Source organism: Somniosus microcephalus, chromosome 7 (genome assembly GCF_052327205.1).
Source record: "Somniosus microcephalus isolate GS21.2 chromosome 7, FLI_Smic_1.0, whole genome shotgun sequence".
Taxonomy (NCBI): Eukaryota; Metazoa; Chordata; class Chondrichthyes; order Squaliformes; family Somniosidae; genus Somniosus; species Somniosus microcephalus.
In genome coordinates, this window is record NC_140993.1 from 139,781,543 (window position 1) to 139,925,721 (window position 144,179).

The 144,179-nt window shown below is 48.1% G+C and overlaps 1 pseudogene; it reads right to left on the minus strand.

Moving 5' to 3' along the window:
* Positions 1-4,511: 4,511 nt before the first annotated feature.
* Positions 4,512-99,237, minus strand: LOC147114913 (uncharacterized; annotated as a pseudogene).
* Positions 99,238-144,179: the final 44,942 nt, after the last annotated feature.

Below are 144,179 nucleotides of genomic sequence, written 5' to 3' on the forward strand. Positions count from 1 at the left end.
AAGCTTATGACACCTCTCCTCATAGATGGGGCCAGGCTTCCCTCAATTTTAATTTCCTTAAAAACTTCTAAGAGCAATGGACTTAAAATCTCGAAAAATTCTTTATAAAATTCTGCACTTAGTCCATCGGACCCTGGGCATTTCCTCCCCTTCATTCCACTTATTGCTACTTTTATTTCTGCTAATCCTACTTCTTTGTCACACATGCTTCTCTCATCCTCCTTTAAACCCTCTTCAATAAAAGCACTAACCTTCTCCATCGCCAAATTGGAAATGTCTTCTTTTGTATATAACTCTTGATAAAAGCTGCTAGCCGCCTCTAAAATCTCCCCACTTTCATGAATGATCTTTTCCTCAACCTTCAACTCTCCAATTAATGATAATCTCTGTCACAGCTTCTCTTGCTCTAGAAAATATCTAGTGCAACTTTCGCCCTCCAATGCATCTCTAGCCTTTACACGGAGAATGGCCCCCTTGCATTTTTCAGCTTGCAATAATTCCCAATCTTCCTTTAGCACCCGGAACTTAGTCTCAGCTCCCTTATCCCCTCCATCAACTGCTTTACAGACATCTGTAAACCTTTTGTTTATATTCTCTTCTCGACGCCAGTTACCTGCTGCTCTCTTTTTCCGAGTGGCAGGCAGTGACTAGTGGGGTACCGCAGGGATTGGTCCTTGGACCCCAGCTATTCACAATATATATTAATGATCTAGACAAGGGAACTAGATGTAATATCTCCAAATTTGCAGATGACACAAAGCTGGGTGGGCGTGTGTGCTGTGAGGAGGTTGCCGAGAAACTCCAGGATGATTTGGACAGGTTGGGTGATTGGGCAGAGGCATGGCAGATGCATTATAACGTGGATAAATGTGAGGTTATCCACTTTGGTGGCAAAAACAGGAAGGCAGATTATTATCTGAATGGCAATAGATTGGGAGAAGGGGAAGTGCAACGAGACCTGGGTGTCCTTGTGCACCAGTCGCTGAAGGTAAGCATGCAGGTGCAGCAGGCGGTTAAGAAGGCAAATGGTATGTTGGCCTTCGTAGTGAGAGGGTTTGAATACAGGAACAAGGATGTCTTGCTGCAGTTGTACAGGGCCTTGGTGAGACCACATCTTGAGTATTGTGTGCAGTTTTGGTCGCCTTATCTGAGGAAGGATGTTCTTGCCATGAAGGGAGTTCAGCGAAGATTCACCAGACTGATACCTGGGATGGCAGGAATGACGTATGAGGAGAGATTGGGCTTATACTCGCTGGAGTTTAGAAGAATGAGAGGGGATCTCATTGAAACTTATAAAATTCTGACAGGACTGGACAGACTAGATGCAGGAAGGATGTTCCCGATGGTCGGGGAGTCCAGAACCAGGGGTCACAGTCTAAGGATAAGGGGTAGGCCATTTAGGACAGAAATGAGGAGGAATTTCTTCACCCAGAGAGTGCTGAACCTGTGGAATTCTCTACCACAGAAGGCAGTAGAAGCCAATTCATTAATTATATTCAAGAAGGAGTTGGATATATTTCTTAAGGCTAAAGGGATCCAGGGGTATGGGGAGAAAGCAGGGACCAGGTACTGAAATTAGATGATCAGCCATGATCGCATTGAATGGCAGAGCAGGCTTGAGGGGCCGAATGGCCTACTCCTGTTCCTATCTTCTATGTTTCTATGTTGCCTTGCGCGCCGGCCGTTGAGCTGTGGGCCCCCGTGGAATTCCGATCCGGGGCCTGGTCCAGCTGCCGGCACACAGTGCTTGCATATCCCAGGGGCGCAGTTAGTTTGATGCGTTCCCCGGGATCACGTGGGCCATGGGGAGCCAATCGTAGCAGGGAATGCTCCATTCATAAGTTTGACAAGAAGACCTTTCAAAACTTATAAATACTACGGCCCCAAAACAGCACTAAATCTTCAAATAATTTTTTTTAAATCACATTTATTAAATAAACTATAAATTACATGAAATAACTATTTTAAACAATAATTTAAATTTTTGAAAAGAATAATTTTATTTTCTAACGGGGCTAAAAATAAACTTACCTTGCTTTAAAATTTTAAAAAATAAACCTGTGGAAAAAAGTTTTGATTTTAATTAATTCACCACTTACCTTGTTAAAAGCAGGCCTTACGCCTGCTTTTTAAATGTGTAACTTCTGCAGACTTACCCTCCCAGGAAAACCTGGAAAAAAAAACAAAGTTCGATGCGCACGCGCTGCCTCTCCTACGCATGCGTTTGAACTCTGAACCCCTTCTTTCAGGGGAATGGAAGTGCCAGTTTCCCGCGCATGCACAGTGCATGCAGGAAACCGGCACTTCCATTGGGCCTACGGGTGAGTACCCCGTGCGTACTCACCCGTGGAGATCTGAATTTCTGGGCCATTAAAATCCCCCACTATACAAGGATTTTCCACCTCTGCCACTTCAGTGAATAATCCCCAAAAAAACTCGCGACGCTTGCAATGGTCATTCGGTGCATTGATATTAAAGAGATTGCAATTAAATTCCTCCATTTTTACCCTTAGCCGTAAAAATCTCCCCTCAGTGTCCTTGTCCACCAAGGCAACGTTCTCTTTTATGGACGGACTCACCAAAACAGCCACCCATCTATGGTTATTGTTTGCACAACTTGCAAACACCTCTCCCTTCCAAACCTTCGGAACTCTTTCTAGGATATCCTCACCCCAAAAGGTTTCTTGCAGATACAACAAGTCCGTGCCTTTAAAACCCTGCAACAACTGCTGCAATTTCTTCTCACCCCTCAGTCCGTTCACATTAATCAAGACCAATGTAATCATGGCTCCGAAGAAGGGAAGTATGCCTGATAATCTCCCCATCATTTAACCTCTGGCCCTTCCCTCCTTTCATGCTCCTTCCCAACTTTTCGGCCAGCTGTTGCTTTTTCCTGCAGCCTCTGACTCTTTTTCACCTCCTGTTTGAACTTTCCTTGCTGTTTCAGCCTCTTCCTTGCATTAAGTTTGGGCCAAGGAGCTGCCCTTTCTCCCTCCTTCTGCCCCTCACTAACCTTTCCCTTTCCACATGATGCCACCCCATCCCCCACTTCCATGTCGCTGTCCCCCTCTAATTTCTCACTCTCAAGCTCTTCTTTAACTCTTTGTGCCTGCTCCCCGTCAGATACATAATCCTGCTCCCCGTCAGATACATCATCTCCCATAGAGAGTCTTCCTGCTATCGCGGTTTCTCCAACAGTGCCGCTCCCTTCGACCTCATCTCCACCTCTGACCCTTGCTCCCTGATCCTTCTCTCTCTGGGACAATGGCGCACCTATATTGCTCCCTTCTGGCGTCTTTGTCTCGCCGCTCCCGTCCTGCTGCCCCTTTAAGGCTCCTGCCTCTTGCACCCTCTCCTTGTCTTGCCCCCTCCTGCTCACCGAGATGTCCGACTTCCAGTCTTTCTTTGGAGTACTTACATTGACCACACACCCCGCTCCCGCCTCCTCTCCCCCCGCAGACACCAGATTCTTTAGGGAGAGCTGAACCGTATTAAGGCTTGAGTCTGCACTCAACCCTTGCTGCCCTCTGCTGTCTTTGTTCTTTTCCACTGTACTTGGTGTGTTTTCCACCATCTCCATCCTGTTCTCTGCTCCACAATTTTCTGCCTCTTCCTGTGCTCTTTTCTCCTTCAATTTACCAGCTGTGTCCTTCGACTGTTCCACTCCTCCAGCCATTCCACTCACACCTCCTGCTCCTTCTCCCATCTCCTCATCACTCCTCCTTCTGCCTCACACTTACAGCGGGTGGGGCCTTTGTGACACACCCCACAGCTCACCGCCTTGCAGCTCTGAGCGAAGTGCCCAGACTCGTCGCAATTATAACAGTACAAGTCTGGACAGTTTTTTACAAGATGGTCGTGTCCAAGACAATAATAACAAACCTTCACTTGGTTATCATGCAGTACTCAGAAGTACTGCACTCCTTCAATTGTCTCGAATTTGATGCTGTACGGTAATGACCTCACCTCCTCTGGGAACTGCACCTTTACGTAACGGGTTCCATCTGCTACCCGTGTTCCTGGATAGTACCTCCTCTTTATTGCTGAGCAAATTTTAATGTCCCACGACTCCAACTTTTTGATTAGCACTTCGTCCTCAATAAAAACCGGCAAGTTTAAGAATGAGACCATCACCTCTTCCGAATATAGCAGAAATACCTCCAAGAACTTATCGCCAACTTTCAAACTGAGTAAAAGTCTTTCCACCTCCTCTCAGCCACTGACCGTCACCTCGAACTCAACATTCGGCTTTGGTCGGCAGGCAAAGCAGCTTCCCTCGCCACAGTCCTCATGTACCGCTTAGATAATATCCCAAGCTCGTATCTCCTTATCCTCGCACTGAACCACCACCATGTTTTCTTTTCCAAACCTCCTGGGGTCCCGGCCCAAATCTTTGGGCCTTTTTCTTTCCCTTCCAACTACAGTTTCTCCCTTAATTAAATTCATCTTGGGAACACTGTCCTCTGAGGGGCCCGGCACTCCGGACCCCTCAGCAGCCATCTGGCTGTTGTTTATGGGCCAAAAAGGACCTAAAACCAGAGAAAAAACCCACCACCAACTTTTTACAAACTCACTCCAACTCCCTGCAGCAACCAGTAACACCTGCTCACTCCTAGCCCCTCCCACCTAGAGAGTGCTACCCACTGAGCCACAGCTGACAGTCTGTTGGAGGACAGATTGCTGGACTGCTGTGACATCCAGCATGTCCCTTTTGACACTCGTAAACCCAGTGATGATGGCAGCATTCTAAGCTTGTGTGGCAGCAAGCTGAGACTGTATGAGAGCAGTAGGAGTTTGCGTGGCAGCAAGCTGAGCCTGCAGGAGAGCAGTCTCTGCTTCCAATGCAGCTCTGAGAGATTGGGTCGCTTCTGCCTGTGCTGCAATGGAAGCCACGACATCGCCCACCACACACAGCATCATGGCTGGGTCGACAAGGTCTCTCCTGGAGTTGTTCATCATTTCCATCCTGGAAATCATGAGCTCCATGCTCTGTGCAAAGCCCCATCCAATGTTGGAGCCAGACTGCTCCATGCTCCTTGACAGTGACAGGAGGCTCTCTGGCAGGCTTGCCATTGCACCTAGCATTTCCGTGTGCATGCCCATCACCCTTCTGAAGGCTGCCCCATCAATGTCATCATCTGAGTCCTGTGGAGCAGAACTCATGCGCGAACTCGCCCTCCGGGGAGCTGGCCCCCGAGCTACCCTTTCCCCCTGGCCTGGCAGCAACCCATTCGTGCCCAGTGACTCACCACGTGCAGATCCTGCCTCTATACTCTGCTCTAAAGTTCGCGCAGTGTCATTTTCTGAGCTGGTGTCTGTGAGTGTCAAATGCAGTGCCAGTGTCTCTTCTTCTTCTTCTTCTTCATCTCCTCCATCAGTTTGCTGATGATGAGGGATAGGCTGGGCTGGTGGTATTTCTTGATTATCTGAAAGTAGAAAGGCACAAGGGTTGGGTTGTGGTGAGGGGAGGGGGAAATGCAGGATATCCATGCATACACAATCAGCAGCTTGTGAGTGAGAAGAGATTGTGGGATGAGTGTGAAGTGAGGTGTGAGAAGAGGGATTAGGTATGAACATACTGTCATCATCAGCAATGGTTTTAATTTCCCCGCTGGCCACGAACTCTGTCACAGCCCCACCAATGATTTCAAAGATGGATTCCTCGAGGTCCCTCAGGTTCTGAATGTGGCTTGGCCGCCTCCCGTCTGTTGCTGTTCTCTCCTGTTATGTGCCACCTTTGCCTGCAAGAGAAAAGGCAGAGTGTCAGTGATTTTGGTGCAATGTGTTTGGGTGATGTGCCTGACATGGTTGAATAGTGTGTTGTAGGGGGTGGCATGCGTGTAGTCAGCTTGCCTCTGACTGCTCTGAGCGGTTCGAATCGCTCCCACACCCCTGGGTTCTAGACACCGGACTTAGGTACAGGCAGCGATACAGAATTGGAGTAGACATCTGGTTTGGTGCAAGAAAACTGTATTTCATTAAAGGCACAATAAAATTACAACACTGAAAATTACTGGAATAGCTACAGGCATACAAGAGTACACTTAATTAGGAATGGGAAGCACACGGCACATCGAGGGAAAAATCACATAAATAATCCCCCTACCCTTGTCCCACCCCCAATATCTAACTAGATTGCGCTATAAGGGGCCAGGGATTTGTTAGATCCGTGTATTTTTGATGTTGTGTGTCCTTCAATAACTAGACACGAGACTGCAGGAACAATCAACAGGTATTTACTGGATGAGGGTTACTCTAAAACTAAACGTACAGATCCCTACTCAGGGTTTATATACAGGTGTGGTCACTGCCGGTACTACAGTATACAGGAGCTGTAAAAAGTAGTTCTCCCCTTAAAGGTACATACACTACAGGATTATGCTCACCAATAAGGGTTTCTGGACAGGTCGAATCCGGTCGACTAAGCCGGTTGCAGTTTTGGGGTTCACTCTTTGTGTCCTTTGGGGCCTGCCATCGTCACATGGTCCCAGGGCACGGTGGTGGAGTCGTCTGAGTAAAGTACCCTCTTTTCTCCGTTAGAGATAGGGAGTAAAGTCTATGTAGGGTACTTTACCTTGTAGAGTGGAAAACTTCGGGTTTTGTTCTTCTGGTGGTGGTCTGGTCATCGAAGTTTTGTTGCGGTTGGGGTTCGGTTGGCGGTCTTCGGTGTTAGCTCGGTCGTGGTGGCCTAGATCACTACCTGTGCAGTGGTAATGATCTGAAGGTATGGTTTACCCGGCCCTTTGTTACCACGGTGCTCGTGATCGTTCCTCGTGTGAGGCTGCGGTTGCGGCCTAGTCGTCTTCGGTTGAGCCTGCCCCACCATGCCGGTCTGCTTCTTTGAGTTTCGAGTACCACTGGACCTGAGCGTGTGCCTGCTCGTCCCCCAACGCTTCTCCACACTGCCCTTCTCTGCTTGCTCGTCACCTTGCCGTTCGTCTCGCCTCGCTTGCCTGTTTGCTGCACACTTTTGGTTACCAGTGGGCCTACAATTATACTATTTTGGAGGTTGTTATCTGCGCGCCAAATCAGGGTTAGTTCTTTGTCTAATTTTTGGTGGGCTCGTTAAAGTGATTATACTCATTCAGCTTAACTGCTTTTTGGATGGTTGCCCCATTGCTAAATGGTCTTTAATGTCTCGGTGTTTGTTATGCATAATGTGAATCGGTATCTTCCTGGCTCGGTAGCCAGTTTAAACTGTAAGCGATTATTTATGCAAAGGTTTGATGGGTTCAAGATTAAGTCTTTCCTGAGTTGATTTGTTTCAAAAATGAAGAATGTGTATTCTGCATCATCTAGTTGTCTGGCTTCAAAATAACAAGTCTCTCACAGGCCCAGGCATGTCAGGTTGTTCAAAGCCCTTTTGAATTTGGCCTGCCGTTTTTGCAGGGTCCTGCTTTCCAATCTTGCAGGCTTCTGTCACGAGGTCCAGAAGCCATTTTCTTTAGGGTACCCTTATTAATAACTTTGTCCTTCAGGGTCCCTTTATTACTAATTTTGGGGAATGTGGGAATTTTGAGAACCCTACAGTGTGCAAGGTGTGAGATGTGGGTGTGAGTGTTGCAGCAGTGGTAAATGTGCGAGGGTGAAGTGAAGCTATGATTGTGAGGTATGAGTGGTGATAACTAGAGATTGTTGGTAGGTGAGTGATGGGGTTATGGTGCATTGAGCAGTATGTGAGGCTTGTGGTGCAGTAGCATTCGTAACAAAATGAATGAGTTAACGGCACAAATAACATCATATGGGTATGATCTTGTGGCCATTACAGAAACATGGCTGCAGGGTGACCACGACTGGGAATTAAACATACCAGGTTATTTAACAATCAGGAAGGACAGGCAGGAAGGGAGAGGAGGTGGGGTGGCTATGTTAATAAAGGAAGGAATCACTATAATACAGAGAAATGATATTGGGTCAAAGGAGCAGGATAGTGAAAAAGTTTGGGTGGAGATAAGGAATAATAAGGGAAAAAAAACACTAGTGGGTGTAGTCTATAGGCCTCCGAACAGTTGCAACTCTGTTGGACGGAGTATTAATCAGGAAATAGTTGAGGCGTGTAATAAGGGAACAGCTATAATTATGGGGGATTTTAATTATCATATTAACTGGACAAATCAAATTGGGCAGGGCAGCCTTGAGGATGAGTTCATTGAGTGTATTAGGGATGGGTTTCTTGACCAGTATGTAACTGAACCGACCAGGGGGCAAGCAACCTTAGATTTGGTCCTGTGTAATGAGACAGGATTAATTAAAAATGTCCTAGTAAAGGATCCCCTTGGAATAAGTGACCATAACATGGTTGAATTCCATATTCAATTAGAGGGTGAGAAGGTTGGATCTCAAACAAGCGTGCTGAGCTTGAATAAAGGAGACTATGAAGGTATGAGAGCGGAATTGATTAGAGTGGACTGGGAAAATAGATTAAAGGGTAAGACGGTACATGATCAGTGGTGTACATTTAAGGAGTTATTTTACAACTTCCAAAAAATATATATTCCACTGAGGAAAAAAGGGTGTAAAAGAAAAGATAGCCATCCGTGGCTAAGTAAAGTAATTAAGGATAGTATCCGACTAAAAACAAGGGCATATAAGGTAGCCAAATCTAGTGGGAGGATGGAAGATTGGGAAGTCTTTAAAAGACAGCAAAAAATAACTAAAAGATTGATTAAGAAAGGGAAGATAGATTATGAAAGTAAATTAGCAAAAAATATAAAAACAGACAGCAAAAGTTTCTATAGTTATATAAAAAGAAAAAGGGTGGCTAAAGTAAATGTTGGTCCCTTAGAGGATGAGACCGGGAAATTAATGGTGGGAAACATGGAGATGGCAAAAACACTGAACAATTATTTTGTATCAGCCTTTACAGTAGAGGACACTAAGAATATCCCAACACTGGACAAACAGGGGGCTCTAGGGGGGGAGGAACTAAATATGATTAAAATCACGAAGGAAGTGGTACTTGGTAAAATAATGGGACTCAAGGCGGATAAGTCCCCTGGAACTGATGGCTTGCATCCTAGGGTCTTGAGGGAAGTGGCGGTAGGGATTGTGGATGCATTGGTAATAATTTTCCAAAACTCCCTGGACTCAGCAAAGGTCCCGGCAGATTGGAAAACTGCTAATGTAACACCCTTATTTAAAAAGGGCAGTAGGCAGAAGGCTGGAAACTATAGACCTGTTAGCCTAACATCTGTGGTTGGTAAAATGTTAGAGTCCATTATTAAGGAGACAGTAACGGGACATTTGGATAAACATAATTTAATAGGACAAACTCAGCATGGTTTCATGAAGGGGAAGTCATGTTTGACAAATTTGTTTGAGTTTTTTGAGGAAGTAACATACAGGGTGGATAAAGGGGAACCAGTGGACGTAGTGTATTTAGACTTCCAAAAGGCATTTGACAAGGTGCCACACAAAAGATTATTGCTTAAGATAAAAAATCACGGGATTGGGGGTAATATTCTGGCGTGGGTGGAGGATTGGCTCTCTAACAGAAAGCAGAGAGTTGGGACAAATGGTTCGTTCTCAGATTGGCAACCAGTAACTAGTGGTGTTCCGCAGGGGTCAGTGCTGGGTCCCCAACTCTTTACAATCTATATTAACGATTTGGAGGAGGGGACCGAGTGTAACATATCAAAGTTTGCAGATGATACAAAGATGGGACGGAAAGTAGTGAGTGAGGAGGACATAAAAAACCTGCAAAGGGACATAGACAGGCTAGGTAAGTGGGCAGAGATTTGGCAGATGGAATACAATACTGGAAAGTGTGAGGTTATGCACTTTGGCAGGAAAAATCATAGAGCAAGTTATTATCTTAATGGCAAGAAACTGGAAAGTACTGTAGTACAAAGGGATCTGGGGGTCCTGGTGCACGAAACTCAAAAAGTTAGTATGCAGGTGCAGCAAGTGATCAAGAAGGCCAATGGAATGTTGGCTTTTATTGCTAGGGGGTTGGAATATAAAAACAGGGAGGTATTGCTGCAGTTGTACAAGGTATTGGTGAGACCGCACCTGGAATACTGCATACAGTTTTGGTGTCCATACTTAAGAAAAGATATACTTGCTCTTGAGTCAGTACAAAGAAGGTTCACTCGGTTAATCCCAGGGATGAGGGGGTGGTCATATGAGGAGAGGTTGAGTAGATTGGGACTCTACTCATTGGAGTTCAGAAGAATGAGAGGCGATCTTATTGAAACATATAAGATTGTGAAGGGGCTTGATCGGGTGGATGCGGTGAGGATGTTCCCAATGAAGGGTGAAACTAGAACTAGGGGGCATAATCTTAAAATAAGGGGCTGCTCTTTCAAAACTGAGATGAGGAGAAACTTCTTCACTCAGAGGGTGGTAGGTTTGTGGAATTTGCTGCCCCAGAAAGCTGTGGAAGCTACATCATTAAATAAATTTAAAACAGAAATAGATAGTTTCCTAGAGGTAAAGGGAATTAAGGGTTACGGGGAGCGGGCAGGAAATTGGACATGAGTCTAGGTTCGGAATGGTCATGGCCCTGTGGGTAGTGGAGTGGGCCCAGGGGCCGTGTAGCCTGGTTCTGCTCCTACTGTGTTCTAATTCTGTGTTAGATTTCAGGAGATGGTTTTATTCCTGTTCCTGGCTGGGGTGGAGATTGCCTTTACAGAAGGTAAGTACTGTAGAAAATATAGGGACAGAGTGATCTCCTGGAAGAATTTTGATCGCCTAGATGGGTCGGAGAGGAATTTCCCAGATTTTTTTCTCCCAAATTGGCCATGGGGTCTTTTATCTGGTTTTTCGCCTCTCCTGGGAGATCACATGGGTTCGGGTGGATGCAGAGTGATAGAAGATTTGAGGTTAGGATCAGATCAGCCATGATCTTATTGAATGGTGGAGCAGGCTCGAGGGGCCGATTGGCCTACTCCTGCTCCTATTTCTTATGTTCTTATGTTCTTATAGTGGGATATGACATTTGCTGAAGCCTTCACTCACCTTGACCTGCCGTTTGAGGTCATTAAACTTTTTGCGGCACTGGATCCAGGTCCTTGTGACAACACTGTTTAATCTCTTCCCATAACTTTCTGCAAATGACCTTGGATGGCCTCTTGTTTCATATGATGGGAAAAGCTTATAATGGGCTGTCTAGTGTGGCTATCCATTCAAAAGCCTCCTGAGATGCTGAGTGGAGAAATGAGGTGCCTCCCGCAACAGATCTTAGTGGGCAGGTTGATGTGATGTGTTCCATGGTCAGGGACTCCTGGCCACAGTCATACTTTGGGTCGTCCCTCATCTTCCACTTGTGGAGCGAGTGGCCACATCCTTCATGCCCTGTGCGGATTCGGTTAAGCGCTGTCCTCTGTCTTCGAGGGAGGTCGAAGCCAGGGACCTCTGCTGTTGGGTCAGTGATGAGGTGTTGGTTCTTTGTATTGCATTGTCCCACAATTCTGTCCGTCTGGATAGTGGGTTGATACCACCTGCATAAATATTGGCTGCTATTTCCCAGAATGCCCGGTGCAATTTTAAGCACTTTTGTGGTGGGTTGTTCAAGCCTTCTTGACTGGGAAGGTCGATGTTGTTCACAATATTTTCCATCTCACGGAACATGGTGGTGTCGCGGCAAGGCAATGTTGGACAGCACCAGGAGCCACTCAGTTGGAGTGGACTTGAGGGTCACTGGCACCGTCCTCATGGCGGCGTTTAGCTGCATGTCCACGAACTTTGTGTGATGGCTGCAGGACCATGAGGCAGAGCAGTATTCTGCAGCAGAGTAGACTAGGGCCACTGTTATAAGTGTTCTGGCAGTGCTCCCCCATGACGTTCCAGCAAGATTCTGGACCCCAGGTTCATCTCCCTGCGGGTAAAGGACAGCCTGCCTTTGTTGGACCCCGAGGATGAAGGCCTCCAGTGCAGCAATTGAAAATCGTCTAGCTCGTTCTCCAGGTTAATGTGCAATTGTTTCTCCAGAGTGACAATGAAGTGCTTCTGCAACAAAGCACCTCCCTTTAAGTAGTGGAGAGAGCCGAGGCAAAATATTGTTGGCCATTGGACTGCATCCAATATTGGCGCCCCCGCTGAGCACTAAGCCAATCAGCAGCGTGTCTTGTGCCGAGGTCAGCGCTCCAATGATGTTAATGAGCAGGCAGAATGATTAGGCACTTCACAGCTTTCTGGACTCAACACTGAGTTCAACAATTTCAGATCATAACCTCTGCCCCCATTTTTTCGGATGGCATCTGATGATGATTATGCCATTCCCTTTTACACCTCCTCTAGACCCATCTTTTGTTTCTTTACTTCTCCCATTACCATCTCCTTTTGCCTTGCAGCATCATCCGTTTTGTCATTTAATCTCTGTTGCCTTTCACCCTATCACAGACTTCCCCTTTTGTTCATTCCTCCCCACCCCACTTTCCCTGCCTCTGCGCTTGCTTAAGACCTGTTATATCGCTAACCTATTCCAGTTCTGATGGAAGGTCTCCGATCTGAAATATTAACTCTGTTTCTCTCTCTACAGATGCTGCCTGATCAACTGAGTATTTTCAGCATTTTCTGTTTTTATTACAGAAGAAGGCTGATGGGTGTACACACTCAAATGCTTGGAAAGCCTGCCAGAAAGCCTATGCTCAATGTCAAGGAGCATGGAGGAGTCCAGCATCAACTTGGCACATGGCTTTGCGCAGAGCTTGGAGCACGTCGCCTCCATCAGCACACCTGTCGAACCCACCATGATATATAGAAACATAGAAGATAGAAGCAGGAGTAGGCCATTCGGCCCCTCAAGCCTGCTCCACCATTCAATGAGATCATGGCTGATCATTCAAATTCAGCACCCTCTCCCTGCCTTCGCCCCATATCCCTTGTTCCCTTTAGCCTTAAGAAACATATCTAACTCCTTCTTGAATATATTTAATGAATTGGCCTCCACTGCCTTCTGTGGTAGAGAATTCCACAGGCTCACCACTCTCTGGGTAAAGAAATTCCTCCTCATCTCTGTCCTAAATGGCTTACCCCTTATCCTTAGACTGTGACCCCTGGTTCTGGACTCCCCAGCCATTGGGAATATCCTTCCTGCATCTAGTCTGTCTAGTCCTGTTAGAATTTTATAAGTTTCAATGAGATCCCCTCTCATTCTTCTAAACTCCAGCGAGTATAAGCCCAATCAACCCAATCTCTCCTCATAAGTCATTCCTGCCATCCCAGGTATCAGTCTGGTGAATCTTCGCTGCACTCCCTCCATGGCAAGAACATCCTTCCTCAGATAAGGCGATCAAAACTGTACACAATACTCAAGGTGTGGTCTCACCAAGGCCCTGTACAACTGCAGCAAGACATCCTTGTTCCTGTACTCGAACCCTCTCGCTACGAAGGCCAACATACCATTTGCCTTCTTAACCGCCTGCTGCACCTGCATGCTTACCTTCAGCGACTGGTGCACAAGGACACCCAGATCTCATTGCACTTCCCCTTCTCCCAATCTATTGCTGTTCAGATCATAATCTGCCTTCCTGTTTTTGCCACCAAAGTGGATAACCTCGCATTTATCCACATTATACAGCATCTGCCATGCTTCTGCCCAAGCACCCAACCTGTCCATATCATACTGGAGTTTCTCAGAATCCTCCTCACAGCACACACGCCCACCCAGCTTTGTGTCGTCTGCAAACTTGGAGATATTACATCTAGTTCCCTCGTCTAGATCATTAATATATATTGTGAATAGCTGGGGTCCCAGGACTGATCCCTGCAGTACCCCACTAGTCACTGCCTGCCATTCGGAAAAAGAGCCATTTATTCCAACTCTTTGCTTCCTGTCTGCCAACCAATTCTTTATCCAAGTCAGTACCTTGCCCGCAATCCCATGTGCCTTAACTTTACATGCTAATCTCTTATGCGGGACCTTATCAAAAGCCTTCTGAAAGTCCAAATACACGACATCCACTGGTTCTCCCTTATCGATTCTACCAGTTACATCCTCAAAAAATTCCAGTAGATTAGTCAAGCACGATTTACCTTTTGTAAATCCATGTTGACTTTGTCCGATCCTGTCACTGTTTTCCAAGTGCTCTGCTATTACATCTTTTATAATGGACTCTAGCATATTCCCCACTACCGATGTCAGGTTTACCGGTCTATAATTCCCCGTTTTCTCTCTACCACCTTTTTTGAATAGTGAGGTAACATTAGCTACCCTCCAATCCATGGGAACTGTTCCAGAGTCTATCGAATTTTGGAAGATGACCAGCAATGTATCTACTATTTCTAGGGCCACTTCCTTGTACCCTAGGATGTAGATTATCAGGCCCTGGGGATTTATCGGCTGTCAATGCCATCAATTTCCCTAACACCATTTCCCTACAAATACTGATTTCTTTCAGTTCCTCCTTCTCATTAGACCCTATGTTCCCCGACATCTCTGGGAGGTTATTTGTGTCCTCCTTTGTGAAGACAGAACCAAAGTATGTATTTAATTGGTCTGCCATTTCTTTGTTCCCCATTATAAATTCCCCTGATTCTGACTGCAAGGGACCTATGCTTGACTTCACCAATCTTTTTCTCTTCACATATCTATAAAAGCTTTTACAGTCAGTTTTTATGTTCCCTGAAAGCTTACTCTCATACTCTATTTTCCCCCTCTTAATTAATCCCTTTGTCCTCCTTTGCCGAAACCTAAACTGTTCCCAATCCTCAGGTTTACTGCTTTTTCTGGCCAATTTTTATGTCCTCTCCTTGGATCTTATGCTATCCCTAATTTCCCTTGTTAGCCATGGTTGAGTCACCTTTTTTGTTTTATTTTTATGCCAAACAGGGATGAACAAATTCTGTAGTTCATCCATGCGATCTTTGAATGTTTGCCATTGCCTATCCACCGTCAACCCTTTGAGTAACATTCCCCAATCAATCCTACCCAACTCGTAACTCATACCATCATAGTTTCCTTTTTTTAAATTCAGGACCCTAGTCTCTGAGTCAACTACTTCACTCTCCATCTTAATGAAGAATTCTATCATATTATGATCACTCCAACCCAAGGGGCCTCGCACAACAAGATTGCTAATTAATCCTTTCTCATTACGTAATACCCAGTCTAAGATAGCCTGATCTCTAGTTGGTTCCTCGACATATTGGTCCAGGAAACCATCCCGTATATACTCCAGGAATTCCTCCTCCACAGTATTGTTACTAATTTGGTTAGCCCAATCTATATGTAGATTAAAGTCACCCATGATAACTGCTGTGCCCTTATTGCATGCGTCTCTAATTTCTATTTTAATGCCATCCCCAACCTTCGCATTACTGTTTGGTGGTCTGTATACCACTTCCACTAACGTTTTCTGCCCCTTGGTATTTCTCAGTTCTACCCGTACAGATTCCACATCATCAGAGCTAATATCCTTCCTTTCAATTGTGTTAATCCCCTCTTTAACCAGCAATGCTACCCCACCTCCTTTTCCTTTTTGCCTATCTTTCCTGAATATTGAATACCCCTGGATGTTGAGTTCCCAGCCTTGGTCACCCTGGAGCCATGTTTCCGTAATCCCAATCATATCATATCCGTTTACCTCTATTTGCGCAGCTAATTCATCCACCTTATTACGAATGCTCCTCGCATTAAGACACAAGACCTTCAGGCTTGTTTTTTTAACACTCTTAGACCTTTTAGAATTATTATTTACTGTGGCCATGTTTGATTTAAACCCTTGATTTCTCTGACTGCCACCTTTGTTTTTCTCCTTCCTGTCTTTTGCTTCTATTCTTGTTTCCCTTTCCTCTGTCTCCAGTGTCTGATGGTCAATGTCACAGCTGCCATTGCAGCACAAGCAGCTTCCATCAAAGGTCTGAGTGCTGCAATGGAAGCTCAGACTGCTGTATGGATACTACTGTTCAAAGGGGCTTCCAGGGCCTCACAGCTGTCCATCAATCTGTTTTCCAACAGATCAGTAGGATTGCTGAGACCCCGCCCCGGAGAGTGGCAGTGGCTCCATGGAGCACAAACCTGCTGTCCTTTCTCAGGATGATGGAATTCTCTGCCACAGAGGGCGGTGGAGGCCAGTTCATTAAATATATTCAAGAAAGAGTTGGATATGTTTCTTGAGGCTGAAGGGATCAAGGGATATGGGGAGAAGGCAGGGACAGGGTACTGAATTTGGATGATCAGCCATGATCTCATTGAATGGCGGAGCAGGGCCGAATGGCCTACTCCTGCTCCTATCTTCTATGTTTCTATGTTTCTATGTTTCTATGTGCTCCCATCCCTGCCACTCCGTCAGTGCTCTAGCTGTTGCCTGTCAGCCAGCCAGCCCAGACTACTGCGGCACAGGCAGAGGTGGTGCAGTCTGAAGCCGAGCCTTCTAGGTCCAGAGCTCCTCAAGGTCGCCCTGCAGGGATATCTGCAGTCTCTCCCCTTAAAGTCAGCAGCCTTCCAGCAGCCATGCTGCAGCCACTGGGGTAGCACTTCGTAGGAGCACTAGAATAGGCAAAGGTACACACAGGACAGTCACTAAGGGAATGCACAAGGATGGTTAGTTGATTTTTTGATGTAATATTGGATTTGAATGTTTGCTTTGTCCTAGCTTTTATTTCAGCATTGTGGCCAAGAGGACGCTGTGATGGTCAGCAACAGAGGAAAGGTAAGGTGTGGGGCGAATGTCGAATGGGAAATTAGGGTTATGTTCACTCGTACTGCTGGCAGATGATTTGAACCCAGGTCTTCCGGCCAGAAAGGAGCTGTCTGGGTTGCTGCCTTCCTTCTGCTTCCTCCTCCTTCACTTTCATTTGTCCTCTTCCTCAGCTGGTGGTCATATCCCTGGTGGCAAAGGCTGTGCCCTCATGATGGCCAGGCTGTAGACGATACAGCAGACCACCAGCACGAATTGGGACATACGCTACAGTGAGTACTGTGGGGCTCCTCCAGAGCAGGGGAACAGTTTCTTCAGCACCCCAATGGTCTGCTCTATGGTATTTCATGTGGCAGCATGGCTCTCGTTGTACACATGCTGCCTACGTGTGGTTAGTTTGCAGAGTGGAGCCATGAGCCAGGTGGTCAAGGGAAAACCCTTGTCACTCAGTAGCCACCCTCTGGTTTGTCTTGGTGGCTCAACAACTGAGGGAACAGTGGACTGGCACAAAATAAAAACATCTGGACTGCTGCCAGGATACTGGTCGTTCAACATCATGATGTGCTGAGCATGGTCGCACACCAACTGCACATTCAGCAAGTGGTAAACTATGCAGTTGCGGTACATCTCAGCATTTAGATCCTTCTTGTTCTTCTTCTTCTTAGGCAGTCCCTTGGAACCGAGGATGACTTGCTTCCACACTAAAAATTAGTTCTCAGGTGACTGATGAGTCCAATGCAGGACCTACAGTCTCTGTCACAGGTGGGGCAGATGATGGTTGAAGGGGCAGGTGGGTGGGGTGCTTGGGTTGACGTGCGCTCTTTCCACTGTTTGCGCTTGGCTTCTGCTTGCTCTCGGCGAAGAGACTCAAGGTGTTCGACGCCTTCCCAGATGCTTCTCCTCCACTTTGTGCGGTCTTGGGCCAGGGATTCCCAGGTGTCGGTTGGATGTTGCACTTTTTCAAGGAGGCTTTGAGGGTGTCCTTGAAGCATTTCCTCTGCCCACCTGGGGCTCTCTTGCCGTGTCGGAGCTCCGAGTAGAGTGCTTGTTTTGGGAGTCTCGTATCAGGCATGCGGACGATGTGGCCCGTCCATCGGAGCTGATCAAAGCTTTGATGCTGGGGATGTTGGCCTGAGCGAGAACACTGACGTTGATGCACCTATCCTGCCAATGGATTTGCAGGATCTTGCGGAGGCTTCATTGGTGGTACCTCTCCAGTGCTTTGAAGTGCCTGCTGTACATGGTCCATGTCTCTGGAGCATACAGGAGGGCGGGTATCACTACTGCTCTATAGACCATGAGCTTGGTGCTGGGTTTGAGGTCTTGGTCTTCAAACACTCTCTTCCTCAGGCGACCGAAGGCTGCACTGGCACAATGAAGGCGGTGTTGGACTTCATCATCGACGTCTGCCCTTGTTGACAGTAGGCTCCTGAGGTATGGAAAGTGGTCCACGTTGTCCAAGGCCTCATCATGGATTTTGATAATCGGGGGGCAGTACTGTGTGGCGGGGGCAGGTTGGTAGAGGACCTTTGTCTTACGGATGTTTAGTGTAAGGCCCATGCTCTCGTACGCTTTGGTGAAGGTGTTGATGATGGTTTGGGGTTCGACCTCAGAGCGTGCGCAGATGCAAGCATCGTCTGCATACTGTAATTTGATGACAGAGGATGGGATGGCCTTAGATCTGGACTGGAGATGACGGAGGTTGAACAGTTTTCCGTTTTTTCTGTAGATTAGCTCCACTCCAGTGGGGAACTTACTGAGGGTGACATGGAGCAGTGCAGCCAGGAAGATCGAGAAGAAGCTTTTAGATACAGTGCCCGCAAAGCCACGTGTGTGCAGTTGATGGCGCCCTGCAACTGGAGAAGTCCGCTATCCTGGCAAAGCCATGGGCATGCTCCGCCTGCTTCTCTCTGGTCAGCCTTCTTCTATAATGAATTCCCCTCTCCTGGCATTAAGAGCTTCTGTCACCTCTCTTATGCAGCAGTGGATGGCGAACCGTGAGATGTTATAGATGTCGTCTGATCCAGCTTGGAATGATCCCGACGCAAAGAAATTCACAGTCACCTTCACAACCTCTAGCAGCGCTGTCCTTGCCCTGGTGCGAGGCTGCAGGTCTGGTTGGAAGAGGTGGCAGAGTTCCGTGAGCACCTCCTTTGTAAAGCGCAGATGCCTCACACACTGCTCCTGGCTCAAGTTCAGGAAGACCATAGGTGGGTAAGGCCTCCTGCTGAGAGCTCTTCTGCCCCTCCCCCTCCTCCTCCCTCTGCAAGCAGCTTGTCTTCTTCTTTTCTGCCTCTGCTCCATTTCCCGGTCATGCTGCAGGCCAAAGGGGATGACAACTTGACTGCACATGACTTGGAGCAAGTTGTCTGACCAGAACCCTTGAAGTCAGAAGCAAGTTCTTCTCCACTTGCAGCACCACTTCCTGTCATATCACCAACTTTAAATAACTCTAGAAAGCTCCAAACACTTCCACAAAGTTACACAGAGCCAGTAGAAATCAAAAAGCAAATTACCTGAAAGTTGTTCATGATCCCTTTAACTAGCACTGGTGGGGGGTGTCCTTCCTGCTGCTGAACGCCTGTTCAGCTCTGCAAGGTCAACACAGTGAGTTCGTTCCACCGATGATGACAAAATGGCAGCGCTGGCGTCAAATCAGCGTTGCACACTGACTGACGTCACAATCTGCCTACTTACCATACTTCCAGCGCCTGCTCCTAATGGCAGCCCTACCGCCCTCAACAAGATAGCAACCAGCACGGCCCACACCAGGAGTATGCATACACTGCTCAGACACCATTTTGGACCCAATTCAGCACCCACAGCGCCCAAATAACCGGCGCTACGGAACCGAATTTCTGTCTTTTATAGTCAGTCAGTGGAAAATGATACTTAGAAATCTGCAAACAACCTAGAATTACATTAAAATATCTGACACAAATATATACAATATTCAAAAATAACAATAATATCCAATCAGGTCAAATATCTGTCGGTTTGATTTCCTCTGTGTGCTACTTTTAGCACACTGGTCAACACATTTAGATAAATTCCTGTCTGTGCTATTAAGCAGTCACTAACACATTCAATTTGAATGGGTTAACACCGGCATTAGCGCACAAAGGCAATTAAACAGACTGAACTTGAAGGGGAATTCTTTTAACCCTCAAAACTTTTTATCTCCATCTTTGTATTTTGAAAGTTATTTTGTTCCCCCTTGTAGGTTCGTTACGACCTGTGCTACAGTACATATCAGTCCTGATCTGACTGGTTGGGCAGTTGGTCTGCCTGAAGGGCTTTGGCAATTTTACTTTGCAATCAGACCTCATTGTTTCATATAGCATCCAGCTACCTCTGCCTGAACCAGATTTCTCTCTTACTCACTGTCTCCCACCACATAAAGCACAAGGATAGCCTAGATTGATATTGGAGGGTGCACCAAAATATTTCACCTAAAGTTACCTCAAGGCCATCACCAAAGCTAATTCATTGGTTGGCCTTAGGCAATAAAGAAGTACACTTGAATAAACATAATGAAGTGAAATAAATTTAAGTAGAATAGGTTCAATTCCCTCTACATAGTAATGTAAGCTTTGCTATGAAGCATATATCTAGTTTTATTAGTGACTAATTGGATTAATAGGGTATGAAGTCATTAGTGGTTCTCTTCTCCATTTTCAGTTTCATAAATGTAATATTGTCATTATATTTTATAATAACGACATTGAAACCAGATAGTTTCTACAAATTATCATTGATATAATTATATTTATTTATTTAATAAACTGGAGTAGCTGTAAATATAAATAACAAATATTATTCTGTAAATCAAGCAAGTTATGAATGTCTTTAGAATCCTGAGATTGAATTTGATCCTTGCATTCACTGTGAACTATTTGTTATTCCTTTATTGCAGCAAGAGTCTGTGGGCTGGATTTTCTCAATGAAGACGAGTTGGAGGCGGGACTGCTACTTGTCAGGTCAAGGTCCCACCTCCATCATCATCTGACCAACCAGAGGGATTTTCTTCTGATTGACCTTGTTAAGCCCGCCCTGCGGGATCAGCAGGCCAATTGGGGGGAGGTCACTGACAGAGCACTGTAGGTTACTTCAAGTGCACATCCAAGCACTTTTTAAATGTGGTGAGGGTTTCTGCCTCTACCACTCTTTCAGGCAGTGAGTTCCAGACCCCCACCACCCTCTGGGTGAAGAAATTTCCCCTCAAATCCCCTCTAAACCGCCTACCAATTACTTTAAATCTATGCCCCCTGGTTGATGGCCCCTCTGCTAAGGGAAATAGGTCCTTCCGATCCACTCTATCTAGGCCCCTCATAATTTTATACACCCCAATAAGGTCTCCCCTCAGCCTCATCCGTTCCAAAGAAAACAACCCCAGCCTATCCAATCTTTCCTCATAGCTAAAATTCTCCAGTCCTGGCAACATCCTCATAAATCTCCTCTGTACCCTCTCTAGTGCAATCACATCTTTCCTGTAATGTGGTGACCAGAACTGCACGCAGTACTCTAGCTGTGGCCTAACTAGTGTTTTATACAGTTCAAGCATAACCTCTCTGCTCTTGTATTCTAAGCCTCGGTTAATAAAAGCAATTATTCCATATGCCTTCTTAACCACCTTATATACTTGGCCTGCTACATTCAGGGATCTGTGGACCTGCACTCCAAGGTCCCTTTGCTCCTCCACACTTCTCTGTATCCTACCATTTAATGTGTATTCCCTTGCCTTGTTAGCCCTCCCCAAATGCATTATCTCTCACTTCTCCGGATTGAATTCCATTTGCCACTGTTCTGCCCACCTGACCAGCTCATTGATATCTTCCTGCAGTCTACAGCTTTCTTCTTCATTATCAACCACACAGCCGATTTTAGTATCATATGTAAACTTCTTAAACATACCCCCTACATTCAAGTCTAAATCATTGATATATGGAACAAAAAGCAAGGGATCTAGTACTGAGCCCTGTGGAACCCCACTGGAAACAGCTTTCCAGTCACAAAAACACCCATCACCATTACCCTCTGCTTCCTGCCTCTGAGCCAATTTTGGCTCCAACTTGCCACTTTGCCCTGGATCCCATGGGCTTTTACTTTTGTGACCAGTCTGCCATGTGGGACCTTATCAAAAGCCTTGCTAAAATCCATATACACTACATCAAACGCACTACCCTCATCGACCCTCCTTGTTACCTCCTCAAAAAATTCAATCAAGTTAGTCAGACATGACCTTCCCTTAACAAATCCAGGCTGACTGTCCCTGATTAATCCATGTCTTTCTAAATGAAGATTTATCCTGTCCCTCAGAACTTTTTCCCATGCTTAGTTAAGTAATAGGCTAATGAAGTTGACAATTGAACTGATAGGGAGCGATTTTCTCAGCCCCGAGGAGGCGGGTTTGGAGGCAGGAAAGGTGGGAAAATCGCAAAAAAATGAGAGCGGGTTCGGAACCCACCTCCAACTCGCCTCCGCGCGATTTTGCCGGTGCCGGTTTTCCAGGGTGGAAACGGTCCTGCCTCCAGCTGGCCAGAGAGCTTGTTAAGAGGTCATTAAGGGCCTCTCTAATCCTATTTATTTTTCGTTATTTTTCAAAATTTTCAGCGTGTTCCACGACCCTCCTAAACCACGCTAGCTAAACCTGGCGGGTTGACAAGTGGGTTGCCTCCTCACAGCTGCAGCTCCACCATTAAAACTGAGTTTTCATCAGGGATTAGTTGCAGGTGGCAGAACTTTGCTTTAAAAGGTCTTTCAGCACTTTTAGCAGGCCTTCCGAAGTCAGCGGCGCTGCAGCTTGTGTCTATCAACTGTGGGACCTCCTTGGAAGACCCGCTCCCCGCTCCCCGCTTGCAATGAGTGCTTCCCCAACCGAGGCATCTGCCAGCAGCATGGGAACCATTCATTTTCTTTCACCATGGACCTCAGATTCGGAGAGGAGCATCTACGGCAGCAGCAGAACCAGGCAGCTCAGTAGCAACAGCAGCAGGAGCCCCAACCTCCTGTTCACCAACCTGATGCTGCACAGGGCAGAAGGCGCCAGCGCATCAAGGCACCTCGCCACCGGAGATGCCCCCGACAGAGGGTTTACAGACAGAGGATGAGCTACCTGAACATGAGTGAGCAGCAGTGCTGAAGGAGGCTGAGACTTTCGCGAAAGGTTGTCCGAGAGATCTGCGGACTGCTGCAGCAAGACCTGGTGCCCAGAAGAGCACGTGGACACCCCTTACCAGTAGCTGTCAAATTCACCACCACACTCAACTTCTTTGCCTCAGGCTCCTTCCAGGAATCATCAGCAGACATCAGTGGCATCTCCCACTTGGCTGCCCACAGTTGCATCACGCAGGTTACCAATGCCCTTTTCACAAAGGCACACAATTACATCCAGTTCTCAAGGGATCAAGCAAGTATAACCGCGCGTTCAGTTGGCTTTGCAAATATGGCAAGCATGCCAATGGTGCAGGGCGTCATAGACTGCACACAGGTGGCCCTTAGGACACCCCATCACAATCCAGCTATCTTTGTCAACCGAAAGGGCTTCCACTCCCTCAACGTACAGCTGGTGTGTAACCACAAGAATGAGTTTTTGCATGTTTGCGCCAAGTTCTGTGGTAGTTGCCATGACTCTCTCATCCTGCGGCACTCTAGTGTTCCTCCGCTTTTCAAACCACCAAACCAACTTAACAGATGGCTCCTTGGTGACAAAGGCTACCCCCGGAAGAAATGGCTAATGATGCCAATCAGGAGGTCAGCTAACGAGGCTGAAGAGGGCCACACTTCAAACAGGTCCATCATCGAGCAAACCATTGGGTTGTTGAAGATGCGTTTCCGATGCCTTAACCGATCAGGTGGAGCCCTGCAGTATACACCATACAGGGTCACCAGAATGGTCATGGTCTGCTGTCCACTGCACATCGCACAGCGTCGTGGCTTGCAGCTTCCTGATGAGCAAGTAGCTCAGTTCCAGGCCTCCTCAGATGAGGATGAGGAGGAGGAGGAGGAAGAGCAGGAGGAGGAGCAGGAGGAGGAGGAGGAGCAGGAGGAGGACAGTGTGCCGGTCTATCGACCAGCAGCAGCGGCAGCACGCGAGCACATGGCTGCCCGTGATGCAAGGGATTACCTTTATCCTGGTCAGATTTGCATAGGTTGCCCATGTTGGCACATGTCCTTGGCTCCATCTTAAGACATCATAGACAATGGACATGACTCTCTGGCCTCCTTTCAGCCTGGCCACCAACCTGACAACGCATGTGTGGCGGAGCCCGCAATGTGGAGCTGACAGATGCCATAACGCCAACATTTTGGCATCAAATCATTTTAATGCTTTCCAACAGGGATGGCATTTCATCAATACACATAAACATTCACCTAATCTGCACACAGATCTGGAGGTTATATCTCTTACCAGCTGAACCCACACAGCCTTGGTTTCTTTGGGAGGCCTCTTCCTCCCAGATGAGTGGAAGAGCACCTCCCTGTTAGCTGTCACCCCCTCAACCAACATTTGCAGAGCTTCATCCGAGAACCTCGGGAAGGCCCTTGCCTTGGAATTGGACATAGTAGTTTCTCAAAATGTGTTGCAGCATTGGCAGAAATCCAGTGGAATGACCCAAGGCAGCAAGCAGCCCTTAAATGAGGTTGCATAAGTGATGTCAGCAGAGGCGAGTTTCAGTCCCAAAACACTAATTGACCAAGGGCAACCCACAGCTCTGAAATCAAGTGGCCAATCAGGGGAAAATCGCAATTTTTTCAAACCTATCAGTGGAGGCGGGTTTGGAACCCATCCAAACCGAAACCCTCCTCCAACCCGCCTCCAGTGGAAAAATCGCCCCCATAGGACCTGAAAGTATAATGACTCGTTCTAGTTTCTTGATTTGCTGGCAATGGATTAGCAGTAAATAAACTCGTCATCATACAATATATTGCCATTTCCTTCAGTGAAATCTTCACATAAAAACCTACCTGGAAGATTATAAGGACTTTTGTCTGGCTTATTCAATGCCAGAATACTTCTTGATGCATGGAAGCCTGTTGTATTACTGAGCAAAATTTCAACCTAGGGTGAATGAACTGGCCAAGTATGTGGTCCAATTTGGCCTGAATCAAGCATTGATTTTTGATCCCTAGAGCCAAAATCAAACTGAAGCTATGCTCTTGATTATCTTTAATGTATATTTCTGCTGAAAATCAGGTTTTGGAACATTGCCGATATAAGCTATATCATTTGTATGCATGGCAGCAGTATTAATAGTTGGAGTAAGGCATTTGATTGGCTATTGTAAAGCTAATTTGTAGATTCATTTTTACAATATATAAATATTTTGACCCTTTTTTCTTAACCTAATGTGATGACATGGTCTCCATCTCATGTTAGCTAACTACTGGGGAGTATAGTTAATGCTGAGGAAGACTGCAACAAAATACAAGAAGACGTTAACAAACTTGCAGAATAAATGTGAAAATAAGAAATGAAATTCAATATATATATAAGTGTGAGGTGGCGCATTTTGGTAGGAGGAATAAGGAGGCCACAAACTCCTATGAAAATAAGAGTCTAAATAGGGTATAGAGGAGCAAAGGGATCTAGGGGTACAGATTCACAAATTATTAAAAGTAGCAACACTGGTTAACAAGGCCATAAAAATGCAAACAAAGCACTGGGGTTAATTTCTAGAGGAATAGAATTGTAGAGCAGGGAAGTTATGTTAAACTTGTATAGAACCTTGGTTCGACCACATTTGGAGTATTGTGAACAGTTCTGGTCTCCATATTACAAAAATGATATAGAGGCACTGGAGAAGGTGCAAAAAAGATTTACAAAGATGATACCAAAACTGAGAGGTCATAGCTATCAGGAAAAACTGTACAAGAAAAGAGAAGGCTGAGTGGTGACCTAATAGAGGCCATTCAAATTATGAAAGGATTTGATAGGGTAGATGTAGAGAAGATGTTTGCCAATTTGGCTTCAGAACAAATTGCTGAACTTATGACAATTTCAATCTTATGATCTGGGTAAAGAAGTTTCTCCTGAATTCCTTTATCGGATTTATTAGTGACTATCTTATATTTATGACCCCTACTTTTGGACTACCCCCACAGAGTCCTTAGAGAATGAGACTGGGGAATTAATCATGGGGAACGGGGCTCGGAACAAATATTTTGTATCTGTCTTCACTGTAGAAGACACTAACAACATTCCAATAATGGATAATCAAGTGGCCACAGGGAGGGGGGAACTAAAGACAATCACTATCACTAAGGAAAAAGTACTTGGTAAAATAATGGTACTAAAAGACGACAAGTCCCCTGGACCAGATGGCCTGCATCCCAGGGTCTTAAAAGAAGTGGCAGCAGAGATAGTGGATGCATTGGTATGCCAAAATTCCCTGGATTCTGAAGAGGTCCCAGCGGATTAGAAAACTGCATATGTAACACCCCTATTTAAGAAAGGAGGGAGACAGAAAGCGGGAAACTATAGACTAGTTAGCCTAACATGTCATTGGGAAAATGCTGGAGTCCTTCATTAAGGAAGCAGTAGCAGGGCATTTGGAAAATCATAATGTAGTCAAGCAGAGTCAGCATGGTTTTATGAAAGGGAAATCATGTTTAACAAATTTGCTGGAGTTCTTTGAGGATATAACGAGTAGGGTGGACAAAGGTGAGCCAGTGGATGTGGTGTATTTGGATTTCCAGAAGGCATTCGATGAGGTGCCACATAAAAGGTTACTGCATAAGATAAGAGCTCACGGAGTTGGGGGTAATATATTAGCATGGATAGAGAATTGGCTAACTAACAGAAAGCAGAGAGTCGGGATAAATGGGTCATTTTCCGGTTGGCAAACGGTAACTAGTGGGGTGCCACAGGGATTGGTGCTGGGGCCTCAACTATTTACAATCTACATTAATGACTTGGATGAAGGGACTGAGTGTAATGTAACCAAGTTTGCGGATGATTCAAGGATGGATGGTAAAGCAAGTTGTGCAGAGGTCTCAAAGAATCTGCAAAGGGATAAAGACAGGCTAAGTGAGTGGGCAAACATTTGGCAGATGGAGTATAATGTGGGAAAGTGCGAGGTTAGCCACTTTGGCAGGAAAAATAAAAAAGCAAATTATTATTTAAATAGAGAGAGATTACAAAATGTTACAGTTCAGAGGGACCTGGGGGTCCTTGTGCATGAAACACAAAAAGTTAGCATGCAGGTACAGCAAGTAATCAAAAAGGCAAATGTAATGTTGGCCTTTATTGCAAGGGGGTTGGAGTATAAAAGCAGTGAAGTCCTGCTACAACTGTACAGGGTATTGGTGAGACCACACCTTGATTTGGTCTCCTTATTTAAGGAAGGATATACTTGCATTGGAGGCAGTTCAGAGACGATTCACTAGGTTAATTCCAGGGATGAGGGGGTTGACTTATGAAGAAAGGTTGAGCAGGTTGGGCCTATACTCATTGGAATTTAGAAGAATGAGAGGTGATCTTATTGAAACATATGATACTGAGGGGGCTCAACAAGGTAGATGCAGAGAGGATGTTGCCCCTCGTGGGGAAATCTAGAACTCGGGGGCATAGTTTCAGAATAAAGGGTCACCCTTTTAGAACTGAGATGAGGAGGAATTTCTTCTCTGAGAGTCGTAAATCTGTGGAATTCTCTGCCCCAGAGAGCCATAGAGGCTGGGTCATTAAATACATTTAAGGTGGAGATAGACAGATTTTTACAAGATAAGGGAGTGAAGGGTTATGGGGAGCAAGCAGGGAAGTGGCTTTGAGCCCAAGATCAGCCATGATCTTATTGAATGGCAGAGCAGGCTCGAGGGGCCAAGTGGCCTATTCCTGCTCCTATTTCTTATGTTCTTATGTTTCCATTTGTGGGGGGAGTCCAAAAGTAGGGGTCATAAATATAAGATAGTCACTAATAAATCCAATAAGGAATTCAGGAGAAACTTCTTTACCCAGATCATAAGATTGAAATTGTCGTAAGTTCAGCAATTTGTTCTGAAGCCAAATTGGCAAACATGTAGAAGATTGCTGTGACTGTGATGTAGGTTATTACTTGCTATAGATTTCACGAGTTGAAATTGTGCTGTGTAATATTAGTAACAAACATTAATATGTTCCCATGAAATTCCTTTGTCACTATTTAAATGAAGGCATAACTGGCTTATTTTAAATAAGTTAACACCTTTGTTAAAATAGCAGAAAAATTTCATGCAAACACGTCGACTCGTTGACTACTAATACTGCAGTTAAATTTCAATGATCATGAGTCTTGACACAATTGGGAGACAAATCTGTAGGTATTGTGGTCTGACTTTATTCCCTTCTTATGGATATGTGCATTTGCTGCTTTTTACTTTAAAGAGACAACAGCAATTGACAGGAATACTTGAAGCAGAGAAGCCAAGTGATCAAGATTAAACAGCATTTGACCAAGTGTGGCATCAAGGAGCCCGAGTAAAATTGAAGTCAATGAGAATCGGGGGGAAACGCTCTGTTGTGTCCGTGTATAATAAGACACAGACTGCAGGAGAACGGTACAACAGGTGTTTACTCAACGTGGCTCACACTGGAACTGATCTGTACAGATGACTACTCAGTGCTATATACAGATGTGGTCACTGCCGGTACTACAGTATACATGAGCTGTAAAAGATAGTTCCCCCCTTAAAGGTATATACATTACAATTCCTCCCCTTTTAGATTAACAGTATCATAACACTCATTTAACAATTAAATATCAAACTAATTACAATTAACACTTTTAACATGCAACATTAGCTGAAAATAGTCTATTTATATATTCAGTCTTTGGGGAGGCTTCCTGATCCTTTCTGGATAGCGCCTTTCCCGAGTGTCTTGCTCTTGGTGCGGAGGCGATTCTGGCCCCCTGTCGTCTGTTGGTTCATCAGCTTCCGATGCCACTGTTTCTGGGGTAGATGTGACTTGTACGTCGGGTTCATCACCAGGTACGTATGGGCGAGGCATGGGGTTGACTTGTTCCTGTGACTCTAGGATCTGGTCAGCATGGCGTCTCACGATGCTCTCCCCAACGTCCACTGTGTACATTAGGGGGCCCTGCCGTGTGCATATCGTTCCTGGCTGCCATTTTTCTGTTCGGTAGTCGCGGGCCAAGACTGGTTGCCCTACATTGAAGCTCCTTGTTGGCTTCTCATGGATGTGCTGGAATTGCTTACTCTCAACATCTCTTCGTACGTTTGGTCTGAGCAAATCCAGGCGAGATCTTAACCTTCGGTTAAAGCACATCATGGCTGGGGCCTGGTTGGTGACTGCATGTGTCGCATTCTGGTAGGCGAACAGGAAATTGTCCACCTTGTGCTGCAGCGAAATGTTGTCATTGTACATAGCCTTTATTGCCTTCTTAAAGGTTTGTACGAACCTCTCAGCCAATCCATTTGTGGCTGGATGATACGGGGCGGATGTGTAATGCCTTACCCCATTCTTTTTCAAGAACCTCCGGAACTCTTCGGACACAAACTGTGGTCCGTTGTTGGAGCAAATCTGTTCTGGCAAGCCATTCCTGGCAAAAATGGTCCGTAGGACTGCAATAGTTTTCTCCGTGGTGGTGGAGGACATTTTGATGACCTCAGGCCATTTCGAGTACGCATCCACGGCTATTAAAAACATTGAGTCCATGAATGGACCAGCACAATCAATATGCAGCCATTGCCATGGAGATGAGGGCCACTCCCATGGGTGTAGAGGGGCCTGTGTTGGTGCATTTTGGACTTTCTGGCATCCTGAGCAACTCTTGGTCAGGTCCTCGATTTGTTTAACGATTCCCGGCCACCACACATAAACCCTTTCATTTTTACCCCTCCCAGATGACCCTCATGAAGCTCATTGAGCACTCTATCCCTTAACTTGGGTGGAATTACCACTCGGGATCCACACATCAAAGTCCCCCGGCACACTGACAGCTGTTCTCTCCTTGTCGAGAATGCTGGCAGCAGTGAGTCGCCATGTGCTGGCCAGCCCTTCACCGTCAAATCATATACCCGAGACAGTGTCGGGTAATTTCGGGTTTCCTTTTCGATACAAGCGTTAGTTACCGGTAGGTATTCAACTATAGTCGAATGGAATATTTCGACAGGGTCCACTGCTGGTGCTTCCTCCGCAGTAGGCAATGGCAGGCGTGATAGCCCATCAGCATTTCCATGCTGTTTCGTGCCCTTATATTCAATCTCATAGTGGTGCGCCCCTAGAAAAAGTGAACATCTTTGTAGTCGTTGCGCAGTCATCACCGGAACGCCCTTCTTCGGATTAAAAATGGAGACAAGAGGCTGGTGATCAATCAGCAAGGTGAATTTCTGCCCGTGCAGATAGTGATTGAACTTTTTCACTCCCCACGCTAGGCTGAGGGCCTCCCTGTCAATTTGGGTGTAGTTATGCTCGGCTGAGGTTAGTGATCGTGACGCAAAGGCTATTGGCCTTTCTGAGCCGTCCGAGAATTTGTGTGACAGCACCGCTCCAATGCCGTAGGGTGACGCATCACATGCCAACCGAATTGGTAATGCTGGGTTGTAATGGGCCAATACCTCTTTCGATGTGATTAGTGTTTTGCTCTTCTGGAAAGCTCGTCTACATTCGTCACTCCACTTCCATGGCACTCCAGTTTGCAGTAGGGTGTTCAGTGGGTGTAGTATTGTAGACAAATTTGGCAAGAACTTATGGTAGTAGTTTACCAACCCGAGGAACGACCTCAGTTGTGACACATTTTCTGGTGCTGGAGCCTTGACTACTGCCTCAATCTTCTCTGGGGACTTATGTAACCCCTCTTTATCGATAACGTGGCCACAATACGAGATCTGTTTACTAAAAAACTCGCATTTGGGGCGGTTAGCTCGGAGCCCATATTCCTTCAATCTAGTGAGCACCTGCTCCAGGTTGGCAAGGTGATCACTGTCATTTTCACCCGTGACCAGGATGTCATCCAAATAACACTGGGTCCCTGGGATCCCTTGCAGGACTTGTTCCATTGCCCTCTGCCAAATAGCCGGAGCTGATGCTACCCCAAATACCAGCCGGTTGTATTGGTAGAGACCTTTATGGGGTATTGTGAGGTAAATTTTTTATGCTTCTTCTACCTCCATTTGCAGATACACCTGGGCCAGATCAATCTTAGTGAAGCATTTCCCTCCAGATAGCGAGGCAAAATTATCTTCAATCCGCAGAAGTGGATATTGTACGGTGTGAAGGACCGGGTTCACTGTTACCTTAAAGTCCCCACAGATGCAAACCTTCCTTGGTTCCCCAGGCGTGCTGCTCAACGACTTTTTCATCACAGGGACGATGGGTGTAGCCCACTCGCTCCAGTCTACCTTGGACAGTACACTTTAACATTCCAGGCTCTCCAGCTCTGCTTCGACGGCTGGGCTGATCGCTGGCCGTAAAAAATTTTGGGCTTTCGTTTTCTTCAATTTTAATCATCGCTGTCATGCCTTTTAATGTTCCGAGTCCTTGCTGGAACACTTCTTTCGCATCAGTTAGGATCTTTGACAGTCGCCCAGGTGTGACGTCGTCATCCTTTTTGTCAGCCACAGTCAGTGCCTGTATGGAATGCCAATCCAGTTGTATTTTCTGGATCCATTCACGTCCCAGTAATGGTGGTCCTCCATCTTGCAATACATAAGAACATAAGAACATAAGAAATTGGAGCAGGAGTAGGCCAATCGGCCCCTCGAGCCTGCTCCGCCATTCAATATGATCATGGCTGATCTGATCCTAACCGCCAATCTACTATCACAGAACCATCTCCTCAATCTAACAGAATTAGACACACGAACTAGGAGCAGGATCAGGCTACACGGCCCCTGGGCCCACTCCGCTACCCACAGGGCCATGACCGATCCGAACCTAGACTCATGTCCAAATTCCTGCCCGCTCCCCGTAACCCTTAATGTAGTGTCCGTGTGTAGATAAAGACACTGAAGACAGGAGTTGGTTCATAGGTATTTACTAAGCAAGGCTGGGGGGGGTTTCTAAAGGATATACACAATACACAGGCTTATATAGCCCAAGTGGCAATTACCGGCATTACGCACACCTGGGGCTCTTAAAGGCACATACACCATAATTGCTCTTAAAGGCACATACACCACAATTCCTCCCCTTCTAGCTAACTAGTACATCATATTTTAAGTAATTATTAATTACATGTTATATGCAAAATAATATACATTGCTGTATTAATTAATTATAAGTTAGTCTCTCAGGAGGCTTCCTGACTCGGTCCGGATAACGCCTCGGGGGTGTAGTAGTTTCTGGTGGTGTAGTAGATTCTTCTGGCAAGGCTGATTCGGCTTGAAGGCCAGTGTCGGGTTCATCGGGCTCCAGTATCACCGGATCGGAGGTAGATATGGGTATCTCTACTTCATCGTTAGATGTATAGAGTGGTGGTGTAGGTTGTCCCTTTTCGGATGACTTGATGATTTGGTCAGCATGGCGCCTTATTATGCTGTCTCCGATGTCCACGGTATACATCAGTGGTCCTAATCGTGTGCAGATAGTTCCAGGCTGCCATTTCTCGGTACGGTAGTCCTGGGCCAAAACCGGTTGGCCTATCTGGAAGGCCCTAGTTGGCCTTTCATTCATGCCCTGAAACTGCCGGTTCTCCACGTCCCTTCGGATGTTGGGCTTGACCAAATCCAGCCGGCATCTTAGGTTTCTATTGTAGAACATCATGGCGGGAGTTTGGTTAGTAACCATATGCGTTGCATTCCTATATGCAAATAAGAAGTTATCCACCTTGTGCTGAAGTTTTATGTCTTCATTACCCATGGCCTTGATGGCCTTCTTGAAGGTCTGGACAAACTTTTCAGCCAATCCATTGGTGGCGGGATGGTATGGGGCGGACGTGTAGTGCTTTACCCCATTGTTCTTTAAGAACTTTCTGAATTCTTCGGACACAAATTGCGGTCCATTATCAGAACATATCTGCTCCGGCAGCCCATTCCTGGCAAATATGGTCCTTAATACTGTGATGGTTTTTTCCGTGGTGGTGGAGGACATCTTTATTACCTCCGGCCACTTGGAGTGTGCATCAACTGCGATTAAGAACATTGAGTCCATAAATGGACCAGCAAAGTTGATGTGCACCCTTTGCCAGGGAGATGAGGGCCACTCCCATGGATGTAGAGGGGCCTGTGGCGGAGCATTTTGGACCTTCTGGCATCCTAGGCAGCTCTTGGTCATGTCTTCGATGTCTCCATCGATACCTGGCCACCATACAAACGCCCTAGCTAGGTTCTTCATTTTCACTCCACCCAGATGCCCCTCGTAAAGCTCCTTTAGCACTTTATCCTGGAGTTTGGGTGGAATCACCACTCTGGATCCACACATCAAGGTTCCTCGGCACACTGACAGCTGTTCTCTTCTTTGCGAGAATGCTGGCAACAGTCGTTCGCCATGTGCTGGCCATCCCTTCACTGTTAAATCGTAGACCCGTGAGAGAGTAGGGTCATCTCTTGTCTCCCTTTCAATGGCAGAATTTGTCACCGGTAGACATTCCACTATGGTAGAGTGGAATATCTCTACTGGGTCTACTGTAGGTGCCTCTTCTATCGTTGGCAACGGTAGGCATGATAAACCGTCAGCATTCCCATGCTGTTTTGACCCTTTGTATTCAATGTTGTATTGGTGTGCCCCTAGAAAAAGGGACCACCTCTGTAGTCTTTGTGCCGTCATAATGGGGACACCTTTTTTAGGGTTGAATATGGAGATGAGGGGTTGATGGTCAGTCAGCAAGGTAAATTTTTGTCCGTGTAGGTAATGGTTGAATTTCTTCACTCCCCATACCAGGCTGAGTGCTTCCCTGTCTATCTGGGCATAGTTACGCTCAGCTGAGTTCAATGAGCGTGACGCAAAAGCTATCGGCTGTTCCGAGCCATCAGGGAATCTATGGAACAATACCGCTCCTATGCCGTAAGGGGATGCATCGCACGCCAGTCTGATTGGTAGTGATGGGTTGTAATGAGCCAAAATTTTCTCGGATGTGATTAAGTCTTTACATTTATGGAAGGCACATTTACAGTCTTCGTTCCATTTCCAAATCACTCCTGTCTGTAGAAGATCATTAAGAGGGTGTAGAATAGTTGATAAGTTCGGTAAAAATTTATGATAGTAATTTATTAATCCCAGGAATGACCTTAATTGTGAAACATTTTCAGGTGCTGGGGCTTTTATAACTGCTTCAATTTTTTCAGGTGACTTATGCAACCCTTCCTTATTAATTATGTGACCACAATATGATATCTGATTTTGGAAAAATTCGCACTTGGGGCGATTTGCTCGTAGGCCCCGTTCTTTCAGCCTAGTGAGCACCTGCTCCAAATTGGCAAGGTGCTCGTTGTCGTTTTCTCCTGTTATAAGGATGTCGTCTAGGTAGCATTGAGTCCCCGGAATCCCTTGCAGGACTTGCTCCATAGCTCTTTGCCAGATAGCTGGAGCTGATGCTATTCCAAAAACCAGTCGATTGTACTGGTACAGGCCTTTGTGTGTGTTTATTGTGAGATACTTTTTAGAGGTCTCCTCAACCTCCATCTGTAGATATGCCTGTGCCAAGTCAATTTTTGTGAAACGTTTCCCTCCGGATAGTGAGGCGAAAATATCTTCTATCCTCGGAAGAGGATACTGTACCGTGTGAAGGACCGGGTTTACAGTCACCTTAAAGTCCACACAGATGCGAATTTTTTTCTGTTCCTCAGAGTTATTTTTCAATGTTTTTTTCATGACTGGAACGATGGGTGTTGCCCATTCGCTCCAATCTATTTTGGATAATACGCCTGCCTTTTCCAAATTCTTCAGCTCTGCCTCGACTGCCGGACGTATTGCGTATGGCACCGGTCTTGCCTTAAAATTTTTTGGAATTGCTGTATCTTCCACTTTTATTGAGGCGGTGATGCCTTTCAAGGTTCCTAGTTTCTCTTGAAACACTTCTTTGGCGTTGGCCAAGATGTCTTTTAATCGTTCAGGTATGATGTCATCATTGTTTTTTTCCTTACTGGTCACCGTCAGTGCCTGAATGGAGTGCCAGTCTAAACGTATCTTCCTTATCCATTCACGTCCCAACAACGGTGGACCACCATCTTGTAGAATGTATAAATACAACTTTTGTATTTCTTTGCCGTTGTATACCACAGGCACCCTTATTTTTCCTTTGGGGTGGACTTTCTGCCCCGTATATGTTTTTAAGATAATGGATGTGTCTTTTAGAGGTATATGCGAAAATAGCCTCTCGTAATCTCGTCGATTTATTACGGTTAGAGCTGATCCTGTATCTAGCTCCATTTTAACTGGGGACCCTGCTATTGTGAGGGTAACCCAAATGGTTTGGTAATCCTCTTTGGCAAGTACATTATGTAATTTGAGACAGCTTAGTCTCTTGTTTCCGGAGTCGCTATCGCTATTCTGGTCTTCGGAGCTATTGTCCGTCATCATTTGTACCTTCCTGTACTTTTCTTTATTGATTTTTTGTTTTCTGTCAGTGGATTTATTTTGTCCAGATTGGCATACCCGTGCAATGTGTCCAATCTTACCACATTGCCTGCATGCTTTGCCCTTGAACCAGCAGTCCCTCTGGTTATGGGTGGATCTGCCGCAGCGATAACATCTTCCGAACTCCTGTGTCATTTTATGGGTGCCGAAGTCCTGTGTCTCTTGTTGTATCTCTGCAGCTCCTTTTGCTGCTGCTTCGTATGATACAGCCATACTGAAAGCTTTGTCCAATGTTAAATCTTTTTCAGAAAGCAGTCTTTTTTGTGTTCCTTCACTTAAGAGACCGCAAACAAATTTGTCTCGAAGATAATCCGATAGTCCTGCTCCGAATTGGCAGTACTTTGATAGCTTTCTTAATTCGGTTAGGTAATCAACGTTACTTTCATTCTTGTGTTGATTTCTCTTGAAGAACTTGAATCGTTCCGCTATCAGCAGCGGTGTTGGGTTTAAATGCTCCTGCAGGGTATCAACAATTTCTTTAAAAGTCTTGTCCTTTGGTTTGGCTGGAGTGATTAAATTTCGTAACAGCCCGTATGTCTTCGCGCCCATTAAGTTCAGAAGTACTGAAGCTTTTTTTTCATCTGTTATTCCATTTGCAGTGCAATAAACCTCTACTCTTTCCACGTATGTGGTCCAATCTTCTATTTCGCCATCAAAAGCCTCAATATTACCAGATTTAGGCATTTCAGAAAAGATATGGCGCTTCCCGCGCTTTTTTTTTTCTGTAGCAACGATATGGCGCTTCCCGCGCTTTCCCGCCGCTGCTACCGATAACAACGCTGTTTTACTGTGGTTTCCGTTTATTCACTGTTGGAGACTCGTTCCCGACGGAGGTCTAAACGCTGACCTGCTTGCCGCGCCGGCCGTCTCTCGAGTGCACCCTCCCAGTCCGTTATTGCTTGCCTCCGATTTCGCCGCCTGTCTCAGCTGTAGAGCCCGCCGCTGGAGCTCCAGCCTGACGCCCAGGAAGGATTAGCGCAGTACCTGTCACCAGCTTGGCCAGCTGGTGAAACCACAGTTTCTCTTATTTCCTTGAGTCTTCTGGACGCTGGAGGAATCGATGTCCTTGAGGTGCTGCCGAATTGCAGGTAAGTCCGTTTCCACTTCGTCGCCACTGTAGTGTCCGTGTGTAGATAAAGACACTGAAGACAGGAGTTGGTTCATAGGTATTTACTAAGCAAGTCTGGGGGGGGTTTCTAAAGGATATACACAATACACAGGCTTATATAGCCCAAGTGGCAATTACCGGCATTACGCACACCTGGGGCTCTTAAAGGCACATACACCATAATTGCTCTTAAAGGCACATACAACACACTTAATTCCCTTTACTTCTAGGAAACTGTCTATTTCTGTTTTAAATTTATGTAATGATGTAGCTTCTACAGCTTTTTGGGGCAGCATATTCCATGGACCTACCACCCTCTGAGTGAAGTAGTTCCTCCTCATCTCAGTTTTGAAAGTGCAGCCCCTTATTCTAAGGCTATGCCCCCTAGTTCTAGTTTCACCCATCATCGGGAACATCCTCCCCGCATCCACCCGATCCAACCCCTTCACAATCTTATGGCCCAGTAATTCCTGTCACAACACGTGAGTAAAGACGGGGTACTCACGCGTGTGACAGGAGGAATTGTCGGTTTTCAGCATGCACAGCGCATGCGCTGAAAACCGGCATTTCCTGTCCTCTGACCCAAGGGGTTAAGAGGCTGAACGCATGCGCGGTATTGGGCAGCGCGTGCGACTTGGATTTCCTGTATTTTTACAGATTTGCGCATGTGTAAAGGCCTCCGGTTTTTACGCATTGAAAAACCACACGTAAGTACTTAGTTTTACAGGTAAGTGGTCTTTTAGTACAATTTAGAATTTTTTTTTCCACAGGTTTATTATTTTTAAAGAATCTACAGTAAGGTAAGTTTAGTTTTAGACCCTATTTTTAAAAAATTTATTTTTTTCAAAAATTTGATTACTTGTTTAAAATAGTTTTTTAAAGTTATTCATAGTTAATTTAATTATTGGGATGCTTTTTAAAATTTTATTTAAAGTTTAAGTAGTGTTTTGGGGTGCAGTACTTTTCGTGAGTTTGACAGTCTTTACTATCAAACTTATGAATGAAGTTTCCCCTCCCCTGATTGGCTGAACAGTGCTCACCTGATCCCAGCCGGCACATCGCACTAACTACGCCGCTGGGTCAGGTTAGCACAGCGCGCCGGGATCAGAACCTGGCCACTGACAGGAAAGCCACTGCGGGCCAGATTTCAGATGTCGGCGCGCAGGGTGAGCGCACATCGGGGGCTTGCACACGCGGCAAGCCCCCGACAGGAATTACAGGGCCTGTGTGTTTCAATAAGATCGCCTCTCATTCTTCTGAACTCCAATGAGTAGAGTCCCAATCTACTCAACCTCTCCTCATACGTCCATCCCCTCATCCCCGGGATTAACCGTGTGAACCTTCTTTGTACTGACTCGAGAGCAAGTATGTCTTTTCTTAAGTATGGACACCAAAACTGTATGCAGTATTCCAGGTGTGGTCTCACCAGTACCTTGTACATCTGAAGCAATACCTCCCTATTTTTATATTCTATCCCCCTAGCAATGAAAGCCAACATTCCATTGGCCTTCTTAATCACTTGCTGCACCTGCATACTAACCTTTTGAGTTTCGTGCACCAGGACCCCCAGATCCCTTTGTACTTCAGTACTTTCCAGTTTCTTGCCATTAAGATAATAACTTGCTCTACGCTTTTTCCTGCCAAAGTGCATAACCTCACACTTTCCAGTATTGTATTCCATCTGCCAAATCTCTGCCCACTTACTTAGCCTGTCTATGTCCCCTTGCAGGTTTTTTATGTCCTCCTCACTCACTACTTTCCCCCCCATCTTAGTATCATCTGCAAACTTTGATATGTTACACTCGGTCCCCTCCTCCAAATCGTTAATATAGATTGTAAAGAGTTGGGGACCCAGCACTGACCCCTGCGGAACACCACTAGTTACTGATTGCCAGTCTGAGAATGAACCATTTATCCCAACTCTCTGCCTTCTGTTAGATATCCATGCCATAATATTACCCCCAATCCCGTGATTTTTTATCTTAAGCAATAATCTTTTGTGTGGCACCTTGTCAAATGCCTTTTGGAAGTCTAAATACACTGGCCTAGAAATTCAGTATAGCCACTTTTGGGGCGGTAAAGTCGGGCGGCCGCTAAAGTTTGCGCCCGCCGGAAAGTGGAGGGCAGTTCGCCGAAATTCAGTAGCTTTGGCCAAGGAGTTTGCTCGAGCGCTAAAACTGGCGATGCACGGCTATCCTTAGGCGCTAAGCCGGCGGTGCAGACTGATACCGCCGAGGCTGGGCGCAGCGCAGGTGCGGTCATGTTTTGATTGACAGCAGACACCCTGGCGCCGGCCAGCTCTTAAAGGGGGAAGGGTCGACTTGGTCTGCTGCCACGCCCTGGATACTGCAGCCCTCCAGCTAGGCCTAAACACTGCTGCTGGAGAGAAATAGCGCCAGGAAGGATGCAGAGGGCCCGTGAGCGAGCGCAGCGCTTCTCTGGCCATGATTTAAAGGTGCTGGTTAGGGCTTTGGAGAAGAGAAGCCATATCTTGTTCCCGGACAGTGGCAAGAAGCCTCCCAACAGGGTGTACAGGAGAGCCTGGAGGGATATCGCCCAGAGGGTCACAGCCACCTGCGATGTCCCCTGGACTGTTGTCCAATGCCAGAAAAAGTTTAACGACCTCACTCGGATTGTCAGGGTGAGTACCCTTTCCAGTGTCCTCCTCATCCTTGCATGTGCACCTCACATTATGGGCAAAGGGACCTCAAAGGCCTAATGGCCAGCCCTCATCCAGCAGCTATGGCACTGGCATGAACATCAATTGCACTTTCTGCACTTTACACACTGGTCAAGCTATTCGACCATGGGAGGCAGTGCACACAACAACAGGGCACCACACTGGCCAAGCTATTCGACCATGGGAGGCAGTGCACACAACAACAGGGCACCACACTGTACTTAGAGGCCGTCCTTTCTCTTGCAGGCCAAGCTGGCCCAGAATCTGAAGAGCTGGACTGTCACCGGGGGAGGCCGTCCCCAGTTCCAGCAGCTCAGTGACCTGGAGGAGCATGTGGGTCGACTCATGCGTGCCCGGGTGATTGGCCCCGTTGCAATTGGAGATGCCGACCCTGTGCTGGGCCCCAATGGTAAGGACATGACCTTTTGGACCTCTCTCGTTCCCCTTGCGCTTCAGATCTACATCCTTTGCCACTGTCCGACCAATGCGCAGAATGCCACCACTCATGCCTCCCTCGCTGACGCCCTGTCCTCACTCTAAAGCTACTCTTGTGCCTTCCTGCTTTCAGCTGGTGAGGAGGAGGTCCCTGAAGCTGCGAGTGTCAGTCCCTCGGAAGAGGAGGACGAGGAGGAGCAAGAGGAAGGCGGCCCATCGGGGGAACCCTCATCCGCGCCAGGGGATGGCAATGGAGAGGACACGTCTTCCCTGGAGGAGAGCCAGGGGGAAGTGTTGCAGGGGGGTGTAGCTCCTGTGCCCAGTGGCGTCCAGCCACGCGGGAAGGGTCGGGCAGCACGGCTGCCTTCTCCCCAGAGGAGGGAAGTGTTGCAGGGGAGTGTAGCTCCTGTGCCCAGTGGCGTCCAGCCACGCGGGAAGGGTCGGGCAGCTCGGCTGCCTTCTCCCCAGAGGGGGGAAGTGTTGCAGGGGAGTGTAGTTGCTGGGCCCAGTGGCCTGCAGCCACGCGGGAAGGGTCGGGCAGCTCGGCTGCCTTCTCCCCAGAGGGAGAGTCCGGCCTCCAGTCCGGAGACGGTCCTCGCCCAGGAGGTGCGCCTCCTTGATCAAATGTCCGCGGACTCGGATCGTCGGCACACCGAGTTCATGGGGGTTGTGGCACGGTTGCCTGAGGCCATTGAGTCCCTGGCTCATAGTGTGTCCGATTTCGGGGCCTCACAGGCCAGGGGTTTCGAACAACTCGCGGCAGCACAGGCCAGGGGTCTCAAACAATTCGGGGCATCACAGGATGCGAGTCGGGCCGAATTCGGGGCATCACAGGACGCGAGTCGGGCCGAATTGAGGGCAGCACAGGACGCGAGTCGGGCCGAATTCAGGGCAGCACAGGCAGCGAGTGGACAGTTGATCAGTGGTGCCGTGCAGTCACTGGCTGGTCTGATGCGGGCACAGACCAGGGCAGTACGGGCACTCACTGCTGCCACACTCGCTGTGTCAGGCAGGCATCGCCAGGGCACCCGCCGCGCTGCAGCAGCACAGTGGTCTGGCCTTCAGCAGATTGCTGCGCTTGCTGCAGTGCCAGCCCGGCCGAGTGCCAGTGTCTCAGGCGAGCAGCGAGCGCCTGGCATCAGCCAGCTTGCCCCCATTGCTGCAGCCGCCACTGCCACTCCCCCAGCGAAGCTGCGACGAGCTGCTGGAGGGACTGATGCTGCCCAGCCACAGCTGCAGCAGTCAGCAGCCGGCCCCTCGAGGGCCAGAGCTCGTCTAGGCCGACCCCCAAGGGCATCTGCCGTCACGCAATGTGCCCCTCAGGAGCTTTCCCCCAGCCTTGCAGCGCCCACTGGGCCCAGGTTGAGGTGGAGCAGCAGGTCGTCCAGGGGCCGGAAAAGCCTGGACAAGGACTCGCCCTCTCGGCACACAAAGTAGAGGGTGTTGGCAAATGTTTTTTTATATGGGGGTGGTTGTGTTGTCTATGGGGGGGGTTCTTTTGGTAAGGCCGAGGATGAAGGCCATTTGGATGGACAAGTTTTGTTATTCCTCCCCAGGTTGTGGGAGTGAGATATGTTTTTGACTGTTTTTTGGGGGTGTTGTCTGTTTTTGGGTTTCATGTGGGAAGGGCCCTGAGTTTGTTCAATAAAGCTTTTTCTTTATTCAGCTTGTCCATGTGTGATGTTTCAAGTGGTTGTTGCGTTAACCGGCTGAGGGCTTGCGGAGCGGCTGCATTCATGTCCCTTCATTGCCACAAGCCATTCCTTGACAGGGGGCCTAGAAGTGTCGTTCAATAAGCCGCCGACGGACGGCCCTTGGACCTTGTGGCTCCCTCCTGGGCTGGTACTCCTCCTCCTCCTCATGGTCCTCCTGCTCGTCCTCCTGAGGTGGTGGTCCAACGTGAGGTGGCAGTGCCTGAGTGCTGCGGATAGCCAGGTTGTGCAGCATGCAGCAAACGACGACGAACTGGGAGACTCTATCCGGCGAATACTGCAGAGATCCGCCGGAGGGATCCAGGCAGCGGAACCGTTGCTTGAGGACGCCAATCGTTTGCTCTATGATGTTCCTTGTGGCTTGATGGCTTTCGTTGTATGCCTCCTCAGCAGGGGTCCTGGGCGCGCGGAGCGGGGTCATGAGCCATGTACACAAAGGATAGCCTTTGTCCCCGATAAGCCATCCTCTTGGGGGAGGCTGTGCCTGGAACATGTCAGCCACAGTAGTCTGGCGCAGGATAAATGCATCGTGGCTGCTGCCTGGAAAGCGGGCATTGACAGCTAGGGTGCGCTGCCTGTGGTCACACACCAGCTGTACATTGAGGGAATGGTAGCCCTTCCGGTTGCGGTAATCCTCGGCATTGTCGATAGGTGCCCGCAAAGCCACATGCGTGCAGTCAATGGCGCCCTGCACCATGGGGAAGTCGGCGATCCTCGCAAATCCGACTGCACGCTGCTCCTGCCTCTCTAGGGTCATGGGGAAGGAGATGAATTGGTGTCTCCTTGTGAAAAGGGCATCGGCGACCTGCCGGATGCAGCGATGCACGGCGAACTGGGAGATGTTAGCTATGTCCCCAGCAGCGGCTTGGAAGGAGCCGCTTGCATAGAAGTTCAGAGCCACCGTGACCTTCACTTCCACCGACAGAGACGTCCTGCACATCAGCTGTGGACGCAGATCTCTGTGAAGCAGCTGGCAGATCTCTGCAACCACCTCCCTTCTGAAGCGTAGCCTCTTAACACACTGCGCGGCAGTCATGGTGAGATAGGACACCTGCTGGCGGTATTCCCTGAGTGGGTAAGGCCTATGTTGCCGACGCCTGATGCCCCCTCTGCGCCTAGGCATGGCTGCCCCTCTCACACAGCGTCTGCGAGCCCTTCGCACATAATGCTGGAACTGAGGGTTGGAACCCCATGCAGCCCCCATAATATACTTGCAAACAATGAAATCACAATGAGGCAAATTTCCAAGCTCTGGCCAGAAGCCAAAAATACATCTCCTATGTTGGGCCAAATCAGTAAGGTCTCTTCCTTGGTCTCTGTCCAGAAATCCGTTGCAGAAAAGTCATTGCAGCAAAATGGCTGGCCTTTATAGTTCAGTGTAAGTGCCCTTTAATTAGCGCTCCCTGAGGCCCGCAGGGCCTCTGCTGCGTTCCACTTCACAGTTCTTAACACCGCCATGCCCACATTGGGCGGGCGCGACTGAAGTTCCGGTTTGGGGCGCACAAAGGGCGTTGCACGACGAAATGACGTCATAAGTTGCGCGCGCAGCTGAGCGCGCGCAAACACTTTGCGCCGGCGCTAAATGTCTACTGAAGTTGGGCGTAGGCGCAGATCGTCCTGCGCCCGGGCGCTAAGTGCCTAGCGCTCGAGATCTACCCCTCCTAAGGCGCTAATGGCTGGCGAACGCAACTGAATTTCTAGGCCACTACGTCCACTGTTTCCCCTTTATCCACCCTATATGTTACTTCCTCAAAGAACTCCAGCAAATTTGTCATACATGACTTCCCCTTCATAAAACCATGCTGACTTTGTCCTATTAAATTATGATTATCCAAATGTCCTGTTACTGTCTCCTTAATAATGGACTCCACAATTTTACCTACCACAAATGTTAGGCTAACCGGTCTATAGTTTCCAGCCTTCTGTCTACTGCCCTTTTTAAATAAGGGTGTTAAATTAGCAGTTTTCCAATCTGCCGGGACCTATGACGAGTCCAGGGAGTTTTGGAAAATTATTACCAATGCATCCACAATCCCTACCGCCACTTCCCTCAAGACCCTAGGATGTAAGCCAGGTGATTTATCCGCCTTGAGTCCCATTATTTTACCGAGTACCACTTCCTTAGTGATTTTGATCGTGTTTAGCTCCTCCTCCCCTATAGCCCCCTGTTTACATAAGAACATAAGAACATAAGAAATAGGAGCAGGAGTAGGCCAATCGGCCCCTCGAGCCTGCTCCACCATTCAATAAGATCATGGCTGATCTGATCCTAACCTCAAATCTTCTATCACTGTGCATCCACCCGAACCCATGTGATCTCCCGGGAGAGGCGAAAAACCAGATAAAGACCCAATGGCCAATTTGGGAGAAAAAAATCTGGGAAATTCCGCTCCGACCCATCTAGGCGATCGAAATTCTTCCAGGAGATCACGCTGTCCCTATATTTTCTACAGTACTTACCTTCTGTAAAGGTGATCTCCACCCCAGCCAGGAACAGGAATAAAACCATCTCCTGAAATCTAACACAGAATTAGAACACAGTAGGAGCAGAACCAGGCTACACGGCCCCTGGGCCCACTCCACTACCCACAGGGCCATGACCATTCCGAACCTAGACTCATGTCCAATTTCCTGCCCGCTCCCCATAACCCTTAATTCCCTTTACTTCTAGGAAACTATCTATTTCTGTTTTAAATTTATTTAATGATGTAGCTTCCAGAGCTTTCTGGGGCAGCAAATTCCACAAACCTACCACCCGCTGAGTGAAGAAGTTTCTCCTCATCCCAGTTTTGAAAGAGCAGCCCCTTATTTTAAGATTATGCCCCCTAGTTCTAGTTTCACCCATCATGGGGAACATCCTCACCGCATCCACCCGATCAAGCCCCTTCGCAATCTTATATGTTTCAATAAGATCGCCTCTCATTCTTCTGAACTCCAATGTCCAGTGTTGGGATATTCTTAGTGTCCTCTACTGTAAAGACTGATACAAAATATTCATTCAGTGTTTTTGCACCTTAAACATTCACTCCCTCCACCACCGGTGCACTGTGTCTGCAGTGTGTCTCCATATTTCCCACCATTAATTTCCCGGTCTCATCCTCTAAGGGACCAACATTTACTTTAGCCACCCTTTTTCTTTTTATACAACTATCAAAACTCTTACTATCTGTTTTTATATTTTTTGCTAATTTACTTTCATAATCTATCTTCCCTTTCTTAATCAATCTTTTTGTTATTTTTTGCTGTCTTTTAAAGTTTTCCCAATCCTCTATCCTCCCACTAGATTTGGCTACCTTATATGCCCTTGTTTTCAGTCGAATACTATCCTTAATTTCTTTACTTAGCCACGGATGGCTGTCTTTTCTTTTACACCCTTTTCTTCTCAGTGGAATATATATTTTTTGGAAGTTGTAAAATAACTCCTTAAATGTACACCACTGATCATGTATCGTCTTACACTTTAATCTATTTTCCCAATCCACTCTACTCAATTCCACTCTCATACCTTCATAGTCTCCTTTATTCAAGCTCAGCATGCTTGTTTGAGATCCAACCTTCTCACCCTCTAATTGAATATGGAATTCAACCATGTTATGGTCACTCATTCCAAGGGGATCCTTTACTAGGACATTTTTAATTAATCCTGTCTCATTACACAGGACCAGATCTAAGGTTGCTTGCCCCCTGGTCGGTTCAGTTACATACTGCTCAAGAAACCCATCCCTAATACACTCAATGAACTCATCCTCAAGGCAGCCCTGCCCAATTTGATTTGTCCAATTAATATGATAGTTAAAATCCCCCATAATTATAGATGTTCCCTTATTACAAGCCTCAACTATTTCCTGATTGACACTCCGTCCAACAGAGTTGCAACTGTTTGGAGGCCTATAGACTATGCCCACTAGTGTTTTTTTCCCCTTATTATTCCTTATCTCCACCCAAACTGTTTCATTATCCTGATCTTTTGACCCAATATCATTTCTCTGTATTACAGTGATTCCTTCCTTTATTAACATAGCCACCCCACCTCCCCTTCCTTCCTGCCTGTCCTTCCTGATCGTTAAATAACCTGGTATGTTTAATTCCCAGGCATTGTCACCCTGCAGCCATGTTTCTGTAATGGCCACAAGATCATACCCATAATGTAGTTATTTGTGCCATTAACTTGTCTATTTTGTTACGAATGCTACGTGCATTCAGATAGAGAACTTTCAAATATGTTTTGTGACACTTAGTTCCTGCTTTTGCCCTTTTTATTACTTTACCTTTTACTCCATACCTTCTGCCCCTTCCTGACACGCTCTGGTTTTTAATTTCCCCACTGCTACCTGAGTCTATGACCTTCTCTGTTTTTATTATTTGCTCTCTAGGAACATACAGGTCTAGTTTTGGTGTTTCCTTACCGTTATATATAACGGTCACCTTTATTTTTCCTTTGGGGTAGACTTTTTGCCCCGTGTACGTCTTCAAAATAATTTTTGTGTCTCTCAAGGGTATGTGTGAGACTAGCCGCCCATAGTCCCATTGGTTTATGACTGTTAGGGCTGATCCTGTGTCCAATTCCATCTTTACCTGGACTCCTGCTATCTTGAGAGTGACCCAAATGGTTCGGTGATCCTCCATTGTGATCACATTATGTAGTTTCAGACAACTCAGTTCCCTGTTTTCGGAGTCGTTATCACTCTTTTGTTCGTCTGAACTATTCTCCGTCATCTTATGTACCTTCTTGTACTTTTTTTTGGTAGGTTTCTTATTGCTGGTTTTCTTTCCCGACCTGCAGACTCGTGCTATGTGTCCTACTTTTCCACACTGTCTGCACACTTTGTCTTTGAACTAGCAATCATTCTGGTCGTGTGTTCTGCCGCAGCGATAGCACTTCTCTGTTCCATATGACATTTCGTTTGTGCCATATTCTTGCGGTCTCTGCTGTATCTCTGCAGCGCCCCGTGCTGCTGCTTCATATGATACCGCAATGCTGAAAGCCTTTTCCAGCGTAAGGTCCTTTTCAGATAAAAGCCGTTTCTGGGTTCCTTCACTTTGAAGCCCACACACAAACTTGTCCCTTAAGGTACCTGCCAGTCCCGCTCCAAACTGGCAGTGTTTCGATAGTTTGCACAGTTCTGTTAAATAATCAGCATTGCTTTCATCCTTATGCTGGTTCCGTTTGTGAGACTTGAATCTTTCTGCTATCAGCGGTGGTGTGGGGTTTAAATGTTCCTGTAGTATCGTTACTATGTCTTCAAAACTCTTTTCATTTGGCTTCATTGGGGTTACTAGATTTCGTAATAAACCATACATCTTTGCACCCATTAAATTTAACAATACAATTCAATTTCAATTCAATTTCAATTTTATTTGTCACGTAACCAAATACAACAAGTGAAATCCAGTCAGTGAAATGCTTTTTTCTTAACGAGCCAAGCGCACCAAGCAGCAAAGGACACTTAGCTGCCTGGTACGCACGGAGCCCGCAAGGATGGCAGCCATCTTCATCGGCGCTTCCTTGTCATCTGCCACCTCATTTGCCTTGCAGTATACCTCTATTCGTTCGACATATGTAGTCCAATCTTCGACTTCATTGTCAAATGCGGTGATACTGCCACTCTTCGGCATTTTGGGTGTGGTTTTAAATGGCGACTCCCAATGGCTTAAAATGGCGTCTCCCGCGCTTTTTTTCCTCCCCCGCTGCTGCCAACGCCGCTCCCGGCGGTTCTCGTGGCAATGGTGGCGCCCTGTAGGTTTTGCGCGCTTCTCCTGTGCTGCTGCCAACGCCGCTCTCGGCGGTCCTCGTGGCAATGGCGGCGCCTCGCGGGTTTCTGCGCGTCTCTCTCTCCCTCTCTTCGACGCTGCTCAGCCCCTGAACACCGGTTGTGCCCTGTGCGCTCTGCCCTCTCTCTCTCTCCCCCGTCGACGCTGCTCGGCCCTTTGCTGTGCCGCTCGGTCGGGCTCTAGCCCGCCGCTGTCCGGGAAGGTTCTGCGCACTACCTGTTGCCAGCCCGTTTCGCTGGACCACCTCGACTGGAAAGCCAAGCCTGGCTCTCGACAGCCTCCCCCGCAATTCTCAAGTCTCTGCTGGATGACTGGGCGGTTGCCCGTGGTCGACGCCCGAGTCTCTGGCCTTGACCCCCAATCCACTGATCTCCAGGAACGAATCCTCGGGAGGTGATGCAGAGTTGCAGGTAGGTTCGAACTTGCCTTGTCGCCAATGTTGTGTCCGTGTATAATAAGACACAGACTGCAGGAGAACGGTACAACAGGTGTTTACTCAACGTGGCTCACACTGGAACTGATCTGTACAGATTACTACTCAGTGTTATATACAGGTGTGGTCACTGCCGGTACTGCAGTATACATGAGCTGTAAAAGATAGTTCCCCCCCTTAAAGGTATATATATTCCATGCTCCACTGGCTGGAGTCATACCTAGCACAAAGGAAGATGGTTGTGCTTGTTGGAGGCCAATCATCTCAGCCCCAGGACATCGCTGCAGGAGTTCCTCAGGGTAGTGTCCTAGGCCCAACCATCTTCAGCTGTTTCATCAATTACCTTCACTGCATAATAAGGTCGGAAGTGGGGATATTCGTTGATGATTGCAGAATGTTCAGTTCCATTCGCAACTCCTCATATAATGAAGCAGTCCGTGCCCGCATGTAGCAAGACCTGGACGACATTCAGGCTTGGGCTGATAAGTGGCAAGTAACTTTCATGCCAGACAAGTGCCAGGCAATGACTATCTCCAAAAAGCAAAAGTTTAACCACCCCTCCTTGACATTCAACGGCATTACCATTGCCAAATCCCCCACCATCAACATCCTGGGGGTCACCATTGACCAGAAACTTAACTGGACCAGCCATATAGATACTGTGGCTTCAAGAGCAGGTCAGAGGCTGGGTATTCTGTGGTGAGTGTCTCACCTCCTGACTCCCAAAAGCCTTTCTACCATCTACAAGGCACAAGTCAGGAGTATGATGGAATACTCTCCACTTGCCTGGATGAGTGCAGCTCCAACAACTTTCAAGAAGTTCGGCATTATCCAGGACAAAGCAGCCCACTTGATTGGTACCTCATGCAGCACCTTAAACATTCACTCCCTCCACCACCGGTGCACTGTGTCTGCAGTATGTACTAAAAGATGCACTGCAGCAACTCGCCAAGGCTTCTTCGGCCTTTTCCACCTAGAAGGACAAGGGCAGCAGGTACATGGGAATACCATCACCTCCAAGTTCCCCTTCAAGTCACAGACCATCCTGACTTGGAAATATATCACTGTTCCTTCATCGTCGTTGGGTCAAAGTCCTGGAATTCCCTCCCTAACAGCACTGTGGGAGTACCTTCACCACACGGACTGCAGCGGTTCAAGAAGGTGGCTCACCACCACCTTCTCAAGGGCAATTAGGGATGGGCAATAAATGCTGCCCTTGCCAGCGACGCCCACATCCCAGGAACGAATAAAAAAAAAACAATGGCCCGGATATTGCTCACGGTTCGTTACCCTTACACTTGCCCACAGACTTTCTGTGGGCTTTAACACTGCAATTTGCGGTTATTCGATAGTTAAAATAGTGCGGAGCCCTCTACAGGAGATCGGGGACCTGTATGAACAGGAAAACAACTATGTGTCTCCTTAACCAATCAGATTGAAGAATCCTTACTGAGACACGCAGAGGGTAAATTTAACTCCCCAAAATGGATGGGTTTGGGTTGAGTGGTCTGTTAACATTTTTAAAATCTGAAACCTGAACCCAACCCACCTCAAACCTGCCCAGTCCGGTTTTAGGGAAACAGGGCAGGGGGTGGGGGATGCAGGTGACCAACACGCTCTCAGGAGCCGGGTCGCTCATTTAAAATATTGCTTCAGATTTTATCTCTGTACCAGTTTTAACACTAACTGGTCGGGTTTCCTGGGCCTCGGGAAACCCAACAGTTAAAGGGAGTCGAGGACAGCTGCGTGGAAGAGCCAAGTGCTTTTCCAGCACTGCTTGTGGGCTAGGAGGAGCAGAAGTGCTTCACCCCGGCCCCCCAAGCTAACCTGCTTCCGCCCATCACCCCCATTGTTGTGTCCATCAGTAGTAAGACACAGACTGCAGGAGAACGGTACAACATGATGTGCCTCAATAATTCTGAGACTCGATGTTAGCGAAACAAAACAAGGCTTTTATTAACTTAGAAGGTAACACGCAGTGGAGAGAGGTATCTTCCATCTGGAGGTCTGCAGTACTGGATATGAGGCCAGACTGAGCTTGCTTACATAGGGGCCAGGTATGGGCGGAGCCCTACACACAATACATTACAATATACAATACAATGGTGAGGAGACGGAACTGAGGTAAGGGAACTGAAACCTGAAACCAACCACAGTCACAGGCAGTGATGAATGGAATATTTCATCACATTCACCCCTTCTATAGATTTAGTCTGCGCGGGGGTTTGATAGTCCTCTGCGACCGACGTGGCTGTTGTGGTGTCGCGGGTGTCGGCTGGGTGTCCCCGGTGGCCTCCTGGGTCTCTGCCGGGGGTGCCGCCAGGGTTGTTGAAGGGGTAGCTGGTGGGGGTGCCGTTGGTCGATGTTCTTCCTGGGGTGATGAAAGAGTAGTGGGTGGGTAAGAGTTGCTGTGATCGTTGTTGCTATTGCCGTGGTTGTTGTCGTTACCGGCTGGGGCGACGTCTTTTATGGACACGGTGTCCTCCCTTCCGTCGGCGTGCCGGGCATATGCGTATTGGGGGTTGGCGTGGAGTAGGTGCACTGGCTCCACGAGAGGGTCCGTCTTGTGGCCCCTCACATGCCTTCGCACGAATACCGGACCTGGGGTGGAGAGCCAGGACGGCATGGATACGCCTGAGGTGGATTTCCGGGGAAAGACAAACATTCGTTCATGAGGCGTGGCATTAGTGGCAGTACACAATAGCGACCGTATCGAATGGAGCACATCTGAGAGGACTTCCTGCCAGCGGGAGATAGGGAGGCCCTTGGTCCTTAGAGCTAGAGTGACTGCTTTCCATACTGTCCCGTTCTCTCGCTCCACTTGACCGTTACCCCGGGGGTTGTAGCTGGTGGTACGGCTCGTGGCGATCCCCCTGGACAGCGTGTACTGGCGTAGCTCTTCACTCATGAAGGACGCCCCCCTATCCGTATGGATGTAGCTCGGCATACCGAACAGGCAGAACAGGCTGTTGAGGCATTTAATGACTGTGGCGCTGGTCATGTCTGGGCAGGGGAAGGCGAATGGGAAACGGGAGTATTCGTCCACAATGTTCAGGAAGTAAACATTGCGGTCGACTGACGGGAGGGGGCCCTTGAAATCTAAGCTGAGCCGCTCGAAGGGCCGTGTAGCTTTGATTAAGTGGGCTCTATCTGGGTGGTAGAACCGAGGCTTGCACTCAGCACAAGTGCGGCAGTTCCTGGTCAGAGACCGAACTTCCTCAATCGAGTAGGGTAAGTTACGGGACTTTATGAAGTGGAACAGCCGCGTGACCCCTGGGTGGCAGAGGTCGTTGTGGAGGGTCTGTAGCCGATCCCCGGTGGCGCTGGCACACATCCCTCGTGAGAGGGCGTCAGGGGATTCGTTAAGGGCCCCTGGCCGGTAAATGATGTCATACTCGAAGGTGGAGAGCTCGATCCGCCACCTAAGAATCTTATCATTTTTAATCTTCCCCCTCTGTTTATTATTGAACATAAACGCTACCGACCGCTGGTCGGTAAGTAGGGTGAAGTGTTTGCCGGCTTGGTAGTGGCGCCAGTGGCGCACTGCCTCCACGATGGCTTGGGCCTCCTTTTCTACGGAGGAGTGTCTGATCTCGGGCCCTTGGAGGGTCCTCGAGAAGAAAGCTACGGGCCGCCCCGCCTGGTTGAGGGTGGCCGCCAAGGCAAAGTCAGACGCATCACTTTCCACTTGAAAGGGAGTGTTCTCGTCCACTGCCTGTAGTGTGGCCCGCTCAATATCCTCCTTAATGCTTTTGAAGGCGGCGTGGGCCTCAGCAGAGAGCGGAAAAGAGGATGCTTTCAAGAGGGGGCGGGCTTTGTCGGAGTAGTTGGGGACCCATTGGGAATAATAAGAAAATAACCCCAGGCACCTTTTCAGGGCTTTGGGAGTGTTGGGCAGGGGCAGCTCCCGTAGGAGGCGCAATCGGTCGGGGTCTGGTCCGATTTCCCCATTCTCCACCACGCTGCCTAGTATGCAGAGACGCGTGGTGTTGAAAACGCACTTGTCCTCGTTGTAGGTGAGGTTGAGTTTTTGTGCGGTTTCCAGGAACCTCTCGAGGTTCGAGTCGTGATCCTGCTGGTTGTGACCGCAGATGGTGACGTTGTCGAGGTAGGGGAAGGTTGCCTGCAAGTGGTGGTCATCGACCATGCGGTCCATCTCCCTCTGGAAGACCGAGACCCCATTCGTCACCCCAAAGGGGACTCTGAGGAATTGGTAGAGGCGTCCGTTCGCCTCGAAGGCGGTGTACGGGCGGTCCTCTGGTCTGATAGGGAGCTGGTGGTATGCTGACTTGAGGTCGATGGTGGAGAACACCCGGTATTGGGCGATTTGGTTCACCATTTCTGATATGCGGGGTAGCGGGTAGGCGTCTAGTTGGGTGTACCTGTTGATCGTTTGGCTATAGTCGATCACCATCCGTTTCTTCTCGCTACCCCTTACCACTACCACTTGGGCGCGCCACGGGCTGTTGCTGCGTTCAATAATGCGCTCTTTCAGGAGCCTGTCTACCTCGGTCGCGATAAACCGCCTGTCCTCCCAGCTGTACCTCCTGCTTTTGGTCGCTATTGGCCGGCAGTTAGGGGTAAGGTTCGCGAATAGCGAAGGCGGCTTTACCTTCAGGGTAGCCAGACCGCACACTGTGAGGGGCGGCTGGGACCCACCGTACTTGAGCGTGATGCTTTGGTGGTTGCACTGGAAATCCAGGCCCAAGATCACGCTCGCACAAAGATTCTTCATGATTAATACTTTAAAATTATCGTATACAGTTCCGTTAACGGACAATTGTACCGTGCAGTAACCCAGAATGGTCGATGTCTGGGTTTTATCAGCCATAGAGATGGTACCCTGAGTAGGGACCACCTTTAGGGAGAGTTGTTGTGCCAGTTCAGGGTGGATAAAACTCTCCGTGCTTCCACTGTCAATTAAACATTTAACCCGGCACCCGTTTACCTCGATGTCCACCATTGATTTGGATAGCGGGTGCAGCCTGGTCTGGTCCACTGTGACCGATGCCACTGTAGGGCCCTGATCGAGACAAGATGGTGTCCACGCTGTCTGCTCATGAGATGGCGGACCCCACGAGGTCGGGCAAGATGGCGTCCAAGATGGCCGCTCCCACGGCGCACACGCGGCGGTGGCGGGTTTTCCGGCGGGGTTCCCTCTGCACACCTTCCCGAAGTGCCCCTTCTTACCGCACTTAAAGCAGGTGATGCCTTTCGCCGGGCACAGGTTTCTGGTGTGCTTTGGCTGCCCGCAGAAGTAGCAGTTGGGTCCCCGACGCGTCGCGGCTGTCGTAGGGCTTCTGGGGGGAGAGCGGGGCCCCGACGGTGTCGGGCTGCCGGGCGGGGAAGATGCCTTCCAAGATGGCGGCGCCCTTGGTGCACACGTGGCGGCGTGGACGGCGCAGGCTGAAGAGTAGGCGTCCGAGTTTCTCTGGGCCACATCCAGGGATCGCGCGGTGTCCGCAGCCTGTTTCAGGTCCAATCCCGTTTTTTCCAGCAGTCTCTGCCGGATGTAAGTGGAGCTGAGGCCTGTGATAAAGGCATCGCGAACAAGCTCGTCAGTGTACACTGCGGCTTTTACATCTTGGCACTTGCAGTCTTTGCCAAGCATTTTCAGGGTGCCTAGGAACTCCTCCACCGATTCCCCAGGTCGCTGTGCGCGAGTAGCGAGCAGATGCCTAGCATACACCTCATTCGTAGGCTGCTGGTAATGCACCTTTAAGATGTCGCAGGCGGCCAGGTACGTGTCGGCGTCTTGGATGAGGGGGTAAACCCGGTGGCTTACCCAATTCCGCAGAATTCCGAGTTTCATACTCACAGCGTCCGTAGCGTCTTTGACGGCTGCGGAATTGTCCAGGAAGAATTCCATACACATAAACCAGTGTCCAAAGCGTGCCGATGTGTCCGAAGCATGCTGGTCCAAATCCAAACGTTCGGGTTTTAGGAGTTGATCCATTGTGTTGAAAAATAAGTTAATAAAATTGATGTGCCTCAATAATTCCGAGACTCGATGTTAGCGAAACAAAACAAGGCTTTTATTAACTTAGAAGGTAACACGCAGTGGAGAGAGGTATCTTCCATCTGGAGGTCTGCAGTACTGGATATGAGGCCAGACTGAGCTTGCTTACATAGGGGCCAGGTATGGGCGGAGCCCTACACACAATACATTACAATATACAATACAATGGTGAGGAGACGGAACTGAGGTAAGGGAACTGAAACCTGAAACCAACCACAGTCACAGGCAGTGATGAATGGAATATTTCATCACACAACAGGTGTTTACTCAACGTGGCTCACTCTGGAACTGAACTGTACAGATTACTACTCAGTGCTATATCCAGTTGTGGTCACTGCCGGTACTACAGTATACATGAGCTGTAAAAGGTAGTTCCCCCCTTAAAGGTATATACATTACAATTCCTCCCCTTTTAGATTAACAGTACCATAACACTCATTTAACAATTAAATATCAAACTAATTACAATTAACACTTTTAACATACAACGTTAGCTGAAAATAGTCCATTTATATATTCAGTCTTTGGGGAGGCTTTCTGATCCTTTCTGGATAGCACCTTTCCTGAGTGTCTCGCTCTTGGAGTGGAGGCGATTCTGGCACCCTGTCGTCGGTTGGGTCATCAGCTTCCGATGCTACTGTTTCTGGGGTAGATGCGACCTGTACGTCGGGTTCCTCACCAGGTACGTATGGGCGAGGCATGGGGTTGACTTGTTCCTGTGACTCTAGGATCTGGTCAGCATGGCGTCTCACGATGTTCTCCCCAACGTCCACTGTGTACATTAGTGGGCCCTGCCGTGTGCATATCATTCCTGGCTGCCATTTTTCTGTTCGGTAGTCGCGGGCCAAGACTGGTTGCCCTACATTGAAGCTCCTTGTTGGCTTCTCATGGATGTGCTGGAATTGCTTACTCTCAACATCTCTTCGTACGTTTGGTCTGAGCAAATCCAGGCGAGATCTTAACATTCGGTTAAAGAACATCATGGCCGAGGCCTGGTTGGTGACTGCATGTGTCGCATTCCGGTAGGCGAACAGGAAATTGTCCACCTTATGCTGCAGCGGAATGTTGTCATTGTACATAGCCTTTATTGCCTTCTTAAAGGTTTGTACGAACCTCTCAGCCAATCCATTTGTGGCTGGATGATACGGGGCGGATGTGTAATGCCTTACCCCATTCTTCTTCATAAACCTCCAGAACTCTTCGGACACAAACTGTGGTCCGTTATCGGAGCAAATCTGTTCTGGCAAGCCGTTCCTGTTAAAAATGGTCCGTAGGACTGCAATAGTTTTCTCCGTGGTGGTGGAGGACATTTTGATGACCTCAGGCCATTTTGAGTGCGCATCCACGGCTATTAAAAACATTGGGCTAGATTTTCAGTATAGACAGTTTTGGGGCGCTAACCTTAGCGCCCGCCCGAAGTTAGCGCCCGCCCCAAAGTAGCGCCCCGTTGCCGGAAATTCAGTGGCTTCACCCTAAGAGATTGGTGGAGCGCTAAAAGAGGCGTTCCACTCCTATCTTTAGGCGCTAAGCCGGCGGTCCAGAGGGATAGCGCCCAGGCGGGGCGCAGCGCGGGTGCGGTCATTTTTGGATTGACAGCAGACCCCGTGGCGCCGACCAGCTCTTAAAGGGGGAAGGGACGAATTGGTCTGCTGCCACGCCCTGCACACTGCAGCCTTGCAAAGAGGCCTCAACACTGCTGCTCAGCCCCAGGGAGTCATGGCAACGCCAGAGAAGGCCCGTCAGCGTGCCCTGCGCTTCTCAGAGGGTGATCTGGACATAATGGTCACAGCTCTGGAGGTGAGGCGCAAGATCTTGTTCCCAGAGAGTGGGAGGAAGCCAAACCACCACGACTGCACCAAAGCCTGGAAGCAGATCGCCCAGAGGGTGACGTTCACCGGCGATGCCCCCAGGACCCACAAACAATGTCGTAAAAAATACAACGATCTGACCAGGATTGTGAAGGTGAGTAGCCTTTCCAGTCTCCTCCTCATTCTTGCAAGTACACCTGACATGATGGGCAAAGGGAGCTGAAAGTCCTATTGGCCAGCCCTCAGCCAGCAGCATTGGGACAGTCATGAGCATCACATGGCCATTCGGCACTCTACACTTTGTCCAAGCTATTCAACCATGGGAGGCAGTGCACACTACATCAGGGCTTCACTCTGACCACGCTATTCCACCATGGGAGGCAGTGCACACTACATCAGGGCTTCACTCTGACCACGCTATTCCACCATGGGAGGCAGTGCACACTACATCAGGGCTTCACTCTGTCCACGCTATTCCACCATGGGAGGCAGTGCACACTACATCAGGGCTTCACTCTGTCCACGCTATTCCACCATGGGAGGCAGTGCACACTACATCAGGGCTTCACTGCGCACTTACAGCCCGTCCTTTCTCTTGCAGGCTAAAGTAGCGTTTAATCGCCAGGCGCGTGCCAGGGGTGGCCCCGCCAAGCTGCAGAAGCTCACTCGGCTGGAGGAGCGCGTGTGTGTGCTCATGGGAGCCCGTGTGATTGTCCCCACAGCGTGCGGAGTATCCGACCCTCCACTGCCCGGCAATGGTAAGGACCTCGCCTTTTGGCCCTCTCGCGTCGCACTGGCCCATCCGAGCTACCTCCTTTGCCACTGTCCCACCAATGCGCTGAATGCCACCAGTCCTAACTCCCTCGCTGACGCCGCCTCCTCACTCTGAAGCTACTCTTGTGCATTCCTGCTTTCAGCTGGTGACGACCAGGACCCTGAAGCTGCCAGTGACAGCACCTCCGACGAGGAGGAGGAGGAGGAGCAAGCCGGAACTTCGGGGGAACAGTCACGTCCCGCAGGAGAGGAGGAAATGCTTGACACCTCCTCACTGGACGAGTGCCTGGAGGAACTGTCGCAGGGCAATGCAGCTTCTGGGACCAGTGGCGTCCAGCCACCCAGGAGCCGTGCGTGTGGCCCGCGGCCTTCCCCCCAAAGGGGGGAAGGATCAGAGGGGAGTGCTGCTGTTCGGCACACTCGCCGCCACCAACGCGGCAAGGGTCCCCTAGTTCGGCCCCCTCCTCCCCAGCGGGAGAGTCGCGACTCCAGTCCGGACACCTTCACCTCGGAGGAGGTGCGGAAGCTGGATAAGATGGCCGAGGATTCGGACCGGCGCCACACGGAGCTCATGAGCGTGGTGGGGCGCATGCCTGAGGCCATCGAGTCGCTGGCGACCAGTGTGCGCGAGTTCGGGGCAGCAACTGCCGCGAGTGGCCGCATGCTGACTGATGCCGTCAAGACCCTGGCGGCTGTGATGCGCGCGCACACCAGGACCACAGGGGCACTCACTGCTGCCACACGCGCTGTCTCAGGCAGGCATCACCAGGGCAGCCACCGCGCTGGACCATCCCAGCAAGCCGCCCCTCGGCTGATTGTTGCGGATCCTGCAGTGCGGGCCCGGCCGAGTGCCACCACGCCACAGCACCAGCCAGCGCATCCCAGACGCCAGCTGGCCCACATTGCGCCATCCGTCGCTGCCATTCCCCCACTGGGGTGTCAAGGGCAAGCGGCTGCAGCTGATGGTGGCCAGGCTCAGGTGCGCCACTCAGCAGACGGCCCCTCGAGGCCCAAACGCCGTGTAGGCCGCCCCCCAGCGGCATCTGGCGGAAGGGCATCTGAGCCTCAGGCACCTTCCCCCAGCCTCGCAGCAGCCACTGGGCAGAGCTTGCGAAGGAGCAGCAGGCCGGGCAGGGGAGGCAAAAGGCTGGGCAAGGTCTCGCCCTCGCGGGCCACTCAGTAGAGGGTGTGGGCAGCTTTCCTTTTATATGGCGGTGGCCATCTTTATTTTGCCCATGGTTGTGTTGTTGGAGGGCTTATTTTTTGCGTTAGGCCGACGTTGAGGCCCGGTTTGAAGAAAGGTGGAGTGACTCCTCCCCAGTTTGTGGGAGTGAGTCGTTTGTTGGGCTTTTTGTGGGGCCCGTTTATTGTTTTTGGGGATTCATGTGGGAAGGGCTTTTCATTTTTGTGTAATAAAAAATTATCTTTATTCATGCAGTCTCCATGGTTGTTCTTCTTAGTGTTTGTTGGCTTCGCCGGCTGAGGGCTTGCGGAGCGGCTGCATTCATCTTCCCTCATGGCCCCTGGCCATTCCCTGACAGGGGGCTTAGAAGTACCGTGTAATAAGGTGGCGTCGTGCGGCCCTTGGCCCTGGTCGCTCCCTCCTGGGAACGTACTCCTGCTCCTCCTCCTCCTCCTCCTCATGCTCCTCCTGCTCCTCCTCCTGAGGTGCTGGTCCAACGTCAGGTGGCAGTGCCTGAGTCCTGCGGATAGCCAGGTTGTGTAGCATGCAGCAAACCACCACAAATTGGGAGACCCGGTCCGGCGAATACTGGAGAGCTCCTCCGGAGCGATCAAGGCAGCGGAACCGCTGCTTGAGGACCCCAATAGTTAGCTCGATGATGTTGCGGGTGGTTTGATGGCTCTCGTTGTAGGCCTCTTCAGCAGTGGTCCTGGGCGCGCAGAGCGGGGTCATGAGCCAGGTGCACAAAGGATAGCCTTTGTCCCCGAGTAGCCATCCTCTTGGGGGAGGCTGTGCCTGGAACATGTCATGCACAGTACTCTGCCGCAGGATAAAGGCATCGTGGCTGCTGCCTGGGAAGCTGGCATTGACTGCTATGATGTGCTGCTTGTGGTCACAGACCAGCTGCACATTCAGAGAATGGTAGCCCTTCCTGTTGCGATACTGCTCGCCATGCTCCAGAGGGGCCCGCAAAGCCACATGCGTACAGTCAATGGCGCCCTGCACCAAGGGGAATTCCCCGAGTCTGGAAAATCCCAATGCGCGCTGATGCTGGCTCTCCAGGGCCATGGGGAAGGAGATGAATTGGCTTCTCCTTCTGAACAGTGCTTCGGTCACCTGGCGGATGCAGCGATGCGCGCCGTACTGGGAGATGTTTGCTATGTCCCCAGCAGCGTATTGGAAGGAGCCGGTGGCATAGAAGTTCAATGCCACCGTCACCTTCACTTCCACCGACAGAGACGTCCTGCACCTGAGCTTTGGCCGCAGATCTCGGCGAAGCAGGTGGCAGATCTCTGCAATCACCTCCTTTCGGAATCGGAGCCTTTTAACACATCGCGCAGCACTCATGTTTAGGTAGGAGCGCTGCTGGCGGTATAGCCTGACTGGGTAAGGCCTACGTGGCCGACGCCTGTAGCCCCCTCTGCCTCTAGCCAGGGCTGCCCCTCTCACAATGCGTCTGCGAGCCCTACGGACATGGAGCTGCAGCTCCGCGTTGGCACCCCATGCAACCCCCATCAAATCCTGGCAAACACTCTAATTTCCAAAAGGCCACTTGCAGCGCTCTGGCCTGAGTCCAAAAATACCTGGCTCTTGCTGCTTGAAACCAGTTAGCTATCCTCCTTGTGTCTCCAGAAATGCGTTGCACAAGAGTGTTTTCTGAAAAAAGGCTGGCCTTTATACTGGAGAGTACGTCCCCTTTAATTTGCGCCCCCCGGGGCCCGCGCTGGTTGTGTTGCGTTCCTTTTTCCAAACGCTCCGGCCGCCAGCCGCACAATGGGGTGGTCCGACTGAAGTTTGGAATCGGGGCGCACAAAGGGCGTTGCACGAGGATGTGACGTCATTTTCTGCGCGCGCATCCGGGCGGGCGCTAAACTTTGCGCCGGCGCTAACAGCCAACTTAATTTGGGGCGGGGCGCAAACTGCGCTGCGCCCGGGCGCTACACGCATAGCGCCCGAAAATCACTTCTCTTAAGGCGCTAACTGCTGGCACAAGCGACTGAAAATCTAGCCCATTGAGTCCATGAATGGACCAGCAAAATCAATATGCACCCATTGCCATGGAGATGAGGGCCACTCCCATGGGTGTGGAGGGGCATGTGGTGGTGCATTTTGGACTTTCTGGCATCCTGAGCAGCTCTTGGTCAGGTCCTCGATTTGTTTATCAATTCCCGGCCACCACACATAAGCCCTGGCAAGGCTTTTCATTTTTACCCCTCCCAGATGACCCTCATGAAGCTCATTGAGCACTCTATCCCTTAACTTGGGTGGAATTACCACTCGGGATCCACACATCAAGGTCCCCCAGCACACTGACAGCTGTTCTCTTCTTGTCGAGAATGCTGGCAACAGTGAGTCGCCATGTGCTGGCCATCCCTTCACCGTCAAATCCTATACCTGAGACAGTGTCGGGTCATTTCGGGTTCCTTTTCTATACGAGCTTTAGTTACCGGTAGGTATTCAACTATAGTCGAATGAAATATTTCGACAGGATCCACTGCTGGTGCTTTCTCCGCAGTAGGCAGTGGCAGGCGTGATAGCCCATCAGCATTTCCATGCTGTTTCGTGCCCTTATATTCAATCTCATAGTGGTGCGCCCCTAGAAAGAGTGACCATCTTTGTAGTCGTTGCGCAGTCATCACCGGAACGCCCTTCTTCAGATTAAAAATGGAGACAAGAGGCTGGTGGTCAGTCAGCAAGGTGAATTTCTGCCCGTGCAGATAGTGATTGAACTTTTTCACTCCCCACACTAGGCTGAGGGCCTCCCTGTCAATCTGGGCGTAGTTACGCTCGGCTGAGGTTAGTGATCGTGATGCAAAGACTATTGGCCTCTCTGAGCCGTCCGAGAATTTGTGCAACAGCACCGCTCCAATGCCGTAGGGTGACGCATCACACGCCAGCTGAATTGGTAGTGCTGGGTTGAAATGGGCCAATACCTCTTTCGATGTGATTAGTGTTTTGCTCTTCTGGAAAGCTCGTTTACACTCATCACTCCACTTCCATGGCACTCCAGTTTGCAGTAGGGTGTTCAGTGGGTGTAGTATTGTAGACAAATTTGGCAAGAACTTATGGTAGTAGTTTACCAACCCGAGGAACGACCTCAGTTGTGACACATTTTCTGGTGCTGGAGCCTTGACTACTGCCTCAATCTTTTCTGGGGACTTATGTAACCCCACAATACGAGATCTGTTTTTTTAAAAACTCGCATTTGGAGCGGTTAGCTCGGAGCCCATATTCCTTCCATCTAGTGAGCACCTGCTCCAGGTTGGCGAGGTGATCACTGTCATTTTCGCCCGTGACCAGGATGTCGTCCAAATAACACTGGGTCCCTGGGATCCCTTGCAGGACTTGTTCCATTGCCCTTTGCCAAATAGCCAGAGCTGATGCTACCCCGAATACCAGCCGGTTGTATTGGTAGAGACCTTTATGGGTGTTGATTGTGAGGTATTTTTTTAATGCTTCTTCTACCTCCATTTACAGATATGCCTGGGCCAGATCAATCTTAGTGATGCGTTTCCCTCCAGATAGCGAGGCGAAAATATCTTCAATCCGTGGAAGTGGATATTGCACGGTGTGAAGGACTGGGTTCACTGTTACCTTAAAGTCCCCACAGATGCGAACCTTCCTTGGTTCCCCAGGCGTGCTGCTCAATGACTTTTTATCACAGGGACGATGGGTGTAGCCCACTCGCTCCAGTCTACCTTGGACAGTACTCGTGAATGTTCCAAACTCTCCAGCTCTGCTTCGACAGCTGGGCGGATCGCATAAGGTACCGGTCTGGCCTTAAAAAATTTTGGGCTTGCGTTTTCTTCGATTTTAATTGTTGCTGTCATGCCTTTTAGTGTTCCGAGTCCTTGCTGGAACACTTCTTGTGCGTCGGTTAGGATCTTTGACAGTCACCCAGGTGTGACGTTGTCATCCTTTTTGGCAGCCACAGTCAGTGCTTGTATGGAATGCCAATCCAGCTGTATTTTCTGGATCCATTCACATCCCAGTAATGGTGGTCCTCCATCTTGCAATACATAGAGGTCTAGTTTTTGTGTTTCCTTACCGTTATATATAACGGTCACCCTTATTTTTCCTTTGGGGTAGACTTTTTGCCCCGTGTACATCTTCAAAATAATTTTTGTGTCTCTCAAGGGTATGTGTGAGAATAGCCGCTCATAGTCCCGTCGGTTTATGACTGTTAGGGCTGATCCTGTGTCCAATTCCATTTTTACCTGGACCCCTGCTATCTTGAGAGTGACCCAAATGGTTCGGTGATCCTCTGTTTTGATCACATTATGTAGTTTCAGACAACTCAGCTCCCTGCTTTCGGAGTCGGTATCACTCTTTTGTTCGTCTGAACTATTTTCCGTCACCTTATGTACCTTCTTGTACTTTTCTTTTGGAGATTTCTTATTGCTGGTTTTCTTTCCCGACCTGCAGAATCGTGCTATGTGTCCTACTTTTCCACACTGTCTGCACACTTTGTCTTTGAACCAGCAATCATTGTGGTCGTGTGTTGTTCTGCCGCAGCGATAGCACTTCTCTGTTCTGTATGACATTTCGTTTGTGCCATATTCTTGCGGTCTCTGTTGCATCTCTGCAGCGCCCCGTGCTGCTGCTTCGTATGATACCGCAATGCTGAAGCCTTGTCCAGCGTAAGGTCCTTTTCAGATAATAGCCATTTCTGGGTTCCTTCACTTTGAAGCCCACACACAAACTTGTCCCTTAAGGTATCTGCCAGTCCCGTTCCAAACTGGCAGTGTTTCGATAGCTTGTGCAGTTCTGTTAGATATTCAGCATTGCTTTCATCCTTATGCTGGTTCCGTTTGTGAAACTTGAATCTTTCTGCTATCAGCAGCGGTGTGGGGTTTAAATGTTCCTGTAGTATTTTTTTTTTTTAAACATAGAAGATAGGAGCAGGAGTAGGCCATTCGGCCCTTCGAGCCTGCTCCGCCATTCAATGAGATCATGGCTGATCATCCAAATTCAGTACCCTGTCCCTGCCTTCTCCCCATATCCCTTGATCCCTTTAGCCTCAAGAAATATATCCAACTCTTTCTTGAATATATTTAATGAACTGGCCTCCACCGCCCTCTGTGGCAGAGAATTCCACAGGTTCACCACTCTCTGGGTGAAGAGGTTCCTCCTCATTTCTGTCCTAAATGGCTTACCCCTTATCCTTAGACTATGACCCCTGGTTCTGGACTGCCTGGCCATCATAATCATCCTTCCTGCATCTAGTCTGTCCAGATCTGACAGAATTTTATAGGTTTCGATGAGATCCCTCTCAATCTTCTAAACTCCAGTAAGTATAAGCCCCATCGACACAATCTCTCCTCATATGTCATTCCTGCCATCCTAGGTATCAGCCTGGTGAATCTTCACTGCACTCCCTCCATGGCAAGAACGCCCTTCCTCAGGTAAGGTGACCAAAACTGCACACAATACTCAAGGTGCGGTCTCACCAAGGCCCTGTACAACTGTAGCATGACATCCTTGTTCCTGTACTCGAATCCTCTCGCTACGAAGGCCAACATACCATTTGCCTTTTTAACCGCCTGCTGCACCTGCATGCTTACCTTCAGCGACTGGTGCACAATAACACCCAGGTCTCTTTGCACTTCCCCTTCTCCCAATCTATTGCCATTCAAATAATAATCTGCCTTCCTGTTTTTGCCACCAAAGTGGATAACCTCACATTTATCCACATTATAGTGCATTTGCCATGTTTCTGCCCAATCACCCAACCTGTCCAAATCGTACTGGAGTTTCACGACATCCTCCTCACAGCTTACCCTACCACCCAGCTTTGTGTCGTCTGCAAATTTGGAGATATTACATCCAATTCCCTCGTCCAGATCATTAATATATATTGTGAACAGCGGGGGTCCTAGGACCGATCCTTGCGGTATCCCACTAGTCACTGCCTGCCACTCGGAAAACGACCCGTTTATTCCAACTCTTTGCCTTCTGTCCGCCAACCAGCTCTCTATCCAAGTCAATACCTTGCCCCCAATCCCATGTGCCTTAATTTTGCACGCTAATCTCTTGTGTGGGACCTTATCGAAAGCCTTCTGAAAGTCCAAATACACCACATCCACTGGTTCTCCCTTATCTATTTTACCAGTTACATCCTCAAAAAATTCCAGTAGATTAGTCAAGCATGATTTACCTTTTGTAAATCCATGTTGACTTTGTCCGATCCTGTCACTGCTTTCCAAGTGCTCTGCTATTACATCTTTTATAATAGACTCCAGCATTTTCCCCACTACCGATGTCAGGCTTACCGGTCTATAATTCCCCGCTTTTCCTCTACCACCTTTTTTGAATAGTGGGGTAACATTAGCTACCCTCCAATCCAGGGGTACCTTTCCAGAGTCTATCGAGTTCTGGAAGATGACCAGCAATGCATCTACTATCTCTAGGGCCATTTCCTTAAGTACCCTGGGATGTAGACCATCAGGCCCTGGGGATTTATCGGCCTTCAGTCCCATCAATTTTCCTAACACCATTTCCCTACAAATACTGATTTCTTTCAGTTCCTCCCTTTCATCAGACCCTATGTTCCCCGACATCTCTGGGAGGTTATTTGTGTCCTCCTTTGTGAAGACAGAACCAAAGTATGTATTTAGTTGGTCTGCCATTTCCTTGTTTCCCATTATAAATTCCCCTGATTCTGACTGTAAGGGACCTACGCTTGACTTCACCAATCTTTTTCTCTTCACATATCTATAAAAGCTTTTACAGTCAGTTTTTATGTTCCCTGCTAGCTTACTCTCATATTCTATTTTCCCTTTCTTAATTAATCCCTTTGTCCTCCTTTGTTGACTCCTAAGCTGCTCCCAATCCTCAGGATTATTGCTTTTTCTAGCCAATTTATATGTCCTCTCCTTGGATCTTATGTTATCCCTAATTTCCCTTGTTAGCCACAATTGAGTCACCTTTTTTGTTTTATTTTTATGCCAAACTGGGATGAACAAATTCTGTAGCTCATCCATTCGGTCTTTGAATGTTTGCCATTGCCTATCCACTGTCAACCCTTTGAGTGCCATTCCCCAATCAATCCTACCCAACTCGCTCCTCAGACCATCGTAATTTCCTTTATTTAAATTGAGGACCCTTGTCTCTGAGTCAACTACTTCATTCTCCATCTTAATGAAGAATTCGATCATATTATGATCGCTCCGACCCAAGGGGCCTTGTACAACAAGATTGCTAATTAATCCTTTCTCATTACATAATACCCAGTCTAAGATGGCCTGATCTCTGGTTGGTTCCTCGACATATTGGTCCAGGAAACCATCCCGTAAACACTCCAGGAATTCCTCCTCCACAGTATTGTTACTAATTTGGTTGGCCCAATCTATATGTAGATTAAAGTCACCCATGATGACTGCTGTGCCTTTATTGCACGCTACTTTAATTTCCCTTTTAATGCCATCCCCAACCTCCGCCTTACTATTTGGAGGTCTATATACCACTCCCACTAATGTTTTTTTCCCCTTAGTATTTCTCAATTCTACCCATACAGATTCCACATCATCAGAGCTAATACCCTTCATTACAATTGTATTAATCCCTTATTTAACCAGTAATGCTACCCCACCTCCCTTTCCTTTTTGCCTATCTTTCCTGAATATTGAATACCCCTGGATGTTGAGTTCCCTGTCTTGGCCATCCTTGAGCCACATTTCCGTAATCCCAACCAAATCGTACCTGTTTACCTCTATTTGCGTAGCCAATTCATCCACCTTATTACAAATGCTCCTCGCATTAAGACACAAAGCCTTCAGACTTGTTTTTTTAACGCTCTTAGACCTATTAGAATTATTATTTACTGTGGCCACGTTTGATTTAAACTGTTGATTTCTCTGACTGCCACTTTTGTTTTTCTCCTTCCTATCTTTTGCTTTTATCCCTGTTTCCCTTTCCTCTGTCTCCCTGCTCAGGTTCCCAACCCCCTTCCATTTTAGTTTAAACCCCCCCGAACAGCACTAGCAAACACTCCCCCTAGGACATTGGTCCCGGCCCTGCCCAGGTGCAAACCGTCCCGTTTGTACTGGTCCCACCTCTCCCAGAACCGGTTCCAATGTCCAAGGAATTTGAATCCCTCCTCCTTGCACCATTCCTCTAGCCATGTATTCATTTGAAATATCCTCCTATTTCTACTCTGACTAGCACGCGGCACTGGTAGCAATCCTGAGATTACTACCTTTGAGGTCCTATTTTTTAATTTACCTCCTAACTCCCTATATTCTGCTTTTAGGGCCTCATCCCATTTTATACCTATATCGTTGGTGCCTATGTGCAGCACGACAACTGGCTGTTCACCCTCCCCCTCCAAAATGTTCTGCAGCCGCTCCGAGATGTCCTTGACCCTTGCACCAGGGAGGCAACACACCATCCTGGAGTCTCGATTGTGGCCGCAAAAACGCCTATCTATTCCCCTTACAATTGAGTCCCCTATCACTATAGCTCTTCCACTCTTTTTCCTCCCAGCCTGTGCAGCAGAGCCACCCATGGTGCCAGGAAGTTGGCTGCTGCTGCCTTCCCCTGATGAGTCATCCCCCCAACAGTATTCAAAGTGGTATATCTGTTGGAGAGGGGGATGGCCGCAGGGGATTCCTGCACTACCTGCCTGCGCCTCTTACTCTGCCTGCTGGTCACACATTCCCTTCCTGCCTGTACACCCTTTACCTGCGGTGTGACCAACTCGCTATATGTGATATTCACGATGTCCTCAGCATCGCGAATGCTCCAAAATGAATCCATCCGCAGCTCCAGTGCCGTAATGCGGTCTGTCAGTAGCTGCAGCTGGACACACTTCCCGCACACATGGTCGTCAGGGATGCAAATTAAATGAATCCTACCAATTTCACTACAGTTAAATTATATATTTAAGGGCCCTGGTTTACAAACTGTCCCCGCTACACCACAGCAACCTTAAAAACTATAAACCACAGACTTAAAGTTTTAAAACGAGAGAAATACTCCAACCAATCACCTACCTGTTTTGTGGTGATGTCACACCTCGAATACTTTTTACCTCTCTCCTTGCCTGAGATTGGAGATTGGTATGCCTACCTGAGCCTCTGGGGCCTTTTGTAGTTGCACTGCCGCTCTGCTCCGCCTCCAGCCGCTGCCGATGCCGCACTGAGGCCTACCTGAGCCTCTGGGGCCTTTTGTAGTCGCTCTGCCGCTCTGCTCCACCTCCAGCCACTGCCGATGCCGCACTGAGGCCTACCTGAGCCTCTGGGGCCTTTTGTAGTCACTCTGCCGCTCTGCTCCACCTGCCGCCACTGCCGATGCCGCACTGAGGCCTACCTGAGCCTCTGGGGCCTTTTGTAGTCGCTCTGCCGCTCTGCTCCGCCTGCCGCCGCTGCCAATGCCGCACTGAGGCCTACCTGAGCCTCTGGGACCTTTTGTAGTCGCTCTGCCGCTCTGCTCCGCCTCCAGCCGCTGCCGATGCCGCACTGAGGCCTACCTGAGCCTCTGGGGCCTTTTGTAGTTGCTCTGCCGCTCTGCTCCGCCTGCCGCCACTGCCGATGCCGCACTATGTCGTCACTATGTCTCCAAAACTCTTTTCCACTGGCTTTGCTGGGGTTACTAGATTTCGTAATAAGCCATACGTCTTTGCACCCATTAAATTTAACAATACCGGCGCTTTCTTGTCATCTGACACCTCATTTGCCTTGCAGTATACCTCTATTCGTTCAACATATGTAGTCCAATCTTCGACTTCATTGTCAAATGCGGTGATACTGCCACTCTTCGGCATTTTGGGTGTGGTTTAAAATGGCTTAAAATGGCGTCTCCCGCGCTTTCCTTCCTCCCCCGCTGCTGCCAACGCCGCTCTCGGCGGTCCTCGTGGCAATGGCGGCGCCCTGTAGGTTTTGCGTGCTTCTCCTGCGCTGCTGCCAACGCCGCTCTCGGTGGTCCTTGTGGCAATGGCAGCGCCTCGTGGGTTTCTGCGCGTCTCTCTCCCTCTCCTCGATGCTGCTCGGCCCCTGAACACTGGCTGCGCCCTGTGCGCTCTGCCCTCTCTCTCTCCCGTCGACGCTGCTCGGCCCTTTGCTGTGCCGCTCGGTCGGGCTCTAGCCCGCCGCTGTCCGGGAAGGGTCTGCGCACTACCTGTTGCCAGCCTGTTTCGCTGGACCACCGTGACTGGAAAGCCAAGCCTGGCTCTCAACAGCCTCCCCCGCAATTCTTGAGTCTCTGCTGGATGACTGGGTGGTTGCCCGTGGTCGACGCCCGTGTCTCTGGCCTTGACCTCCAATCTACTGGTCTCCAGGAACGAATCCCTGGGAGGTGATGCAGAGTTGCAGGTAGGATCGAATTTGCCTCGTTGCCAATGTTGTGTCTGTCAGTAGTAAGACACAGACTGCAGGAGAACGGTACAACAGGTGTTTACTCAACGTGGCTCACTCTGGAACTGAACTGTACAGATTACTACTCAGTGCTATATACAGGTGTGGTCACTGCCGGTACTACAGTATACATGAGCTGTAAAAGGTAGTTCCCCCCTTAAAGGTATATACATTACACCCATCCCCTCCAACCAGGATCGGACAACCCCTTCTGTGATCAGACCCACTTCCAGCGATCACTGGTCCCTCCACCCCGCGATCAATGACCCCCTAACTCCCCATCTCTGCCCCGATCTATCTCCAATCCCCCCCCATCCCCTGCGATCAACCCCCGACACTTCAAACCAGGCCATAACCTCCGCTGCCCTCCCCATCACCCCGTGATCTCTACCACGATGAGCAGGAAACCTATCTGCTGTACCCTCTTCTGCAACGTTCCCTGCCCAATAGGAGGTAAAGCCTGTTGATCAAGCTGGCTTCTGGGTGGGGAACATGGTAAAAAAAAACACGCACGCTGTGAAATTCCTTAGCATTCTCCCGCCCAGAACTCATCCCCCTCTAGGAAGTCCCGCCCCAGTAAATATCGGGGCCGCAGAGTCTAATCCAGGAAGTGTAAGTTAGAATATTTAATTCAATGACAAATCATGTACAGAAAGCAAAATAAGGAGGGGGGAGAGAGATAAGTGAGACAGAAAAAAAGTCAACAATAATTAAAATCTGAAGGAATGAGTCTCCACACTTGTAAAAAATTAATTTTCAGTACCAGAGAGGTTATTTGGCAGTAATTAAGGCTTATCATGCCGTCTCTGGGTGCGGTACTGTTATAGCAAAGCTTGTAGAGGAGCAGCGTAACTCGGACAGCAACTTCCTCATTTCCGCATTTAACTGCACATATGCGGTAGCCACAAGTTACTGTCCGATTTACTCTTTAATAATGGTGAGCGCCGATAGCCTCACCGTTATTTCTACCGCAAAATCCGAGCCAATCATCCAGACTCGGCTGTAGCAGACTGTCTCTTTCTAGAGTTGCATGGATATGATCCAGAGGCAATACAGTAAGAGCTAAGGCTGATTAATTGCTCCCTAAGACAGATAGTTCATGATGGTTAAGATAGAGTCAGTTCTTGGGCGGGTGACTCCATTCTACGCTTCTTACGGGGATGGTCATTCAGAAGAATGGTATCAGCTGTCTGTCTCAGCATCTGGATGAACCAGTTACTTAGAAATAGGGCATTCCTATCTGTCTTCATCATGATGGTGGTCGCAACCATTGCCCAGGTCTGGCCAATCCTACTATTCAGATGTCACATTATCAGATTGCCTTTGCGTCTAAGTGATCATAAGGTAAACATACATCCACTGTATCTAGATCCATTTCAGAACCCAGGCAATGAGGGATGCAAATTTTATTAGCTAAATCTGTAGCTTCTGTTAGGATCAAAGTAAAGCTCACTCATAAGAATATAAGAAAATCCGGAACAAGAAAATGCCATTAAGACCTCTTTAACCACAGTCCATGTACAATTATTCTATCACAGACTCCCATCTCACACCACCTACCCTATTTCATGGAACATGTATCTTCTTTCCTGACTGCCCCTAAAAGAATCAAGCTATGTAATTCTATTTCTCAACTGCTATAATTACAGCTCATTTTTAAAGATGTTAATTAACCCAAATCAATTACTTTCTTTGGCAAACAAGAAGAAAAAAATCTGCAGATGCTGGAAATCAGAAACAAAATTAGAAAATGCTGGAAACACTCAGTAGCTCAGGCAGCATCAGAGGAGAGAATAGACAAGTTAATGTTTCCTGTGTAGACTCTTCATCAGAACAGTTTACACTTTGTACATCACACCTTCTTATTAAATATGTCTCCTATTTTTTGTGATGGACAAAATGCATACCAGATAAAATGTATTTATATATAGAAAATGTCAGCAGGGGGTCACCCATAGTATTGTTCAATCTGAGTTGGAGAATACGCTATTTTATAATTACAGGAGTGTTATACCATATAATTAACAATGGAACTAATTTTGATCTAGATGTCACCCTGAAAATTGGTACAGATAGGATGTATGGGCATATAATAAGGTGTAATGGAGCAGGAAATTGGGTGGTGCTCAGTTCTGCCTGATTCTGCCCATTCGTGAATTGGCCAATTTTGTGCCGGGATTTGTGACAAGTATCGAAGCTCCCATCCGAAATAGGGAGGAGCTTTATAATCATATCAAGATGATGAGGAAGTGATGTCATCCAGACAATGACATTGACATGATTTTCCAATATTTCAGATGATGGCCACAAACGTTGGTTGTTTACAGATACTTGTTGAACTTAGTTTTTATTCTTAAACTTACTTTCTGAAAATTATGGCAGTGTGTGTGCGGTCTGCTCTGGCCATTTTTGCAAGGTTTTTTAGCCCTTTACACTGTAGGGCAGGATTTTCATTGGGCCGTGGAGGCGGGATTGGAGGCGTGTGGGGGGTTAAAATCCTGAAATAGGGGGTCCCGCCCCCAACCCGCCTCCATGCCAGTTTCAAAGGAGGCGGGTACCTGTAGTGTATGTGCTTTAAGTCAGAACTACTTTTTACAGCTCCTGTATACTGTAGTACCGGCAGTAACCACACTGGTATATAAGCTGTGCGCATGCCTCTGTACTCCAGTCTAGAGATGACCCTCCTCCAGTAAAGACCTGTTGTTTGTTTATGTACAGCATCCGTGTAATTCTTTATCCACTGAACCACGGATCTAACAGTGGCGACGAGTGTTGATGCGAATCTACCTGCAACATTAAACAAAAACAAAAAACAAAAAAAAAAAATAGTCGAGTCCAGGAACAAGGGCGTCGACCACGAGCAACCGCCCAGCAGTCAGGCAGAGATCCAACTCGCTGGGGAGGCTGTGAAGAGCCGGGCTTGGTTCCCCAGCCACAACGAGCAGTCAGAGATTGACGACAGGTCCTGAGCAGCAGCGGCTGGAGCCGACCGACGGCAGAGAGAGAGAGCCGGACAGCGTCGACGAGGTAAGAAAGAGGGTGAAGAGAGCAGGGCGCAGCCGGGGATTGATCACCAAGCGGCATCGAGGAAAAATACTGCAAACCGGAGAGAGAGAGGGTAAGAAACAGTCGGGTTCTAGACTGAGCGGCGTCGACAAATATCAAGAGAAGAACGCGCAGAGCACAGCCAGGGATCACGGGCTGATCAGGGTCCGCGGGGCGAAGCAAGGGGAGACGCCATTGAGCTGCGGAGAAGCAGGGAGAGCGCGGGAGGCGCCATTGAGCCGCGGAGAAGCAGGGAGAGCGCGGGAGGCGCCATTGAGCCGCGGAGAAGAAGGAAGAGCGCGGGAGACGCCATTTTGCGAAGCCGCAGCGGAGAAGACGGGTGAGCGCGGGAAGGAAGGAAAGCGCGGGAGACGCCATTTTGTGCCAGCGGAGAAGAAGGGGAAGCGCGGGAGGCGCCATTGGGGATAGTTAACGCACAACCAAGGATGCCGAAGAGTGGCAGTATCTCTACGTTCGACAATGAAGTCGAAGATTGGGTGACATATGTGGAACGTATTGAGGTGTACTGCAGGGCGAATGAAGTGCCAGATGCTAATAAAGCACTGGTTCTGTTAAACTCCATGGGTGCAAATACTTATGGGTTACTGTGAAATCTAATAACCCCAGAGAAGCCGGTAAACAAGGATTTTGGAAGCATAGTAGAAATCCTACAGGACCACTTAAGCCCCACACCGCTGCAGATAGCAGAACGATTTAAGTTCCATAAAAGGAACCAACACAAAGACGAAAGCAATGCTGAGTACCTAACGGAACTGCGCAAGCTATCGAAATACTGCCAGTTTGGAGCGGGACTAGCAGACACGTTAAGGGACAAGTTTGTGTGTGGGCTACAAAGTGAAGGAACCCAGATATGGCTTCTATCAGAAAAGGACCTTACGCTGGACAAAGCTTTCAATATGGCAGTATCACACGAAGCAGCCGCAAGGGGCGCTGCAGAGATACAACGGAGACCGCAAGAATACGGCACCAATGAAATGACCAATGGAACAGGGAAGTGCTATCGCTGCGGCAGAACAACACATGACCAGAAAGATTGTTGGTTCAAGGACCAAGTGTGCAGACAGTGTGGGAAAGCAGGACACATAGCAAGAGTCTGCAGGTCTGGGAAGAAAACCAACAGTAAGAAATCTCCACAGGAGAAGTACAAAAAGGTACACCAGGTGATGGACAGTGGTTCAGATGAACAGAAAAGTGACACAGACTCCGGAAGCAAGGAGCTGGCTTGTCTGAAACTACATAATGTAACCAAAATAGAGGATCACCAGACTATCTGGGTTACACTCAAGATAGACGGAGTCCAAGTGGAAATGAAATTGGACACAGGGTCAGCTCTAACAGTCATAAATCAAAGAGACTACAAGCGGTTATTTTCACACATACCCTTGAAAGCTACAGAGATTGTCTTGAAGACGTATACGGGGCAAAAAGTCTACCCCAAAGGAAAAATAAGGGTGAAAGTGACATATAAAGGTCAGGAAATACCTAAAATGGATATATATGTATTGCCAAATGGAGGACCACCACTGCTAGGACGTGAGTGGATCCGGAAGATACAATTAGATTGGCATTCCATATAGGCACTGAAGGTGGAGGCCAAAAAGGATGACGATGTCACACCTGGACGACTGTCAAAAATGCTAACTGACGCAAAAGAAGTGTTCCAGGAGGGACTAGGAACACTAAAAGGAATAACAGCAACAATTAAAATAGAGGATAATGCAAGCCCAAAGTTTCTTAAGGCCAGACCAGTGCCTTATGCGATCAGACCAGCGGTTGAAGCAGAGCTGGAAGGGTTGCAATGTTCAGGAGTACTGTCCAAAGTGGACTGGAGCGAGTGGGCTACGCCCATCGTCCCTGTAATGAAGAGGTCGTTGAGTAATACGCCTGGGGAACCAAAGAAGGTCCGCATCCGTGGGGATTTTAAGGTGATAGTGAACCCAGTCCTTCACACGGTGCAATATCCGCTTCCACGAATTGAGGATATTTTTGCCTCGCTATCTGGTGGTAAACGCTTCACCAAAATTGATCCAGCCCAGGCGTACTTGCAAATGGAGGTAGAAGAAGCTTCGAAACATTACCTTACGATCAACACCCATAAAGGTCTCTATCAATACAACCGGCTGGTGTTTGGAGTAGCCTCGGCTCCGGCTATCTGGCAAAGGGCGATGGATCAGGTCCTGCAAGGGATTCCAGGGACCCAGTGTTATTTGGACGACATCTTGGTCACGGGCGAAAATGACGGTGATCACCTCGCTAACTTGGAGAAGGTGCTCGCCAGATTAAAGGAATATGGGCTATGAGCTAATCACCACAAGTGCGAGTTTTTCCAGAAACAGATCTCGTATTGCGGCCACGTCATCGATGAAGAGGGGTTACATAAGTCCCCTGACAAGATTGAGGCAGTCGTCAAGGCTCCAGCACCGGAAAATGTGTCACAACTGAGGTCGTTCCTCAGGCTGGTAAACTATTACCACAAGTTCTTACCAAATTTGTCTACGGTACTACACCCGCTGAACACCCTACTGCAAACAGGGGTACCATGGAAGTGGGATGACGAACGTAGACGAGCTTTCCAGAAGTGTAAAGAATTGATCACATCAAAAGAGGTGTTGGCCCATTTCAACCCAGCACTACCAATTCGTTTGGCATGTGATGCATCACCCTACGGCATTGGAGCGGTGCTGTCGCACAAATTCCCAGACGGGTTGGAGAGGCCAGTGGCCTTTGCGTCTTGGTCACTAACCTCAGCCGAGCGCAACTATGCCCAGATTGACAGGGAGGCCCTCAGCCTAGTATGGGGAGTAAAACAATTCAACCATTACCTGCATGGGCAGAAGTTCACCTTGCTGACTAACCACCAATCACTTGTCTCCATCTTTAATCCTAAGAAGGGCGTGCCAGTAATGACTGCACAGCGGTTACAAAGATGGTCCCTGTTTCTAGGGGCGAATCAATATGAAATAGAATATAAAGGCACGAGACAGCATGGGAACGCTGATGGGCTATCGCGCCTGCCACTGCCTACGGTGGAGGAAGCACCAGCAGTGGACCCTATCGAGATATTTTATTCGTCGATAATTAAATGATTGCCAGTAAGAAACGCGGATATAGAGAAGGAGACCCACAATGATCCGACGCTGTCACGGGTATATGAATTGACGGTGAGGGGATGGCCAACACATGGCGACTCACTGTTGCCAGCATTCTCATCCAGAAGAGAACAGCTGTCAGTATGCCAGGGGACAGTGATGTGTGGATCCAGAGTGGTGATTCCACCCAAGTTAAGGGAGAGAGCGCTAAAGTAGCTACATGAAGGTCATCTGGGGGGAGTGAAAATGAAAAGCCTTTCTAGGGCTTATGTGTGGTGGCTGGGAATCGATCAACAAATCGAAGACCTAACTAAGAGCTGCTTAGGATGCCAGAAGGTCCAAAATGCACCACCACATGCCCCTCTACACCCATGGGAGTGGCCCTCCTCTCCATGGCAACGGGTGCACATTGATTTCGCTGCTCCATTCAAGGACTCAATGTTCTTAATAGCAGTGGATGCTCATTCAAAGTGGCCTGAGGTGATAAAGATGTCTTCAACCACTACAAAGAAAACGATTGCAGTCCTACGGACCATATTTGCCAGAAACGGTTTGCCAGAGCAGATCTGCTCTGATAATGGACCACAGTTTGTGTCCGACGAGTTCCAAAAAGTCATGAAAAGGAATGGGGTAAGGCATTACACATCCGCCCCGTGTCATCCAGCCACCAATGGATTGGCTGAGAGGTTCGTACAAACCTTTAAGAAGGCGATAAAGGCCATGTGCGATGAGGAAATTCCACTACAGCATAAGATGGACAATTTCTTATTAGCCTATCGAAACGCGACACATGCAGTTACCAACCAGACCCTGGCCATGATGTTCTTTAACCGAAGGTTGAGATCTCGTCTGGACTTGCTCAGACCAAATGTGCGAAGAAATGTTGAGGACAAACAATTCCAGCACATCAACAAGAAGCCGACAAGGAGCTTCAATGTAGGGCAACCATTCTTGGCCCATGGCTATCGAGCAGAGAAGTGGCAACCCGGAACAATATGTACAAGGCAGGGGCCATTAATGTATAGAGTGGATGTCGGGGAGAACATTGTGAGACGCCACGTCGATCAGATCTTAGCGTCACAGGAAGGCGTCAACCCCATGTCTCGAGTACCTGGGGATGAACCCGACATACCGGTAGCATCTACTTCAGACCCAGTAGCAGTGGAACCCGATGAACTACCCGATGAAAAGGGGTCAGAGTCGCCTCTGCACCAAGAACAAGAACCTCCGGAAAGGCGCTACCCCGAAAGGGTCAGGAAGCCGCCCCAAAGACTGAATCTATAAATGGACTTTTTGATATTGAATGTACATGTAAAAATGTAATTGTTATTTGAATATTAAGGGGGTATTATTAATCTAAAAAGGGAGGAATTGTAGTGTATGTGCTTTAAGTCAGAACTACTTTTTACAGCTCCTGTATACTGTAGTACCGGCAGTAACCACACCGGTATATAAGCTGTGCGCATGCCTCTGTACCCCAGTCTAGAGATGACCCTCCTCCAGTAAAGACCTGTTGTTTGTTTATGTCCAGCATCCATGTAATTCTTTATCCACTGAACCACGGATCTAACAGTACCCGCCCCGCACTGGGACCCGCCTCCCTGAGGCGGGAAGGGGATTACTGCCAATTAACTGCAGGTAGTTAACAGGCAGTTTTTAGCCTAATCCCTATTTTTAAGGTTGAAGTGTGGGATTCCCGATGGCTCCAAACCACGCCAAGTTAGAGGAGGCGGACCGTTGGGATGAAGGGCTTGGAAGGGTCAAGATGTCTGGTGATCAGGTGAGTGATGGGTGCATGAGTGCAAAGGTAAGTGTGTTTGGTGTGTGTAAAGTGTTTAAAGAAGTTTTACAGCCTTCCTTCCTTCAGGTCTTGGGAGTCCCTCATCTCGTGTCAAAAATTGCAGCATTCAGCTTTCTGTTCTGGGGAGATCTCTAAATCATCCTGACAGGAAGGAATTAACTTGGAGTACAGATTGTCAGTGTTTGACAGCTTCAAACAGCTGTGAATCGCTGATATTTCATCTGTCAAAGGGTCTTGACAGATGAAATTTCAATCTGTGACGTCACCAGTTGCCGGGTGGCCCTTAATTGTCCTGCTGAGCCCACTGGGCGGGCTCAACAAGGTCAATCAAGTCAAAATCGCGTGGGTTGGCTAGAACTCGATGGAGGCGGGACTACAACAATGAAAGTTGTAGTCCCGCCTCCAACCCGACTCCTCAATGAAAATCCAGCCCTAGGTATCCCTCTGGGAATAGCACTTTATCTGCCTAACTGCTTGAGTTCATCTCATGCCACCTTCAAAAGACACTTCAAAACCTACCACTTCAAACATGCTTGACATCCATTTCTTTCTGTGAAGTGCTTTGGATATTATGGGTGAACAACTCCGATGCAATACTAACCATACTAATTGTGTGGAGTAGAGACTATTAATATATTTTTGTTATTCATTGCTTTCTTACTGGGATAATTTATTCAGGTGTGGGGCATGGACCAATTGTGTGCATGCAGTTGCCAGAAGTAACTAAATTATTGCTGTCAAAATAGTGTATATTTTAAATAGTCAAAGCGCATTTCTTTTTTTTCACTCCTTAATTCATTGCATTGTAAGTATAAAGTGCTTAGCGCTGCCAGATCTGAAAGTAAATGAAGCAGAGAATGTATTACCTATTGATGAAATAGTTGTAAGACCATGTCAGCATTGATAACATGTATGTATATGCTTGCTAATATTTGGACTGGCAAAATGCCAATTAGAATATTAACCTGATTTTATGAAAAATTACAGTACCTGCCCATCATTTTGAACATTATTGCCTTATGAGATTTTCAAAATGAAAGCTAAAGTCATTCAGAAGGGTGAAACCCCCGTAACAAAGGTATAGGAGACTAAAGTGCCTTCCACATTTACAATAGTTCAAATTAAACTAAATTGGAGACAGTATTAAACTGTTTATAAAATGCAGTTTTCAGTTACCACATGGTAAAAACAAAATGCTTGCTGGTAAGCCATTGAGTATGAAATTTCCCATACGCAAAAGGATCTACATAACTGACATGGACCTGCAATGATGACGACTTATTTGCTTCTCCATTCCTACTTATGGGCAATTATTTATGCAATGGTTTGTCATAGTATATGCTGGATCCAACCTGGATCTTATTACTCTACCAACCCTTTCACTCTTGGATGGGAGCAGAAACTTTTGGGGTTGGCTAGACAAAAGAAAGAACTTGTATTTATATAGCACCTTTAACATCTTCAGGCATCTGAGAGTGTGTTACAGCAAATTCATTACTTTTGAAATGTAGTCACTGTTATTTTGACATCAAACGCAGCAGCCAATTTATATACATCAAAGTCCCACAAACAGCAATGACATAAATATCCAGTTCATGTATTTTTCATGGTACTGTTTAAGGGATAAATGTAGGGCATCAAGAACTCCCCTGGTGTTGTTTGAATTGTAACACAGGAACTTTTACATCAACCTGAGCAGGCAGATAGGGTCTCATCCAAAAGGCAGCACCTCCGACATTGCAGTACTCCCTCAGTATTGGACTGAAGTGTCAGCCTAGATTAGGTGCTCAATTCCTAGAGTGAGACTTGAACCCACAACCTTCACTACTCAGAGGCAAGAGGGCTACCACTGTGCAGGGCTGACAGTGGTTTAAGACATAAGTGATGACTTATTCTACATCTAAACAGCTCTGCAGTGTAAAAGCGCTTTGCTCTATAGCTCCAGTTCAGTTTAACATTTTGGTCTCAAAATATAAGCATTTAAAATATAATAAGGAGCTTCTTTGCATTCTGACTTTAAACTTTCTTTGGTAAGAATAGAAGAAAATATGGAATAAAAAAGATTTTCAGCAGATCAGACCCATATCTTTCACAGGACATGTACAATTGTGAACTGTATTGTATTGTGAACTGTACCCAATGTATTCAACCTCCTGAGGGAGCTGACTAACCACAGGTAAAACATCCAACAAGATAAAGCTCTGTGAAATTTCTCCCGGACTCTCTAAAATAATTTAGCAAAACTCCAGGATATCAATCTCACATGACAACCTACATTATTCAAACCTGGCTTATTATATTCCACAGATGACATTTCCATGGTCCTGTCAGCACATGAACCATTATGCTCCATTTGTTCATCTATGCTTATCCTTACAATCTTCAATACATTCTTAGACAGATATTTATTCAACTCTTTTTTAAAAAGGTAATCAACATGGCATTAACTGCCACAATAATCTAAATGTTGACTTACTATATTCACACATAGGCTTTAAAGAGTTATTGTAACAGCCGGTGGGGGTGGGGGCAGGGGGGCGGGGAGGTGAAATTGTTCATGGCAGTAGCATCAAATGGGGCTATAATGAATGGGCAGTCTGTTTTACACTGTGACCAATTTTCTTTTCCATGGAAGTCAATCGGGCATGGTGTAAAACGGCTGCCGATTGGCTAGGAGCCCATTTTACGCTACTGGCAAAGACCAATTTGATCCCCAACATATTGCAGGTTATAATCAAATACCTTACATTTTCACCTGAGCTAGTGGGCATTTTTTCACTGGTGTATACGTATTTCATATTTCTTGTATGTCTGTATTATTTTACAGTTCTGCCATTCCTTAGTCCATTTGTTTAATTTATCCAGATCTCTTTGAATGTTATCAGTTATCCTTACACTAGCCACCTGACTATACAGGGTATAGCTAGGATTAAACAGGAAATTCTATTTTCTAGAAGTACCTTCCTCCACATCAATTGTGAATATGTTAAGTACGAGAAAAACAGAACATGCCACAGGAGAACTCTGCAACTTACTCGCTGCAGATAGTCACTTCTACTTTTATTGTTAATTTGATTTTAAATGAGAGTCTATTCAATTCAACTAATTAATTAGCAATTAATTTCATGAAACATAATCTTCATTAAAATTCTCACAAGCAAACTTTTATCAAATGTATTTTGAAAATACAGGTACATTATATCCTCTGGATATTCTTTGTTTGCTAATTTATATGCTGACCACTCCTGACTGTGCTTTAAATGATCAATAACATCTATTAAAATGTTCTGAAGAGCAATTTCTCCATTACCAATGTTAGATTAACTGGTCTACAATTTTCAGTTCATGCCTTACTTCTTTTAATATCAAGATATCAATTGTTTTGCTCCGTTCCTCAGGTACAGTCTAAGATTTTAATATAGCTCCTAAAATGATTTTTAAAGAATGATTATTTCAGGTCCTGCTGTCTTAAAATTTCAATAGTTGTAGTGAAGGGATAATTACTAGCCCTAGCCCTTTTCGGGCTACCCCACATCAGGCGTATTTCCCAGATGTTCACCTTCAACTAAAGTTAGAGATAGCCGAATCCTATAAGATGCTTAATTGGGTCTAAAGGTCCAGGCTATCTCTCCCTAAAGGAAAGGAATGACTTGAAGATGTTACCATCCTCCAGATAGCACTTTTAATAAGTTTAACTAGACTGTAACTTTCCGGGTATTATGAGGGTCCGGAATACTCCCCCAGAATTCTGTAAATTCTCACCAAAGAGTGTACAGAGATTGAGTTCACGAGTTTGATACAGAAGTACTCTGTGAGACAATTCTAAAAATATATAGATTTATTAAAGAACCGACATGTATTTAACAGCTGGTGAGTCAATCGCAACTTTAACAGTTCAAAATACAAATAGCTTACAATTCTTATTCTCAGAGATCCTTATTCTCAAATCTTAACTTCGTTACATTTTTACATTTCTTACTTATTTCTAATCCAGGATATCCACCAAAATCAAAATAAAAGTATCCTTTTGATCCCCGAGACGCAAAGAGTTAAAAACTTACAGAGCCTGCCTCTGAAGAGTGAGAGAATCGATTTGCCCCTTTCAGCAACTTCTGACTTCCTATCTGAAAGTTCCATATTTTATACCCTTTCTCAGTGGTATATCCTTTGAAGTTTTCTGCTGATGTAAGCTAATTATCTCTAGTCATATTTCTGTTGACTTCTTTCTACTCTTACAGTCAATTCATCTGTTAACTTGCAGACTTCTGTCTCTACCATTAGGTGTTCAAAACTTTATCATAAAAAATGGTTATGACAGATGTATATATTTGATGCCATTCTTACGAAGTTCTCTATTCAATTCTTAAATCACCTCAGCTGGTTATAAGCAGACGGCATGTCTCCTAACTGTTCCAAGTTCAATACAAACACAATGTGATTGCTTGGTGCATCTATTGATATCATATTTACAAAGTCTTCTGTTGGTATCTTTTACAACATGTAAATGAACACTTCAACTAGGGTGTTCTATGCATTTCTTAGCTACTTCAATTGGTTGTATTAAGAATTATGTCTCCTGTCTTTCATTTGATGTGATATTTATGAAGGCATATGGGCCTAGAAATTCAGTTGGCTGCGCCAGCCGTTAGCGCCTTAGGAGGAGTAGATCTCGGGCGCTAGGCGCTTAGCGCCCGGGCGCAGCGCGATCTGCGCCTCGCCCCAACTTCAGTAGACATTTAGCGCCGGCGCAAAGTCATTGCGCGCGCTCATCTGCACGCGCAGATCATGACGTCATTTCGTCGTGCAACGCCCTTTGTGCGCCCAGAACCGGAACTTCACTCGCGCCGCCCCATTGTGCATCTGGCGGCCCGAACGACTGTGAAGTGGAACGGTACACAGCCGAGGCGGGCCGCGGGGAGCGCAAATTAAAGGGCACTCCTGCAGTAGAAAAGGCAGCCGTTTTGCAACACTCCTTCTTTGTGAGTAGATGGAGGAGGAGGAGGAGGAGGAGAAGACCGGTACCACATAACAAACTGATGGAGAGAAGCCCTCCCCAAAAACACATATACACTAGTCTCGGCCTTTCAAAAAAACAAATCCACCCTCCCCCTTTAAGAGCTCACCGGAGCCAGAGTGTCTGCCGGCAATCAGCAGCTCGCCGCACCTGCCCTGCGCCCAACTTCCGGTGTTAGCGCCCCGGGCTGCCGGCTTAGCGCCTAATGATAGTCGTGCATCGCCTGTTTTAGCGCAGCAGCAACCTCTTAGGGCGATGCAACTGAATATCGGCGAAGGGGGCTCGACTTTGCGCCGGGCGCAAACTTTAGCGGCCGCCCGACTTTACCGCCCCAAAAGTGGCTATACTGAATTTCTAGGCCATGGTTCTTTAATGTTCTGAGTTTCTGTTCAAAGTGTTAGTTTAAACTGGGTAATGGTATTGTGTTTCTCCCAAACTGCAGACTTTCTGGAAGCAACCCTTTGCTTCTTCAATAGGGCCATTGTTTTAGTATTAACAACAAATTCCCATTTCAAAAGCTTGTATGGTGTTTACAGCTTTGTGTCAACAACTCATCTTATCTCAGAAGCCTGTATTTCTGTTTACAGCTTGTGTCGTTGAGGCTTTTAGACTTTTAACCCCAGTTTGTCATGTTTTAATAAAATCTGAATTCTGTTCATAGGATGGTGTACTTTTCTGAAATATGGCTATTCCTTTATAGTAGTAAAATTCTAAATACTGGACTTATTCATATACTTCCCAAAGCATTACTGAATTCTTAAAAATTGACTTAATTTCTTGACTGACTAATTGATACCTCAGCTTGCCAATGTCCTGTCTACAGAACGTACAGCATGAAAGGAGGCTGTTTGGCCCATTGCTAGTTCTTCAGCTGGAGCTATCTATTTGAATTGCTTTTCCCTGCATCCTTTTATATTCATCAATGAGAAATTGATCCATTTTCAACAACATTCTGATAAATCTTTGCTCTCTTCCTTTGGGTTAATTTGTTGCTCAGTTCATGATTTTGCTGGCTTTTTATTGGTTAACTTTGCAATTTTTCCAAAAGTATTTCCATTGTTGGATGTATGTGTATGTTATATATATATATAATATATATATATGTGTGTATGTATATGTTTATATAATCTCTAGTTGCTATGTGTAGCAATCTCATAAATGTGTTGATGATTTCCTTTGTTTGATATTTCCAGACAAGTCATAAATGGCTTCCTTCAGAGTTCCACCTTATGTTGATTAGTGTGCTCCTCTATTGTTTTGTTAATGTATTTCCATCACAATCTGCACATGAAATATCAAACATAGTTGTTGATACCTGGCAAGGTAGTCTTTGGGTTCACTGAGGATCTTTTGTATTTATTTGAATATGTGTTTTGATGCCAGATTCTCTCATTAATGTAATGTATGTTTCACTGCTTCCAGAGATGTATGGCAGGAAGATTTTATATGTGGATTAGTGGCTTAATACACTATTTATTTGACAATTATTTCAAAGTTGTTACACTCTGTACTGTTCCAAGTCTAATTATGACAAAACATTTCAAACAGTGGCTGCGCATTTGGAGCCTATAGCACTGGCCATTAAGCATGGTTTGGAAGAAAAAGTGGCGGATGCCTGGCTTCCACCCAACAGGTCCCGCAGTGGCCACCATTTTGGGCAGGTCGGCAGTGCTGCCGTTGTCTGCACTTGCTGCAGAAGACAAAATGAGACAGATCGTGACGTCAATGAGTGTGCAATGCTGATTTGATGCACGATCTGTCATTTTGGATGTCGTCGTTCCATTTAATGCCCTCTCCTAATCACGACCAGCTGACCATGTGTTCAGCAGCAGGATGGACAACCCACCCGCTCTATTTAAAGGGATTATCAACAACTTGCTTTTTAATTTCAACTGGCTCTGTGTAAGTTTGTGCAACTGTTTGGAGCTTTCTAGAGTTGTTTAAAGTTGTTGAGGTGGCGGAGTGTTGCTGCAAGTGGAGAACGCCTTGCTTCTCATTTAAAGAGTTTTGCTCTCACTATTTGCTCCCAGTCATGGGGACTCTACTTACAGTCCCCCTCGTGCTCGAGTATGACAGGGAGATGGAGGGGAGGCAGCAAAGAGGACAAGATGCTCGCAGAGGGAAGAGGAGGAGGGGCAGGAGGGCTCTCAGCAGGAGGCATTACCCACCTAGGGTATTCAGGGAGCACTTTTCCTACCAGCACCTAAATGAGGAGCAGTGTATTAGGAGGCTCCGCTTCAGCAAGGAGGTGGTCACAGAACTCTGCCACCTCCTGCAACCAGACCTGCAGCCTCAGAGCAGGATGACAACGGCTCTCCCAGTGGCCCACAAGGTCACTGTGGCCCTCAATTCTTTGCCACTTTGATCCTTCCCATCTGGAGCAAGAGACATAGCTAACATCTCCCAGTTCACCATCCATCGCTGCATCTGGGAGGTTACAAAAGCTCTGTACTCAATGAGAAGGGACTTCATTGTCTTCTATCTGAACACAGAAGCAGGAGGAGCATGCATTGGCTGCTCGGGAGGAGCCCTCCAGTACATGCCAGAGCGGGTGTCCCATTTTGTGGTGATCTGCTACATGTTCCACCAGTTGGTCATTGTTATAAATCTCATCATCATAAAGAAACTACTCATGAAACAACACTGGACAGCCAGCTGGTGGTGCCATCCAAGGAGTATAAATACTCGGGGGCGTGGGCCCAGCTTGCCCAGGGACATTTTGTAAGACAGGAACTAGTGAAGTACAACTAGACCGCCATGTTTTGAAACAAGTTGATTAAAGCCTTGCTTTATGCTCAAACCAAGTGTGTAGTGAGTTTTATTACGTCAGTCATCATGAAAGTGCAGCCCTTGCCACCATGGGTTCCGGGACCACCTCAGGAGGAGGGGGAGGAGGCAGGCAGGCAGCACAATCCTGTTCCAGACGGGCTGTCCGTGCACCCTTCATCGGACTCCGGTTCCAATAAATCAAACTCCAGATCCCTGTTGCTCACCAATTCCCCATCTTACCATCCCTCTGTCACGGAACATCACAGCATCCTCCTGGCTGAAATGAAAGCCACCACAAAACAAACATTCCAAACATAATTTATAAATTTATCAAATCAAAACAACAATCAACTATTCAGCCTTATACATTCCCTTGGGGTCTGATTTCATGTTGCTTTCCCTACTCTAGTGCTCCTACGAAGTGCTACCAGCTGCAGCATGGTGGAAGGCTGCTGACCTTCAGAGGAAGACACTTGCAGGACGACCTCAAGCAGCTCTGGGCCTAGCAGGCCCAGCTGTATACGACACCACCTCAGCATGGGCAGCAGCTGTCAGTGGTTCAAATAAATAAATTTATGTGGCTCATAAATACAACTGAAGCTTAACCATCTCACATTTTGGAACACACCCTGCTGTATACCCTTGTGCACCTACAATTGTCATTTTTCTTTTCCTACTTCTACGGCTTGCACCCACTGTGGCTTCAGCAGAGGTAAAGGCAGGCTGTTCACTTCCCTACTCTGACTGACAAGACACTTTTGGCGGACGTCCTCTGGGTTTTGGAATCTGTGAGGGTACCACCAAAGACTGCTCCTCCTGCACTTGTGCAGGGGTAGACTCGGCAATCAGGATCCGAAGCAGCATGTGGGGCTCTGACTGAGGTAGAGGTAACGGGGAGAACTAGGAGCATTTTGAGCAAAGCCCCCACTTCCATGTCCCCTCTCATCATCATCCCTCTCATGGGCCACCCACACTTCCCTGCTAGCAAGGAGCTGGAGAGCACCTTGCTGCACATCAGTGGGGTGATGAACACCCAAGTCTAGGTTTGTATCCCTCTTCGAGCTGAGGTCAGTGAGCGTCTGCAATCTGTTGTTCACAGCAAGCATGTTCTCGTTCGACTGGCGCATTTGATGCTCCATGCAGGTGGCCACCCTTTCCATGGAAGAGCACATCGTAGCCATCGCCTGCGACATGGTGCTGCTCATGTTGGAGATAGATTCCTCCATTCTCCCTACAATCACACACATCATGGGAAAAGCTACCAGAGCCTCACACATTTTTTGCTGCTCGTCCAGAATCATCCTCTTATTCGACATCCCCCGAGATTCAGCATCTGTGTCCAGCTGAGCAGAGCTTGGAGCGTCCTGCGCCCTCCGGCGCAGACTCTCCACTACTGTCCCTGTCTCCACTATCTACTCTTGCTCACTTGTGATCTGTGAGGCACTAGGTGACAACACTACTTCCTCTCTCACTGGACCCATCAACGTGTGTGTATATGTGCTGGTTCTGGGTACGCTTGGGTCTGCTGATGGTGCACCCTCAGAGACTGCAGTTTCCTCAGAGGAGTTGTCTTTCTCCTCCGGCTGGACAATGAGGGGGGAGGGCATTTGATGGACCTGTGGGAGAGTGAAGACATGAATTAGAATGGTTACGATAAGAATGTTTTTAGTTACCATTATGCACATGAACATATTTCACTAGCCATTGACACCAAGTTACCATGAGTGACTGTTGTATGCCATGTGGCTTTATGATATTCAATTTTGTCACCAGGTTTCTGGGAGGTCCCCCTCTCTCCATCTCCCACTGTCAGCAGCTCCGCAACTCTACTCATGTCCAGCACCTCTTCCTCTGCTGCTATCAATGGTGTGGTAATTGGAGGGCCACCTCCGGTTCTCTGCCTCTCCCTGGTGTTCTTGCAGGAGAAGAGAGCACAGGAGGGAAACAAGAGACCTTTGAGTAAGAATCATGGAATGAGTGTAAGGGATGGATGGTCTACATCTGTAGAGGGTGACTATGAGGGAGTGGAGTGACATTGCCAAATGGCCTCCTTCTGTGGCGTTAATTTCTATGATTGCATTAGGATGAGGGAGCATGTCAGTGGTGGGTAGTCAGATGGGGATACGAGTAGGTGCATAGACAGTGAGGGATGGGTGCACCTGCAAGGAGGTTGGTGTGAGGATTGATGTGCAGGAGTAGGCTTGGGAAGGCAGAGTGATGGGCAGAGTGAGATGACACGCACATCAGGATGTAGTTGAATGTGGCATTGTACTCACCTTTCCTGACTTCATGAGGTCATTAAATCTCTTCCTGCTCTGTATCCAGGACCTGCTGACCACACTCCTCCTGCTCACTTCTTCAGTGATCGCCAGCCATACCCTATTTGTCTCTGCCATTGGCCTCTTCCTCCCATCACCAGGGAAGAGGACCTCCCTGCAGGATTTCCAAAGGGGCATCACTGAATTTGGGGACAGCCTTTTGCCACTGAGTCTGCATTTTTGTTTACAAATCTTTAAACCTTTATCATCAAACAACTAGCTTACTCTCACGCCAACCACTGTCTCCCCCACCAACCTCTGCAGCACCTCCACCAACCTTCAACTGTCATCTGTGCAATGCTCCTTAAAATAGTGGAGATGAAGTCGAGTCATCCGTGACATCATCAGGCCTGCTCCAGTTAATTGGCCAGGAAAGTCGCATGACTGATTCAATTGCAGTGGTTTATTTAAAAGGCACTGCAGAGCGCGCTGATAGAATGTCCAGGATAGCGGCTCGCTACACGGCCCCCACCCCCGCTCCCAACCCGACAGAAAGCTAAAGATTCAGCCCAGTGTGCCTTCTTCCCCTCCTTCACTGCCATCCTCCACCACTTTGGGGACTGGCTGACCAGGTTGGAGTTGTTGGGTATCTGAAAGCAGAAAGACATATGGGTCAGGTTGTGATGGGGGCGGAGGGGGGGGAGTGGTGAGGGGGAAGCAAGATGTCCATGCATACACCATCAGTAGCTTGTAAGTGAGATGAAATTGTGGGATGAGGGGGCACGTAGGATGTGAGAAGAAGGATTAGGTATGAGCATACTGTCATCATTAGCAATACTTTCAACTTCTTTGCCACGGACTCTGTGACTGCCCCTCCAATGATATCCAGAACTGCGAGGAGCATTTGTAATAAGGTGGATGAATTGGCTGCGCAAATAGAGGTAAACAAATATGATTTGGTTGGGATTACGGAAACGTAGCTCAAGGATGGCCAAGATTGGGAACTCAACATCCAGGGGTATTCGATATTCAGGAAAGATAGACAAAAAGGAAAGGGAAGTGGGGTAGCATTACTGGTTAAAGAAGGGATTAATACAATTGTAATGAAGGATATTAGCTCTGATGATGTGGAATCTGTATGGGTAGAATTGAGAAATACCAAGGGGAAAAAACATTAGTGGGAGTGGTATATAGACCTCCAAACAGTAAGGCGAAGGTTGGGGATGGCATTAAAAGAGAAATTAAAGAAGCGTGCAATAAGGGCACAGCAGTCATCATGGGTGACTTTAATCTACATATAGATTGGGCCAACCAAATTAGTAACAATACTGTGGAGGAGGAATTCCTGGAGTGTTTACGGGATGGCTTCCTGGACCAATATGTCGAGTAACCAACCAGAGATCAGGCCGTCTTAGACTGGGTATTATGTAACGAGAAAGGATTAATTAGCAATCTTGTTGTACGAGGCCCCTTGGGTCGGAGTGATCATAATATGATCGAATTCTTCATTAAGATGGAGAATTAAGTATTTGACTCAGAGACTAGGTGATGCACTATCAATTACTCATAAAAGACTGAGAGTTAAGAGAGTAACTAAAGGCTTTTATTAGCAAAGAACAGAGCATGCCTCTCGTGGTTGACTGGGTTCCAAGAAGCAGGGGGCTGCAGGTCAATCACCTTTATACCTGGGCCTGTGTGGGTGGAGCCAGCCGAGACATGTTGAGGCATGCATAGGTACAACAGTGTGTAACAACAACAACAACAACAACAACAACAGTGGTTTACCACATTCACCCCTTGTTTAAAATTGAGTCCGGTGGGGTGAAGTGTACTAAAGGTTTGTGTAAGTAAGTCTATCAGGTGGCCTTGTATGCCGTCCTGATCGTCGTGGTAGCGGCGGTGATGGTGCAGCATCCAATGTTGAGTCTGGCGTCTCATTGAGTGGTTGGGTGGTCAATGACGGGTCCTGGGGCTGCGGCATGCCGTCTAGCGGGGTTGGGTTGTGGGTAGTGGTGGATGGCAATGGTAGTGTTTCAGGGGCACCCAAAGGTGCGAGATCTCGTGTGGGGGCTGTGTCCTCCCGCCCGTCCGGGTACGCTACGTAAGCATACTGGGGGTAGGCGTGGGTAGTGGTGGATGGCGAGGGGGGTGTTTCGGGAGCACCCGAAGGTGCGAGGTCTCGTATGGAGACTGTGTTCTCCTGCCCGTCCGGGTACACCACGTAAGCATACTGAGGGTTGGCATGGAGGAGGCTCACCCTCTCGACCAGGGGGTCAGTCTTATGGGACCTCACGTGCTTCCGCAGTAGGACGGGTCCTGGAGAAGTCAGCCATGTCGGTAACGAGAACCCCGATGTGGACTTCCTGGGGAAGGAGAACATTCTCTCATGAGGGGTAGCATTGGTGGCTGTACAGAGCAGTGACCGAATGGAATGGAGCGCCGCAGGGAGGACTTCCTGCCAGCGAGAGGTCGGAAGGCCCTTAGATTTCAAGTTTAAAAGGACTGCCTTCCAGACCGTCGCATTCTCCCTTTCCACCTGGCCATTCCCCCGGGGGTTGTAGCTGGTGGTCCTGCTTGTAGCGATACCTCTCGAGAGCAGGTACTGCCGGAGTTCGTCGCTCATAAAGGATGAGCCCCTGTCGCTATGAATATAGCTAGGGAAACCGAACAAGGCAAAGAGGTCATTCAGACATTTAATGACCGTGGTACTGGTCATGTCTGAGCAAGGGATGGCAAACGGGAAACGGGAGTACTCATCAATTATGTTGAGGAAGTACACATTGCGGTCGGAGGAGGGGAGGGGCCCTTTAAAATCGACGCTCAGCCGTTCAAAGGGGCGCGTGGCTTTGATCAGGCTTGCTCTGTCTGGCCTATAAAAATGCGGTTTGCACTCGGCACAGATTTGGCAGTTCCTGGTCATGGTCCTGACCTCCTCGATGGAGTAGGGCAGGTTACGGGATTTGATGAAGTGAAAAAACCTGGTGACCCCCGGGTGGCAGAGGTCATTGTGGAGGGTCTTCAGTCTATCGACCTGCGCGTTGGCGCATGTACCATGTGATAGGGCATCTGGGGGCTCATTGAGTTTCCCGGGCCGGTACAAGATATCGTAATTGTAGGTGGAGAGTTCGATTCTCCACCTCAAGATCTTGTCATTCTTGATTTTGCCCCTCTGCTTATTATTAAACATAAAAGCTACTGAACGCTGGTCAGTGAGCAGGGTAAATCGTTTTCCGGCCAGGTAATGCCTCCAATGTCGCACAGCTTCCACAATGGCCTGGGCCTCCTTGCCTGGTTAAGGGTTGCAGCTAGGGCAAAGTCGGATGCGTCGCTCTCCACTTGGAAAGGGATGGACTCATCCACTGCGTGCATTGTGGCCTTCGCAATATCTCCTTTTATGAGAGTGAAGGCTGCACAGGCCTCTGCTGTCTGCGGGATCTTAAGAGGTGCCGGGCATAGACCGTATTTACCGGGCGTGCGTATTGCCCTTTTAGCAGACCGATAGCCGCCGCGTAGGTCGTCGCGTCCTGGATTATTGTATAAACTTGGTGGCTCACCTTTGAGGCCAGGATTTCCAACTTGTTTTTGTCCAGGGTCACAGTTGAGGCTTGCAGGTAGGCCTCGAAGCAACGCAGCCAATGCGCGAATTTGGTAGCCGAACCCGCTTCTTGGGGGTCTAGGTCCAGGCATGTTGGTCTGAGGGCTCGCAGCAGTTCCTGTTGCTCAGCGTTTGGTGCAGCAGCCTGCTGTTCAGCGTTTGGTGCAGCAGCCTGCTGTTCAGCAAATGTTGACATTTTGTTTTTGCTAATAAAATTGATGCGCTATCAATTACTCATAAAAGACTGAGAGTTAAGAGAGTAACTAAAGGCTTTTAATAGCAAAGAACAGAGCATGCCTCTCGTGGTTGACTGGGTTCCAAGAAGCAGGGGGCTGCAGGTCAATCACCTTTATACCTGGGCCTGTGTGGGTGGAGCCAGCCGAGACATGTTGAGGCACGCATAGGTACAACAGTGTGTAACAACAACAACAACAACAACAACAACAGTGGTTTACCACACTAGGGTCCTGAATTTAAATAATGGAAACTACGATGGTCTGAGGAGCGAGTTGGGTAGGATTGATTGGGGAATGGCACTCAAAGGGTTGACGGTGGATAGGCAATGGCAAACATTCAAAGACCGAATGGATGAACTACAGAATTTGTTCATCCCAGTTTGGCATAAAAATAAAACAAAAAAGGTGACTCAACCATGGCTAACAAGGGAAATTAGGGATAGCATAAGATCCAAGGAGAGGACATATAAATTGGCTAGCAAAAGCAATAATTCTGAGGATTGGGAGCAGTTTAGGAGTCAACAAAGGAGGACAAAGGGATTAATTAAGAAAGGGAAAATAGAATATGAGAGTAAGCTAACAGGGAACATAAAAACTGACTGTAAAAGCTTTTATAGATATGTGAAGAGAAAAAGATTGGTGAAGTCAAGCGTAGGTCCCTTACAGTAAGAATCAGGGGAATTTATAATGGGAAACAAGGAAATGGCAGGCCAACTAAATACATACTTTGGTTCTGTCTTCAAAAGGAGGACACAAATAACCTCCCAGAGATGCCGGGGAACATAGGGTCTGATGAAAGAGAGGAACTGAAAGAAATCAGTATCTGTAGGGAAATGGTGTTAGGAAAATTGATGGGACTGAAGGCCGATAAATCCCCAGGGCCTGATCCATGGCTAAGTAACGAAATTAAGGATAGTATTCGACTAAAAACAAGGGCATATAAGGTAGCCAAATCTAGTGGGAGGATAGAGGATTGGGAAAACTTTAAAAGACAGCAAAAAATAACAAAAAGATTGATTAAGAAAGGGAAGATAGATTATGAAAGTAAATTAGCAAAAAATATAAAAACAGATAGTAAGAGTTTTTATAGTTATATAAAAAGAAAAAGGGTGGCTAAAGTAAATGTTGGTCCCTTAGAGGATGAGACCAGAAAATTAATGGTGGGAAATATGGAGATGGCAAAAATACTGAATGAATATTTTGTATCAGTCTTTACAGTAGAAGACACTAAGAATATCCCAACACTGGACAAACAGGGGGCTATAGGGGGGAGGAGCTAAACACGATCAAAATCACTAAGGAAGTGGTACTCGGTAAAATAATGGGACTCAAGGCGGATAAATCACCTGGACCCGATGGCTTACATCCTAGGGTCTTGAGGGAAGTGGCGGTAGGGATTGTGGATGCATTGGTAATAATTTTCCAAAACTCACTGGACTCGGCAAAGGTCCCGGCAGACTGGAAAACTGCTAATGTAACACCCTTATTTAAAAAGGGCAATAGACAGAAGGCTGGAAACTATAGACCGGTTAGCCTAACATCTGTGGTGGGTAAAATTTTGGAGTCCATTATTAAGGAGACAGTAACAGGACATTTGGATAATCATAATTTAATAGGACAAAGTCAGCATGGTTTTATGAAGGGGAAGTCATGTTTGACAAATTTGCTGGAGTTCTTTGAGGAAGTAACATATAGGGTGGATAAAGGGGAACCAGTGGATGTAGTGTATTTAGACTTCCAAAAGGCATTTGACAAGGTGCCACACAGAAGATTATTGCTTAAGATAAAAAATCACGGGATTGGGGGTAATATTCTGGCATGGATAGAGGATTGGCTATCTAACAGAAGGCAGAGAGTTGGGATAAATGGTTCATTCTCAGACTGGCAATCAGTAACTAGTGGTGTTCCGCAGGGGTCAGTGCTGGGTCCCCAACTCTTTACAATCTATATTAACGATTTGGAGGAGGGGACCGAGTGTAACATATCAAAGTTTGCAGATGATACTAAGATGGGAGGGAACGTAGTGAGTGAGGAGGACATAAAAAACCTGCAAGGGGACATAGACAGGCTAAGTAAGTGGGCAGAGATTTGGCAGATGGAATACAATACTGGAAAGTGTGAGGTTATGCACTTTGGCAGGAAAAATCGTAGAGCAAGTTATTATCTTAATGGCAAGAAACTGGAAAGTACTGAATTACAAAGGGATCTGGGGGTCCTGGTGCATGAAACTCAAAAGGTTAGTATGCAGGTGCAGCAAGTGATTAAGAAGGCCAATGGAATGTTGGCTTTCATTGCTAGGGGGATAGAATATAAAAATAGGGAGGTATTGCTTCAGTTGTACAAGATATTGGTGAGACCGCACCTGGAATACTGCGTACAATTTTGGTGTCCATACTTAAGAAAGGACATACTTGCTCTCGAGTCAGTACAAAGAAGGTTCACTCGGTTAATCCCGGGGATGAGGGGATGGACCTATGAGGAGAGGTTGAGTAGATTGGGCCTCTACTCATTGGAGTTCAGAAGAATGAGAGGCGATCTTATTGAAACATATAAGATTGTGAAGGGGTTGGATCGGGTGGATGCGGGGAGGATGTTCCCGATGATGGGTGAAACTAGAACTAGGGGGCATAGTCTTAGAATAAGGGGCTGCTCTTTCAAAACTGAGATGAGGAGGAACTACTTCACTCAGAGGGTGGTAGGTCCATGGAATATGCTGCCCCAAAAAGCTGTAGAAGCTACATCATTACATAAATTTAAAACAGAAATAGACAGTTTCCTAGAAGTAAAGGGAATTAAGGGTTATGGGGAGCGGGCAGGAATTTGGACATGAGTCTAGGTTCGGATCGGTCATGGCCCTGTGGGTAGCGGAGCGGGCCCAGGGGCCGTGTAGCCTGATCCTGCTCCTATTTCGTGTGTCTAATTCTGTTAGATTCAGGAGATGGTTCTGTGATAGTGGATTGGCGGTTAGGATCAGATCAGCCATGATCTTATTGAATGGCGGAGCAGGCTCGAGGGGCCGATTGGCCTACTCCTGCTCCTATTTCTTATGTTCTTATGTTCTTATGTCTACATCCCAGGGTACTTAAGGAAGTGGCCCTAGAGATAGTAGATGCATTGCTGGTCATCTTCCAGAACTCGATAGACTCTGGAACAGTACCCATGGATTGGAGGGTAGCTAATGTTACCCCACTATTCAAAAAAGGTGGTAGAGAAAAAGCGGGGAATTATAGACCGGTATGCCTGACATCGGTAGTGGGGAAAATGCTAGAGTCTATTATGAAAGATATAATAGCAGAGCACTTGGAAAGCAGTGACAGGATCGGACAAAGTCAACATGGATTTACAAAACGTAAATCATGCTTGACTAATCTACTGGAATTTTTTGAGGATGTAACTGGTAAAATAGATAAGGGAGAACCAGTGGATGTGGTGTATTTGGACTTTCAGAAGGCTTTCAATAAGGTCCCACATAAAAGATTAGCGTGCAAAATTAAGGCACAAGGGATTGGGGGCAAGGTATTGACTTGGATAGAGAACTGGTTGGCGGACAGAAGGCAAAGAGTTGGAATAAACGGGTCGTTTTCCGAGTGGCAGGCAGTGACTAGTGGGGTACCGCAAGGATCGGTCCTTGGACCCCAGCTGTTCACAATATATATTAATGATCTGGACGAGGGAATTGGATGTAATATCTCCAAATTTGCAGACGACACAAAGCTGGGTGGGAGGGTAAGCTGTGAGGAGGATGTCGTGAAACTCCAGTACGATTTGGACAGGTTGGGTGATTGGGCAGAAACATGGCAAATGCACTATAATGTGGATAAATGTGAGGTTATCCACTTTGGTGGCAAAAACAGGAAGGCAGATTATTATTTGAATGGCAATAGATTGGGAGAAGGGGAAGTGCAAAGAGACCTGGGTGTTATTGTGCACCAGTCGCTGAAGGTAAGCATGCAGGTGCAGCAGGCGGTTAAGAAGGCAAATGGTATGTTGGCCTTCGTAGCAAGAGGGTTCGAGTACAGGAACAAGGATGTCTTGCTGCAGTTGTACAGGGCCTTGGTGAGACCACACCTTGAGTATTGTGTGCAGTTTTGGTCACCTTACCTGAGGAAGGACGTTCTTGCCATGGAGGGAGTGCAGCGAAGATTCACCAGGCTGATACCTGGGATGGCAGGAATGACGTACGAGAAGAGATTGTGTCGATTGGGCTTATACTCGCTGGAGTTTAGAAGATTGAGAGGGGATCTCATCGAAACCTATAAAATTCTCTCAGGTCTGGACAGACTAGATGCAGAAAGGATGTCTCTGATGGCCGGGGAGTCCAGAACCAGGGGTCATAGTGAAAGGATAAGGGGTAAGCCATTTAGGACAGAAATGAGGAGGAATTTCTTCACCCAGAGAGTGGTGAACCTGTGGAATTCTCTGCCACAGAGGGCGGTGGAGGCCAGTTCATTAAATATATTCAAGAGAGAGTTGGATATGTTTCTTGAGGCTAAAGGGATCAAGGGATATGGGGAGAAGGCAGGGACAGGGTACTGAATTTGGATGATCAGCCATGATCTCATTGAATGGCGAAGCAGGCTCAAAGGGCCGAATGGCCTACTCCTGCTCCTATCTTCTATGTTTCTACGTTTCCAGCTCCGTGAGTTTCTGCAGTCGGGCTTCCCCTCCACCTGTCTGTTGCTGCTCCCAGTGGTTATGAGCCACCTTTGCCTGCAAGGGAAAGGGACGTGTGTCAGTGAGTGTTGTGGTGTATGTGCCTTTAAGAGCCCCCTGTGTACTGTAATGCCGGTAATGTCCACTCGGGCTATATAAGCCTATATATTGTCTTGTATCTGTTAGTTCACCTCCAGACTTTGTTCAGTAAACATCTGTGAAACCTACTCCTGCCTTCCGTGTCTCTATTAACACACGGATACAACAGTGGCGACGAATTGGAAACGGACTTACCTGCAATTCGGCAGCACCTCAGGGACATCGATTCCTCAGACATCCAAAGTCGAAGAAAAGCAAGAAAAAAAAAGCTGTGGTTTCACCAGCTAGCCGAGCTGGTGGCAAGTACTGCAATAATCCTTCCTGGGCGGGCTGGGGCTCCATCGGCTGGCTCTGCAGCGAGGCCAAGCAGCGAAGGCGGAGGCAAGCAGAAACAGACAGGGGGAAGCACTCGGGAGACGGCCGGCGCTGCAAAGCAGGTCGGCGTTCGGACCTAGCAGAGGGGGGGGAAAAGTCCCAGAGAGTCCGGCGGGAACGAGTCTCCACCTGTAAATAAAATAAATAAATAAATAAATAAATACAATAAAAACGCGGAAAACAGTGTTGTCAGCAGCAGCAGCGGCGGGAAAGCGCGGGAAGCGCCATATCTTTTCTGCAGGAAAGAAAGAAAAGCGCAGGAAGTGCCATTTTTTACCCAGGATGCCTAAGGCTGGCAATATTGATGCTTTTGATAATGATATAGAGGATTGGACCACATATGTGGAAAGAGTGGAGAAATATTGCACAGCGAATGAAATAAAAGATGATAAAAAGGCATCGGTACTTCTAAAGCTAATGGGCGCAAGGACATAAGGGCTGTTACAAAACTTAATCACTCCAGCCAAACCGATGGACAAGAATTTTAAGGAGATTGTTGGTACCCTACACTGCCAATTCGGGACAGGACTGGCAGATTCTCTACGAGACAAATTCGTCTGCGGTCTCCTAAGTGAAGGAACACAAAAAAAGCTACTTTCTGAGAAAGATTTGACACTGGACAAGGCTTTCAGTGTGGCTGTATCATACGAAGCAGCAGCAAGAGGAGCTGCAAAGATACAGCAAAAGCCACAGGACTTCGGCACCCATGAAATGACACGGGTTTCGAGAGATGTTATCGCTGCGGCAGATCCACCCATGACCAGAGGGACTGCTGGTACAAGGACAAAGCATGCAGGCAATGCGGAAAGATGGGACACATTACACGTGTATGCCGATCTGGAAACAAAAAATCCACTGACAGAAAAAAAATCAATAAAGAAAAGTACAGAAAGGTACAAATGATGACGGACAGTAGCTCCGAAGACCAGAAGAGCGATAGCGACTCCGGAAACAAGAGACTAAGCTCTCTCAAATTACATAATGTAATTGCCAAAGAAGATTACCAGACCATTTGGGTTACCCTCACGATAGCGGGGTCCCCAGTTAAAATGGAGCTAGATACAGGATCAGCTCTGACCGTCATAAGTAGACGGGATTACGAGCGGCTATTTCCGCATATACCTTTGAAAGACACATCCATTATCTTGAAAACATATACGGGGCAGAAAGTAAAGCCTAAAGGGAAAATAAAGGTGCCTGTTGTATACAACGGCAAGGAAATACAGAAGTTGTATTTATACGTTCTGCAAGATGGTGGTCCACCGCTGTTGGGATGTGAATGGATCAGGAAGATACGTTTGGACTGGCACTCCATTCAGGCACTGACGGTGACCAGTAAGAAAAAAAATGATGATGACATCATACCTGAACGATTAAAAGACATCTTGGCCAACGCCAAAGAAGTGTTCCAACAGGAACTAGGAACCTTGAAAGGCATCACCGCCTCAATAAAAGTGGAAGATGCGGCAATTCCCAAGTTTTTTAAGGCAAGGCCGGTGCCATACGCAATTCGTCCAGCAGTCGAGGCAGAGCTGGAGAATTTGGAAAAGACAGGCGTGCTATTCAAGATAGATTGGAGCGAGTGGGCCACACCCATCGTCCCGGTCATGAAGAAAACGTTAAATAATGATAAATCTGAAGAACAGAGAAAAATTCGCATCTGTGGGGACTTCAAGGTGACTGTAAACCCAGTCCTTCACATGGTACAGTATCCTCTTCCGAGGATAGAAGATATTTTTGCCTCACTATCCGGAGGGAAATGTTTCACAAAAATTGACTTGGCACAGGCATATCTACAGATGGAGGTTGAGGAGGCCTCTAAAAAGTATCTCACAATAAACACACACAAAGGCCTGTACCAGTACAATCGACTGGTTTTCGGAATAGCATCAGCTCCAGCTATCTGGCAAAGAGCTATGGAACAAGTCCTGCAAGGGATTCCTGGGACTCAATGCTACCTAGACGACATCCTTGTAACAGGAGAAAATGACAACGAACACCTTGCCAATTTGGAGAAGTTACTCACTAGGCTGAGAGAACGGGGCCTACGAGCAAACCGCCCCAAGTGCAAATTTTTCCAGAAACAAATATCATATTGTGGCCACATAATTAATGAAGAAGGGTTGCATAAGTCCCCTGAGAAAATTGAAGCGGTCATAAAAGCACCAGCACCTGAAAATGTCTCACAATTAAGGTCGTTCCTGGGATTGATAAATTACTACCATAAATTTTTACCGAACTTGTCAACTGTTCTGCACCCTCTTAATGAACTGCTACAAACGGGAGTAATTTGGGAATGCAGCGAGGACTGTAAACGTGCCTTCCATAAATGTAAAGGCTTGATCACGTCCAAGGAAGTTTTGGCTCATTACAACCCATCACTGCCAATCAGACTGGCGTGCGATGCATCCCCTTACAGCGTAGGAGCGGTATTATCACATAGATTCCCTGATGGCTCAGAACGGCTGATAGCTTTTGCGTCACGCTCATTGAACTCAGCTGAGCATAACTATGCCCAGATCGACAGGGACGCACTCAGCCTGGTATGGGGAGTGAAGAAATTCAACCATTACCTACACGGACAAAAATTTACCTTGTTGACTGACCATCAACCCCTCGTCTCCATATTCAACCCTAAAAAGGGTGTTGCCATTATGACAGCGCAAAGGCTACAGAGGTGGTCCCTTTTCCTAGGGGCACACCAATATGACATAGAATACAAAGGATCAAAACAGCATGGGAATGCTGACGGTTTATCGCGCCTACCGTTGCCAACGGTAGAAGAGGCACCTACCGTAGACCCAGTGGAGATGTTCCACTCAACCATAGTGGAATGTCTACCAGTAACAAATTCTGCCATTGAAAAGGAAACGAGAAATGACCCGACTCTCTCACGAGTCTACGATTTAACGGTGAAGGGATGGCCAGCACATGGCGAACCACTGTTGCCAGCATTCTCGCAAGGAAGAGAACAGCTGTCAGCGTGCCGAGGAACCTTGATGTGTGGATCCAGAGTGGTGATTCCACCCAAACTCCAGGATAAAGTGCTAAAGGAGCTTCACGAGGGGCATCTGGGTGGAGTGAAAATGAAGAACCTAGCCAGAGCATTTGTGTGGTGGCCAGGTATCGATGGAGACATCGAAGAAATGACCAAGAGCTGCCTAGGATGCCAGAAGGTCCAAAACGCCCCACCACAAGCCCCTCTACATCCATGGGAGTGGCCCTCATCTCCATGGCAAAGGGTACATGTCGACTTTGCTGGTCCATTTAGGGACTCAATGTTCTTAATCGCAGTTGATGCACACTCCAAGTGGCTGGAGGTAATAAAGATGTCCTCCACCACCACGGAAAAAAAATCACAGTATTAAGGACCATATTTGCCAGGAATGGGCTGCCTGAACAGATCTGTTCTGATAATGGACCGCAATTTATGTCCGAAGAATTCAGGAAGGTCTTAAAAAACAATGGGGTTAAGCACTACACGTCCACCCCATACCATCCCGCCACCAATGGATTGGCTGAAAGGTTTGTCCAGACCTTCAAGAAGGCCATAAAGGCCATGGGTAATGAAGACATAAAACTTCAGCATAAGGTAGATAACTTCTTCTTTGCATACAGGAATGCAACACATGTGGTTACAAACCAAACTCCCGCCATGATGTTCTTCAATAGAAGCCTAAGATGCCGGCTGGATTTGATCGAGCCATACATCAGAAGGGACGTGGAGAACCGGCAATTTCAAGGCATGAATGAAAGACCAACTAGAACCTTCCAGATAGGTCAACAAGTTTTGGCCCGGGACTACTGTACCGAGAAATGGCAGCCTGGAACTATTTGCACACGACTAGGACCGCTGATGTATACCGTGGACATTGGAGAAAGCATAATAAGGTGCCATGCTGACCAGATCATAGAGTCATCCGAAAAGGGACAACCTACACCACAACTCTATACGCCTAATGATGAAGTAGAGATACCCATAGTATCTACCTCCGATCCGGTGATACTGGAACCAGATGAACCCGACACTGGCATTCAAGCCGAATCAGCCTTGCCAAAAGAACCTACTACACCACCAGAAACTACTACACCACCGAGGCGTCATCCGGACCGAGTCAGGAAGCCTCCAGAAAGACTGATTTATAATTGATTAACTGCAGCAATGTGTAGATTATTGTTCTTGTAACATGTTAATTAATGATTAAAATATTATGCACTGGTTGTCTAAAAGGGGAGGAATTGTGGTGTATGTGCCTTTAAGAGCCCCCTGTGTACTGTAATGCCGGTAATGGCCACTCGGGCTATATAAGCCTGTATATTGTCTTGTATCTGTTAGTTCACCTCCAGACTTTGTTCAGCAAACACCTGTGAAACCTACTCCTGCCTTCCGTGTCTCTATTAACACACGGATACAACAAGTGTGGTACAATGTGTTTGGGTAATGTGCTCACCATGGTTGAATAGCTGGTAGTGTGTGCAAGGTGAGAAATGTGGGTGTGAGCCTTGCAGCAGTGATAAGTGTGTGAGGGTGAAGTGAAGCTATGATTCTAAGGTACGAGTGGTGATTGATTGTTGGTAGGTGAATGATGGGAGTGTGGTGCATTGAGCAGTATGTGATGCTTGTGGTACAGATGGTGGGATATGCCATTCGATGATGCATTCACTCACCTTGACCACTCGTGTGAGGTCATTAAACTTTTTGCGGCACTGGATCTAGGTCCTGAGGACAACATTCGTCGCAGTGATGGCTTCAGTGATCTCCTACCACGGTCTTCTGGTGTTCTGCCTTGACGGCCTCTTGCCCCCCATGTGGGTAGAGGACCTGATGGCGTGTTTGAACCCCCAGGACCAAAGCTTCCAGTGCCGGATCTGAAAATCTCCTCACCCTTTTCCTTGTCTGTTTGGCCATGGCTCTCTCCACAATGACAATGAGGTGCTTCTGCAACAAAGCACCTCCACTTTAAGTAGTGCAGAGCGCATAGGTTAACCTTTATTGGCCAGTAGACTGCACCCGATATTGCCCCCCGTTCAGCACTAAGCCAATCAGCAGTGGGTTTGGCACGGAGCTCAGCACTGCAATCATTATAATGAACAGGCAGCATGAATTTTGCACGCTGGCTGCACGACTTTGAATGGGCGCGGGAACATAGCGCTTCGTGCTGCCCGCGCCCGTTTTTGAGCCATATCCAATTTCAGGGCCAGTGTCTTGGGGCTGTGGTAAAAGCTTTATCACTACTATGTGCTCATCACTGGTTATGCCGAAGTCCAGGAAAAGCAAAACACACATCACTGAAATAACTTTTTTTTAAATGACATTTGAAATAAGTACTAACATTGACAAATGCAGGCAGAATGCATTTTATAGCAAATGAACAAACTTGACCAGTTCATTGTACACACAATGTAATGAATTCTGTTGTCAAATTAAACCAATTCAATGGCAATGACAGCTAAAGAAGATCCATTTTTTCCAATAAGCAGATGTTCTTACAAGACAAGGCTGTCCACTTGCATCAATTAATATCAACAGCATACCCATTAAAATAGTAGCATGTTTGATCGTCCTGTTGGTTTTTGCATCTGACAGATAATACTAGAGATGGGAAAATGTCACAATAACTTAGTTATACATGGTTGCTTTTAACCAGTTCATTGACAAATTGCGCAGTGTTGCAAAAAACCTTTTGCTTCTTAATAATTCATCATCCAAAGTTGGAAATTATAGTAATGCACTTGAGTTTACAGTCAATATTTTAGGTCTTACTTTTATAGCTGTGTAGACTGTAACTCATTTAAAAAGTACACTTACTTTGTTCGAATAAAGGATTTTGTAGCTAACAATATAATAATAGAAAGACATCATAAGCACCAGTTCCATCTTTAAAACAAGTGCAGGATCATTTTCACCTTCACTGCCAGGGCAGTAATCTGGCAGTAGTACCTGCCCAGTTTTTATCGTATTTCAATCAGTGGTATGAAAATTTGGAAGATTCTGCAAATGGCAGGCGATCCGCTCTGCCACATTACTGCCCAGGCAGTAAAAATGAAAATTACCCCCATGATTTTAAATTTTCCCGGCTCTGAGAAAAAGGAGGAATTTATATTATAGGGGGCGATTTCGCCAATGGGGGAGCGTTGGAGGCGGGACTGCTGCTTGTCGGGTCGATGTCCCGCCTCCATCGACTTGTGGCCAACCCATGCTATTTTCCCTTGATTGACATTGTTAAGTCCACCCAGCAGGATTAGCAGGCCAATTAAGGGAAAGCCGGTTACAGAGAATGTCAGCGTATGACGTTTCATCTGTCAAAAATTTTTGATAGATGAATTTTCATTGTTTGACAGCTCTGTGAAGCTGTCAAACACTGACATTCTCTGTAGTTTGATGAGGTCTTGAATTCAAGACTCATCAAACCTCTTTCATCAGCAGAAATTAGATGGTTGATGCATTGGAGATTGCAACGGCCATCTGTCATCTTTGCCGCGGAGGTGCGAGACTCTCCGCATACCCACTGATTGAAGCCTGCAGGAAGAAACAAAGGTAAGTACACTTTTTCTAACACATTCCACTTACCCCACATACTCACCTCGCCACACTTGCACCCATCACTTACCTTCACAGCGCACTTTTGCACCCGACCACCGCAGACCCACTACTCGCCTCGGTGACCCTGGTGGGGATCGCAGCCTTCGGAAGCCAGCACTTGTATGAGTAAAATGGGGGATAATCCTCTTATTTGCCTGTTAACTACCAGTTAACAGGCAGTTAAGTGGCTGTAATCTCCTTCCCGCCTCCAAAGAGACGGGACCTGGCGCGGGTCGGCTACCCGCCTCCTGGCACCCGCCCCCAAATTCTGCCATTTTCCCGGCAGTCCCGCCTTCATACCTGCCTCCCCAGGTTTGGCAAGATCGCGCCCATGATATTAACTATGCACCCATGAATACAGATTTGTTAATTCAATTATTAAAACATCATTTTATTAGATTCAAGTAAATTTTCTAGTGATTTCCTTTCATAAGACACTGAATACATTTCCATACATGTGTGGATTAATGCAGATCATCAGCTCAGTAATTTAAAAATGCTTTGTTTGATTTTAACCACACCTCTTGAGGAGCTTGTGGCAATGCTGCTGGAGGGTCATTTAAATATATGTGAATGAGGGTGACCAGTGTTGGAGCTCCCAAAACAAGTGACTTGCACTCGCAATGCACCATGGATAACTTAGAACAAAATGAAAAAGATGTTCCTGTTGCCAGCATGAATGAAACTGGAGGGAGTGACTTTGGAGCCTGGAATCTGAAGAGACTTTTAAGGGAAATTGCTGGAATTACAGAAGAGATTTGAGAGTGTTACTTTCCTGCAATTGGACAGAGATGGACTTGCCTGTGAGCCAACTGGAATATTTTTGCCCCACCTACAGGTTCTGAGTGCCACTTTGGCATTCCTTTGTTTGCACATTTAGTAGAGGAGGAACAGTATAGGATAGAGGAAAGGAGACATTTGAAGATACATCCTACAAGATATTACTCCCCTCCCCAAAGAATTTACAGGCCACATGGATTATATGAAGCTCTCAGTGAGGAGCTCTGCAGGCAGGGTCAGATTCACCAAAAAGGCAATGGAGGAGCTGTCACATGATGATCTGCGGGCAAGATCATCTGCCCAAACAGCTCCTCCAGTGGCTGGGAAAGTACAACCACACTCCTCTTTGCTGCAACAGCCTCATTTCAAGCAGCCACAGGGGATCGGTGTACTTTCAGCTAGGGTTCTGTTGGGCCTGCATTTCTCAGCTCACTCACACACTTTTTTAGGAGTGCTGTGGCATTCATCCAATTTGGCAAGACAACAAGGCAGTAACTTCTTTTTTTTTAATGGGATGTGAGCGTCGCTGGCAAGGCCAACATTTATTGCCCATCCCTATTTTCCCTTGAGAAGGTGGTGGTGAGCTGCCTTCTTGAAACGCTGCAGTCTGTGTGGTGAAGGTAATCCCACAGTACTGTTAGGTAGGGAGTTCCAGGATTTTGACCCAGTGACGATGAAGGATCGGCGATATACTTCTAAGTCAGGATGGTGTGTGACTTGGAGGGGAACTTGGAGGTGGTGGTGTTCCCATGCACCTGCTGCCCTTGTATTTCTAGCTGGAAGAGGCCTTGGGTTTGGGAGGTGCTGCCGAAGAAGCCTTGGTGAGTTGCTGCAATGTATCTTGTAGATGGTACACACTGCAGCCACGGTACGCCGGTGGTGGAGAGGGTGAATGTTTTGGGTGGTAGATGGGGTGCCAATCAAGTGGGCTGCCTTGTCCTGGATGGTGTTGAGCTTTTTGAGTGTTGTTGGAGCTGCACTCATCCAGGCAAGTGGAGAGTATTCCATCACACTCCTTACTTGTGCCTTGTAGATGGTGGAAAGGCTTTTGGGAGTTAGGAGGTGAGACACTCACCGCAGAATACCTAGCCTCTGACCTGCTCTTGTTGCCACAGTATTTATGTGGTAATTACAATGGAAGTACTATCTATAATGTAATAAAAGTTTTCGTGCCTGTATGCACATCTTTGTCACACTTACTTCCTGGTGTCCTACTGTTGCCATTACACATATTTGATTGGTTCAAAGTAAAACAGCTGCAAATCCGAATTGAATCAAAAGGTTACTGGCTACAATACAACCAATGAGAAGTCAGTAAGAACTTATGAAGATGACATATCCTGAATCAGTCAGTGAGCCTGCAAATAATAAAAAAGGAGAACCAATTGAATTGCTAAAAGTGCTTTTTGAAAAAGATCAGCCATTTATTGGGCAGAAAAGGCACCCTTTAAGATGGCCAGGGGCCTCTCAAAGCCCAGCTTCTCCATTCTATCCATGTAACTGAAGTCCCTTATCCCTGGAATCATTCTCGTAAATCTTTTCTGCACCCTTCCTAAGGCCTTCACATCCTTCCTAAAGTGCAGTGCCCAGAATTGGACACAATACGGTCGAACTAGTGTTTTATACAGGTTCATCATAATTTCCATGCTTTTGTACTCTGGGCTGGATTTTGATACTGGAGGCGTGTAGGAGGCGGGACTAAAACTTTTGTGGTTGTAGTCCCACTTCCACCGAGTTGTGGCTAACCCACTCGATTTTTACTTGCTTGACCCGGGCTCAGCAGGCCAATTAAGGGCCACCAGGCAACAGGTGACGTCAAAGTTTGACATTTCATCTGTCAAGAGCTTTTGACAGATGAAATATCAGCGTTTGACAGCTGTTTGAAGCCATCAAACACTGACAATCTGTACTCTAAGTTAATTCCTTCCTCTCAGGCTGATTTAGAGATCTCTCCAGAACAGAAAGCTGAATGCTGCAACTTTTGACAGCTCATGGCCATTCTGCTTTCTGTGTTGGTGAGATGAGGGACTCCCGAGACCTGAAGGAAGGAAGGCTGTAAAGGTAAGTAAAGGTAAGTAAAATTTCTTCAAACACTTTACACACACCAAACACACTTACCTCTGCACTCATGTACCCATCACTCACCTGAACACCGGACATCTCGAATCCTCCAAGCCCTTCAGCCCGACAGTCCGCCTCGCTAACCTGGCATGGTTTGGAGCCGTCGGGAATCTCACACTTCAGGAATAAAAATAGGGATTAGGCTAAAAACTGCCTGTTAACTACCTGTTAACAGGCAGTTAATTGGCACTAATCCCCTTCCCGCCTCGGGGAGGCGGCTCCCAGCACAGGTCGGGTATCTGCCTCCTTTGAAACTGGCATAGAGGCAGGTTGGGGGCGGGATGGGTTTTTGCCCCCCCCCCGATTTCGAGATTTTAACCCCCCACACGCCTCCAATCCCGCCTCCACGGCCCAATAAAAATCCTGCCCTATACGTCTATTCATGAAGCCTAGGATCCTGTAAGTATTATTAACTGCTTTCTCAACCTGCCCTGCAGGTATTTTAATGGGTACAATGGAATTTTCAGGCAGTCACATTGCTGTGGGGAGTCACTGATTGGAAACTACGTGCACCAAACTTGTTCTTAAAAAATCAAATCATCATCGTCAAAGACAGGAAAAGGCAGATATACACATAAAGGTAGCAACTGCCCTATATTAAATCTATGATTCTATAAAGAAAAAGAAAAATTGTGAGAGGAAACAACAGGAGAATAGAACAAAGTGAATAGGTATTTGAGAGCCAGCACAGGACGATGGGCTGAATGGCCTCCTTCTGTGCTGTAAAATGTTACGATTCTATGGTCAATATTTCTAGGAAGAATACTGGCTGATGCACTGCATATTTTCTTTGTGGGGAATGGATAGTTATAGCTGCTCTAGATTTTATTTTAAATGTATGTATTTGCTATAATGTGGAAACAGCAATTTTATTTATGTATTTTACATTTTGTTATGTATTCAAAAAGCTGAACTTTCAGCAAACTAAGCACAAATAGAACAGAACAGCTGCATGTCTGTTTTGTTACATTTTAACTATTTGAATGATTTTCACATAATTGTCCTGGATTACAGGGAGATTTGTGAATGAGTTTTACATTTTTGGCAAACAAATGAAATTTCTGTTTACATATTTAGAGAAAAGCAATTAAAAGAGATTAAAAATTGCAATAATTCATAGATGACAAAATAACTTTGGATTTTAAGTGAGGTAAATTTAATACCCCAAAGAAATTAACGTGACACATTGTTTGTAATGAAACAATTTGAATATTTAATTTCAAAACAAACTAATATTGGTGCAAACAGATATGGTGTTGTTACAAACATGGTTATATGAACAAAAGAAAGTTAATGTTAGAATGGAAATAAATTACACTTACATTTGTCTAAAATGTGACATTGATAGTCCAAATGTGTAAAGATCTGGCACTCTGAGCCCCTTAATTCTTTCTGATTTGAACTGACCACAACCATTGCACTCTGTAGAGAATTGGGATTGAATACATTAAAATATTTCACCACTCTCCCTAATCAAAAGCCCTAAAACATCAAATGTCATTCATTGTAACACATTAAGATACCTAACTTACATGAATACCCACCTACTACCATATAACCCTACTTTCCCGTTATCTCCCTACCATATTAATGGTCCCTGCTTCAAGCCATTAAGAAGTTCTCAAGGTTAAATCTTCCTCTGACAGGGACTTTTCTGACAGGTGGACAAAGCTTTCCCAACTGATACTCAAAGCTTTATCTGTAGCCAAGTCTTCTGAATTTCTTGGTCAACAACTCAGTCTCTAGATAGACAGACAAGTCTTTACCAATGGCAGACTTTCCTGACTGACATACTTAGCTCCAAGGCTATGCAGCAATTCAATAGAGACTCAACAATCTTTTCACTGATTCACACAAACCCACACATGTTCACCTATCAATTGTACTGCTGGAATATAGAACAGTATTTATATTTTTGGCCTAATCTTGTGAAACTCTTCTAAAGCATTGCAATTCTGAGGCCCTACCCCAGTACTGCCAGATTCCAGGGCCCCTTCCCAATGCTTTCAAATCCAATGCTGATAAATCACTGTCTGATAATATTAACCTGGCAAAATGTCTCTGTACTCACAAAAGCTCCAATTTATCGTAAGTAATGCCATAGGCTATCAGTTAGTAGAACTAAGGTTACTAAGGAGAACTAAGGTTAAAATGACAATATTTGAACCTAGCCTGATCTGATCAGGAAATCAAAATTGGCTAGGTTCTTTTGGCTTACAAGGGTTACCTTTAATGGCTCACATTTTACAATAGTAATATTATTAAATGTTCTAACTGATTTCTTGAGAAGTAAAATGTTATTTCTCATTTGGCAATCTACAAATTAACAAATTATGTAATTAAAAATGGAAATAGTTGATTTCAACCTGTCATTATCATGCTAAGTGCCATTAGCAAATCCCCTGTGGCATTGTTCAGTTAGTCCCTGGTCTGGAGCCATGTTGTGATGTTTAACTGTTTAATTCACCAGTGCTTTTAAGGCCACTGGATTAGGTAGACAAATCCAGGTAACTGCCGATACATATAGGGGGAGAAATTGGATACCTTTGCACCTCCCGTTATCGCCTCCGGGGGGGCAATAACAGGGCGCTAACCACTTACCGCCCGGGTGCGGCGAGAATATTGGTTTACGGTGGTGGTATGGCGTTGCGCCCCGATCTCCTGCACCTGGAGATCGTGACGTCATCGCCGTGCGCAGTGCCCTGGTAGTGCCCCGGATCCGAACTTCAGTTTCGCCCCCTGCAGCATCGCCGGGCGAAAACACCGGCAGCTGCAGGAGGCATTCATCGGGAGACCGGGCGCTTTAGGGGCGATACTTAAAGACGAGGTGGCCAAGGTAGGGAAAAAAATAATCAAATGCTCGTTTTCTGGGTTTTTTCTTTCTTTCCCCAGGGCTCGATCAGCCCGGCACTCTGCTGCAGTGCATCAGGCTGATCGGGCCGGGTCACGGCTGCCGTCGGCGACCAGGTAAGTTTTCTTTGCAGAGTCTACAGCGATGATCCTTCCCTTTAAGGGAGGGAAGGAGCCTTCCAATGCAGCAGTGCTGCACACCTACCGCCCCGCCTGCTGCCTGCTGCGCTCCAGGAAGGAAGTGGAGCATTTGATTTAGCGCTCCACTTCCTTCCTGGAGCGCAAAACCAAATTTTTTAAAAGTTGGGAAACATTAGCGCCTGGCGTTATAACTGATTGAAAATTTCAAGGTTCAGATCAATTAACATAGGAATAGGAGTAGGCTATTCAGCCCCTCAAGCTTGTTTCACCATTCAATGAGATCATGGCTGATCTGTATTCTAACTCCATTCACCTGCCTTGGCTCCAAAACCCTTAATACCCTTGGCTAGCAAAAATATATCGATCTCTGATTTAAAATTATTAATTGAGCTCGCATCTACTGCTTTTTGTGGGAGAGAATTCCACAATTCTACCACCCTTTGCATGAAGAAATGTTTTATAACTTCTCTCCTGAATGGCCTAGATCTAATTTTAAGGTTGTGCTCCATTGTCCAAGACAGCCCTGTTGTGTATGTAATATGTATGTTACTTTAAACCTATGGCCAGGGCGGCACCACTTTGTAGGGCGTAGTGGTACCATAGTACCACTCCTGGCCATAGGGGTATAAATAGTACTGTGGGTACTGATCTCCCCTCAGTTCCCGCCTGTTGGTATTAAGTAAAGACCTACGTTGAATCTTCCAAGCTGTCTCTTCATTATTGGATTAAGTATAGACACATACTTTACACTGGCGACGAGTAAGGTTCGAACTCACCAGTACACGGTGCAACAAAGGAACGGCAGCAGTATGGAGAGAGAAGGAGAGAGGTTTCTTACCAGCCAGCCTGCAGAGTCCAGCGTCGACCAAAGGAAACCGCCCAGCACTCCAGGTTCGGGAGGAGCAGCAGCAACAGAGAGAGAGAGAGAGGGTTCCAACAGAAGCTGCAGCAGCTGAGAGAAGAGGCTGAACGGGCGCTCCAGCCACAGGGCAAAAGTCCACCCAGGGCCAGGTAAACTGAAATCCTTCCCGGGGAATGGGAGCTGCAAGGGCCAGAACGGGCAGGCGATCTGGGGAACAAACGGAGCCACGAGGACTAGCAAGCCACGAGAGGGGAAGGTCGTTGTTAATAGCGGCGGTGGCAATAACGGGAGCTGCAAGGGCCAAAAATAACAACGCTGGAGAGAGGTCGTTGACAGCAGAGGGAGAAAAGGCGGGAAAAACGCCATCTAGTGGAGAAAGGGTAAAAGTTTTTTTCTCTTCAGCAGTTTAAAATAAAAATTTTTTTAAAAATGCCATCTAGTGGACAAAGGTGGGAAAAGCTCTTCAGCAGTTTAAAATGTCTAAAGAAGGTTGGTTGTCAGAATTTGTTGAGGACACAGAAGAGTCGGATGCCTATGTCGAAAGGCATGAACTTTATTGCATAGTACACAAGGTGAAAGATGACAAAAAGGCAGCAATCTTATTCAATTTTATGGGGGCAAAAACATACGGTCTGCTGAGGAATCTTCTTACTCCAGAAAAGCCAGCAGACAAAACGTATGCCCAAATTGTTGATACGTTAAGGGAACATTTAAACCCTAAGCCACCATTTATAGCGGAAAGGTACCGCTTCTACAGACGCGACCAAAGGAATGATGAGTCGCAGGCAGCCTATTTGGCTGAGCTCAGAAGGTTGTCCAAACATTGCCAGTTTGGAGCCTTTTTGGCGGACGCGATCAGAGACAGATTTGTCTGTGGCATGTTAAATGAGAGTACACGAAAACGGTTGCTAGCCAAGAAACAGCTCAGCCTAGATCAGGCGATTGAAATAGCATCGTACCATGAAGCAGCAGCACAGGGTGCTGCTCAAATGCGACAAAACACAACCTGCTATGACACCCATGAGGTGACATTTCACAAAGGTAAATGCTACCGTTGTGGCAAAACCACCCACGACCAAAGTAATTGTTGGTTTCATGATAAAATATGCCGGCAGTGTGGGAAAAAGGGGCATATAGCGAAAGTTTGTCGGTCGGGTACGAAACCCAATAGTGGGGGCAGTCCGAGCAGTACCAAGGCAAGGACAAAAATACATAAGATGTCTGACAGTAGCTCAGACGAGTCACAGGAAGGCACAAAAGCAGAGCCTAAAGGTCTGGGATGTCTCAAGTTATATGGTGTAGACAAAACGGAGGACCACAGCACAATGTGGGTTAAAATGAAGGTAGCAGGCGTCGAAGTTAATATGGAGCTGGACACGGGTTCAGCCCTATCAGTAATTAATGAACAAGATTATAACAGGCTGTTCAAACGCATTCCCTTAAAGGATACGGAAATTAAATTAAAAACATATACGGGACAAAAAGTTTACCCGAAGGGAAAAATGCAAGTAACAGTTAAATACAACGGCAGAAAAGTGCCAGGACTTTATTTATACGTCCTACCAAACGGTGGACCACCACTTTTGGGTAGGGAATGGATAAGAAAAATCCATTTCGACTGGAAGTCGATACACGAGTTAAAAGTAGAGACCACCAAGGATGATACAACCATTACAAGCAGGCTGTCGAAAATATTGGCAAAAACGCCAGAGTTGTTCCAACAAGGGCTGGGGACCTTAAAGGACATTAGAGCAAAAATAACTATTGCTCAAGACGCAAACCCCAAGTTTTGTAAGGCCAGACCGGTGCCTTACGCCATTCGGCCAGCTGTGGAAGCAGAACTGGATGCCTTAGAGAGTGCAGGTGTCCTTACAAAGATTGAGTGGAGTGAGTGGGCCACGCCCATCATCCCAGTTATAAAGAAATCTGCAAATAACACACCGGGGGAACCAAAGAAGGTTCGCATTTGCGGGGATTTTAAGATAACTATTAACCCAGTCCTGCACACGGTACAGTATCCGCTGCCACGGATAGAGGACATATTCGCATCGTTAGCTGGGTGTAGGCACTTTACGAAGATTGACCTTTGTCAAGCTTATTTACAGATGGAGGTGGAACAGGACTCGAAAAAGCTCCTAACGATTAACACACACAAGGGATTGTACCAGTACAATCGCCTGGTATTTGGTGTGGCGTCCGCCCCGGCAATATGGCAGAGGACCATGGAACAGGTCTTACAGGGCATTCCAGGAACGCAATGCTACCTGGATGACATCCTGGTGACAGGACAAACGGATAACGACCACCTCGCTAACCTGGAGCGAGTACTTCTGCGGTTACAACAATACGGACTCAGGGCGAACAAGCAGAAATGTGAGTTTTTCCAGGAACGTATCTCATACTGTGGTCACATTATAGATAAGGAAGGCCTGCATAAGTCCCCGGAAAAGATCGAGGCAGTAGTGAAGGCCCTGCCCCCTGAGAATGTATCTCAGTTACGATCATTCTTAGGCCTTATAAACTATTACCATAAGTTCCTCCCGAACTTATCGTCCATTTTACATCCACTAAATTCATTGCTGCAAAGGGGAGTCTCCTGGAATTGGGACGAAGTGTGTGAGGCTGCTTTTAAAAAGGGTAAACAACTCATTACATCAAAGGAAGTGCTCGCACACTTTGACCCAAAAATGCCAATGAGGTTGGCATGTGATGCCTCCCCGTATGGTATAGGGGCAGTGTTGTCACACAAATTTCCCAATGGGACGGAGCGGCCAATAGCATTTGCCTCAAGGTCGTTAACTACAGCCGAAAGAAACTATGCGCAAATCGACAGGGAGGCCCTCAGTCTGATGTGGGGTGTAAAGAAATTCCACCACTACCTACATGGGCAACGTTTCACACTACTGACGGATCATCAACCGTTGGTGTCGATATTTAATCCAACAAAAGGGGTGCCCCTGATGACGGCCCAAAGGCTACAGAAATGGTCACTGTTCTTAGGCGCACACCAGTACCTTATCGAATATAAGGGTACCAAACAGCATGGCAATGCGGATGGCCTGTCGCAGCTACCATTGCCTGCCGAGATCGAAGAGATAGTACAGGACCCCGTGGAAATATATCATATGGCTGTTATGGAACACTTGCCCATCACCAGCCAATGTATCGAGCGGGAAACACAGAATGACCCGACACTGGCAAGGGTTTACGAATTGACCGTGAAAGGCTGGCCGGCGCAGGGTGACGCATCATTGCCGGCGTTTTCGGCAAGGAAGGACCAGTTGTCCGTCTGCCGGGGCACATTGATGTGCGGAGCCAGGGTGGTGGTCCCTCAAAAATTACAACATAAAGTGTTGCGGGACTTACACGAAGGTCATCTGGGGGGTGTCAAAATGAAAAGCCTCGCCAGAGCCTATGTCTGGTGGCCCGGCATTGACAGGGACATCGAGGAAGTAGCAAAAGCGTGCCAAGGGTGCCAGATGGTACAGAACGTACCACCCCAAGCCCCACTACATCCGTGGGAGTGGCCCTCAACGCCGTGGCAAAGGATCCACGTGGACTTCGCTGGGCCCTTCCTGGATGCGATGTTCCTTATTGTAGTGGACGCCCACTCAAAATGGCCGGAGGTCATAAAGATGTCATCAACGACAGCCGAAAAGACGGTCGCAGTCTTAAGGACCATTTTTGCCTGAAACGGGGTGCCCGAGCAAGTCTGTTCGGACAATGGGCCACAATTTGTGGCAGAAGAATTTCAAGCATTCCTAAAAAGGAATGGAGTGCGACATTATACATCCGCACCATATCATCCGCCTACAAATGGGCTGGCAGAGCGCTTTGTACAGACTTTTAAAAAGGCCATCAAGGCGATGGGGGAGGAAAGGTTGCCACTACAACACAAGGTGGACAATTTTCTATTCGCGTACCGTAATGCTGCAAATACGGTGACCAACCAGGCCCCCGCCGTCATTTTCTTTAATAGAAGGTTAAGGTCTCGCCTTGAATTGCTCAGACCAAACATCCGGAGAGATGTGGAAAACCGAGTATTTCGTAGGGCTCCTGACAGACAGACATGGAGCTTCGAGGTGGGGCAGCAAGTGTTGGCCCGTGATTATAGAAATGAAAAGTGGCGGTCTGGTACGATAAAGGCCCGCCAGGGACCTTTGATGTACACAGTGGATACAGGGGACGGCATAATCAGACGACATGCTGATCAACTTGTGGAGTCCAGAAACCCAAATGATTCACTACCTCAAACGTCTCAGCACATTGCTACAGCGGAATCACGGCCTAGATCGTCGTTACAGAGGTCTCAGGATTGCGAGGAGTTCAGCACTCCAGTGATCTCCACGGCACAGGATGTGCCATCAGACACCGATGACTCCAGCGATGAAGTGGTGACGGAAGTACCGCCGCCTACACCGAGACCGACTAGAGAAAGACGTTATCCTAGTTGAGACAGGAGGCCTCCTCAGAGACTGAATCTATAACATGTTTCTTTTTATATATATATATAGGTAGACAACTCTGATGTAAATATGTTATGTATATTGTGTTACCAAATGTTATTAGCCCTAGTTATGGTGCATCTGTTGACTTAATTGCACGGGTACGTTTTAATTAAAAGGGGAGGAATGTTGTGTATGTAATATGTATGTTACTTTAAACCTATGGCCAGGGCAGCACTACTTTGTAGGGCGTAGTGATACCGTAGTACCACTCCTGGCCATAGGGGTATAAATAGTACTGTGGGTACTGATCTCCCCTCAGTTCCTGCCTGTTGGTATTAAGTAAAGACCTACGTTGAATCTTCCAAGCTGTCTCTTCATTATTGGATTAAGTATAGACACATACTTTACAAGCCCCACCAGCAGAACAAGTTTCTCTCTATCTACCCTATCAATTCATTTAAAAATCATCTTAAACACCTTAATTAGATCACCCTTAACCTTCTAATTTCAAGGGAATACAAGATTAGTCTATACAACCTGTCCTCATAACTTAACCCTTTTAGCCCCAGTATCATTCTGGCAAATGTGGACTGCACTCCAGGGCCAAAATAACCTTCCTGAGGTGCGGTGCCCAGAACTGAATGCAGTATTCCAGTTGGGGTCTATCCAGAGCTCTGTACAGCTGTAACATAACTTCTACCCTTTGTATTCCAATCCACTTGAGATGAAGGCTGCCATTCCATTAGCTCTTTAAATTATGTTTTGTACCTGTCCACAATCTGAGTGATTTCTGTACTTGGACCCCTAAATCTCTGCTCATCCACAATTCCTAGCTTTTTGCCATTTAGGAAATACTCTGATCTTGCTTTCTTAGGTCCAAAATTAACAGTCACTTGGACAAGCATGGGTTAATTAAGGAAAGCCAGCATGGATTTGTTAAAGCCAAATCTCGTTTAACTAACTTGATTCAGTTTTTTGATGAGGTAACAGAGAGGGTTGATGAGGGCAATGCGGTTGACGTGATGTACATGGATTTCCAAAAGGCATTCGACAAAGTGCCACATAATAGCCTTGCTGGCAAAGTTGAAGCCCATGGAATAAAAGGGACAATGGCAGCATGGATATGGAATTGGCTAAGTGATAGGAAACAGAGAATCGTGGTGGACGGTTGTTTTTCAGACTGGAGGAAGGTATACAGTGGTGTTCCCCAGAGGTTGGTTCTAGGACCACTGCTTTTCTTGATATATATTAATGACTTGGACATGTACAGGGCACAATTTCAAAATTTACAGATGACACAAAACTTGGAAGTATAATGAACAGTGAGGAAGAGAGTGACAGATTTCAGGAAGACAGACAGGCTGATGAAATGGGCGGACACTTGGTAGATGAAATTTAACGTAGAAAAGTATGAAGTGATACATTTTGGTAGAAAGAATGAGGAGAGGACATATAAACTAAATGGTACAATCATGAAGGGGGTGCACGGACAGAGAGACCTGGGGGTATATGTGCTCAAATCATTGAAGGTGGCAGGGCAGGTTGAGAAAGCAGTTAAAAAGGCTTATGGGATCCTGGGCTTCATGAATAGACGTATAGGGCAGGATTTTCATTGGGCCGTGGAGGCAGGATTGGAGGCGTGCGGGTGGTTAAAACTACAAAAACTGGCGGATGGGCCTGACCCCGGCTCCATCCCGCCTCCACGCAATTTTCAAAAATTCATGTCTTATGGTCCTGTCTCCGTCCCGCCTCCAAGAGGCGGGATAGGCTGTTATGGCCCTTAACAAGCATTAAATTGCCTCTATAATGCCATTTTGAATGGCCATTGCGATTTTAACCCCTTTCCCACATGAAACACGCCTGTTCTGAAACACGACAATGAAACCTGGCAGGAGCACAATTGGATTGCTGACTATCAGCTGCAGGTCAACCATTAAATAGGAGATTTGATCAGCCATCATTTGCAGGTGGCAGGACTTTGTAGTCTCAGGTCTGGGGGAACTTTTAGAAGGCATAATCACAGCTGCAGAAGTTTGGAGCCTGACACCCATCTCCAGTGTGACCTCCTGGGAAACCCCTCTCGCCACCTTCACTGAGCGCTTCCTCAACTGAGGCATCTACCAGAAGCATGGGAGCCATTTATTTCCTTCCCTTCTGGATATTAGATGAGGCCGAACAACAGCAGCAACAACAACAGCAGCAGCAACAACAGCAGCAACAACAGCAGCAGCCCCAACAGCAGCAGCAACAACAGGTGCGCCAAACTGCTGCTCACCCACCTGAAGATGCACAGGCCAGAAGGGGCCAGCGCATGGAAGCCCTTCAGCACAGGAGATACCCCCCAAACAGGGTCTACAAACACAGGGTCAGCTATCTCAACATGTCTGAGCAGCAGTGCCAAAGGCGACTCCAACTTTCGCAAGAGGTAGTGGGTGACATCTGCGCAATGCTGCAACAAGACCTGCAGGCCAGAGGACCAGGTGGACAACCCTTACCAGTGGCCATCAAAGTCACCACCGCACTCAACTTTTTTGCCTCAGGCTCATTCCAGGGATCAGCAGCAGACATCAACGACATCTCCCAGGCAGCTGCACACACTTGCATCATGCAGGTAACCGATGCCCTCTTTGCCCTCGCGCACAATCACATCCATTTCACCAAGGATCGAGCAAGTGTCACGGCGCGAGCGGTTGAATTAGCTCATCCGGCAGGCTTTCCAAGGGTGCAGGGCATCGTTGACTGCACACATGTCCTTAAGGCACCCCATTGCAATCCAGGTATTTTTGTCAATTGCAAGGGCTTCCACTCCCTTAACGTTCAGCTGGTGTGTGACCACAAAAAGGAAATTTTGCATGTTTGTGCCAAGTACCCTGGCAGTTGCCATGACTCCTTCATACTGCGCCAGTCTAGTGTGCCTCCGCTATTCAGTCCACCAGACCAACTTAACGGATGGCTACTTGGAGACAAGGGCTATCCCCTGAGGACGTGGCTAATGGCAGCGTTGAGGAGACAATCCAACGAAGCTGAGGAGAGCTACAACTCCAGCCACATGTCCACCAGAGCCATAATCGAGCAAACCATCGGTTTGCTGAAGATGCGCTTCAGATGCCTGGATAGATCAGGTGGAGCCCTGCAGTACTCAGCAGCCAGGGTCTCCAGAATTGTCGTGGTTTGCTGTGCACTTCACAACATGGCACAGCAGCATCATGGCTTGCAGATTCCTCAGATGAGGAGGAGGAGGAGAGCAAAAACAAACATCCTGCAGAGGCCTGTCAACCAGCGGCAGCAGTACGCGAGAACATTGCTGCCTGGGATGCAAAGAATGCCCTCATCTTGGCCAGATTTGATTAGCCTGGCCACTCAAGCACTTTTGCCTCGCATCTTCTTAACTGAGCATCGACAATGGCCACGAACCAGCTGATTCCTAGCAATTTGACCACCATACTGACAATTGCAGTAATCCTAAGCCCTCAATGTGGAAGTCCCATTTGCGAAATGACACACGCCACAACTACAGCAGTAGCTATCAGATTTTTTATGTACATGATTCATATGATGGCTTTAACACATGAAACATCAAATTTCATCAAGTGACTACCCTTCTGACTATTTGTGCAGTATCTTTCTCTTACGCGTGCTCCTACGTGGTGCTTCCCCTGTGGCTTCAGCAGATGTGGAGACCCCTTGCTCAGTTTCTTGCTGCTCCTGTCTTGACACCTTTGGCGGGCGTACTCTGGGATGGTGAACCTGTGAGGGCTCATCAACAGTCTGCTCCTGCGGCTGTACGGGGTTGAGACGCCGATCTCAGTTGGGTGTGGACTCTGGTGGGGCTCTGACCGAGGGCTCTGCAGTGACATGGAAGTGTGAGCGCTTGGAGAGGAGCCCCCACTTCCTTGCTGTCTGCCACCAACTTCCCTCTCATGGGTCAGGTCCCCCTCAGCGCTTGCAAGTGGCTTGAGAGCACCTTGCTGCACATCAGGGGGGCCATGGGGACCCGTATCTGCACTGGCAGTCCTACTCAGAGGGACTGCCATGAAGGTGTGGTTTCTCTGTTCAATAGCTGACCATTGCTCCTCCAGAGATGTCAGTCTATTTTGAACACTCACTGACGTAAGAAAACTACTAGGCACTGGGACTAAGCGTTAAACAAAGCTTTAAGCAACTGTTTTACAACATGGAGGTCTAGTTGTGTCCTTCACTAGTTCCTGTTAAGAATGTCCTGCGCAAGCTGGGCCCATGCCCGAGTATTTATACTCTCCCTGGACAGCGCCACCCGCAGGCCGCTCAGTTGATTCATGTCACTCACCATGTTTTCAACACTCTGGTGACTTAGCTACTCCATGGCCGTAGCCATCCTCTCGTCTACTGTAGCCATCTTTTCACGGAGTTTGCCATCCTTTCCGTGGTGATGCGTTCATGCACCAATTACTCCACAAAGGCTCTGCTCATGTTAGCGAAGGACTCCTCCATTCGCTCCACACTCAAAGCGACCCTGGAGACAAAACCTGCCAGAGACTCCTGCATCTTTTCCGGGAGTGCCATCACCGCTGATACTGTGGATGGACACAGAGGCAGAGGGTCGACATGCAACCGAGTCGAGCTGGCAGAGTCTTGCGCCCTCTGACTAGGACTCTCCACTGCTGTCCCTGTCTCCACAATCTGCTGATGCTCACTTGTGAGCTGTGATACACCAGGTGACAACACTACTCTATGTCCCGATGGTCCCACTGAGGTGTGAGTGTTTGCGCTGGTGCTGGGTGCGCTGAATTCTCTGATGCTGCACCCTCAGAGGTTGCAGCTTCCTCTGAGGAGTCTGGAGGCTCAGCCTGTTCCTCCTGGTTAGTGGGGATGGGTGCTTGCGATGGTCCTGTGGGGGAGTAAAGGAAAGAGTCAGAGATGTAATGCCAAGGTTACATGCACATTGCATATTGCAGATGATCATTAGTCCATCTGTTAGAGCTTCCGAAATATTATCAGCGACTCATGCAATGTCAATGAGAGAGATGGAAAACTATTCTGTCACCAGCTTGCTGTGATGCACCCCTCTGTCCGTCCCCCACATGCGCATCATCCTCCACTCCTACGATCTCCAGGACCACCTCCTCCCAGGGGGTGAGGTGGGCTACTGATGGTGGCCCTCCTCCTGTCCTCGCTTGTTCTCTTTTATTGTGAGCTCTCTTTTCCTGCAATGAGGGAGACAAGTGGAGGTTGAGTGAGAATGAAGGAGTGAGTGTAGAGAATCCATAGCATAGATGCTTAGAAGGAGACAAAGATGGAGTGAGGTGGCAAGACCAAGGGCCCTCCCTGTGTGTTGTCAGTTGTTTTCATAGCATCACAGTGATAGGGAGTGTGAGGGCTGCACAGTCGAATAGTTAGGTGAATGTGACCATAGAGAGAGAGGGAATGGGTAAGGGTGCATGGATGTCAGTGTCAAGTGGGATGTGGAGGAAGAGATTGCTAAAGCTGAGTGTTGGTGAGGAAAGGCAATGGGGATCAGATTGAGAGTGATGGGAAATTCCTACTCACTTTTCCAGTGCGCTGAAGGTCATGAAATCTCTTCCTGCACTGTATCCAGGTTCTGCGGGTAGCCGATAAGGAGTTGACCTCCTCTGCCACTTGCAGCCACGCAGCCTTTGTCTGCTGGGGAGGCTTCTTCCTCCCTGATGAAGGGAAGAGCACCTCCTTGTGAGCTCTTGCTTCCCCCACTAAAGCCTGCAGGGCAACGTCGTCGAAACAGGGTGCAGACCTCGGTCTTTCTCTGGCCATTCTGCTTCCAGCTCAGTGTATCAGCAAATGCCAAAAGGTTGGCAGTCTGCAGAAGAAGTAAGGCTTCTTGCAGACCTTAAATGCAGCAGCAATGATGATGTCATCGGAGGCGACTTTCAGACTGGAGAAACTCATTTGCCATGGGTTCCCACACGCTGGAACTCAATTGGGTAATTTAGTTAAAATAGCTTCAATCTCCCACATCGAATTAGATTTGTGTGGATAACAGGAAATGCGGATTACATGACACCAACCCGCACCTGAATGAAAATCCAGCCCATAGTGTACAAAAGTGTGGAAATTATGAAGAACCTGTATAAAACATTGGTTCGGCCACAACTGAAGTATTGCGTCCAATTCTGGGCACCACACTTTAGGAAGGATGTGAAGGCCTTAGAGAGGGTGCAGAAAAGATTTATGAGAATGATTCCAGGAGTGAGGGTGTACTGGTCTCGCTAGACGTACTCCTATCTAGTTATCCAGCCAGCTAAACACTCATTCAAATAATTCCTCGAGAAGCAGGTTGCTGTTTTGAAGCTTTACTTGAATTTATTTTGTGAAACTGTAAACGAAGACAAAATATGTTTTGTACATAGAACTGAGTACTATACATTAGATGTTACATAAGATATAAACATGTTTATGACAACAGAATAGACTAATTGTATAACTAAATAGCACTGAAGCTAAACCTCGCTAGCTAACAGCTAATAACTTCTTATAGACAAAGTATTGTCAAAATATTACACTGACAAGGTTGTTATCATGTTATTAAACAAGGATACTCACCAACATTGCGTCTTGCCTAGCGTATAAGAACGATGCAACAGGATTGAGAATCCCTCATGTGGCTTTCTTCATAACTCAGCAGGTTCTTCCTGGAATACTACTTCTGGGTCAAACAGGAAGGTCAAATAACACCCTGCTATACAATAACACTGCTATACACTAACTACTACTAGAGGGTGCTATCTGCATGTAATAAGTCCAGAACACTCCCCGTCTGGGGTCGTTAACGACCCCACATAATCCTAACTCTACTTGTCACTGGAGTCCTCTGGCGACAAAAGAAGGACCACCTCAGAGACAGGCCGAGAGAAGACCTTTGCTGTTCCTTCTTTGACGACTCTCAAGTCCACCTTTCTCACTCTCCCGCCCTGGCTGGGAAGGGACTTCACGATGATAGCCATAGGCCATTCATTCCTTTTTGCCTGACTGTCCTTCATCAAGACAACATACCCTTCTTTGAGATCTGGCCTCTTGTCCTGCCACTTGCGTCGGCTCTGCAGTGTGTTGAGGTACTCCCAACGCCACCTGCCCCAAAACGTGTCTGCCAGACTCTGAACCCGTTTCCATTCTTCCTTGAAGAGTTCTCTTTTCCCAAACTCTCCTGGAGGACAAGGGGAAACACCTGTCTTTTGGGTCAAAAGCATGGCCGGAGTGAGGATGAGGGGCGATTCCGGATCTGAAGACATGGGGATGAGGGGCCTTGCATTCTTCACGGCGGTGACCTCAGCCATCAGTGTGGTCAAGACTTCATGTGTGAGGCACGACGATCTATCTTGGAGAAGCATGCAGTCGAGGATGCAGCGGGCAATGCCGATCATGCGCTCCCATGCGCCACCCATGTGGGATGAGTGAGGTGGGTTGAATACCCAGGTACATTTCTGCTCTTGGAGATACTTCTCCACACTCTCTGAGCTGGAACTTGATCCGTCCATCTTCAGCTCTCTGCAAGCGCCAACAAAGTTTGTGCCGCAATCCGAGCGTATCTGTTTTGCCGGGCCTCTGATTGAGAAAAACCTTCTCAAAGCGTTTATGAAGCTGGAGGCGCTCATTGTTTCAATAACTTCGATGTGTATAGCTCTTGTGGACATACATGAGAACATCACCGCCCACCTTTTGCTATTGGTGTGTCCTCCTCTGGTGCGGCATGAGACCACGTCCCATGGCCTGAAGACGTCTACTTTGGTTATGGATGTATCCTAGCACTACTTTGCTGTCTGTATAATACTTGATGCTGTTGAACTTCAGATCAATCTCCTCTACTATGAACTCTGCAATCTCAACTGCTAATACTGCTGCACACTGTTCCAATCTGGGTATGGTGAGGTCTGGCTGGGGTGCCAACTTGGCCTTACCAAAGACGAAGCCAACTTTGCTTTGTCCATCTTGAGTGGTGACCTTCAGATAAGCCACACCTGCAATGGCCTTAGTGGATGCGTCTGAAAAGACACAAAGCTCTTTGAATTGGACATTTGAGGGAGAGAAGGACGTATAGGAGCGAGGTATTTGGATCTCCTGTAAGTCTTGAAGTGAGTCTCTCCATCTGTCCCACTCTGCTTCCATCTCTTCAGGAAGGGGTGAATCCCACTCTTCAGCGCATGTGGAGAGTTCCCTGAGGAGCAGCCTCCCTTGTATCGTAACAGGGGCTAGGAAGCCGAGAGGGTCATATAGGCTGTTGACTGTAGCGAGCACTCCTCTACGTGTGAAGGGTTTCTTGTCATCTAAGGCTTGGAACGTAAACATGTCTGTTGCTATGTTCCAAGACACTCCTAGGCTACGCTGTAGGGGGAGGTCATCAGTAAAGAGGTCTAGATCCTTGACGTCCTTAGCACGATCTTCAGGGGGGAATGCCTCTATCACTGCTGGTCTGTTAGAGGCTATCTTGTGCAGCCTGAGGTTGGATAGTGCAAGCAGTTCCTGAGCTCGTCCAAGGGTACTGATGGCCTCTGCTTCGGCCGGGAATGACTTCAGTGCATCATCGACATAGAACTCTCGTTCAATGAACCCTCTCACATCACTGCCAATGTCATCTTCTTCTTCCTTGGCAGCCCTTCTTAGTCTGTATATGGTGACAGCAGGGGACGGGCTATTCCCGAAGACATGGACACACATTCTGTAGTCCACAATGTCTCTGTTGGGGTCATTGTTGCGATACCACTGGAAGCAGAGGAAGTCTCTGTGGTCTTCTCTCACCACAAAGCAGTGAAACATGTGCTGGATATCAGCAGTGATGGCGACGGGCTCTTTCCTGAATCTCATGAGTACCCCTAAGAGGCTGTTGTTGAAATCAGGCCCTGTGAGGAGTACATCGTTGAGAGAGACTCCCTGATATGGTGCACTGGAGTCAAACACCACGCGGATTTGTTCCGGCTTTTTGGGGTGATAGACTCCGAAGGAGGGGAGGTACCAACACTCTTGGCCTTCCTGGAGTGGAGGAGCTAGCTCTGCATAATCGTTGACAAGCATTTTCTTGACAAACTCTAGGAAGTGTGCTTTCATCTTTGGCTTCTTCTCTAGTGTGCGACGGAGTGAGTTAAGACGATTATAGGCATACTCCCTGTTGTTCGGCAGCCGTTGTCTGGGGTTCTGGAAGGGTAAGGGTGCAACCCAGCTGTTAGAGCTGTCACGAGAGACCTCATTGTCCATAATCTGGAGGAATTTCATGTCGTCGATCGATGGAACAAGTTTGTGGTCATTGGCGGTGAGACAGAAGACTGACTGACCCGGGTTCTCTCCAGTGAGCATCATCTGTGTGCTGTTTGTGGAGACCAGCGCTGGGGGGTTCTGAGGCTGGGCCGTATGACTGAACTTCTCTGTCACTCGGATCTGACTACTGCATGGGGTAAGGTAGCTTGGACGACCATTCTCCAAGATGGAAGTCTTGAGTGTGCTCACCTGAGATGGCTTGTGAGCACCCCTGAGGCACACATCTCCAACAATGACCCAGCTGAGGTCTAGCCTTTGGGCGAAAGGGGCGTCATGCGGACCGTTGATCTGTTTCCTTGCCTTATGTACCTTCAGGATGTCCCTTCCCAACAACTGGAGTATGTCTGCGTCTGGATCAAGAGGTGGGATCTCGTCTGCAATGCGTCTCAGATGACGGTGGTGATGAGCTGCATTCGGAGTGGGAATCTCAGAACGGTTGTCGGGGACTTGATTACATTCGATCAGTGTAGGAAGGGCGAGACTAATCTTCCCGTCGGCTGACTCAACAACATAACCGCAGGCCCTCCTGCCGGCTGTCTCTGAAAGTCCAGCACACATCTTCAGCGTGTAAGGCGACGGACTTCCTTTGACCTTGAAGATGTCGAAGAACTCAGATCTTGCTAGAATACGATTGCTTTGTTCGTTTAGTATGGCATACATCTTTTCAGATTCCTGGCGACGTCCTACAGGGTACACATTAACGAGGCATATCTTGGAGCATGCTCTTGTGCTCACTCCTTCTCCACACACCTCGGTGCACTTGGATGTAATCTCCAGACAGGCGGCTCCCTCTCTCTCCCCGCCGTGCTCTGAGGCGGGAGGAGATGACTCTGACTTCCAAGGAGCTGGGCCTGGGTGGAGTGCTGAAATGTGCCGATCACTTTCACATTCTGTGCATTTTGCATCTACCTTGCAGTTCTTGGCGAGATGGTTCGTGGAGGAGCAGCACTTGAAACATATGGAGTTCTCTTTGAGGTACTGTTTGCGGTCTTCCAGGGACATCTCTCTGAAGCCTCTGCATTTCTTTAATGGATGGGGCTTGTTGTGGATGGGGCATTGTTTGCTCATATCCTCAGATTTCTTCTGATCCCTTGTGTTCTTGGTTGAAGACACTTGCATTTTGTGGACAGATATTGGTGTCTTTCCATGTCTGTCAAACTTGTCTCTTCTGGCAAGTGCTGTGTGGGAGGAGTAGAGGTTGAAGCTGGGGTCAGTCCTGGCTTTGGCTTCTCTACAGATGAAGTTGGCAAACACAGAGAATGGAGGAAAGGTAACGTTGTGCTTTAGCTTGAGCTCTGAACCGAATGATATCCACTTCTCCTGCAGATTGAATGGAAGCTTCTCAATGATGGGACTTACCCCTCTGGAAGTGTCTAAGTACGATAGGCCGGGTAGGTAGCCGTCCTGCTTTGCGGCTTCGAGTTCCGACAGCAGATCTCCAAGGTCGCGGAGCTTCTGGGGTTCCTTATTTGTCAACTTCGGAAAGTTCTCCAACCTGGCAAAGAGAGCCCTTTCAATGGCTTCAGGCGAGCCGTAGCTTTCTTCCAGCCTCGCCCAAGCCATCGTCAGCCCAGCTGGCAGATGTCTCACATTGACTGCTTTTATCCGGCGTACCTGTCCGGCGGACTATGGGCCGAGCCATTTGATAAGGAGGTCGAGCTCTTCTCCTGCCGACAGGTCTAGGCCCAATATGGCACTGTGGAAGGAAGACTTCCAGGCCCAGTAATTCTCTGGCCTATCATCAAACGTGGTTAACCCTGTAGTCACCAGCTGGCTGCGTGCAAGGTATTTGGCAAGGTCGTAGGTGGTGGGACCTGTGCCAGGGTTGCCTTGAGTAGGGGCTCTGTTGGGGGTCTCAAGGAAACGAGAGGGGGTTTGCTGCTGACTTTCTCTCTTCAGCACTCCATTCCTCTGCACCGTGTCCTCTGTTTTGCAGGGGAGGATCCTGTGACTTGGGGCACGCAGTCTATTTTGACCTTGGTTGGTGACATGGGGCATGTTATATGAAGTGCTTGAGTCTGTAGTAGAGATGTGGGGGTCTTCATCTCTCTCTCTCATAAGCTGTGCGTCGGCTTGGTCGCTCACGTAATCTCTGGTGTGCTGTAGTCGACTCTGCCGCGGAACGGGAATTAAAAGTTTGTTAGCTGCCTCAGGATCAGCTTCCACCAAAACTGCCTCCAATACTTGTGCCTCAGCTAATGCAGCATCTATCTCTTTTTCTTCCTGCAGAGCATCTAATGTGGCTTGGAGACGGGCCTGTTCAACTTGGTGTCCAACTTGGAGATGGGCCTGGTCAACTTGGAGTTCAGCTTGGAGACGGGCCTGTTCAACTTGGTGTCCAACTTGGAGACGGGCCTGGTCAACTTGGAGTTCAGCTTGGAGACGGGCCTGTTCAACTTTGATTTCTGTTTCTTTGTTGGCATAAGCAGCTCTGGCTTTGGCTGCTTCTATCCTAGCCCGTGCTTTGGCGATGGCCATGCTTACCCTAGAACCACCTGACGACCGTGAACCGGCTGATGACCTAGAACCAGCTGACGATCTGTAGTAATGAGAACTTATAGACAGATTGTCAGATTCTTCAGTTTCATCTAACTGTTTAAGGTCTTCTACTCGCTGAGTAGCGTTTTCGGTATTACCTTCTGCCATGATGATGTGAGGTAAGTGTCATGTACAAGGTGAAGACTTAAGCTGGCTCTGTCTTGATGGCCTACTCTGCGCCTTGATGACGGCCACTTAACTCTGAGTCCTTGCTGCTCCACGTGGAGGTGCTACTCTCTTCACAGCTAGCCGTAATGCTGTCTTTTCACTGTACTGGTCTCGCTAGACGTACTCCTATCTAGTTATCCAGCCAGCTAAACACTCATTCAAATAATTCCTCGAGAAGCAGGTTGCTGTTTTGAAGCTTTACTTGAATTTATTTTGTGAAACTGTAAGCGAAGACAAAATATGTTTTGTACATAGAACTGAGTACTATACATTAGATGTTACATAAGATATAAACATGTTTATGACAACAGAATAGACTAATTGTATAACTAAATAGCACTGAAGCTAAACCTCGATACCTACAGCTAATAACTTCTTATAGACAAAGTATTGTCAAAATACTACACTGACAAGGTTGTTATCATGTTATTAAACAAGGATACTCACAGACGTTGCGTCTTGCCTAGCATATAAGAAGGATGCAACAGGATTGAGAATCCCTCATGTGGCTTTCTTCATAACTCAGCAGGTTCTTCCTGGAATACTACTTCTGGGTCAAACAGGAAGGTCAAATAACACCCTGCTATACAATAACACTGCTATACACTAACTACCACTAGAGGGTGCTATCTGCATGTAATAAGTCCAGAATAGAGGGACTTCAGTTACATTGATAGACTGGAGAAGCTGGGGTTGTTCTCCTTGGAGCAGAGAAGATTGAGAGGAGATTTGGTAGAGATGTTCAAAGTCATGAGGAGTCTGGACAAGGTAGATAGAGGGAAACTGTTCCCATTGGCAGAAGAGTCGAGAACCAGAGGACACAGATTTAAGGTGATTGGCAAAAGAACCAAAGTCGACGCAAGAAAAAACTTTTTTACGCAGCAAGTGGTTATGATCTGGAATGCACTGCCTGAAAGGGTAGTGGAGGCAGATTTAGTCATGGTTTTCAAAAGGGAGTTGGATAAGTATCTGAAGGAAAGAAATTTGCAGGGCTACGGGGAAAGGGCAGGAGAGTGGGACTAGCTGAAATGATCTTGCAGAGAGCTGGCACGGGCTCAACAGGCCGAATGGCCTTCTTCTATGTTGTAACCATTCTATGATTCTATCAAAGTGAATGACCTCACAGTTTCCCACATTGAACTCCATCTGCCACAATTTCCCCAATCTCTCAAGAGTTCTTTTAGTATCCAGGATTACTGGAATAGGGATCTGGGAGCGTTGGGAAGGTTGTTCCCAGGGTTTAGGATGCATTGGAGGTGGTTCTGGTAGCGACACTGGGAGGATGGCCTTGGTGTCTGGGAGCATTAAGGAGGCATCCTAAGAGTTTATGAGCACTAGAAGGGAGGTCCCACGATCTGAGTAGGGGGGAGTGGAACGCCCCAAGGAGAGGGGTCCTAGGGTTCAGAAGAACTGGGGAGGCAAGTCTAGAAGCATTGTGGGCAGGGTCTGTCAGTATTGGAGGAAAATTGCTACTGTCTGGCAGTATTGGATAAGCTATAGTCTAACAGAATTGAGAGGGATAGGAGTACCAAGGAATGGGGCCTAAACTGCCTTTGGCCACTTTTTACCTTTATAAACTTCCTCTGCCACATTCCTATCTGTTAGCCTTCTACCCTGACCCACCTATGGCCTATTTTGGGCCATCAGGCACCCCTCTCGCATGTCTTTCTCCATTATGCACCAGTTCCTGCCGAAAAGCACCAAAAGCAAGAGTGGCTTGATTGGTTCACCGTTTTTAAAAAAAAAATAATGTTTTTACTGGTAGTTTTTTAGGATTGGTTATTTTCTAAGATTTTAGTTTCGACAGTAATTGGAAATTTTCTAGCTGTTTTCCTCACTTTTGGTTCTTATGTTTCCTAACTGTTAAGTTCTGATTTGTTGCTGTTTTAGCCTGTACCAAAGTACAATGGCAAAGTGCTAATTGAAAAATTATAACAATAAATGCGCACTAAATGCAACTCTTTTAACATATACTAGCTGGGGAGCCCCGCGTTGCGAGGGCAATTTTGGGGCGCTTGGTCTCCCTGCCCCTGTGTGTCCCCCCTCTCCCTGTCATGTCCTCTCCCTGTCCTACCCCTCCCTCCCCTCCCCCCCTCCTCTCCCTCTCCTCCCCTCCTCTCCCCTCCTCTCTCTCCCTCCCCTCCCCTGTCTCCCTCCCTCCCTCCCCTCCCCCCACCCTCCCCCGCTCCCCCACTCCCCTCTGTCCCTCTCTCCGGCCCCTCCCCCTGCCAAGCGCCTGTGGTCCGGAGCTGAGGTCCCCCGCGTATCGGGCGGCTGATGGATGGCCGCTGTGGGCGGGCGGGTGGCGCATGCGCGGTCAGTGCGGGCGGCGCATGCGCGGTCAGTGTGGGCGGCGCGAGCCCCCCGCGATTTCCCGAGGCTCGCCTCCCCCCCGCGATTTCCCGAGGCTCTCCCCCCCCCGCGATTTCCCGAGGCTCTCCCCCCCCTGCGATTTCCCGAGGCTCTCCCCCCCCCGCGATTTCCCGAGGCTCTCCCCCCCCCTATTAAATTGTTATTTAATTCCCTAACACATCATTAAAATATTTACCTTAGTTCCCTAACACACAGAAAGTGTGGGGGAAAAAATTGTGAAAAATCAAGATGGCGGCCACTCACCTCGGTTCAGAAGGATAAGGCCCGCCCACACACACACCGATTGGTCGACCGGTCAGGTCACCGAAGCGTAGGATTGGTCAATCGTCGAGTCACGCGACACTCAACTGTAGGAAGGAACCCGCCGTCCGATTGGTGGACCTCGACGTCACACGGTCGCTAATGAGATGCTAATGAGCGGAATGCTGAACGTTTTTCGGATACCGCGGGCGGGATTTTTGTCCGGCCAAAACGTAAATATGCCTATGACTGGTCCGGAATCGCAAGCTTTCTTTTGAGGCGACGCGCGCGTCGGTACGCTCTATAACTTTCAAACGTATAGAGAACGGACAGACAGACATCGGGACAGACAGACAGAAGAGCCGCTTTATATATATAGACTAGCTGGGGAGCCCCGCGTTGCGAGGGCAATTTTGGGGCGCTTGGTCTCCCTGCCCCTGTGTGTCCCCCCTCTCCCTGTCATGTCCTCTCCCTGTCCTATCCCTCCCTCCCCTCCCCTCCTCTCCCTCCCCTCCCCTCCTCTCCTCTCCCTCCCCTCCCCTCCTCTCCCTCCCTCCCCTCCCCTGTCTCCCTCCCTCCCTCCCCTCCCCTCCCCTCACCCACCCCCACCCCTCCCCCACTCCCCCGCTCCCCTCTGCCCCTCTCTCCGGCCCCTCCCCCTGCCTAGCGCCTGAGGTCCGGTGCCGTTGCGAGAGCGGGAATGCTGAGCGGCGGCCGGGAGTGGGCTCTCGCGGGCGGCGCATGCGCGGTCAGTGCGGGCGGCGCATGCCCGGTCAGTGCGGGCGGCGCATGCACGGTCAGTGCGGATGGCGCATGCGCGGTCAGTGCGGGCGGCGCGAGGCGGCCTGGCGGCCGTTAGCGAGCAGGAAACTTCGGGCGGCCCGCCCGCGCTACAGCCCCGACACCGTGAAACCTGAGAGGGGGAAGTAGAGAGAGACAGGGAAGAGGAGAAGGAGAGAGAGGGAAGAGGAGAGAGGGAAGAGGAGAAGGAGAGAGAGGGAAGAGGAGAAGGAGAGAGCGAGAGGGAAGAAAGAGAGAGAGAGAGAGAAATTTTTTGAGCTTCAGGCCCCGAGTCCCCCCTGCGCGAGGGTGAGGAGGAGGGGGGGGGGTTGCTAAACACAATATAAAACTCAAATAAATTGTTAATTAATTCCCTAACACATCATTAAAATATTTACCTTAGTTCCCTAACACACAGAAAGTGTGGGGGAAAAAATTGTGAAAAATCAAGATGGCGGCCACTCACCTCGGTTCAGAAGGATAAGGCCCGCCCACACACGCACCGATTGGTCGACCGGTCAGGTCACCGAAGCGTAGGATTGGTCAATCGTCGAGTCACTCGACACTCAACTGTAGGAAGGAACCCGCCGTCCGATTGGTCGACCTCGACGTCACACGGTCGCTAATGAGATGCTAATGAGCAGAACGCTGAACGTTTTTCGGATACCGCGGGCGGGATTTTTGTGCGGCCGAAACGTAAATACGCCTATAACCGGTCCGGAATCGCAAGCTTTCTTTTGAGGCGACGCGCGCGTCGGTACGCTCTGTAACTTTCAAACGTATAAAGAACGGACAGACATCGGGACAGACAGACATCGGGACAGACAGAAGAGCTCTTTTATATATATAGATACTAGCAGATCTCCCATTGTATTGCTCATGGGGAGTCAAATGCATAGCTACATAGGGGCAGTGCTTGGGGTGTAGAAGTGGGGGAGAGGTTCCCATCTAGATGGAGAAGACTTGGAGAGAACTTTATAAGAGGTTTCCTCCACCTGAGCTTCACAAGCTGGATGTTTGTGAAGTCCTATAAATGACATCAATCCACAAAGGTCTTGAAAATTACTCTGTGGAATAACAGCATATGAAATCTTAACATGTTTATCTGATATTCTTTGATTGCAATTTTAGCAGAGGCAATACCAGCATGAATAAAATGGTTTACCACCCACACTAATAAAACAAATGAATTTGTGGCAAATACATTAAGCATTGTACACTCTTATGGCACATTATAATTTCAAGCCAAAGCATGAAAAAAAATATGAAACATGAAAAGAGCTCTAACAATGATAGTGCTATTCTTCTCTTGAAGTGCTTAATGTGTGCTTTCCATCTATACCATCAAGATTCTGGGTGTTAGTTTTGCAATTTATCACCTTAATAAGGAACCGATTTTTAATATTAAAAGCGATAATTTTGGAGGCACTGTGGATATTTTTGATACCAAAGCTTAAGTAAAATTTTACAGCAAGTTTATATGTGAAAACAATTTGTAACACTGCCTTGTCTGCAACTATGAATAAAGCAAATATCCGAGAACTGGTTTCTGCTTCATCTGTCTGCACACCATTTAATTGAAAGTTATTTCATCAGTGCACAGCACCATGCAGAAAATGTTTACCTTTTTATGTGCAATTGCATTTTATTTGGATATTTAAAGCTATATAATCTGTGTAATTTTACACTTCATTGAAGTGACTATAATTTAATGTTTGTTCAACAATTTTAGCACTAGATTAAAATGTAAATATTTTAATCAGCTTTAAAATATAACAGACTTTAAGCATCTTCACCATAGAAAAGGTGAATTGATTTATTAAACATTGCAATGAGGAATGGGTATTGGTAATTCCATATGACTCAATTACAGACTGAGCTTTGGAAATGATCTGAATGACTATGTAAAAAAAATATGTGCCATTGGAAACATCTTCTGATATTTCCTCTTAGATATCTTAGAGCCAAACATGTAAAACTGAATGACTGTCCAGAAAAGCAGCACACAGGAGACAGAGGAGACTGTCACAAAAGTGAGAAGCTTTGGGAAAAATTTTGAAAAAAAGTGAATCTTTATGTACATTTTTAGCAGAATTTTTTTTGATTTAGTTCACTTAGTGAATATTTTTTTCAGCCTTCTTTTCCCACCAATTTCCTCTCCTTCCCTCCTCCTCTCCAGAAGGCACTGGTGCCTGGTTAGGGAAGCACAGCAATGATTTCCCAGTGTATGCTCCCAGTGGGATTAGTAAAAGCAGTCTTTTAAAGAGAAGTGATACCTCTTGTACAAAGCAATAACAGGATCATATAATTACTTTTTAAAAATCTCAAATGTATTTTATTTTCATATATTAGCAGAATTAGAAGTATATCGCCGATCTTTCATCGTCGCTGGGTCAAAATCCTGGAACTCCCTCTCTAACAGCACTGTGGGAGTACCTTCATCACACGGACTGCAGCGGTTCAAGAAGGTGGCTCACCGCCAACTTCTCAAGAGCAATTAGGGATGGGCAATAAATGCTGGCCTTGCCAGCGACAGCCACATCCCATAAAATGAATTTAAAAAAAGAATGGTAGCTGGAAGCTCTCTGGCAGCACACGGGATTAATTCTGATGGTTGCACAGAGTATTAGAAGACCCGGAGAGTTTGTACTGGGGAGCCAAAAAGCCAGGTGGATCCATTCACCATCTATTGTGTTATCCAAGAACTCTGGTTCAGCAAATGATGATTAATCATTTCCTTGAACTTTTACACACATGGGACAGTCCCATGTTACAACACTGCATTGGAATTAATTCCCATAACAGCAATTTCATGTGAAGAAGCGTGAGGTAATGCATTTGTGGGGGGAGGGGGTGCGGGAAACAAGGAATGGGAGTATACACTCAATGGAAGGGTGTGGGTGAACAGAGAGACCCAGAGGTTCAAATATATAATCCCCTAAAAATACAAGTGCAGGTAGATAAAACCATAAAAAAGGCTAACAGCATTTTGGGTTTATAAATAGGAGCATAATACACATTGGTGAAGAAGTAATGATAAAATAGCATAAGGCTTTCATTAAACCACAGTTGGAGGACTGTGTACAGTTTTGGCCATCCCATTATGGAAGAGACATTAGGGCCATAGAAAGCAACATCGATTCATCAGGATGATACCAGGGATGGAGAACTACAGTTAGAAGGAGAGATGTGAAAAACTGGGACTATTCTACTGGAGCAGAGAAAGAGGAGCTTTAATAGAATTTAAAAAAAATTATGTAGGGCTTTCATAGGCTGAAAAGAAAAATACTATTTTGTCTGATTGGGGGTCAGTGACAAGGAGCCACCAATTTAAAATTGTCTTTAAAAGAGTGAGAAGAGAGGTTAGGAGAAATTTCTTTACATAGAAGGCTGTTGGAACATGGAATGTTTTGCCACAAGAAACAACTGAGGCAGAGACCATTGTGTAGAGATACTGCGGCAAACGTGGGAGTCGAGACCAGAGCTAGTAAAACACAGCTGCTTTTATTCTACCTCATGACAAAGAGGAACTGGAAAAGCCCGCGCATCCACTTAAATACTTCCCAGACAGGAAGTGCTCCCGGCAGCCTGTCCCTGCGGGAAACAAGTTGCTGGAGGAAAGGGCCCCCGGCTGGGGGCGTCTGCTTAAACTGTCCGTGCCGCCGTGAGCAGATTATGTCCAGTGGTGGCATGTCGCCACAGAGCTCCCCCCAGAATCCACTTAGGAGGAGTGGACGAGTCGTGACGGTGGTCTGATGGTTCTGCCGCAGCGGCTCTGAGTGGTCACCGGTCTAGTTGGTGGGGCCGGGCGGTTCGCCGCCGGCTGTGCTGGCTTGCTGGTGGGACGGCCTCTAGTTGGAGGCCGGGCCACGGGGACCTGTTCCCCTGGTTCTGTGTGTGCTGGTTTGAGCCGGTCGATGGAGACTGTGTCGACCCTGTCGCCGAGTCGCAGCTTGAAGACCTTGCCCCCGGTTTGTAGCACCTCGTATGGTCCGTCGTACGGGGGTCGCAGGGGCCCGCGGTGCGCGTCGTGTCGCACGAAGACGAAGCGCGCCTGCTGTAAATTTGGCGGGATGTGAGGTGCGAGTTCGCCGTGTCGGTTGACCGGAAGTGGGGCGAACTGCTGAGCGGAAGAGAAAGAGTTGAGCCGCTGCTGTTCGGCTGACCAAGGCGTGGTAGCCTCCGGAAGGAATTCGCCTGGGACGCGCAGCGGTTGTCCGTAGACTAACTCCGCTGCCGAGGACTGGAGGTCTTCCTTGATCGCGGTGCGTAGGCCTAGTAGCACCCACGGTAGGCGGTCAGTCCAGGTACTGTCCTGCAGGCCGGCACGGAGTGAGGCCTTGAGTGACCTGTGGAAGCGTTCACAAAGCCCGTTGGCCTGCGGATGGTACGCCGTGGTTCGGTGGAGCGTCACCCCGAGGTTGCGTGCTGTGGCCGTCCAGAGTTCGGAGGTGAACTGGGCGCCTCTGTCGGAGGTTATGTCGGTCGGTACGCCGAACCTCGCAACCCAGGTGTTAACGAACGCCCTGGCAATGTCGGCTGTGGTGGTGGAGGTCAGCGGCACTGCCTCAGGCCAGCGTGTGTAGCGGTCGACCATCGTGAGGAGATAAGTTTGGCCTTGCGATGGCGGCAGGGGACCGACGATGTCGACGTGTACGTGGTCGAAGCGGCAGCTGGGTACCTCGAAGTCTCCCAGGGGTGCTTTTGTGTGCAGCTGTACCTTAGCCCGTTGGCAGGCGAGGCAGGAGGTGGCCCAAGTCTGAACATCTCTGCTGAGGCCGCGCCAGACGAAACGCTGGGAGAGGAGTTTGACGGATGCGCGGGAACCCGGGTGGGAGTGCCTGTGGAGTGCGTCGAAGATGCGGCGGCGCCAGGTTTCAGGGACGACCGGCCTGGGTTGGCCGAGTGAGATGTCGCTAGTGACTGCCGTGGCTTCGGGCCCGTGCGCGACCTTGACTAGGCGTAGCCCTGGCAGGCTGGTAGCCGCCGAGTGGAGGTCTGGGTCCGTGAGCTGGGCCACTGCTAGTTGCGCGTAGTCGACCGCGAGGTGATTCGCGCAGATGGCGGGACGGGAAAGGCAGTCGGCGACAACGTTGTCTCTACCGGAGACGTACTGGATGTCCGTAGTAAACTCGGACACGGCCGCGAGCTGGCGTTGCTGCCTAGCGGACCAGGGTTCGGTGTGCTTGGCCATCGCGTATGTGAGCGGCTTGTGGTCCACGTACGCGGTGAAGGGGCGGCCTTCCAGGAGGAACCTGAAATGGCGGACCGACAGGTGGAGCGCGAGAAGCTCGCAGTCGAAAGTGGAGTATTTGACCTCCGGGGGGCGCAGTTGGCGGCTGTAGAAGGCAAGTGGCTGCCACGCGCCATTGACCCACTGCTCGAACACGGCGCCGACCGCGTGGTCGGAGGCGTCGGTGGTGAGTGCGACCCGGGCATCGGCCCTTGGGTGCGCAAGCAGGGTGGCGTCGGTGAGCGCGTTTTTGGTGGCGTCGAAGGCGGCTGACATGTCAGTGGTCCAGGCTACGTCCATCTTGCCGGATTTACCTCGGAGGGAGTCGTATAGGGGCTTCATGAGGGCTGCCGCTCTGGGGATGAACCTGTTGTAGAAGTTCACCATCCCGAGGAACTCCTGGAGGCCCTTGATGGTTGTGGGGCGGGGGAACTGCTGGACGGCCTGCACCTTGTTGGGCAGGGGGACGGCCCCAGCAGGGGTGATGTGGTGACCGAGAAAATCGATCTCGGTTAGGCCGAATTGGCACTTCGCCGGGCTGAGGATGAGCCCGTGTTGGGCTAGGCACCCGAACAAGATGCGAAGGTGTTCGAGGTGTTCCTGTTTGGAGGAGCTGGCCATGAGAATGTCGTCTAGATAGATGAATAGGAAGTTTAGGTCCCAGAGGACTGAGTCCCTCAGGCGCTGGAAAGCCTGGGCTGCATTCTTGAGGCCGAAGGGCATCCTCAGGAACTCGAACAGGCCGAATGGGGTGATGACGGCCGTTTTGGGGATGTCCGCGGTGTGTACGGGGACTTGGTGGTAACCGTGCACCAGGTCGACTTTGGAAAAGACGGTTCGTCCGGCCAGTCGGGCCGAGAAGTCCTGGATGTGTGGCACCGGGTATCGGTCGGGGGTGGTGGCGTTGTTAAGGCGGCGGTAGTCCCCGCAAGGGCGCCAGCCTCCGCCGGGCTTGGGGGCGATGTGGAGGGGCGAGGCCCAAGGGCTGCTGGAGCGGCGGATGATGCCGAGTTGTTCCATGGTGGTGAACTCGGCCCGCGCGATTTCCAGCTTGGCCGGGTTGAGTCTGCGGGCGTGGGGAGAAACTGGGGGGCCGGTGGTGGGGATATAGTGCTCCACACCGTGTTTGGCGGCTTTGGCCGAAAAGGTCGGGTTAGTGAGGGCGGGAAACTCGGCTAGGAGTGCCAAGTAGTCGTCCGTGGCTCTGGCGAGGCAGTAGGTCGTCAGGCCGGCCGAACGGGCCGGGGTAAATGCGCCGGGGATGGGGGCCATAGTGTTGATGTCGACGAGGCGGTGCCTCGGAATGTCGACAAGGAGGCCGTGGGCGCGTAGGAAGTCTGCGCCGATGAGTGGGCAGAGGACCTTGGCTGTGAGGAACTCCCAGCGGTAGCGGCGGCCCGCGAGGTCGAGCTTGACCATGCGGGTGCCATATGTGCGGATGTCAGAGCCATTGGCTGCGGCCAGCGTGATACCCCGTGTGCCGCGTTGGATTTTGAGGGTGGAGGCGGGGGTGATGCTGTGCTGGGCCCCTGTGTCGCACAGAAATCGGCGGTTGGTTCTGTCGTCGGTGACGTACAGTAGAGGCCCCTTTTGCCCCGCGGCCATCGCGGGGGCCGGTGCGGGGGGGGGTTTTGAAAGTACACGGTGGCGTGCAGCGTTGGGCCCTAGCGCCAAAACGGGTGTGGTAGTAGCAGTGACCCGGAGTGGTAGGGCGGTCGGACCTAGTGGGCCGGGAAGACCGCGTGGTCGTTGCCGTGAGGTCGGGCGCGACGTCGCGAGCGGACTGTGCAGAGAGCAGCCGGTCGGCCTTTTCGGCTATGTCATTCAGGTCCGTGGAGCCAGACTCCACAATGAGCAGGCGGATGCTGGCGGGGAGCTGCCGAATGAAAATGTGCGAAAGAGGGCGCCGGGGTTTTTGTCGTCCGAGAGGGACAGCATGCGGGAAAGCAGGTCTGATGGTGAAGCGTCACCAAGGCCGGGGAGGTCAAGGAGTTGGCAGTGGCGCTGGTAAGAGGTCGTTTGAAATTTTTTAAGGAGCGCAGCCTTCAGATGTTCGTACTTGCCGTCCGGTGGTGGATTCTGCAGCGCTGCCCAAACCTTGGGGACTGTGGCGTAGTTGAGAGCGGAGACGAGGTAGTCGTACTTTGTGGCGTCGACTGTAATGTGTTTCAGCCGGAATCTGGACTCAGCTTGAACGAACCAGGCTTCGGCCAGGTTCTCCCAAAAGTCCAGTAATTTAACCGTGACTGCGTTTGTATCCGCCATGCTAGCTTAGGATTCGTCCTGAGCGTCGGGGTCACCAGTGTAGAGATACCGCGGCAAACGTGGGAGTCGAGACCAGAGCTAGTAAAACACAACTGCTTTTATTCTACCTCATGACAAAGAGGAACTGGAAAAGCCCGCGCATCCACTTAAATACTTCCCAGACAGGAAGTGCTCCCGGCAGCCTGTCCCTGCGGGAAACAAGTTGCTGGAGGAAAGGGCCCCCGGCTGGGGGCATCTGCTTAAACTGTCCGTGCCGCCGTGAGTGGATTATGTCCAGTGGTGGCATGTTGCCACAATTGTATCTTTTAATGGAAAACTGGATAAATATTTGAAGCAGAGAAAGATACAGAGCTATTATTTATTCATTCTCTGGATGTGGGCATCACTGGCAAGGCCAGCATTTATTGCCTCTCCCTATGATAAAACTGAGTGGATTCCTAGGCTACTTCAAAGAGCAGTTAAGAGTCAACCACACTGGTATAAGAATGGAGTCAAATACATGCCAGACCGGGTAAGAACAGCTAGTTTTCTTCCTTAAAGGACATTAATGAACCAGTTAAGTTTTTAGGACAATCTGACAGCTTCATGGTCACTTTTACTGATACCAGCTTTTTAGTCCCAGATTTTCTTTTAAGTAGAATTCAAATTCTCCAACTGCCATCATGGGATTCGAACTCACGTTCTCTGGATTATTAGTCCAATAACATAACTATCCTATGTTTCTATAACAACTATGCTACCATACCTTTTATTATGGGGAGAGAGTGGAGCTAGCACAGACATTATAGGCTGAATGGCCTCCTTCTGCACTGTAACCTTCAATAGTTACCTCAGCGGGAGCGGAGCGGCATAAATAGCGCGATGGAGCAGGCCCAAGACCAGAGGCAGCGAGAGCTGAACGAGAGTGGAGTTGGGAGCAACTCAAAACAGGCAGAATTTGAAAGAGTGACATCAGAGTAAAAAACACTAAAGTGACGTCAGCACAAGGGAAGGAGCTGATTGATGAGTAGCTGGTGAGTGTTTTTTTTCTCCCCAAGTCTTATGTTTATTTCTGTTAAGTTAGTTAATAGTCTATTAAATAGAGGCATGGCAGGGCACCTCAGTCCTGTGGAATGCACATCTTGTGCCATGTGGGAAATCCAGGATGCTTCCCATGTCCTGGACAACCACATGTGCAGGAAGTGTCGTCAGCTGGAGGAACTCGAGCTCCGGGTGTTGGAGCTTGAGCAGCAGCTGGCATCACTGCGATGCATCAGTGAGGCTGAGAGCTACATGGATAGCATGTTTCAGTAGGTGGTCACCCCGCAGCTTAAGAGTGTGCAGGCAGAGAGGGAATGGGTGACCACCAGACAGAAAAGGAGGACCAGGCAAATAGTACAAGAATCCCGAGTGCATCTCACTCTCTAACCCGTAAAGGGAGTACAGCCAGAGCCAAGTCCATGGTACCACGGGTGGCTCAGCTGTACTTGGGGTGGGGGAGGGGTCGGGGCGGGGAAGGAGGAAAATCGGGAAAGCAATAGTGATAGGGGATTCAACAGTTAGGAGAACAGACAGGCATTTCTGCAGACACAGGCGTGATTCTAGGATGGTATGTTGCCTCCCTGGTGCCAGGGTCAAGGGTGTCACTAAGCGGCTGTAGAACATTCTGAGGGGGGAGGGTGAACAGCCAGAGGTCATGGTCCATATCGGTATCAACGACATAGGTGGAAAGAGGGATGACGTCCTGCAGGCAGATTTTAGGGAGCTACGGTTGTTTTTCAGACCGGAGGAAAGTATAAAGTGGTGTTCCCCAGGGGTCGGTACTAGGACCACTGTTTTTCTTGATATATATTAATGATTCGGACTTGGGTGTACAGGGCATTATTTCAAAATTTGCAGATGACACAAAACTTTAAGTATAATTAACAATGAGGAGGATAGGGATAGACTTCAAGAGGACATAAACAGGTTGCTGGAATAGGCGGACACGTGGCAGATGATGTTTAACAGAAAAGTTTGAAGTGACACATTTTGGTAGGAAGAAGAAAGAGACGCAATATAACCTAAAGGGTACAATGCTAAATGGGGTGCATGAACAGAGAGTCCTGGAAGTATATGTGCACAAATCGTTGAACATGGCAGGGCAGGTTGAGAAAGCGGTTAAAAGAGCAGACAAGATTTATAAATAGAGGCAGAATACAAAAGCAAGGAAGTTATGATGAACCTTTATAAAACTCTGGTTCAGCCTCAACTGGCGTATTGTGTCCAATTCTGGGCACTACACTTTAGGAAGGATGTGAAGGCTTTAGAGATGGTGCAGAAAAGATTTACGAGAATTGTTGTATCCGTGTGTTAATGAAGACACGGAATGCAGGAGTTGGTTTACAGGTGTTTACTGGACAAAGTCTGGAGGTGAACTAACAGATACAAGACAATATACAGGCTTATATAGCCCGAGTGGCCATTACCGGCATTACAGTACACAGGGGGCTCTTAAAGGCACATACACCACAATTCCTCCCCTTTTAGACAACCAGTACATAATATTTTAAGTAATCATTAGTTAACATGTTACAAGAACAATAATCTACACATTGCTGCAGTTAATCAATTATAAGTCAGTCTCTCTGGAGGCTTCCTGACTCGGTCCGGATAACGCCTCGGTGGTGCAGTAGCTTCTGGTGGTGTAGTAGGTTCTTTTGGTAAGGCTGATTCGGCTTGAATGCCAGTGTCGGGTTCATCTGGTTCCAGTATCACCGGATCGGAGGTAGATACTATGGGTATCTCTACTTCATCATTAGACGTATAGAGTTGTGGTGTAGGTTGTCCCTTTTTGGATGACTCTATGATCTGGTCAGCATGGCGCCTTATTATGCTTTCTCCAATGTCCACGGTATACATCAGCGGTCCTAGTCGTGTGCAAATAGTTCCAGGCTGCCATTTCTCGGTACGGTAGTCCCGGGCCAAAACTTGTTGACCTATCTGGAAGGTTCTAGTTGGCCTTTCATTCATGCCTTGAAATTGCCGGTTCTGCACGTCCCTTCTGATGTTTGGCTTGATCAAATCCAGCCAGCATCTTAGGCTTCTATTGAAGAACATCATGGCGGGAGTTTGGTTTGTAACCACATGTGTTGCATTCCTGTATGCAAACAAGAAGTTATCTACCTTATGCTGAAGTTTTATGTCTTCATTACCCATGGCCTTTATGGCCTTCTTGAAGGTCTGGACAAACCTTTCAGCCAATCCATTGGTGGCGGGATGGTATGGGGCTGATGTGTAGTGCTTAACCCCATTGTTTTTTTAAGAACTTCCTGAATTCTTCGGACACAAATTGCGGTCCATTATCAGAACAGATCTGTTCAGGCAGCCCATTCCTGGCAAATATGGTCCTTAATACTGTGATGGTTTTTTCCGTGGTGGTGGAGGACATCTTTATTACCTCCGGCCACTTGGAGTGTGCATCAACCGTGATTAAGAACATTGGCCTAGAAATTCAGTTGCGTGCGCCAGCCGTTAGCGCCTTAAGAGGAGTAGACTTCGAGCGCTAGGCACTTAGCGGCCGGGCGCAGCGCGATCTGCACCTACGCCCAACTTCAGTAGACATTTAGCGCCGGCGCAAAGTGTTTGCGCGCGCTCAGCTGCGCGCGCAGCTTATGACGTCATTTCGTCGTGCAACGCCCTTTGTGCGCCCCAAACCGGAACTTCAGTCGCGCCCGCCCAATGTGGGCGTGGTGGTGCTAAGAACTGTGAAGTGGAACGCAGCAGAGGCCCTGCGGGCCTCGGGGAGCGCTAATTAAAGGGCACTTACACTGAACTATAAAGGCCAGCCATTTTGCTGCAATGACTTTTGTGCAACGGATTTCTGGACAGAGACCAAGGAAGAGACCTTACTGATTTGGCCCAACATAGGAGAGGTATTTTTGGCTTCTGGCCAGAGCTTGGAAATTTGCCTCATTGTAATTTCATTGTTTGCCCGTATATTATGGGGGCTGCATGGGGTGCCAACCCTCAGTTCCAGCATTATGTGCGAAGGGCTCGCAGACGCTGTGTGAGAGGGGCAGCCATGCCTAGGCGCAGAGGGGGCATCAGGCGTCGGCAACGTAGGCCTTACCCACTCAGGGAATACCGCCAGCAGGTGTCCTATCTCACCATGACTGCCGTGCAGTGTGTTAAGAGGCTGCGCTTCAGAAGGGAGGTGGTTGCAGAGATCTGCCAGCTGCTTCACAGAGATCTGCGTCCACAGCTGATGTGCAGGACGTCTCTGTTGGTGGAAGTGAAGGTCACGGTGGCTCTTAACTTTTATGCAAGCGGCTCCTTCCAAGCCGCTGCTGGGGACATAGCTAACATATCCCAGTTCGCCGTGCATCGCTGCATCCAGCAGGTCACCGATGCCCTTTTCACAAGGAGACACCAATTCATCTCCTTCCCCATGACCCTGGAGAGGCAGGAGCAGCGTGCAGTCGGATTTGCGAGGATCGCGGACTTCCCCATGGTGCAGGGCGCCATTGACTGCACGCATGTGGCTTTGCGGGCACCTATCGACAATGCCGAGGATTACCGCAACCGGAAGGGCTACCATTCCCTCAATGTACAGCTGGTGTGTGACAACAGGCAGCGCATCCTAGCTGTCAATGCCCGCTTTCCAGGCAGCAGCCACGATGCATTTATCCTGTGCCAGACTACTGTGGCTGACATGTTCCAGGCACAGCCTCCCCCAAGAGGATGGCTTATCGGGGACAAAGGCTATCGTTTGTCTACATGGCTCATGACCCCGCTCCGCGCGCCCAGGACCCCTGCTGAGGAGGCATACAACGAAAGCCATCAAGCCACAAGGAACATCATAGAGCAAACGATTGGCGTCCTCAAGCAACGGTTCCGCTGCCTGGATCGCTCCGGCGGATCTCTGCAGTATTCGCCGGATAGAGTCTCCCAGTTCGTCGTCGTTTGCTGCATGCTGCACAACCTGGCTATCCGCAGGACTCTGGCACTGCCACCTCACGTTGGACCACCACCTCAGGAGGAGGAGCAGGAGGACCATGAGGAGGAGGAGGAGGAGGAGGAGGAGGAGTACCAGCCCAGGAGGGAGCCACAAGGTCCAAGGGCCGTCCGTCGGCGGCTTATTGAACGACACTTCTAGGCCCCCTGTCAGGGAATGGCTTGTGGCAATGAAGGGACATGAATGCAGCCGCTCCGCAAGCCCTCAGCCGGTTAACGCAACAACCACTTGAAACATCACACATGGACAAGCTGAATAAAGAAAAAGCTTTATTGAACAAACTCAGGGCCCTTCCCACATGAAACCCAAAAACAGACAACACCCCCAAAAAACAGTCAAACACATGACTCACTCCCACAACCTGGGGAGGAATAACAAAACTTTTCCATCCAAATGGCCTTCATCCTCGGCCTTACCAAAACAACCACCCCCATAGACAACACAACCACCCCCATATAAAAAAACATTTGGCAACACCCTCTACTTTGTGTGCCGAGAGGGCGAGTCCTTGTCCAGCCTTTTCCGGCCCCTGGCCGACCTGCTGCTCCGCCTCAACCTGGGCCCTGTGGGTGCTGCAAGGCTGGGGGAAGGCTCCTGAGGGGCACATGGCGTGATGGCAGATGCCCTTGGGGGTCGGCCTAGACGAGCTCTGGCCCTCGAGGGGCCGGCTGCTGACTGCTGCAGCTGTGGCTGGGCAGCATCAGTCTCTCCAGCAGCTCGTGGCAGCTTCACTGGGGGAGTGGCAGTGGCGGCTGCAGCAATGGGGGCAAGCTGGCTGATGCCAGGCGCTCGCTGCTCGCCTGAGACACTGGCACTCGGCCGGGCTGGCACTGCAGCAAGCGCAGCAATCTGCTGAAGGCCAGACCGCTGTGCTGCTGCAGCACGGCGGGTGCCCTGGCGATGCCTGGCTGACACAGCGAGTGTGGCAGCAGTGAGTGCCCGTACTGCCCTGGTCTGTGCCCGCATCAGACCAGCCAGTGACTGCACGGCACCACTGATCAACTGGCCACTCGCTGCCTGTGCTGCCCTGAAGTCGTCCCGACTCGCGTCCTGTGCTGCCCTGAATTCGGCCCGACTCACGCCCTGTGCTGCCCCGAATTGCTCGAAACACCTGGCCTGTGCTGCCCCGAGTTGCTCGAAACCCCTGGCCTGTGAGGCCCCGAAATCAGACACACTATGAGCCAGGGACTCGATGGCCTCAGGCAACCGTGCCACAACCCCCATGAACTCGGTGTGCCGGCGATCCGAGTCCGCGGACATTTGATCGAGGAGGCGCACCTCCTGGGCGAGGACCGTCTCCAGACTGGAGGCCGGACTCTCCCTCTGGGGAGAAGGCCGCCGAGCTGCCCGACCCTTCCCGCGTGGCTGGACGCCACTGGGCCCAACAACTACACTCCCCTGCAACACTTCCCCCCTCTGGGGAGAAGGCCGCCGAGCTGCCCGAGCCTTCCCGCGTGGCTGGACGCCACTGGGCACAGGAGCTACACTCCCCTGCAACACTTCCCCCCTCTGGGGAGAAGGCCGCCGAGCTGCCCGACCCTTCCCTCGTGGCTGGACGCCACTGGGCACAGGAGCTACACCCCCCTGCAACACTTCCCCCTGGCTCTCCTCCAGGGAAGACGTGTCCCCTCCATTGCCATCCCCTGGCACGGATGAGGGTTCCCCCAATGGGCCGCCTTCCTCTTGCTCCTCCTCGTCCTCCTCTTCCGAGGGACTGTCACTGGCAGCTTCAGGAACCTCCTCCTCACCAGCTGAAAGCAGGAAGGCACAAGAGTAGCTTTAGAGTGAGGACAGGGCGTCAGCGAGGGAGGCATGAGTGGTGGCATTCAGCGCATTGGTCGGACAGTGGCAAAGGATGTAGATCTGAAGCGCAAGGGGAACGAGAGAGGTCCAAAAGGTCATGTCCTTACCATTGGGGCCCAGCACAGGGTCGGCATCTCCACATGCAACGGGGTCAATCAGCCGGCCACCCATGAGTCGACCCACGCGCTCCTCCAGGTCACTGAGCTGCTGGAACTGGGGACGGCCTCCCCCGGTGTCAGTCCGGCTCCTCAGATTCTGGGCCAGCTTGGCCTGCAAGAGAAAGGACGGCCTCTAAGTACAGTGTGGTGCCCTGTTGTTGTGTGCACTGCCTCCCATGGTCGAATAGCTTGGCCAGTGTGGTGCCCTGTTGTTGTATGCACTGTCTCCCATGGTCGAATAGCTTGGCCAGTGTGGTGCCCTGTTGCTGTATGCACTGCCTCCCATGGTCGAATAGCTTGGCCAGTGTGTAAAGTGCAGAAAGTGCAATTGATGTTCATGCCAGTGCCATAGCTGCTGGATGAGGGCTGTCCATTAGGGCTTTGAGGTCCCTTTGCCCATAATGTGAGGTGCACATGCAAGGATGAGGAGGACACTGGAAAGGGTACTCACCCTGATGTAAAGTCTGTGGGTTGTGCAGTTAATAAATACACAGACTTCAGAAGTAACAAACAAACAGGTCTTTACTATTCGAAGGTCAGGGCGAATCTGCCCCAGCAATCCTGTCACAACACTTATATACTGGTGTGGTCACTGTCGGTATTACAGTATACAGAAGCCAAACAAGTAGTGCCACACCTAAAGTAGTTCTCTTAAAGGTGAACGGTTACGTACAATAATTTCCTTAAAGGTAGACGGGTACATACACTACAATCCTCCCTTTTTAGCTTATTACTTACAGAGTTCCCATTAAACATAACATATCTTCAATTTCATATAAAACAATTTACAGATAGAGTCTCAGTGGAAAACAGTTCACAGGTTCAGTCTCTGCGGGAACAGTTCACAGATTCAGTCTCTGATCTTGACTTGGTCCGAACAACATCTCTTTGGTGTAGATGGTTCACTTGGCTAGCGTGACTCCTCCATAGCCTTTTCTTGACGTAACCGTGTGAACTTTCGTCCTGCTGAACCAGCAGTGCTGATTTTTACAACAACTGGGTTGCCTTGGTAATTTCCTACTTTCCAACTGATTTAGCTCTTTTCGTAGGGTCCACGCATGATCTGATAGAAGTGATAATATTTGAGATAGTTATCATCTTCGGCTTCTTCTTTTTCTTTTCTGCTTTTTGGAGACTCTCGGGGCTCCCTTCTCAGCTGCCAGCTGTAGCGCCACCAACTCTCTATGTTCCTTCGACCTTAAGTGCTTCATCCTGATTTCGGCGCTTTGGGAGTTTTCATCACAAACTGGGCAGACCAGATCCTCGTAATATTCAGTGTCACTCAACAGGTCATTGTAATATTCGGGTTCGTCCTGAGTTAGGCCAGCGAGAGAGCCTTCTTCTTCCTCCTCACCCATCTGGACGTTAGCTGACGGTGGTTCCTTCCCTAGACATCTTTCTTGAAAAGACTTCTTCATGCATTCATATTCATCCCGCTCTTCCTGGGTTATCTGCCATTCCTTCACGACGGACCTCATTTGTGAGTTCAATACCTTCCCTTCCATCGGGAATTGCGTTATCAAGCTATTTAATCCTTCTACTGAAGTAACTGTTTCCACATTCTTCTGTTCACCTTGACGTGATTCAACGTACTTTTGGCATCCTTGTAAAATCTTTGTTGCCACCTCAGCTATCTCCGTGACTTTTGAGAGCTCCGAACTCCTTCCCCCTGAAGATTGAAGCTCGTGTTCAGATTGTTCCCCTTGCAGAGTCTTGTCCTTCAGCATATGAAGGAGTTGGCTGACCATTAACTCTTCCCTGGGAACACGGTGGATCAGAGTCTTCTCCATTTCATCCACCTTGTTCTCCAATGCTTTCACCTTCGCTTCCTCTTGTACTTTGGCTTCCAGTGCTCGGAGAAGTTGCGCCTTGATGCTCTCTTGCTCATGTTCAGGGCCCATTCTTACAGTCTCGGTGTTTCTCACAGTTTCCTTTTTTTCCACTGAAAGGATTCCCAGTTGAATCTGTTCTTCAAGTCGTTGAACCTCGGTCATTGCCGCCTCATATTTGTCTTGGGTTTCCTTCAATATTATTATGAGTTCTTGGACATCTTGTCTTTCATGTTCTGCCATGTCTTTCACCTCTACTTTCTCATCGATGAATGGAACCTCTACCGATGAGTCTGTCTTGGCCTTGAGCTCATCCAGAATTTCCTGCAGCCTTTGGACTTCCTGCTCATGTTCAACCTTTAGTTGTTCATATGCTTCTACTGAAACTAGCTTTTCGGAGGTTGCTGAGTTAACCCCTTCCAGAATGGTAGTCTGGACCAGTTCAT